Consider the following 144179-nt stretch of genomic DNA (forward strand, 5'->3'; position numbering starts at 1 on the left):
AAATCTGTAGTCCCAACCTCAGCTGGAAGCTCTGTCAGACTATGCTGCTGACATAAGTCTTAATAAGTGGATTGGTAATCTTTGTTATTGGTTTCTTTCCTGTTCAGAGGGTAAGAAACATCCCATTCCTCTAGGTCTGAACCAGGATTAATTAATTGGTCTCATATGAACCTGAAAGCCATTAAGAGCATGAAGGATGAAAAGCAATTCAAACTGCTTTATTACTATTTTCTAGTAAAGTACCAGTTTAGACTCCAGACCTACTGTGAAGCAGCAGGTTTCCAGATACTGACTGTGCTGGCATGCACTTCTGGAAAAGAGGAAACAACTGATTCCTAGAAGCAGAAACATCTGCTCGAGTCATGAACACACTTTCTAGTTGAGACCAAACAGCAGGACTGCTAAAGAAGTCCATGTGCTGCCAGCCACGTTGACCAGAAACACAGCAAAATGGTGGTGAGCTGTGAACCACACTAGCTCCTCCTTCACCGCCACCCTAAAAAAATAATTTTAGGGGGCTCATCATAGTCCATACCATGCTGGCTTTCACAAATAAAGCAACAAGACCCTTTTTCACCCCCAGATATGGGTGGAAGAGCAGGAGACTCATCAGCATCAGTGAGGTCAAAGTGGACGAGTTGCCAGTCTGGGCACAGCATTGGGACAGTTCAGATCTTTGCTTATGGTGGTTATATTACACTACATTTTCATTTCTTGGGCTATTGGATCCACTTGTCTACCCATTTATATCACTATGAGCAAACTCTACCAAAGTCTCAATGACAGGATAGTAATACAAGTTTAGGAGAATTTAGCCCACTGATGTTAAGACCCCGTTTAACATGCTTGTCTGCCCTGAGTTCAGTTTACTTGTCTGAAAGTAAAGAAAGGGAAGTGACCAATCCAGTTCCGGAACAAAGCTTTTCTCACAGCAGCAGAGCTGCAAAATCCAGGTAAAAATATCAAGACACTCGCAGTAGTTTAGCACTGCTGGCAAGCGAATATGATTGAGGAACCTGACTACCACTGGGATATCAGTCTTATGTTCTTAGCAGAGAAACTCTCCCCACCTTTCATCCTCTATTAGTAACATGGGCTTTTTCACTTGCGTCAGAAGGACAACATACTTAAAATCAAAAGAATGACAGCAAAGTCTGAACAAAAGAGAGCAGACGGTAAACTTCAACCTTGCAGCAATGAGCAGTGCATGTAGACTCATATTCTGCAAATAACTCAAACAGAGGATGAGTTTATTTTTGACCTGCTGTTAGTTCTCCCATTGAAGACATCAGAGCCTGACCATAAGCATTTGCTAAAGTCCTTGTAGAAGGAGGGTCATAGAACTGAATACAGCCCAGAGAGAAGAAAAGTGACCAGCCAACCTGTGGGGCATGTTTTCCAGTTCCTACTACACCTTCCTTTACAAACTATTTACCCTTCTTGTCTGCCTCACAGCATTATGTGAGCATTTTCTGCTTCAGAACTAACACTGCAGCCTTTGATCCTGCAGTGAGTCCCATAACTGAGACCTACAGTAAGGAGCTCTTTCTTCCTCTTGCTTCCAGGCCTCATGAAACATATCTCCATCTACACTTCAGCAATGCACCCGAGCACGTGCTTAACATTAAGGTCATGCAGGACTTATGTATGTGATTAAAATTAAGCATGCATTTAAATGCTGTGTGGAACTGGGACCTCAGTGAGGACGGCTGTTGGATCAACCTGCTATGACCTCTGCTGAGCTGATTATAACTCAGCCTTTGTAGCATTCTATTTTTCCAAAAAAATCATCGTTTATTCACTGTATCTTGTAACCAAAATTTAAACGGTCCTGTTTTTTTTCTCTATAATACTGTGCAAATGATACCAATTTTTCTAGCCCTTTAAATACTTGAGATGATAGAAAAGATTCCCCACACACCCCTGCTTCCCCCCTGCCCTGTTCTGTAACAACTTCGGTGTACCAAGAATGTATGTGGAGCACAAAAATACTCTGGGTGCTTTGAAAGTCATAGGAAAAAAAATAAAATCAATTTCTGTAAAAATTTCAAGTTTCTGAGAAACCAAGTTTAAGAGAAAAAAAAAAGTACATTGGGTTTGTGTCCGTAGCAAAACAAAGAAGAATGGTGAATCATCCACATCACAAAGATTCCTGTCTTGTCCACTTCTGACCATTGAAAAATTTGGAGGCATAAATAATGAGACAGATTTTCTTCACTTTCTCTTCTGAAGGAACATTGCTTTCTTGCTGAAATCTCAGAGAGGACTCTGGGTATGTAGAATTGAGAAGCAGAAGAAGATTTTTAATTTTTGTTTTCCAGATTCATATCTGGAATCAATCACATATGGATTGTGTTAGTCTACTAACCAAAAGAGAAAACAAAACAAAAGCAAAAACAAACAAGCCATGGGATCATCTGCATCACTGCTGTAAACAGATTAGCCCCAAGTCATGTGAAAACTCCTTATCACACAGCTGGGATTTAACATATAAGGACACTTTGCTGTGTGGCCCTCGGTGTCCATCCACTCTGATGTTCCAAAGGCAAAATATTTTCACAGTGCTTTTTTTCAATTTACCTATCATACATATTATGAACAGAGACAGTTGATCTTCCTTTTGATTTTTAATGCTTCCCCCTTTCTGTCCAGAAGGACTGCTTAACCTAAAACCTTAATCCTTAAGCTTGGAAAGTCTGTAGTCACTTGCCTTCATAACCATGTAGCTTTATCACTGCATCATCAGAAGTACTATTTTTTTAGCAGAAAAGTCGATGTGCTAAGCCTCTCCTCCAGCATTGCAGCCTTCTGATATTTCAGCCTGAGATAAAGTCAGTGTCTTCGCCCAGACTCATAGGTGGGGCACTTTTTAATTCTAGGTTATTTTATCCTCCCCAGATAGCTGCAAAATCTTGGCTAATCAAGAACCAAAAGGCTAGTAAAAATTCCATGTTTTACCCTGAAAGAAAAGGAAAAGAGCTGTTAACCTTAAGCAGATAATCAAAAAGAGGGCTGAAAGTCCAGCATTTTACAGTCAATGAAAGCTCTGCCATCCACGTCAGCAGGCCAAAATTTTACATGGGATTACAGTTGGTTCCTGCGTGTTTTAGCCTTCTTTGGCTTCCACAGGCTTTACAATAGCTTCTGTCCTTTTTTCCAATTCATATAACTGAGTGTTTGATGTTTCCCTCTTCTTTCCCCGAGAGTGGCCAATAACCTCACCCTTTACTAGAGATGGGAAAAAGCATATAAGAAAGAGAAGCTGGAAACCAAAATTCATTATTTCTGCCACTCATAGAGGACTTTTTCTTCATTAAGTGTGTTATCTTGAGGGCATAAGAGAGCTTTAAATCTTTTTTCTCTGGTTCACACTTCCGTTCTTATATACTTTTACCACTCCATCCAACCATTTCTCCACTTAAAGCCCTTGCATTTCATTTTTTTGGTCTTTCTATTCTGCCTCTCACCAACCCACCTCTTCTCAGGCCTAGACCTTTTAGAGACATACATACAGAATTTCTCTATGATACATGAGATGCCCCTATTTATAAAAAATATGCAAAATATATGCTTCATATTTTTATACCCCACTATCAAATTGGGTAATGTGAGGTTAAATCAAGAATAGACATAGTCTTATTTAGCTCTCTGGTATTCATGATAATGAAAAGCTGAAATGTCTTTTTTTTCTTTTTTTCCCCTGAATTTCAAATTTAGGGGAAAAAATTCCAAAATTTAAACATGTTTATAGTATAACTATATAGTATATAGCTTAACTTAATAATTTTCTTTCTTTCACTCATGAAAAAAGCAATCACAGACAATATATTCCAATTGGTCTCTCAAAGACTGACAAGTTTAGATTTACGTGGTTATTTCATGTGAAAAACTTCACCTTGTAGAATTTTTTTATTAAAGAGTCATGAAGGAAAATGATGGTCTAGTAGTGAGTATGTGATACTATAAATTCATCAAAAATAGAAGAAGGGCCTGTAAAAAGTTTATTACAAGACTTTTTGTGGGAGAAGCAAAGCCTTTAGACCTTCCGTCCTTAATATTCAGAGCTTCATGCCTAATCAACAGCACAGGTGGGCTGTGTTTCCATCACAAGAATGCCTCAGATTCCTCCCCTGAAAGGGTGCCTGGCCTTTTAGCTGCCTGGTAAAATGAAAACCTACGGCTGCTGTTGGTAACCTGCATCTCAGCCTACCTGAGAAGCAAAAGAGGACATGCTCTTCAGTTTTAAAGAATTTAAGAACAATGACTTTAGTCAGAAACATTAGCACTCCTGATTAAATAAACAGCAAGGCATCAGAGAGCCTATGTAACTTCTGCTGAAAAGCTGAGGCCTACTTTGGCTTAGCTTAACATATACAGCAATTTTTGCTTGTCAGCTGTGGAGATGTTGTAGTGCCAAGACTCTTGAATTTAATTTGTTCCCTTCTTCTTTACTAATATGATTTATTTTAACAGCACCAGGCAAACTCAAGACTCCACCTCACTCGACCGTTCATCAGCATTGTCAAGCAAAAGAAAAGAAAAAATGCAATTACTCAAGGTATGCAGAATTTGTTATGGTAGGTCAGATTGATCCCATCTCTGACAATGACCTGCAGCAGATGCTTGAAGAAGGAATACGAGGTCAGAACAGCTACAGAGAGATCTTTCCCTGGTGTGCTCTTCCACATTCTGAAAAAAAAAAAAAAAGAAGATAAGCCTCTACAAATCTGAATATGCTGTGAGAATTTAGTTGTGTACTTGCATGTGCCCCTCTGTATGATTGTCTAGAAAGAGGTTTCAGTGAATTTTGAACAACAGCTGGCTTACAGGGCAGTAAATCCAACAAAAAATATCTGACATGCTGGACCCCAGAACAGAGTTTTAAAACTCAAGGAAGTGTTTGAATGTAGTGTCAGGGAACAGCACCTCACCAAGTCAACCACTTTTACTTGAGCATAGCTCAGATTTTCAGCTCTGGCCAAGCTTGGACACCACCACCTCTGCCAACCCCTCCGCCAAAACAGATTTCATTGGGAATGAAATAAAACACACATCTAAACAATAAGAGCAAAACCCACATGTGATCAGCTTACTCACTGTGCAGTGGAAGATCTAAACACAGAGGAATCTGAGGGCCTCTGGGGGAGTTAACACCGGGAGGATGACAGTCACAGTGTTACTAATACTCAACCCTGTGAACTATTTGGCCAAAATAGAACAGGCAATCCCTTCATTTCTAAAGAACAATCCTCACTATATTGAGCTTGGACTGAGGAGCCTGAAGCTTGCCAAAACTTTGACTTTATCAAATGTTCTACAGTAGCCCAGCCAAAATCATCTTATTTTGACTGGTTGAAGAGCTTTCTGTTCTTTTCTACTTGGGGTTCGTATACGTGCATCACTTGAGTCTCTGAGCATTTCCAAGAGGGCAGTAAGCAAGCAAACCTGAAGTCTGTGGCATGTATGTTTTCTTATCCTTTTTTAACAGGTTGTTTGGGCTTGCAGGTATTCTGCTTACAGTTCTGTTGTGTTTGCATGCATATAGCCTTCACATATACGTATGCCTGTGGCTATATATTTGCATGAGACAGAGCAATTTCAAAGAAACAAGAGTTTCCTTTTTAAACAGTGGTGCAGACTGCAATTGTCCTTATAAGGCTGTTTCTTAGCATGGCCCCAAGCCCTGACAAAGCACTCTGTTCTGCTCAGCAAGCGCTGCCTTTGCAGTGTGAGGATCCACTCTGCTACAAGCATGAAGGGCACTTGTTACCTTGGGAAACACAGGAAAAGCTGATTGAGACCCCATGGGACATTGTTTCCCAGCTTAAAATCCTTCCTGAACTGAGGGATTGATGGATTCTTCTATAAAAGAGCAAAGTGCAAGTACACCTAAAGGGAAACTTTTTTTTTTCTTGATTTGTTTAGATGTGTGGCAGGAAAGAGCTAATATTTTGGAAAGAATCATCTGAAAATGAAAAAAAAAGAAAGCCTAGCAAATGAGTGCAACAGGTAGCCCATAAGGTCTGCTCATCCTGCTGCTTTGTGTGCTGAGGCATTTGGTGGCTTGACTTGCTAGGTGAGACACTGAGCAGGTTATGGAGAAGCAGCAAGGGGAAGCATCTTTCCCCTGCATGTGAAGTCAAGGCCAATCTGAAAACCCAGGGTCCAAGGATGCTCCTCCCTTTCCACTCTATCCTGACAAAGGCTGTGCTTCCAGGCTGAAAGAGAAACAAACCAGTGTCTTAGCTGAGGAAGAGGTGGCAGAGGGGAGAGTGGGACTACAACCAAAGTGAAGCATCACTCAGCGCAGGGAAGAGTAGATGCTTCAGGACCTCAAGGTTTGAGTCAAGCCCTATTGTGGTTGATGGAAAGGTTTCCATTCATTTGAGTGGAATAAATTAATGAGTCACAGCACACATTGTTGAGGTGGTGGTGAGTGTGACAGGAATGAATCAGAAAGGTGCAGGCTCATGATGTATATGAAGTCTTTTTTAGATACAGATCGCACTACAGGAAGCCTTTGATCTTCAAGGAAAACCTTTCTTCAGCAACATGGAGTGCATACACTGAGGCAGATCTGCCCTCTGCAAGCCATAGTTTCTGTTGTTAGATTGACTTCACTTCTGCAACCTGGGGAGAGTGAAAAAAATGACAGGGCTGAAAAACTTGAGTGGAGAGAGCACAGGAGTGCAGATCAGGACAGTTTGCTGTTTATTAAACATGGTTTCCAGACTGATCAGTCTCAACTAAGATTCATTTTCCCACAAATATTGTTTCCTATATTTGGAAATTCAATTTCCAGTCAAGCCTCCTGTGCCCAAGTCCAGCAAATTGCAAGAAGACAGGACTTGTAGGTCCTCGTGTGGGCAGCATTCATCAGGTACCAGAGGTAGACACCGATGCTTTGCCCACTTGTGCAGAAAGCAATGCAACTGCATCAGCAGTATGCAGATCAAGGATGGTTTGTGCCACTTCTTGCTGGTTTGTGCCTCTTTTTGCCACACATGGCAAAGTGAAGTGCTTACAGCTGCTAGAGGTGGAATAATCCGTGATTATTCCTTTCCTTCCTTATTCACTTACTCTGCCAACTCCACCTGTGCCTTAAGTTGAGTACAGACACGTTTTTTCCTGATAGCTGCATGTCTCCTCAGGAAACACTGGCATTGAAAAGTGCAATTTGGTTTTTGTGGTTTGAATTTTGTGTTCACCCTTATTACAGCTCTACTTAACCATGGTCATTCAAGCTTCAGTTTGTTCACACTCCTGTTCTACTCCTCATTACTTTGAATATATTGGTAATATATTGGTATTGTTTTGACAACACTTGCCTGAGAAACTTTAGTTCAATGAGTATTGGTCTTCAGCATCTGCCATACCTATCCAATTTTTTAAGATGCTTACTTCATTTTTATTTTGAAGTATATTTCTCTCTCTCTCTATTTATACTGGAATATAAACACAAATTCTACAAAATTTTCTAAGATCAATGAAATACAAATTTCACTTAAATTGTTCTGCAAATCTCAATTTCTGTGGTTATAATTTTCCCCAAATTTATACACTAGGGGATGAATCTGTTTAATAGCTGGGATGATAGTAAGTTCTAAAGCGTTGTGACAAAAGTTGTGTGAAAATATTAAATTCCTGTTTTAAAAGTCTTAAAATCACCACCACTGCATTGAGAAAAAAATAACTGTAAAATATCAACATATTTCAGTACAACTATTCCTCCATTCAAGCCTTAGTTACAGAAGACTATTGTTTCAAAAGCTATTCAGCTATCAGTAAGTTATCAGGATACAACTTATATACTGCTAATGAATTATTTTAAAACTTAGATCAACTGGAATTAATTTAACAGTGCTAGACACAGGTATGTAAGCAGAAAAGAATTATTAAAATTACTTTAGAGATAATAGTTTTTTACATACAGTTATGTAGTTTTACCAAAATGCTGTTGTTATGATTTTTGTTATTTTTATTATATTTATTATATTTTTATTATTTGTATTTTGGTTATAAACATGAATTATTAAATTCAAATATGTTGAAATACTCATAAGAGTTTTTTACTTTCTCTTCTGAGTAAAACCAAAAAAACAGTTTCAAAATATCCAATCTCTCTTGAAATCAAAACTATGTTTTCCAGACAACTTTATTCAATGTTCATTAAATACAACATACTGATTAATGAAAACAAACCTGAAATAAGAAGTGCCTGAATTGATTGGTGGCCTTTTATGGTGTGTTTTTTAAGACTTTAGAATAGCTTTAATTGTGTTTCATTGCATGGCTCAAGTGACCCAATACACCCCTGTTTCTCAGGAAGATCAATTGAAAACCATTGCATCTTGTTCTCTTATATTTCAGAAAAAAAGGAGGGAATAGGGAATGATTTATGCTCCCAAGACCAAAGAGAATAGAGTCATTCTGCCAGTGGTTGGGAATGGGATTAATTGGATTTTTGTCCTCACCTGCAAGAGTTTCTCTTGATAAACCAAAGAAAATAATCAACAGTATTCACATTAAAAAAATTAAGAGGTTTTTTTAACTTTCATAAACACCTTTTTGAGATAGGGAAAGGTTAGACTGACCCCTACACACACTTTTCCTCATCTTTACACCATGTGATTCCAACACTTAGTTCTAGGTGAATTCTTTGGTTTTCAATGCCATTCTAACTTGTGTGTTAGAGTTAGAACACCATTCTAACTCCTCTTATAATGTATGCCCACAATGCTAAAAACTGCATATAATCTTGCTTTTGCTACTCTGGCTTGGAATCTAACTTAAACAAATAAAATTATGGATACTGTGTGAGACTTATTAAAACTGAAAATTACAATATCCAAAGAGACCTATCCACCCTGTGGTGTGTACTTGCATTTAGGTGTCTTCACAAGACATATCTATCAGCATCACTGCAAATTTGTTAGGTATTTTGCGCTTTTTTTTCCCATATAATTTAATAATTTGTAAAATAAAGCAAAAATAATGGGATGTAGAAAATAAAGATTGCAGAAGAAAGAATGTCTTCATTGCCTGCTATTTTCACAGAGGTAAGTTGATGAAATCAGTGTTTGGTGCTTAAACTATGAAAAGGATTGAATAGGAATGATGGAATTTCTTGATTTCATGAGGTAGCACTGGAGACAGTGAAGAGTGTTGGTGCCTTTATATCACACAAGTCTTAGAGAGCAGACACCTCTGTATCCATCTATGTGAAAGTTAACAACAAGGAAGAGGAATAGACCCATATACCTTCATATGTGCATTCTGGCCTCAAGCTGTCCATTGCTCAGGTTGTTAATGTTTTGAAAAGGTTAGATATCCATGGGCAGAAGAACAGAGAAGGATTTTTGAGCTTGGCACAGTAGAAACATCCTGGTGACAGGATGTGTATAGCTTGGCTGGAGCACCTTGGTTGATAGGGAAAAGATCTGGAAGCAGACAGGTTCCAATGCTCACACGGCAGGAAGCCTTGAACAAAATGAAAAGGTTTGCCAGGCTTCAAAACCTAGGAGTGGAATGTGACTCCAAAGCATGTTCCAAGGCTTCTGCAACTGGGGTCATGGGTCAGGCAAGATGATTAGTCTAAAGGGCTTGTCTACACAGGAAATGAACTCGTTATATTGAAATAATGATACTGCTAAAGCTTGGCTGGTCAGTTTCCCAGTGCAGACAAGTCCTTTCTAAGGCAGAGAAATCCTTGTGAGAGAGGAAAGGCGCAAGGTTGGTTAGGTTTATCCATCAGGCTAAACTGTGGCTATCTCAGAGCTGGTTAGTCCAAAGGCGACTTTCAGTTCTGCTTATTGGTGAAGACCAAGGAAAACAACTTCTGATGGATTAACATGTTAGCTGGGAAACTGGAGTCCTTCTGATTGTGAACACTGAGATGAGCTGAACCTTTCACAGGAATGGTAGCGTCCATCTCCTAAAACTCATACTTCCTCTGCTTGTGTTCTTCAATTCTCATGCCCAAGGGATAAAGAGCAATACTTCAGGACTTAACGGTAAAGGACAGTGGATGTTTAAATAAACTTGTACAACACTAAACTGCTACGAATTGACATTGGATCAGTGCAATGAAGTAGTGTTTGACGGAAAAAAACTAGTTAACACCAGCCCTCCAACCCAGGGAGTGTAAGATCAAGACTGAAAAAGACATTTTGAGCTCTGTGTCTCCTCACCAGCAAACCACACCCGAGCTGGTATGCCAAAGGATTCTTGTTGCCATGAAATTACGTGGCAGCCTGATTTTACACTGAAGATATTGAAATCCGTAAGTAACTAGCTATGAAGCCAATTAATCATTCAGTGTGTTAATCCTAGAGACAATTAAGTAGGTAGGCAAACAAGTTAATTTATTGGAGTCCCTATGTATTTTTCTAGTGTGCCATGGATTCTTGCACTGGAAATTCCCATTTGCAGCTTGAAAGCTGTCAAGATGGAAAACAGATACCACTGCAGCTCTAGACTTCTCACCTGGAGAGCACAAGAAACACTTTGAAATTAGGGAATAAAAACTTCAGAGGGCTTCTGTAAAGTGATCAAAAGGGAAACAGTTAAAAATGTGAGCCAGGCTATAAAGCTGATGTTTAAGTTAGAAGAATGTGAAGAATGACAATTTAAGAACATATTGAGAGGAATGAGAAGGTCCAAACCTCTTGGAGCTATTGCTCCAGGCTCTCTGAAAACTCAAAAGTACCTGCATCAGCTGCGTTTGAGGTACCTTTATCAGAATTTAATTTGCAGTCACAGTGACCAGAAACACATTACACAATATGCACACTTAGACCTTGGAGAACAACCAAGCATCAGGGAGAAGCCTACACAGGCACAGCACCTGCAGCCAAAATTACCACCTGAGAACAGAACAGGCAAGCAGCAACAAGTATGATAATCCTGTCTAGAGACAGGGAGCAATTTTCAGTGCAAATTCAACTCAACTGGAGCTAAACTGGCTGCAGAATAGACCTGATTATATCCCCTACATATGTAATCTACTTACTTTTACTTCTGAAGAGCTGCAAACTTGCTGTTGTCCTCAACTTTTTTATCCAAAACATGAATCTTTGCTGTTTTCCCTGAAGCTGTTAATTTCTTTGTGGTTGTTCTGAAAATATTTGGCTTGGTTACCTTTGCTACAATCACTGTTCTGGTGGAATTCCTGATACCCGCTATGTCTCTTTCAATCTGTTCAAGATACTACTGCCGAATATCAAATCGTGATTCCAGCTACATCTCAGTGTTTTCCTAAATTCCCTTCTCTGGTTACTAGCTACCATCATGTCAAATTTCAACATTTCTTTTCCTTCTCCCCCACCCCTCCTTTTTTTACTTTTGTCCTCCTCTTTCCTTTCCCCTTCCTGTCTCCTTTCCTTACCCTGGATCCTGCTGAACAAGCAGTGTACATATGTCATAACCATCTCTCTATTCAGCTATTTAAAATCTGTGCATTGTCCTTACATTTGCCATATTTCCTTTGTTATCTCTTCCAAGCCCTTCCTTAAGGTGCACTTTCCACAAGAAATTGCCTCACTTATCAAGTGTGTGTGTGCATGAAGTTTTCAAGACCCAGAGCAGAAATCATGCTAATATAATATAAGTAACATATCTGCTAAATCTCTGCTCAATCATATCACTTCTCATTACATTCCATGTCAAGTTTTGATGCTCGGCATGTTTTACTATTAGAATAATAAGTACCAGCTTGATTGCAGCAATATCTTTTGAAAGACTACACAGAAAAGAATACCACCTACTTGCAGTTGTCAGATTTTCATATAAATTAGTTCATTACTGAGGAAATGATGGCTTTTTTTTTTTCTGCCATCTTCTTTAGAAATTGATTCAAATATTAATATATTGATTGGACAGGTGGCATTTACATAGAGACTGATACATATAAATAATTGTTACCTTTCTGAAGACAGAATGGGATGCTGAAATGTTTTTGTAATTATAGGTCAGGATTTTTTCCAAGTGTACTGGTCTATTTACAAGACTTACTTTCTGTGTTCTCCTTTGCATCTTTCCTTCTTCCTACTACTACTTCCTACTAACAGCATCCACCCACTCACTCTAAAGGCCAAAATATAGCCTGGGTTTCCATAAAAGAGATGGAAAATCCTGATACTGAAATGGTGCTGACAAAAAGGAAGCAAAACCCACCAAGCTGTTTCCACATGTTAGTGTAAAAACATCACTACGTGGAGCCTCAAGACAGATAAGAATGGCCATAGATTATGAAGTATATTTTGAAATGTACAATGTAGCACCTGCCTCCTTAAATTCGAGATTACATTTCATGACAGTGTATCTGCCCACCTCTGACTAGATCGGTCTGTAATGTAATCACTGTAAATATGAACTCGCATTACAAATTATGTGTCTTCAATTCTGGAGAACACCACAACCAGCTGTGAGGATAAAAGCTGGAAACAATGTCTTCTACATAATTGACACAACATGAGCATAGGTGAGATGTTACAGAAGAAGGGTTGCTCCTTTGAAATACAGTGCATTAAAATAAATTAATGCAGAGAGAACTCCACAAAACTGTGGTTTAAAATGAAAGGAGGTCAAAGTGGGCATTAGGAGACTGAATAACTCTGGAGAGATCAGAAAGGGTAGCAGAAAAAACCTGTAATTTTCAAAAACAGGCTAACACTTTATGAGCTATCAATAAACTACAGTTAAACAGACAGAAACATGTAACTTCAATACGTAACACCTACAAGTAAAAAACCAAATATCTAAACTACTGAAAGGAAATGGTAGAGATTATTAACCCAATTAGATACAAGAATGAGCCAAGCAGAAGGTTTAGATTAGCAGTTGACTCCACTGGAGTCAATTAAGCCAACCAAATTGCATCAGCTGAGTACTTGGCTGATGATGCGGAGGTGTGGAATGGAAAAAAATTAAAAAGTGCCATAAATATATGGGATTAGAAAAAAATCAATCTTTTAACAGAGATAAATGGAGAGTATACGGATCAGGAAGACCTTCATCTTGTGTTGGTCACAAACTTAAAATCATGGGAAAAATCTTCAGAGGCTTTTGCTGAAACATCTCCAGAGTAGCAGTGACAGTGACAAGCTCAGAAAGAGGAAAGGTGTGCCCAAAACAAAGGACATTATTAGAAGACAACAGCTGCATGCACTCCAGCAGTGTCTGACTTTCTGTAGTATGCATCCCTATGCTCAGAGGAAAAATGAACTGGAATTGACCCACATGTACAACTGGGACTTCAGCAAAAGCCAAAGAAGAAACAACTTCATTAGGAAATAAACTGCAAGTTGAAGTACTTCAAAACTAGGAGATGAAACACATTGTTTCATTTTTATATCTTCAAAGACACGCAAGATGGGAAATCAACTGTGACTGAAATCCTTCCACAGGCAACAAAAATACCTACCGAAGTTGCTTCAAAAAATGAAACTTGGGCTAAATTTGTAATGTATCAATAAAAATGTCATCAAACTGCACATACTAGACAGATTATTCAGCAGTATCAGACACTTCCCTACAAAGCTAAAGATGGCCTTGATCAATGTTATGGTGTGCCTAGAAAAATTAGATATCAGAAATACTGGCTAGGAAGTGGAACTCAAACCTTTTTGGAGGCTGTATATTATACAGGTTGATTGGGACATACAGAATAGAAATGATTTGACTGGCATTTGAGAGTTTAAGTTTTAGAAATACTGGAGTGTTAGAGAAACATATGAAGAGATGCAAGAGTTGTATTTAACTCTTAAAGAAAGAAGGGGAATCCATTTCTTGAGGGTATGCAAGTAAAAATAGATTTGTATTGAATTGCATAAATCTAGTAAAATATACTGGGGGGAGGGAGGGCCACACACTGAAAAATGACCGGTAAATATAACCAGAAACCACTTGTATCTAACCCATACATTCAAAATCGTTTCACAAATCACTCAGTGCCTATCCCTTCTGAAAACGAAATCAAAATGTTTCTCCCTTGAAATCTTCTTAGCAGTGATGCAATATTGGGATACCATGTTGCTAAACTAAACAGCAAACAGTTGTCATCGTCCCAAAGTCAGATGTTACAAAGTAGATGCAGTTTTAATCTCATTGACTCCATCTAAAACCACACCAATGGTAAATGAAATCCAGCTGTGTCTTTTGAAGGACTGAATTTCATACAACTTAATTTGCACCTCTAACAAAGAATATTTTGCTTCTAAAGATTTCAAAAGTGCAAAGTGAATTTGATTAAGCTTCATGGTGACTGCTTTTTAGTAGTAAGAAATGAAGTCAGGATGTGCCTTTAGTTGCTTATATATCCTTGTTATGGTAATTACAGATTTTCCCAAAGTCAGTTTGTTGTTTGTGATGGATAAAACATCCTTTTGACTAGACTGCATTCTATTATTTTATTAAATAAAACTCATCATTGAGAAGAAACAAATAACAAATTACTTACTGAAGATCGAGGGCCATTTGTGATTCATGTTTCAGTTACTATGGATGTGTTCTGTTTGCTTCCAACACAATTTTAACACTGAAAAACTTTTTTTCATTAACTCTACTGTGAGATTCACGGGGCTCTAAACACATGGTTTTTTCTCCTGCCTGCACTTTTAGAGATGTTCTTAGATTGGGGAAATGTGACCTGTGGTACTCACCAAATCCACCCTGAAGTCTACCATAGCCTCATTACTAAATTCAATTAGTGATTTTGTAGAGTGAAATCACTCTATTTGTAGAGTGATTTCTTGGGTCCTGGTCCTATTGAAGAGTATCTGAGGAAACTCAGTGACAGTAATAAAACAAAACTATGAGTTTACCCAAATATCTGACTGCTGAAGATTCAGTTTTCTCCAAGGAGCAAAATCTGTATTTCTAATAATTGCTACTTACACATCTATCAGATAAGGAAGTGACTTCCAACACTGAACATCGTCCTCACCATCATAGTTCTTTTAAGCATTCCCAGCAACACAAAAAATATATCTTTCTATGGGTCTTCAACATGTGTACTACATTCTAAGATGTCCTTGAAGACAAAGTGATCTCACAGTGAAGAGCTTGTTCTTGGAGACTTCAGTCTGAGCTCTGCCAGAAAGAAAACATTTCAGATTTTGTTAGCAGTTTGAAAGTTGTACATATGAATAGAAGAATTTCCTGAAGAGTTCTTAAGAGCCTAGATTTGGACTATTTACATGTAAACTCTTTTGAATCTGCTGTCTTCTATAAAAGTATTTTCTTAAAGAAAACTTTGCTGATGAGATGTCCCTTGCTTTTCAGGGATTCGAGTGGTACTTCAGTGCTTCCAGCCAACCAGTTTCTACTCAAAATCCTTTCACAATAAGGAAAACCTTGGAGGTTAAAAAAATTTGAGTTGCCAGGGCAAAGGTCAGATCAGCACATTACTAACCTTCTTAGACGGGAAAGTGAAATTCTCTCAGTAGCTGCAGAACATAATATTCTACAGACAGACTGATACTCAGTTCTTCAGAGAGCTGATACAATACTTGCCTCTTGCATAAAGATGCAAAACCTTGGCTCTGGTAGGATAAAACAGGAAGTTTCTACGAACTTGTAGGAGAAGAAGAAATTCTTCCAAACGTGGGGAGACAAAAAGAAAGGTATTTCCAGTTTCATGACTGGGCATTAACAGTTGCCTCACTGTTGATTATGTATAAAGATTTTTCTTTCGGTGTCTTATTTTCCACATTGGTTTCCTGGTATCTCCTTCTCACTAAGACTGTTCACTGTCCACGCTGAACATGACAGGTTTTGCCATCCTGAAGAGCTACTTAGAGCCCATGGAGAAACAGGTTTGGCTGGGGGAAATTAAAAAAAAAAAAAAAAAAAAGTCAAAATATAGCATCATCTTGAGTTTTCTACACTGTCTGCTCACTCCTCTGCTGTGGCCTTGCCACAGTGGCCTCAGCTTCCAGTGGCTGCAGGAGCATTCATGCAAACCTGAATCACTGCACACCAGCAAAACCTTGTCTTGGGGATGAAGTGCTTGGGATCAGGCTCAGGCATGCCAGATTTTCTGGGTGAGGAAAGATGTTAGTCCTGAAAGGCTGGAAAAATGGTCTTTTTTTTTTTTTTTCCCCCTCACCACAGGCTTTCCTTTCCCTGTCTACATGGTGGAACATTGACCATCTACCCCAGGATCGATGACGAATGATTCAAGTTTTTATTTAAAAGCAAGAACATCCCCTTCCTGTGGCTTCAGCCGATACGACAGTGGGACACCACCTTTGCTGGGAAGATGGACAGAAGCTGAAATCCCCTTGGCCCCTCACCCCCGACTGCAGAGTGGGACTGCTGAGCACCTTGTGGGCCCGTCCCGGCAGCCCCCGCCCGTCCGCTCTTGGCAGGGGAGACCCCCGGCTATTCTGACTACAGCCTGACGTCCTCCGGCGACCCAAAAGCCAACACCCAGAGCGGAGCAAACTGCCTTCATCAGCCTTAATGGGACAGTTAATCCTCCGGGATAATTAGGACCAGGGGGCTGCCAGTACGGTTAACCTCTTTATTGCTGGGCACGGCGCCGGGGCGAGCCAGGGAGGTTCCCCTCGCCTCCAGTGGCCTCGGCATCTAGAAGAGCTGAAACCAGCGGTCCGAGGGCTCCGGGGAGGCTTCCCCCTCTCTTCTGCCTAGTGGTTGCTTCTTCAAAGCCCAGCGTGTCCACCTCGCTGTTGGCGTTCCCCGGCGGCGCTCAGAGCGCAGTGGGGATGGCAGAAAGCCCGTGGGAGGAAGTTATGGACCACCCGATCCCTGGGGAGAAACCTCCCGCCCCGTGTGCCCCCCAGCACTGCCCTCCAGAGCCCGGATTCCTCTGGACACTCCCACCTCCACCCGGGGACGGCGGGTGAGTGTCCGGATACCCGCTTTCCCCGCCGAAACACGGGGGTCTCCTATGGGACCGGCGCAGGAGGACCGCCCCCCCCGCCCCCCCCCCCCCCAAAAACGACGGGAGGAGGGGCGATAGGGCGGGAAAACACTTCCAGATTATCTCCATGAAGATAACAGTTTCTTTCTGGTCAGAAGTACCGTGTTTTGTGGTTGTGGTTACTCTCTCTTTTTTTTTTTTTTCCCTCCCCCCCCCTTTGTTCTTCTGTGTTTTGTTTTGTTTTTAATTTAAAATGTAATGCTGAGAGACAAAGAGGTAAATTATCTGCCTCAGCGTTGATGGTACGTCAAAGATTGCAAAGCCCAGGCGCTCTATTCCTGCGATGAGGATGATTTATAGAAAATTGTAGGCAGAACACATGCACATTCTGGCAGCCGTAAAGACAGTCCCTCCCTTTTCCTTAATGTTCTTTTATCAGCTTCTTAGGAGGTGTCCGCTTCGTTTGTCTGCATGAAACCAGTAGTCTTAGTAGGAATCCTCAGTTTTGGTGTTTTTTCCCCTTTTCTTTAAGAAGGATTCTCTAAATCCAACAGTGCTCCTTTTGCCCAGATATTATCCTTCCTCCCATTTCCCACAGCACTTGTTTGGGGGGGGGGTGGAGTAGCGGAAAGAGGGGAGAGGAGGAGGGAGAAGATCTTTCTCCTGTTCAGTCATTAACTTGCACGGCTTAAAGAAAGAAAAGATTTAATGGGAGAGATCCTTCCTGTGTGCTTTGTCCTAACAGCATGCTTGAGGAGGGGAAGATCGGAGGGTGCATGGGTTTAATATTTGACTAGTACCTGGGCTCCCGATTTTTGTGGTTTGGGGTTTTTTTTTGTTGTTGGTTTGGTTTGTTTGTTGGTTTTTTTTTTTGGTTTTTGTTTTTTTTTTTTTTCTCTTGCTTGTGTTTCTGAGTTTGGTCTTCAGCTGAGCTGTGAGAGACAACGAAGTTCTAACGTGCCTGACCTCTCCCAGAGCCAGTAAAATCTGAACTCGAATTTTATGGAGATCACCTCAGGTTCACCACTCATATAGAACTTCCTCGGAGCAGGAGAGGATCTCCCCCTTCACCTGAACCGGAGCTTCGTGGTTCTAGTCTCTTCCACCTATGCAAACTGCAGAGCTTGAGGGCGCGAGAAACTCCACTGATGTTCCAATACCAGTCATGTCCTTGTGCTCAAATTGATTTTGCCTCTCTCCCGTGTATTGATTTACTGAATCTGCACGTAACCCCTAATTCCTCCCCCCCATCCCAATACCCCCTTTCGGCGCTAGACATAGCCCTAAAAAGAATCTGACCTAGTGCAGTATAAAGATTGGAGGGGGGGAGGGGGATTGAGGTGGGGGGTGTCGAGTAAAAGAAGTAACTCAGGCCAATGCTTAACAGAAAGGACACTAAATAAAAATGCAGGCTACAGCCGCTTTGTCTTTGTCTGCTTGCCTTCATCACCCAGATACCTTTCTTTGTGAGTCTTGGTCGTTAGTCTCCACGGTTTTAAATACTCAGTCACAAAGAAGCAGACAACTAAGTGTTGGAAGGCATAAAAGTTATTTTAAGTAGATTTAATTATTTTATTTTGCAGCCAAACGTTTCACTAATGTAGGAATTGATTCTGGTGATCGGTAGTACAAACTCTCTTTTCTCTCAAATGCTTGTGAGAAATAAAAAACCTGGAGATAACTGTCTTTATTTCCAGGAGTAGACTTCAAAATACGTGCCAGAAATGGACAATTTGAGTGTCCTTTCTCCACATCAAATGCGAGCTGGAAGGGGGATTAAAAAGCAACCACGTGGTAGATCTAGTTTTATATTTTCCAACCTCCAGCTCCATTTATGTTCTTTACCCTGCTCAGGGAAGATTAGCCTCTAGATGGATGTGTCCGAGGGATCACCTTGGGGGCAGCTCTGCATGTAGAAACCGGTTTTTGCCATGGCTGGAAGAGAGCTATGACCCAGCAGAGCACTCCATCCGAGTGGCTCCCCCAGCATCGCAGGAGCTGCTGAGCACTCCTGCACAGGAAGCTTTGTGAAGGCAACAGCTTGGAAGGGGAAGATCTTCAGATCTTTCCCCCTTCTTCTCCTCCTCCCTGGCCTGTGAGTGATTCAGTGTCCCAAACCTTAACTTTTTGTTACCACCTTCCTTCTCTTAATCTCCTTCATCTTCAACACCTCCTTCTACCATCTTCTCCATCTGTCTGCCTCCTGGATCTTTCTCTCGTTTGTTTGCTTTCCCCCCTCCTCTTCCACGTCCCTCCTCTTTCTTCTTGCCTTTTCCTCCTCTCTTTTCTTCTCTTTTCTTTCTCTTTTTCCTCCTTTTCCCCTACACGTTGTTGTTGTTGTTAGAAAGGATTCTTGCACCCCCTGGTGCTCTTGCGTTTTGTGTAGTAGGAGAGGAGATTGTCTTCTTTCTCTCTCTCCCTCTGGTTGCTCATTATTCAGAGAGAGACACAGAGGGTGAGAGAGAGAGAGAGAGAGACGGATATCTCAGGTCATCTGCAGCTGCAGCAAACCAGTGAAGGAGAGAGAGAGAGAGAGAGAGAGAGAGAGAGAGAGAGGGAGAGGGAGGGGGGGGGGAAGCAGGGAAAGATGGCGATCCTCCATTGCTGAGACCTGGCAAGGAGCACATGAGACTCACAAAACAACTTCCACAACAATAACAAGAAGAGCTAGGCAGGGAGGAAGAGGAGAGGAGAGGAGGCAGCAGCAAGAGCAGCAGTGCCGGGACGCTCCTGTAAGTTCTTGCAATTAAAACCCATCTCTGGTTTGGCATTGGAGAGATCATCTCTCGTTTGTATGTGTGTGTTTTGTTTAGTCTTTTCTCCCTGTCTTTCTACCACCTTCCTCTGAAATCCATTCATTCCGTCAACAGAGGAAGGAGGAAGAAAGAAAGGAAGAAAAAAAAAAAGAGAAGAGAGGGGAGCGAGAGCGGGGTGTTTTGTTTGAGAGAGAAGTCTCTTGCATGGAGGAGGAGAAGAGGAGGAGGTGCTGGTGGTGGTGGTGGTGGTGGTGGTGGTGGGAGGAGGAGGAAGGCGGTTAATTAATTTTTTGTTGTTGCATTACGGAGGGGGGTGGGGGGGCAATATGGGGAGATAAGTGAGATACCAGCCGAGCTTTCGGGGTGGGGGGTACCCGAGTGGATATGTGTGTGTGTGCGAGGTCTGGATGGTGCTGTGCGTGTGGACTTGGATCAGAAACGGGAGACACACGGAGGAGAGAAAAGCTCCGTGCTGGCACGACCCAGGCAATCGGGTGACCTCTTTCTTCCTTCCTTCCTTTCTTTCTCTTTTCTTTTTCTTCTTCTTTCTTTCTTTCTTTCTCTCTTCTTTCTTTCTTTCTTTCTTTCTTTCTTTCTTTCTTTCTTTCTTTCTTTCTTTCTCTCTTTCTTTCTTTCTTTCCTTCTTTCTTTCTTTCTTTCTTTCTTTCTTTCTTTCAGTCACTCTCCCCCTCCTCCTCTTTCTCCTCGTCCCCTCTCGCTGCCCTCTTCGCCACTGGCGAGGTTGGTCCCTCGCCCCGGCGGTGGTACCCCCACCGCGGCTCGCTGGGATGCGGGGGTCCCCGGCAGCGTCGGGGCTGGGGGGCTGGTGGTGCCCGCAGGAGGTTGCTTGGAGGAGGACAGCGTTCAGCTGGAGAGCAGGAGCCATTACACACCCTTGTGCTCTCCTTTGAGAGAAAGAGAGCGAGAAGGGAAGAAAGGAAGGGGAAGGAGCCCACTTCTACTTGCTCAGTTCCCCGATGTCCCTACCTTTAAACCAGGCAAGGGAGAAGGCGCTTTCTCCCCTGTCCCTTTCTCAACCACCCAGAGCAGGTTTCTCCCTATCTCTCCCCCTCTTTCCCTTTCTTTATCTCCCTGTCCTCCATTTGCAAGCTGTCTGCTTTGGTTCCAGTCCAGGCTCCACAACACAAAGCTTCTCCTCGCTCTCGCACACATGCACACGGAGTCCACAGGCTCTTTATGTCTTCTGGAGTAACCTTCTCCTTCCCCCCTCGCCCTGCCCCCCCCGGCCCCTCTCAGCATTTTGGTTTCTATTCTCCACACAGAGAGATCATCCTGGAACTTCATGTAGTTGTGATCTGATAGGATTCCTCCCCCCCTTCACCTCCTTCTTTTGGGGGAGAAAAAGGCAAAGTTTCATTTGTTTTTCTGGTGTTTGGAAGGAGAAAGACCTTCAAGTTTGAGCGCTTTCTGCTGCTGCTTTTGTGTGTGCATCTGTGGGGGTCTGTTTGTCTCATGAAGCTGCTTGCATGTCTAAGAGGAAGTGACTAGTTTGGCAGAGAGCTGTGATCTGAGTCAGGTAAGCCATGTCATGTTCTCTAGCTCCACCAGAAAATGGAGGAGAGAGAGAGTAGACAAAGCTGAGATGGGAAGTGCTCCTAACATTGTGGATATCTCTCCAGGTTTTGAAGCTTTCCTGGCAGTAGCTGGCTTAATCATGATTTTTTCCCCTAAGGTTTCCTTCAGATTTTTCAGTGTACAACATTGTGATGGGTCTTCTCACTGTCTTCATGCTATCAGGAAATGAGGATTGGAGGAAATTGTTCACATTCTCCTTCACACAAGAGAAACACATCCTCAGGCTTTTTTTCTCTGATGCTTTCATGCACAGGTCACCTTTTTAGATATTTTTCTTTGGTTAAAGACCACAGAATTTAAGAGGTTGATCAGTTGGCCAAATAAATAGTGTATGTAAGCATATATATAGATTTTCGAAAGCGTTTGGAGGTAAGTGCATGCACCTTGAGGCTGCTCAGGTTCTTCCAGAGGATATAATAAAATGTCTTTTTTTTTCCTAGGTGATGATGATGGTGCCTAATTTTTGGGATTTTTAACATCTCATTTTCAAGAGTATTCCTTCTTTTGGATGTGTTTTAAATTTAGATGGAATATTTCTCCCCACTCACTAGGTTGCATTAAAATGATACTGGCAAGCTTTTAGGAGGTTCCTCAGAGCATCATAACATTCATAATTTCTCTTGGAAAAAACAAAGCAGTTTTCACAGCTGTCTTTTTGGTGTCATAAAATACTGTTTTTCTGAAAACTCAGAGCAACATTCTTATTATGATTTTAATGTTATTATGGAAACCTGAGATCTTTAAAGTGAGATAGCAGTTGAACAGGAGTTGGTGTGCTTTTTTTTCACACAGCTTTTAATCTGAAATAGTTTTGAGTAGACCCAAAGCAGGCCTTGCTCTTTCCCCACCCACCTAAATTTGCACATCAGTTGCATGGTAGATGCAGTTCCTCAAAAAGTTCAAAGTACATACTGAAATGCATGAGGGGGACTGAAATGCAGTTTCATTCACTGATTCAGTAGTGCTGTTGAGCTTGAAGGCACAGCTTCATGGAAAAGTATCAGTTATGTTCATAGCTGCGTTACTCTGAAGAGTTTAAGAACAAATTTGTGTTACATATGGAAGATGTAAGTGTCAGGGTAAGGGACCAGTGAATCTGAATCACAACACTCCCAGATGTGCAAGAAAATAGAAAGATTTGAGGATTGCAATGACTTGTGATGAAATTGAGATCCAGCTGAAAGGTTAAAATCGGTGTCCTTGTTTTATTTTTGCTATGGAAAAAATGTAATCAGATATACCTTGGAAGGATATTGCTTTATCAACTGTGCATTTCTTAAGTTCTGGTTGCTGATAACATCACCCAAATTACTGAGATACTGTGGTTGTCTCCATATTTTAGAAGAGGGCCATGGAGCATACCATTTCAGGTATGTTTAATCTTACATTTTGACAAAAGGAGAAGTTAACTGTTTTGGTTTTTAGGGTTGGGGGTTTTTGTTGTTGTTGTTTTGTTCTTGTTGTTTGTTTGGTTTGGGTTTTTTGTTGTTGTGATGGTGTTTTGGGTTTTTTATCCCCCTGAGGTCATATTCTTTGATGCATTTTTCAGTCTTTGCACAGGTCTTAATCAGCAACCATTGAAGAAACTGAACAATTGCCCACTGGCCTTTGCTTATTTGGGTCAGATCGTAGATATCCCTCCTCTATATAAGAAGACTATGCTGACTACTCATAGTTCAGAACTGAATCTCCTCTCACTTCTTGAGAGGTCAGCTGGTGTTTGCACCACAATGTGCCCTAGAGATGCATTGCCATTGAACATGGGACGTACACTCCAAGAACCATTTGAGATTTATGCTCAGGATCTTTATGATCTTACCCTACTTTGTGGTGACAGACAACCCTAGAAAACCAAACAACATTGCAATAGTTTGAGTTGGAATGAGAATGGTGTTATTCACTATGACACTGAAATATCTCAATAGAATTTTGTTCTTGTTAATGATGTTTCTTGCCGTAGTTCTGCCCAGAAAGATTGAAGTTCATCTTGCTGTTAAAATACTAGCTAAAGAACTTATTTTATTTTCAAAAAAGCCAACAAAACAAATCAAAGAAAACGCCCAAAAACCCAAACAAACCAAAAACCCTGCCAAAATCATTGGTTTTTAAAGAAGTTCTAGAAATATAATCTGAATTCTTGAGATGGTAGTGACATGAATGTTTCTCCTAATCAAGTGTAAACTTCTTAATTTAGACAATGGCTTTCAATTGATTTTGTTTGTGGGCACACAATTTTTCTTGGTTCAAGCTCTAACAGAAGGAAAAATCATTTGTAGCTTATGCTTCAGTATATAAATTTGCTTTTCTTAATCACTTTTCTCAAGCCCATTAGGCATAAGCTATGAACCACTGTTTTAAAAATGCGTAAACAATACTTGATTTCCTTATACATTTTTACTACCTTCATAGTGGATTGTTGATGAGACGTTTAAAATTACATGTTCAGAATTTCATAATTTCCAAAAAAATTTGCAAGAGGAAAACTAAAAATATGTTGGGTATGTTTAGACTTGAAGAATATGCATACATAATGGGATGCTGCAACTGGAAAGTAGAACAATTGCAAGTGGAAGTGGAAAAAAAAAGATAATTCCAATTCAGTAAAGTTTATAACAAATTCATTAGAGTTGTAAACTTTGACTTAAAAGAGGATTGACTTTTATGAAGACTGATAAAAAAATAATTAAAAATAGAGTTGATAAGTAGATGAGTATTGTTCAACATAGATGTCTGGACATCTGGCAGATGTTACTCTGGGATCCAAGGAACGGACAAGTTTAATTTTAATTAAAAAGGAAATGGGAAGAACTTAAGTCTTATAATAGTACAACTTTACAGTTTGAGGAAGATTACTTCAGAAAAGCCCAGATTTGAACTCCTGTGAACAACTGTATATTAATTTTTCCTACTGAGTTTTCCTATTATTCCAAATGTGTAGAGTTACAATATAAGTTGAGATTGCTGTAGTTTGCTGTAACACTTCCTGTGGTATTGTGGATAATTTCTGTAATTGAGCAGAACAACTTTGCCTTGTAGTAAGGAATTACATAAAAAGGACTTAAAAGTTCTTTTTTAAAAGAAACTGGTGAATAGCTGTGTGCTGTTCATTAACTAACATTGTCCCATTATGAAGCTTCACCAAGCAAACTTAGGAACAAACCCAAAAGTTCTCAGTGAAATTCTGAAAAGCATAATTTGGAGAAACACGCTGATAGAGGAAGGAGATCCTGTTTTCACAAATCAGGAAAGGTCTACAAAGGCCAAGATGTCTGTGTAATTTTATGTTTTGTTTCCTTATATTTCGTTGCACTTCCAATCCATTGTAGAAGAAAAATAATGTAAATGCTCTCCAAACAGATATTTCTCTATTTTGAAATAAAAGAATATGTGTTTTGTGAACTTGTTCTGGATGAAGATGGTCTGCTGCTAGTGCCAGAACTGTATGATTTGCTTAACTTGCACCATACTTGATCAGGGTGTATTCAAGTCTGAACTTCTAATTGCTGGCTTCACCAAAAATGTTGAACTTCATCAGCCTAAACGCTTGCTTGCTTTTCAAACAGTTTTTTTCATTCTAGAGCACTAAATAGTCAAGCAATCTATGGGCCCTTAGGAGGTGAGCAGGGGGTCTGCAAAATGTTGATTGAGAAGAGAATGAGAAATGCCATCTTGCTCTTCAGAGTGAGAATAATTTTGAGAGAAAAAAAAAAGGAGTGTGATGAGATTGAAGGTTGCTTAAACATCTGCTGACTTCTCAGAGAGAGGAACTCAGATTGTTTGATCAAGAGGTGCTGGAGAAGGTGGTGTGATGCAAGTCCTCAGCTGCTGGCAGAGACACAGTTAACATTGTAAACGGTTGAACTTCAGCATGGCACTTCTCCAAATGAGTTGACTGTTGAAAATAAAATGTTCCAGAAGAACAGGGAGAACAGGAAAGAAGTTAAAATAGCATGGTTTGTATGCCAGTGCTGAAAGAAGAAAAGGGGGGAGGAAGGGAGATAGATCAACTTATGATAATTATCTTGTTGGTTGTAGCAAAAAAAAGGCTTTAGTAGAAGTTTCCAAACGAGGGGACTGGATTTAATAGAATGTTGTCTTCATCTGAATCCTGACTTTTGGAAGTGTTCTTCTGTTTTCATCTTGTGTTTGGGAATTTGGACACACAGGTAAATAGAACATCATGTGAGACTGTTTTGGATTTTGTTCCATTTTGTTCTTTCAACTTTAAAAACAATTCCAAAGATGTAAAGTCTGCCCCTCATCTTTTGAGCTTTATGAAGCTGTGCCAGAAGTTGCAGTACAAATACAACTCTGAAGAGGTTTGAAGGAGAGGGTTTGAGTTGAGGAAAGGGGAGTCTTTGTATCTGGAGTCTTAAACACAGTCTTATATACAGTATAAGTTTTCTTCTGTGTTCTTTTCAGCTCTTTGGAAATTGAAGATCTTGATACAGTTGCTTTGTTCAGCCTGAACTGGCATGTGTTACTTCAGTAACTCAAAATATCCTTGCCTAATTACGACTTGAAGGAACTCTTCCTTAAGAAGTGTATGGAAAAGAGCTTTCCCTCATCATTGGTTGTGACTGTTTTGTAGTAATTTTTGAGACACGTTTTATTATCAGAACATTAGTCTCACACCTAGCAGCAGTGCTATACTTTCTATTTACCCTCCATCTAAAAGTCTCTATAGTTTTGGCTTATCTTTGTGGTATAATTCTGGACCTCCACAGCTGCTCTCTAGGGGGAATACAGGGGGTTTTTGGCTTGGGCTAGAAGCAGCTTTTTTGGTTAGAAGACGCTAAGATCCATCAAGAGAAGCACTTAATTTAGTTTAGTTTAGTTGGTAATTTAATGAAGATGCAAGTGAGAGATCTCAGGATGCTCAGGAATTGTTCTTGAGTGGAGTCAAATACAGTCTCTTTAAGAACACTTGTTTAATAATGTCAGCATAAAGAGCTGTAGGCACAGCATCAATGTCATGAGTGATTAGGAAGGACTTAGAGCTTATCAGGGTAGCAATCATTGCGAGGCCAGTGTGTTGACAACAAATAATTCTGAGAAAACGTTTGATTCACTGGGCTACTTCTGTTAGTTTTGAACTAGCTTAATAAAGATTTCAGTTGTTGAAGTGTGTCACTTCTTACTTGGTGGTGGAAAATAAGACCATCTAATTGGGATTATGTGAGAAGAAGCTAAGTGTTTGTATTATGGGACTCTGTTTTTCATTCTCCTTTCAATTCCAGGAATATGCAATTAATAACTTGCTAGTCATTTAGATAATGCGTGCTCTGGGTGGTGTATTTGCAGCACTTGTTACAGATGCAGGCTCTATGCTGACCTGAAGATTAGGAGGTGGGATGTTCAGCAGTGGCATTACTGTTGCTATTAAAAAGGACTGGAAAGGGGCCTGAGAACTGCAGCTGCTGTCATGGTGGAGGAAGTTAGGTCTTCAAAGGATACAAGGATTAGAGTGTCAGGAAAAGTAAATGGTAGCATCAGCACAAGTAGAAAATAGGCAGAGCTATTCAGCAAACAGAAAAGTAGGCTAAGGCATGCCATAATTGTGTGCAGTGGAAACTTGCTGCTAATAAAGCAGTGGCGTGGGGCAGAGAGGCAGGAGAATAATTTTTCAAGACAAAACAAAGCAGACATTGCAGAGAATGAGATGGGAGGACTGAGGGAGGATTCACTGTGCTCGTGATAATGTGAAAGAGAAGACTTTGTTTTGAAAAATGCTAAAAATGGAATCTTCTGATGTACATGTGGTCACTGTTTCCGTGGCCTGGTAGGACAATGGGGGCTTCTTTTCGTTGCCGAATGAGCAAACTCTTCCTTTCTGCCTGCAGCTTCTACGGTTGAAATAACAGTGCTTCAGGGTGGAGAGAAGGCATCACAGGATATTCCTTTTGGGAAGAAGATGGGTCATCCTGGGTTGGCACTGTTGTCATGCAAATGCTTCAAAACACAATAGCTACTTAGCACAGGAGCCAGGCAGAAACATTCCTCCCACTCGCTGTCCCTGGACCTCTCACTGCTGGTAAAGAAAAGGACAGAGTGGGGGAATGTGACACATAGAACCTGTGCTCCAGCAGGACATATTTTTTTGAGTTTTCTCCATATTTATAAAAAATTAACAGCATAGCTAAGGGAAGACCACATGTGCTGGAAGATTTTGGTCCAGCATGATTGTGACATGGAGGGCGGTTCATTTACTTTCTAATTTGACTTGCTGGAGAATTTAATTTAGTGTGCAGCTGGGAAAGGGATCATTAATAAAGGCCTTGCTGTGGCCCAAATGCTAAAATTCAGCTGGCTGATGATGCTGAAAAGTGGGGTTTTTTCCTTTCTGTCTCTCTCTTGTTGATATTAAATTGACAGTTCAAATAGATCCTAAGTCAGAAATTCTAGAGGGATTGGAGAAGGTGGCTTATGTCAGTGGTGATTGTTTAGCAACTTCTTCCTCATTTCCTTTTGGGTTTTTTTTTTTTTGGTTGATTTTTTTTTTGTTTGTTCTTCTTTGTTTTGTTGTTGTTTTCTGAGTTTTTATTAAACAGAGTGAACACTGCAGTCTGGGTTCAACTCGAAATAGCTGCAGGAGTGCCGATCTTGAGGTGGATGCAGTGAGTCAAAGATGAGTGTTCATCTCTAGTTGAGCAAACTGTTTCTGGAGAGCACTTAGAGGGACACACGGGTGTTTATTTAAGATTTTATGTATTTATTTTAAAATTTTTATTTTAAGATTTTATTTTTTAGATTTGGATTCTTCAGTTCTAATCAGACTCAGCTAGATTTGTGGGCATGTGGCTCTTTGTAATGGGGTTTGGGTCTCTCTGACCAAACACAAAGGAGACCAGAGAATTGGGGTCCAACCCTTGAAATCTTGCTCTTAAATTTTTTTAATTCCTTCAGTGATCTATCCCTCTACCCAATAAAATAGGCATAGTTGGGATTTAACAGGGCTACTGGAAATTAAGACCTTGATGCTGGATTCTGTTACTGAGCGTGTTGAAACAAACTACTGTGTACTTAAGAAAAATCTCCTTTTATGAGTGGTTCTAGTGTGTGAGGCTGGAGCAGACCTGCTCTGCTCTTCGAGAGATGGGAACTAGTTACCTGCCACTTTGTGTCTATGTCACTGCTATAATTCTGACTGATCATGCCTTCTCAAGTGTGTTGTTGCTTGTGGTGAGTATGGAAGAAGAGACTAATATATATCCAGTATCTACTTAGTTGGTGATGCAGCAAAGTTTGGAAAGCAGTGGCCAATGGAGTCATCTTCTTGTTTCCTTCTGTGTTGTGAGACTAGTGGCACTTTGAAAAAAAAATAAATGTCAGAACAAACAATTGGAATGGTTTCTCTCCATATTTGATTGGAAGCTCTGGTTTAGCATTTCAGTTTTTCCCTCTCCTGTCTACAGCTGAGTGGCTCTGGGTGCAGGACATGGGACCTCCAGCACTGGTGGGCTCTGAAGCCTTGCTTCTATCATGCTCAGCTAAATAACTTGCCAAGTGTAAAAATGTTAACAAATGGGTGATGGAAAATTGAGAGCAGCCAGACAGCTCTCAGCCTGGTTAATTAGCTCCTTGACTGCTTAATTGTTCCTCCCCTTTCATATGGCTGTAGCTTGCAGTCTTGCAAGAAGGGGTTTGGGTTCCTGGACAGGAGTGCATCCCAGAAGTTGAATTAATGTAACTTGAATTAAGTCAATGGGGGCGGGTTCCTTTTGGTCTAAATGACCATTTATCTTCGTTGGGGGAGGGCAGTGGGGAGAAAGCATATCAGCTTTCAGCTATGTCAGGTCATGTAGAGGCCAAGTTCTGGCTGTGATCAAGCAGGTGGTGTAAAACAGCCCAGTGCGCAACAGCACCAGGACCTGGGGAGAGGAGAACTCTTCTGTGGGAAAGTGTGACTGAAGGCTGTGTTGTGCATCAGCATATATGGTGGATTTCAGCTCAGGACTTGCAGGATGAGTGTATTTAACCCTTCAGTGGTGCTGTCTCCTGGTGTGTTTCCACCCTGGTGGGTTGAGGAGAAGCTGTTGTTGCTCAAGAGCACACAGGTTTCTCCTCCCAGAATATCCATGCATGTGTGAGACCTGGAATCTCTGGCTCCAAGGACAAAACTGTAGTAGTCACTGGGGCTGCTGAAGGAGTGAGTCAATATATTTGGGTCTCCCAGATGCATGAATAAATGACTAAACCTGAGTTATTTTCAAATTATCAGATTGCAGAGGTGATAAGATACTACAATGAATTTTCCATTCCACACCCTCTACAAATGTGTTGCTCTCCTTCCACTGTGGAGCAGGGGGGGAAGACAAGATTTTCAGTGTGTTGTTCTCCCAAGGAACTGCATGAAAACTGCTGAGGCTGTACTCAGAAAAGGTCTTTCAGACAACAAGCCTTGAGTCAGAAGTTGCTTGGCAAGATGACAGGCAGGTTGACCAAAGGTTGCACATGCTGTCCTCTTGCAAAATGAACATGAAATGGTCTTTGCCCTCCATGGCTCTTCAGTGCTTCCACAGCTTCACCCATGTTACTTCAGTGGTGTACAGGAATATTACTTGCTTGCTGGTATTCTGGTCTTATCTCTGAAGATATTTATTTTAAGAATTCATGTCTACATAGGTTTGTTAATACTGTACTGTAATATCAGATGGGCTGCTGAGACCTCAGGGGGGTAAGGAATCTATTTTTAGTGTGTTTGAAGGGTAGATGATGTTTCAGGTTGTGGAATGACTTTCTAGGGGGCCTGTCACCATATACTAAAGTTTTGTATGTCATAGCAGTGGAGGCCAGTCATATGATGATGAGTTAGTAACTTAAATGGGACATAAAAAAAATCCTGCTCTTTGGGGAAATTTTAAAGATAGATGGAGCTAAAATGCCACACAGTCTGTTCTCATCCTTGTTTCCTTGATGTGCTGAAGACATCTAATCCTCTTTACAGGTGAATTAAGCAGTGTGCTTATGAGCTGAATGCAGTACCTGCTGATCTGTTGACATCCAGATTGGAGAGTTATTCATGTCTCAGTAAGACTTTCAGTAATGGATGACCAAAAGAGCATTTTAGTTGCCCAGGTGGTGTAAAGAAGATGGTTTGTGATCTCCTTCCACATTAAAAGTTAATAACATGTAGAAAGTTGGATAAAAGTGGTGCTGTTCTATTTAAGCATATATGACACTCCAACCTGCAGAGATTTGGAGGTTTAGATTGAGAAGACCGCCTCAGACAGATGCATGTGTGCAGCAATCTGAACAGTGATTTGGAAGCACTGCACTGTAGTGGTAGCCATGAAGAACAGATTTAAATGATGTATTATAGTTAGATTTTATAGGGATTGCCTTCCTATTTTCTTTGGAAGACAGTAAAACTGCAACTTTTGCAGAATTCTTCTTACATTCCTGGGATTTTGTTTTGTGTGCAGGCATGTAGCTTTATTTATTTATTTTATAACTCCTCACTGCCACTGTTGGGAACGTTAACAAAGGCTTTTAAATAGGTCAGACCTCACTGCCATTGCTTTTTCTTGTTGCTGTAGTACATTTGGTAGATAATAGACAATGGGGGCTAAAGCCCTTATACAGTAAAAGCTCATTCATGTGAATAGTCACTGCGATTTTGAGTTTCACTGCAGCTACTTGTGTGAGTAAACATCTGAAGACCAAATCCTTGGCTGCATGGACTAATCTTATGGAACTTTCAGGGAGGCGTTTGGAAATTACATCTTGAGTAGAAGATGCCCTTAACTTTCAACAGCTACCACCTACATACATAAGATGCTCATTTGTGGTTGCATGTGAGGGCATGGTTGTAGCAGATTTGCAAGATTCAGCGGAAGAGTGTGCATTGGATAATTCTTTCCCTTTCATTCAAGTGATCCTTTCCTTTCAGTCTTACTGTTTGTATTTTGACAGAAGGAGCATGTATGTTACAAACATTTAGCTTTGACTTCAGTCAGCACTGGCGTGTCCCTGAAATATGATTTCATGACTTTGTTTTGGATGTTCTGGTGAGAACATTCATGTTGCTGTGTTACCTGTACATGATGTTCTGGAGTCCCACCACTAACGGATGGTTTTGGAAGGCTTTTTTTTTTTTTTCTTTTTAATTAAGGGATTGATTTGAATAGACACAAATATGGTAATTGCCTTTTCAAGGCAGAAGTGCTTTAGATCAGGGAAAATGCACCTAGGCCCTTTTACAATGACAAGAGTGTGTACCTTTGAGTATGTGTACATATTACAAGTTGCTATCCATGTGGTTCATACTGCTGTGGTAGTTCATCTGGCAGATCATTTAAACATTTACTCCAAAAGATCTTGTTCTCTGTTGGTGTGAAGCAGCATTTCCAGTTATTTTTAGGTCATTTTCATCTTAGCAACCCTGTTGGAGATAAATCAGATACAAGTGTTCTAAACTGTCCCTGCATTTTGGTAGGAATTAATAAAATAAAGTTTAATGGTTTGGTCCCAAGGGGAGAACAGACCATCTGGTTAACAGAAGGTTGGGCCAAGTAATACAGCACTGAGAGTGCCATAAACCAACCCAGAATATCTGGTAGTGTGTCCAGTTGCTTCGTGTATTAAGCATTGAAACAGTGCTTTCATATCTGCAGAGCCAGCAGTTCTGTTACCACTGCTGTGACGCAGGAGATAATTCTGTTGGGCAAGCATCAGCATGGGGGTGGATCTACAGCACAGGATGTGTAATGTCAACATGAAGCATGGGAGCTGGCAGTAAGAAGGAAAGCAGCCATTTCATGCCAGTGCAGGAAGCCCAAATAGATTTTTCCCCTCTGCATCTTGTCCTTTTATGCAGCTTTCATACTTGGTATTAAACAATTACCTTCTGCTTTGTCATCTGAACACTTCAGCCCAGCAGGGTTTCATTTCTTTCTCTCTTTCTGAACCTGTTTGTGTGGGTGTGGGTGTGGGGGTGTGGGGGTGTTTTTGGGGTTTTTTTTTGGTGTGTGGTTTTTTTTGGTTTTTTTTTTTTTTTTGGTTGGTTGGTTTTTTGGTTTGTTTTGTTTTGTTTTAAAAACAAAACAAAACAAATGAAGAGCACTCCAAAAGCATGTCTGATGGATTATAAAAGGGGCTGTGTGGAGGCTGAAGTAGCAGATCTAGAGAAAGAGTTCAGTTATGTTCAAGTCTTGAGCTTCAGATGAGTTTCATTGAGGATTCTTTTGGCTTTAGTGCAGAGATAGTTTGTTCAAAAGGTGTAACCATTTGAGAACGTTGTTCTGTAGCTGCAAAATGCAGAAGGCATGAAATGCTGCAAGTGGTATTGTGTAGCCTTTGGCACTCCGTAATCACTAAGAAAATGTAGAAAGCTATTGGAACTGTTTCTGCTTTCATTTTAGCAGAAATGCACTATTAGAATGCCTTTGTCTTATTTGGCTAAAGCTACTGTCAAATTACTGTGACACTATTTTTTTAAGAGCTAAATATGTGTCTAATCTGTGGAAATAAAAAGATTTCTAACTTGCTAAGCATTTTGTGGACTTAGAAATGTGGGGATATGTCTTCTATCAGCTCAGTCACACACTGGTGTACTGGTTTGAGTTTTTTCCTCCCATAACATCTGGAGATACCTTCCTGTATCTGCAGCCTGGGAAGCTCTGGAAAGCTGAGGGCTTGTTTCCTGGTGGGCACAGCAGAGCTGAACTCCATAATCAGAGCTCTCACGGTTTCCATTGCCTGTTCAGCAGGATCTTCAAAGAATGTATTACAGATGCTCTTGACTGAATCCTTGTCCTAGATGCTGTTCTGTGGTAGCCCTGCAAAAGTACAACTTTCTTCATATGTTCCTAAGAACTCAGGTGGGAGTGTGGGAGTAGTCAACCCACAAGTATGTTTTCTGAGTTGCAATTTGGTGATGGGAGGGGGGGGGATGCATATAAAACATGGCTTGTGTGTGAAGACTGCTCTTTTCTGCAGTAACGTCATCCTTACACAGTCCTCCTAGCTTCATTGGCCCCATTCAGGTTTTTAGGTTGAAGCCATGGTAGTCTAGCACTTCTGCATAGGACACTTGCAAATAATGGCACTGAGGAATTATATGAAACTCGAACAACATCTCTCCAGACAGGAGTTTTTCTTGGTTCCGTAGATAACTCCATGTTGTGGTAGCTGTTTCAGCATCAGAGTTATTAAGGATGCAGGAAAATCAAGATTTTTTTCATGCAGGATGGTCACTCTGTCCTGTCTATCCATGTAATTTTCATTGCAGATTGTATTTTGCAGTATCTGGCAATCTTGTGCTTTTTCTAGTGGTGTTGAACACTTTTTAGAATATACTGGAGAATGTTCATCAGAAGTGCTTCTTCATATTCAAATGAATAATGCCACTAGATATTGTCTGCACATTTTCTCATAGACCATCACTGCACTGCAAAGGAAATACATTGTCTGGGACTTTTTCATACTGAAAAAGGTGCTACTTGCAGAAGATAGTTTATTATAAATAACTACTAAGATGATAATCTCACCACAGCATGCTTGGCAGTCTTCCACTGAGTTAGCCTGTTTCAGCAAGGAGCTGTCGCTTAAGATACAAAGCAATCTGCAGGGACATATGATCACACACACTGGCTGTTTTCTCTGTCATCATGGATGCCTCATCGTTTGCTGTGCCTGTAATTAGGAACTGGAATTATTATCTGGTAAACCAGGAGGATCTAGCACCAGAAAGACGGACCCAAGTCCCTGTCTCCCAGACATTTGGTTACACAGAAGTTCTCAGTTATGGAGGCACTTGTAGAAGAATGTCTGTTGGACATGGCTGTAGTTTTGGGGTTTTTTTATTTTTATTTTTGTCACAAGGATAGTTGTAAACTACTGGGGAAACTCTTGATGTATATATAATGCTTACAGTACTCCTTCCTGTTAAAAATTATGGAGAAATATAAGCCTGGCAATGGTGTAAAGAAGACTTTTTTATTGTTGTCTTTGTTTGGGTTAATAATGACTTCAAGTTCTCTGAATGTTTTGTTTTGTAGAAATACTGTCCAAAAGGAAGACCATGATAAAGAGATAAGAGTCTGCATCCATTTTTATGAGAGTATCAGAAAACTAATATTAATATGTATTATACACTTAGTGTCAAGATCTGACTGTAGTCACATAACTTGATGGTGACTTTTGAATTTGAAAAGTTTATACTACTTTATGGTGCATGGCTGTTATGTTATTGCAGCAGTTATGTGATGGGTATCAGTGGCTGTTGTATGCAAACTTCCTTTCATTTAGAGTGCTGGCAAGTGTTTGTCTTTTATTTGTTTAAAAACAATTTGATCAGGCCATCTCTAGTGCCTTGTTGACAGTATAATATGAATTAGAACTCTTTCTGGCTTCCATGTTACTTGTGGGTTCTGTTCTTTGGTGCCTGATGCTTTTCAGTCCTAACAACTTGTATTTCAAGCCTGGGCATCTCTGGTTGCTTAGAAGTATGGAATATGATATTTAGTGGAAGCAATTGCTAAGATGGAGGTAGACCTAATAAAGATACCAAAAATTATGATGCAATTTTTTTTTCTCCTGCGTTTGGCAGATCATGTTAAATCCTGTGTGTATCTCAGCAAGATTGAGGAGAAAGCAGGAGATGAAGAATTTAGTCAGACACTGATTTGCAAGCCTTAATATCAACCCTTTTTTTCAAACCTTGCAAGTGTTTGGAGTTGACTCTCGCCTGGACAGAGATGCTAACTCTTTATCTAGTGATAGTATCCTTCCCTACAAACTCTACAAAGGCTCTGTTCTTTTCCTGTGAAACTGTGGGAGCAGATCAATGATGAAATGGGTCCTGCTTGCACATCAGATGAAGAAATTACTGGAATTGCTTCCTGATGTTCAATGTCCCATGCATGATTGTGGAATGTTCTTCATCTCTTAACATCTGACCTAGATGCCTTTACATTTTGGGATGGCTGCTCAGAGTCTTTCATGCCCATAAGTTGCCTAACTTGGGTGACCTTGTGTCTTTAAAGAAAACCCCATGGAACTGTTAGCTTCAACCTTACTGAAGGACACATTCTGAAGAGCTAGCTCATTAAGCAAGCTTTGAAGGGTGTGCTCTGCAGAGCAGCTTCCTGTTATTTGGTTAATGGTTGACCTAGTTCTATTGCCATATGCCTCCTGGAACGCATTCTAATATTAAATGTGTGCTAAAGCAAGACTGGGATAATAGAAGGAACATCAAAGCCTCTATGAAAGAGAAATCATATAATGCTGTTGCATTTTGGAGGGTATCGCCGTTACTTAAAATGGCAGTATCTTCACGGAACTGTATTGATTCTGATTGCAAACTAGGGAGTATTAAACAGAACCATTTATGTATTTTTTTTTCCAGACTGGCCTTGTACAAAAGGTTTGTATCAGTAATTCCCTGTGCTCCATATGTGAGGCTAAAGTTAGGTAGTGAAGCATTCAGAGTGATATTACAGCTGTGAGAAAAGATTACATTAGATTTGGCTAAAGGCAGGAGGATTTTTTCCCCGTGGTAGGTGTTTTTTCCATTGCAGCCATGGATTAGCAAATTTTTTCTCTCTCTGAATGCTGGCTAGAAGCCAGAAATGGGTATTCAAGCTTTTACCTGATAACAGAGACGACACAGCATACTTACGCTTGGGCAAAAATGTAAGAAATTTGGAGGTACTACATAAAGTTCAACCTCCAACCTGAATGAGACTTTCTGACGAGCTGAAGTTCTGGAGAACCTGTGGGTTGTGTTGTCTGGCTAATTTGATATGCTACCATAGGAAAAAGAAAGGATGTATAATAGCAACTGTTTTTCATAAGTAAGTGTGCATTATGGCAGAACAGGGGGAAGGGAAAATTAAAGCCACGCTTTGTAATTTTTTGAAACCTCATGACTATCAGTAGATGTTGGTGATTTATTTTTCTTATGTCAATGTGGGAAACTGAGCTGCTCACCAGCTGTACCACTTCAAATTTTCATATGCCCAGGCAGTGGCTAACCTTTGTCTCTTCAGTTGCAGATGGCTGGCAAGCAGTCCAAGCGTGAATTCTGGGCAAAGGTATGTCACCACAGTGGCAGGGGTTGCTGGGCCACCCGAGTTTATCTGTGTGGGAAGAAATGAGCTGTCAGGACCTGTAAAGGCAGCTGTTGCTGATAGGGATCACTGCCTAACCTTCAGAGAAGTGGTGGGATATCTTGGGAGTCATAGTCATCTTGCAGCTCTCCAGCTTCTTCAGTGTGAGCCCATTCATGTGCTGCTTGTGAGTCTGGGCTCATTTGGTGAGGCTATGGATATTTTGGTGTGTTTGTCTAGGATACATGTAGCAACAGCATTTATGCAGTTCCCCCTTCTTCCTTAGTGTGTAACACTGAATGGCGTTTTTGTAGGAGAGCTGCTGGGTCTGGTGGAAAACAGAACTGCAACATTTTTAGTAGGACACAATGTGTTGTGTGAGCTGCAATCATATTGGTCATGAAAAAAAAAATCTCTGCTCTGTGACTTAAACAAGCACAGCTATTTGTGCAACCTGATCAGAACAAAGGATAATGCTTCTGCTGCAAGATCAGACAGATCTGACGTTTCAGCAGGCTGAGCAAATGAATGGCGGAAGTGGTCCGCCTCCTCTTATCCATTGTCTCAAAGATACAGGCTCATGGAGAAGTAAGGGAGTTTGAATAGGGCCTCTGAAGGAATATGCTGCTTTGTGTTCTGTGGGAAGAGAGCAAAGGAGGAGTTCTAGAAGTTCTCTGGCACGCTGACAAGCTTGTAATAGGAAAATGTGGCAGTGGACTTCTGGTATTGAACGAGCACTTTCTCTTCTGTAGCCTGCTTAGGAAATCTTAACTGTTATTAGGAAGCTGGTGAAATGTTCCAGGCCTGGAATATAGGACCAAGCCTACCTTGAATGAGGGTCAGTGAATGTAGAAATCCAATGAACTCTGACCTCCTAGTAAAGAATGATTTGAGATTTTTTTTTTTTTTTCCTTTTCTTTTCTTGTTTTCTTTCCCTGTCTCCCCTAGATACATTGTTTGTGTGTTCTGGTACACCTCTCAATTGATAGGATTTTTGCATAGGAAGAACTGGACTGATCAAATTACTGGAACAGTTACAATCTTCTGCTTGGGAGACTCCTGCTGTTTCTCTTGCTCCAGCCGTCAACCCCACTGGGATTTTAGTAGCAATCTCCCCTTTTAAAGGCATAATGAATCCAAGGAAATGTGAGAAGGGAGAGGGCAGGACAGGGATTTTTGATAAGCTGGGCAGAATTAAGGGTTACTTCACATTCCAGAATTATAATATATGACTTCCAGCCTCAAGGGGGATTTCAGCTGAGAAATGAATTGTTTAGAGAGAGGGGTATAGAATTTATATCGGTATCATAGCCGGTTAGATCTCTATATATTACCTTTTTGCATGGTCCTTGGGACTAGAACTTGCTAGCAGTTAGGTGTATCATGATCAGAAGGCTTTCATATGCAACCAGTTTTCTTTAAAACCAAGCACTTCTTGGCTCAGAGACCGATAACTTTAATTTTTTTTAGCAAGCATAATATTCTTCTTTCTTTAAGTTAATGTAGATTAGATTGGTGTCTGTGACAACAGAAGTAGTCTAGGCCATCCATGAGATCCCTTCTGTCCTTTGTTTTCCCACATACAGCCTAGAAGATTTTGTCAATTTAAAAGAGAAGTAATTAGTTCCATAGGATGCTGACAGTCCATCGTTAGCATGCAGCAGGGATGAAGTTGCTGCTTTAGAAGCCCAGTTAAAAATGCACATTAGAAAGCCATCAGACTCCTTGAGTGGAAGCCTGTGTTAAAACTTTTAAATGTGTGATGACTAAGCTTCCATGATCAGCATGTTAGTGTCCAAAAGCAGTTATGAAAATTCTCAGAATCACACAGAATCAGAATGGGTAAGGTTGGAAAGGAATTACTGGAGGTCATCTGGTCCAACCTCTCTGCTCAAGCAGAGAGCCCTAGAGGATATTACTCAGGGTTGTGTCCAGATGATCTTTTAATACCACCACAGAGCAGAGCCTGATCCATCCTCTGACTCCTTCCTGCAGACACTGACAGATGTGGATGAGATCCCCTCTCAGTCATCTCGAGGCTGAACAGCCCCAGCTCCCTCAGCCTTTCCTTGTAAGGGAGATGCTTCAGTCCTTAAATCATCTTCAAAGTCCTCTGCTGGACTTGCTCCAGGAACTCCAAGTCTCTCTTGTCCTGAGAACCCAGAACTGGACACAGCACTCCAGATATGCCTCACTAGGGCAGAGCAGAGGGGCAGGATCACGTTCCTCACCTGGCAGTGCCTTTCCTCATGCACTCTGGGATACTATAGGCCTTCTTGGCCCCTGGGACACATAGCTGGTTCAGGGACAGCTGCTTGTCCACCAGGACTCCCACGTCTTACTCCACGGAGCTGCTTTCCAGCAGTCTGGCCACTCCTCCCAGTTTTATATTATCAGTGGACTTGCTAAAGAGGCACTCTTTCCCGAGTCATTAAACAACACTGGACCCAGTATCATCCCCTGGGGTTACCACTAGTTACAGGTCTCCAACTAGACTGTGCCACTGGTCATAGTCCTGTGAGACCTGCCATTCAGCGAGTTCTCAATCAACCTCACTATCTGTTCCCTCTTTATTCATTGGAGGGTTAAAACGCATCCCAGAGGATGTGCCATGCTGGGTTTGACCCAACAGAACCTCCAGAATTGGTTTCCAGCTTCTTTGATCCAGAGGGAGTACTGTTGGGGACAGGAAGTAATATTATTTAGTTGCTTTGTTCCTTTATTCAATCATGTTTACACACTGTGTCTAAACTAAGTCCGTCTTATTTTGACAGGATAATCAAAAGGGGATATATTCAAAAAATGTCTAATGGAAATGAGTTCAGTGAGCTTTCAAACCATGCCTGAGTGTGAGGATGAGGGGAAAAATCTCCCACATGGAATTAAATGTGACAAAAAAAATCAAGGAGTATTCTCTCAAGCGATAAAGATTTGAGTCTGAAAGTGAGTTCTTTCTGAAAGAACAGTATCAGCCTGGTGCTAAGCAGAGATTAAAAGGTCAGTTGTGTATCAGTGAAGGCTGAAAAAATATTTCCTACTATCTTCTGTTTACAGCCTCTTCAGGAAATAGGAGGCACAGCAGATCTTGGCTAGGTTTGGAGATTTTGAGAAAAATATCCTTTGAAGCTGTTACATTCCCAAATTTATATTAGGCAGATCTCAACTTTGTGGGATATTTTTTTATTTTTTTAATAGTAAGACTCATTAAGATACAAGACAGCTGGACCAATCACTGTTTTCTGAAAAGTCAGAGCACTGTGCCAGTCATAAAGCTGATAATCTTTTTGTAGAAAATAAAAGGATACATTGTGGCCTAAATGTAAGAGGAACTATGAAGGATTGGCTTCCATGAAATTTTGAATGAGAGCAATGTGCTTGGGTTCTCAGCCATCTATATCAGGTTAAGCAATGTGGATGTCAGAAGTTCCTGTGTTCAAAAGCTGAACTTTGGAATTTATCCGTTATACTTGAAAGAGAATAGCAGTCTTGTGGGCTGTCATCAAATATTCCAATGGAGTTGAGCTGAATAAGGCAAATGATCAAAACATGTAATTGTACCCTCTTTAGATCTCAGTCTAATATAATATAAATACCTTTTGCACTTCTTTTTATTTTTTTTTTTTATTTCCCCCAAGTAAAAGGAATTGAGAATTGGCTGAGTGCCTCAGGGAAGATCCAGATGGAGGCACCTGCTTTTGCAGCTCTAGAAGAAGGGGGACTGTGGGATAAGAGAACCTCATGCAGAGAGTGCAGGCGAGTCAGATCTCATTGGCCATTGGCTTTCCTAGTCTATCAGAAAAGACTTTTGAAGTTTTCCATGACCAAAGTAGGTAATGACCTTGCTTTGATGGATCAAACAAATAACACCAGTGTTATGCCTTTGAGAGCCCTTGATCCCAAAGAGAAAAGCAAGAGTTTTCCTTTTTATCTTAGACTCATTCCATTCAAAATAAAAGCATCGCACAGGTCAGACAAGTAGGGTATCTGACAAGATTTGAAGAGAATTTCCCTTTTCCCGTCTGTTTTCTACACCAGTAATTTATATTTTATAACAGATCAGACCTAAAAGATTGTCATTCAGTTTATAACAGATAGAAAAAGTAGAACAGAAAATGCTCTGTGACTCATTCAAGAAAAGTGTTAGCTTTGTAGCCTGTGTGGACTTGAAGACTCTCGTCTTCCTTTTAAATGAGAAAAAAAGTGAACCTGCAAAGTGGTAGATACATTTAAAATGCTTAGAATAGCTAAGTGAACTAGGACAGCATTTAGATGTGGAAACACAGGACATAGTGTCATTCCTCTGCTGATGTGTGTGAGTACCACTCTTGGAACAGTAAATCCATTCCTGGAAATGCTGGGGATAGTAATGACTTAAAGTCTGGAAAATTGTGCTTCACTGTGAAAGCTTTCAGGTAGTCCATTCCTCCCCTTCAGAGGTCTTCAGAAGTGACATTTGGAGGACTAAAAGCAGCTAATTTGCCAGGCTGTGTCCAATATTATAGGAATATGGAGTCTATACCAAGCGGTAAAAAGATGCAGTGGCTAGAATATAAGACTAGAAAATGCTTGTTGTATAAACTATTGTTTATTTCTGATTTAATTGTAGAAAAGAAAAAAATAAAAGCCATTGGAATAACTAATGAACTCTGTAAAAAGGCCATAAGCAGTCAAGTCTAAGTGTAGTTTCTCTTCAGACGCTGTGGTGGGAGACAGGCTTGACTGTTACCATTGAGTTGCTTGTGGAGAACTTGTCTGGTTGTAGAAGGTGAACATTCAGAAAAAAGACTCTCAGTGCTGTTATCTCAAATCAGGGATCAGCTGACTTAATGAACAGCTGATGAGAAGGCTGCAGTGTGGAGGTGGAGGGAACCTAGGATGTGGTTGAGTTTTAGCAAAATGTGCTCCTAAAACTCACTTGGCAAAGAAATGGGAAACAACCAAATTAGGTGAACTGATAAGACTGACTGTGGGTTTGTAGTTATGAGTTTGGGCTTGATTATCTGTTAGTGGGTTTTCCTCCATTTCCCTGTCTTGGGCTTAAAACTATGGACAAATGATTTGCATTTTGTTCTCAAAGTGGAATCTATGCAGAAGATTGGTGGAAGCTACCTTCCTCTTAATAGTTAGATGCATTTTTCTGTTGTCTCTACAGCAGAGGAAATGAAGAAATGGAACAGGTTTTTTGTAGTCCTGACAGAGCTGCTGTAGACTTTCACATTGTAGTTTCTAAAGGATGAGTAAATCTCCCAGACAGAAGATCTCTGGTTTCCTCTACAACTCTGCAACCCAGCATGTTGGTCATCCAGAACTCTAGTCCTGATTTTGCAGATGGGAACTAGAGTCTTTGCCCTGTAGCTACCCTGTAGGTGATTGCGGCACAAAAATCCAATCAGATTTTGTCAACATGTCAGTTTCTTAGAATAACTTAACTTTCTATTAGAGATAGCCCACAAAGCTATCTGAAATTATTAGTAGTAGTCCTATTAGTAGTATTGGTATTACGAAAGCATTTCAGTAGATTCAAGGGTCTAGACCATAGACCCTGGTTCATTTTTTGTTAGACACCTCTCAAAATCTCAGGCTTTGGTCTGCTAAGGATGATAAATCTAGGAAACCTAGAGATTAACTCGTCTTGTCTTCTGTCCTTGTAAAAGACTTTAACAGTGAGTATTATCATTAGATCCTCTCTCTTGATAACTGATGCACAAACAGGTCCATTTCTGGGAAAAATGGTATATTAGCTTGGCTTCAGAGGTCATGCAGCAGTAGAGGCCTCACTGTAAATGCTTTTATTTTTGACTGTATAAACCAATTACTACAGCAGGGTGAAGGAGGGTTTTGATTCCCTAACTGACAGCTTGATTTCAGTTCTTAATTTGTAGTTTCAGTTTTGGAAGGCTACTTTCAAGATTCAGAACTCGGTATCGCACTAGTCTAGGTGGAGGAGTTAGAAGACAATAGGAGAAGACAAGAGTTCAGGAATGAAGAAGGAGAAAGATGTCTAAGCTATTCCTCTTGTTTTTGGAATGAGTGACTATTTTAACCTGTAAATAGTGCTGAGATTGGTGGCTATGTCCCATCATGAAATGGAAGTACAGATAAGAAGGTGACTTCCTCTTGACAAACCACTCTTTCTCTGTTTCTCCCCCATATTCTGTGTACAATGTTTTCTCCCAGGCATGGGTGAAAAGGAGTCCTCTTGTCTTTAACTTGAATGTTTCTGTCCTTCTAGTAATGAAGCCTACGGATGCAGACCCTGTGTGCTCAGCTGAAAAGGAAACCACTTTTTTTTTTGGGTGGGGACAGTGAAGCGTCACTGCCAAAATGATCTTATACTGCAGGTGGCTTAGAGGTAAATGATACAAATTCGTTTGCCAGCTTTGCAACACATCTGAAAGGCAGAGTCTTCAGGAACGGTGAACCATACCACCAATCCTAAGATTAGCAAGTGTGGTTCTGCCTTCTTTGGCTTCTGAGGTCTTGAAGACCCATTGCAGGTAGGAAGAAACTCCTACTTCATAACAACAGCCTTTAGTTAGATCTTTGTCCTCAGCTGGGAAAAACTGGCAGAACTCCAGCAAACTTCTAGAAATAAAAAATAGAGAAATCTCTAAAACCACACTAGTTGCTGGGACTTGCTCAATATTCTGCAGCTTGTGAGAATACAGCAGCATGAAACTGGAATGACACTGGTGGCTTAACATTTTTGTGATCTCCTGAGTTTTTAAGAGAACAGAAATCTTCAGGAGAGAACTTTGCTCTTGTTCTCTTGGTGATGTTGGCTTGTATGGATTTGTTTTTCTTTGAAAACTGATAGCAGAAGACTATCCAACCTTCAGGAGTGGAGCCATTATATGTGGGGCTGTGCAACAGGAGCCAAAGTTTAAAAATAAAATACCAGGCTGCCTTCCTGGGGATCCAGACATAGTACACGCACACACACACACACACACTCTTGACTGACCACAGTTTTATCAGTTATTGAGTTCAGAGCAACAGACAATGAGAACCAAAAAGGGAGTCTTGTTCCTCAAAGAGAAAGAGGAAGAAATATAAGACTTCTGTAGCCTCAGATACCAGTTTCTGGTGTGCATGGAGGCCCCGCAGCAGCAGTGTTGAGAGACAGTGAGACCAGGTAGCTGCCAGTCATTCCTGGTGATGTCTGCTGGAGGACCTTCCCAGCCCTTCCTTTTCTCTCCCTCATTTTCTCTGCCCTGCTGAGTAATGGTTCTGAGCAGAGCAATCTTCTTTGAAAATGTGCTCTCTATTCAAGACATAAAAGCTGTGGTTTTTATTCCACACTGAGTGCTGAGTGACCAGGATGCCAAACATCTTCAGGAGAAAGGAAAGGCCACCTCTTTTGGCTTCAGAAGATACACATCACTGGCATTTGAATCTGTTAGACTGGAAGATCTAGAGAATGAGAGAGTACAGAGAAGGTAGTTGATAGACCCAGAGGAATTATTTATGGCAAAAAAGCAGAAGGCAAGGTTTAATGCCAGGAATACAGCTTGGAAAGTGAGGTAAGTTATGCTAGAAAGGAATGATCTTTGGAAAGAAAAGGTGACACTACTCAGACAAAGAGTCTATGAACCTAGGAAGGTACAATTCTTGATTAATTATGAATGTAGACAGCAATGAAGAAGGGGGAAAATTTAACCTTTTTTGCCTGCTTCCCCAACATGCTGACATCATACCAACTTCCAGATTTTGTGTGGGCTGGCAAGGGTGGGAAGTCAGGATTCCTCTAATGGCTTAGTGTGAAGCAGCAGGGAGTGTTCTTCGCTCAGCTGACATGACAGAAACTGTGTGCAGGAAGCAGCTGTGCACAGTCTTACCTGCCTGTATGCCACCTTGGGCTAGTGTGCTAAAAGATTGGAGCCTGTGCTTTTGACTGCATGGTGTCAGTTTCCATTAAAAAAAACCCAAAAACTGATCCCCAGATGTGCCTCATGGTAAATGCAAACGGAGTTTTTAGCTAGGTGTCTTCCAACTGCAGCAAGAATGTTTGTATGTCTCAGGTGACAGCCACAGGCAGAAAAAAACACCCAAAGAAGAGGTGTTACCACTTCTCATCTCTGCCCAGGCAAAGTAACAGTTACAGCTGGCCATGACACACTTGGCTTTTGGCAGAGCTCAGGCTGGTTCTGTTCTGCAGACATGGGATGAAGCATGCTCAGTATGTTTCCTTCAACAGGAGTGCCAGCAGTATCTTGGATTACTACAGAGACTGCTTTGTGTCTACTATAAGCTCATTCTGTAGAGTTTGGGTTCACATTAAACAGGATCAGGAGTCCCTGGAGCACAGAGCCTTCTGGAAAGTTGTGTTTCCTTAGACATCCAGACTGTCAAACACTTCCTTTATTGAAGTTTTTCAGAAAAACCATACTAGCTTTACATAGTGGTCGAACATATACTGAAGGTGATGTTGTAGCCTAAAGGATTTGTAGGACTTGATTCTCTTACAATTTGAACGTTTTTTGAGAAATCCATAAAGTATCTGGATCTTATTTGTGGTGATGTCCTAACAATGAGTGATAGGTGCAACTGTCAGTCTGTGAAAACTAATTGCTTGGTTTGTTCTCATAAATTTTGTTGGCTGGGATGGAGTGGATATGTGCACATGCTTTGTGGCTGCAGCTAGCATGTGTGAAAGAGAGGTCTGATTAAATCAAACTTCCTCTTCTTTGGTCTTGAATATCTCCTACTTACAAAAGACATTGAGGAGGACCCAGAGGATTCCTCTTGCAGATATTTTTATAAAGGTGCTATAAAGAAGATTCTCTTTGATGACTTCTAGTAAGTACTGGTGGTTTTTTCTCCAGACATTTGCTAGAACAGAAGAATTAATACTATGTTGCCCATTATTGAGAAGAGTTTGGGAAAGAGTAGAAAGACTCAGTAGTTTGGGCAAAGTCATATTGAGAGAAAAGCCTCTCAGATCATACAAGAATTTCAGCTTTTCTAGCTGTCAGTCCTGCAAAACAAATATTCTTCCTCACCCCCATATAAAGCTCCCCTTTTGGATGGCCATTGTTTTTTTCATGTCTCTTCTCCCACTGTGATCTCAAATAATGTGAGGATTAGACCATGCTCACCGACACTAAACTCTGTCTCCACTTCTCTGCAGCTCTGCAGACATTTTGCTGAGTTGACCTGAATTCTTCAGCAAAAGGCCTGGATTCTGTGCAGAAGGCTGGAAATGGCAACTCCAGTTAGAAAGTAAATACGAACATAAATAAAGAGCATCAGTTATATCCTTGTGTGTGGTGTTTTGATTTACCCCTCCTCCTAAAATTTTAACTTCTGCTCTGCTGGAGAGCTTTTCATTTCTTCTTCTTGCGGGAAGTTAGAACTGGGATTTCAGGGACACAGAAAGGTAGCATGGCACAACAGGGAAGAACCGGAGTTTGGAAACCCACTTCCTGCTTCTGGCTGTGCCGCAGACCAGCTGTGTGACCTGAAGCCAGGCTGCTTCACTTCCCTGTGGTTCACCATTACCAGGTAAAGGAAGAAGGTTCTCTGTGGTGCAGATTCACTCAACTTGCTTTCCACACAGAGCCCACAACAGCATGGCCTGAAGCTGCATGAGTCAAATAAACAGGTTGTAACCTCATGGAAGAGTGTCAGTATTGCTACTTGAAATACTTACACCTGCCTTTTTGTTTCTTATGTATGTACATAAGAGTACATACATACGTATGTATGTATCAATGTACAATTGTGAGTCTACAGATTTTGTTCAATAATTTGAAGCTGTTCAAAAACCAAGGGAATACTTCAGTCTTTGGTCTCTCTGAGAGCAAGTCACTTCTAACTTTAATGACTTCTTTGTGACAAATGAGTGGAAACTGGAAACATATGATACTGTCTTTTGTCATGCTTTGGTGTTCCGTAAACAGCAGAAGGAAAAGTGAACTTTCTGCAGAACCAATTGTACATTTCTCCCATAGTTACTTTGTCAGTGGTGTCCTAATTAATGTGAAACTTTCACTCTGCATACATTCCTGCAAACAAGAACCCACGCTGGAATGAATGCTTGTTGCAAGGAACAAGTAAAAAGAGTGCAAGTGCCTTTTATTCAAATGAGTTTTAAAGGAGGGAAAAGGGACTACAAAGCACATTACATTACTTCTTTTTCCTCTTCCATAGTTTTAAAGGATGTTGGCCAACACAAATAAAATGTCTCAAAATACTCTTTGTATGAATTCTGGTGTCATAAGATTCATGTGTGCCTCCTTGGGGATGAAAGAAACAAAGAGGAGATTCACCTGATTGGCAAGTGGTGTTGCTGAATGCTTGTGAAGAGCTGCTCACTTAGCTGCAGTCTTAATGAAAAGAGATGTTTTGTTTATATATATGATTGTCTCCTCTCCATTTGTAAATAAAAAGATGCGCCCTGTCCCTTTCAACCAGCATAAATTGAAGACATACAATTTTGTAACAGTTGAGTCTGTCATAGGTCTTTTTGGTTTAGGCTTTGTTTTCTGGGGTTGTTGTTTGGGTTCTTTTTAGGTTTTTATATTTGTTTTGGTTTTGGGGGTTTTGGTTGTTTGTTTCTTGCTTGCTTGTGTCCATCTTTATTCCTTTGGTAAGAAGAAAATAGAATTCTTTATATGGTTCTGCTTTGAAGTTATACTGCTTTATTTTAAAATTTCTTGAGCTGGAGTATTCAGTGACACTTGGTGTACTGAAACTACTTAGATGTGCCTCTTGGTAAAGCTGTTAAGTTGGGAAGTTTTTAAGTGTCTTCCCTTTAAGTCAGACTTTAGCTCCTTTTTTTAAGAGGTTCTATAATAAGCAATAAAGCTAATTTCGATTATGTACCCCTTTGCTTTGGAACTGTGGAACGTCGCATATGTGTCTTTGCCATTACCATAGGGAGATATATTCTTTCTTCTTGAAATCATTGTGAGCCAGACTACTCTTCCCTTGCTTTCAGAACATTACTTCTGAAGTTTACAGATTAATTAAAAGGCAAGCTATATGGCTTTTTTTTTTGTAATTTATCAAGTTGAAAGTTCTGTTGAGTCTATATATGGTTTTTAAACCATCACAGGGCTTGAACCTTCTGTGTTCTTTTGCATATTTTTTTAAAATGTGGGGGATTTCCATCTTTGTTAGCTTAAAATATATCTCACCCGCTTCTATGTACTTTGTGTGCAGAGTAAATGTCAAGGTTTGCTTAGCCATGGAGTTATTTAGACAGAGACACTGTAGTTTCAAACAGCCTCTTTAAGTCCGAAAGCACATCTAACTCTGGGTGCAGCCTCACTTCTGGTTCTGCTCTCCACATACAGACAGGCAGTGACCTACTTGTGTTTCTTGTGTTGTGGTTGTGAAGCTGTTGGCAGTCCAGGTGTTCTGTCTCCTCCATTCTAGAGAGGAAATATCCCTGGAGCAGTTACTCTGTCTGCAGCTCAAGCAATGGCTTGTGTGGCAATGGGGAGAGGGGAACTGCTGCCCACAATGCTTTCCTAAAGTCAAGTGTGGATGCCCTTCTGCTTGCAACCAGAAGCACAATCCCTGTCCTGAAGTGCGCCTGTCCCACTGATTTTTAATACTGTAACTGTGTTTGTAAGAAAATAAGAGTTTTTCTGAGGACAAGGTTTATTAGAAGACCCATTTCTTGGCCATTTATCTAATGCTACTCCTCAGGCTTTTTGCACAGAACCAAAATCCTGATGGAGCTTGAGATACCATTGGGCTGCCTTTTCTGGAATTTGTCTAAGAATCTTGGTGGATTTTTCAGTGCATTTTTTTTCCATTTGGAGAAGGTCCAAATTTTTTGCTAGGGACATACAAAGGTGCTTCCTAAAAAGTCCCTCCACCTTAAATTTACCCAAGAAGTCTCTTTCTTTAGACCAAGAAAACCAAAAATCTCTTACAGTCTCCTCCTACCTCTTGCAGAAATCAAGCATTTGGGTGCAGATTCCAGATTACACAGTTGTTGTTGTGTCTGTGGTTTTTTGGGTTTGTTTGTTTTTTCACCAAGAGATACTTTCTGTGTTGATAAACTAGTCTTGAACTGAACTTTCCCTAAGTAGTTTGGCAATTGTTTACATATTCTAGGGTGAAGTTTTGGCAACAACTTTCTCTTTTATCAGCTTTTATCCTGTATCTTTAAGGTAAAGTGAGTCTTCAAAGCAGCAAGAGTAATCTGTTGACAATGGGGACTCATTATTTTGTTCTAAATTTGAATAGTGTTACCTTCTAGATAAATTAAAATGCTTGAAGACTGTTGTGTTTTAAATCATTAAATGCACAGCATTTACAACAGCAGAAAAAAAATAAGGTGGTGTGTAATGGACTTAAAGAGTTCTGTAATGTCTACATATTTACAGGGATTGTAGCTTTTGAAAGATGCAGTTGCTTATAATCTCACCCCTTCTTAGCCATAGGCCTTATTACAAAGAAAGTCTAAGGTTTTTTTATTCTTTATGATCCATCTCCTGTTTGAGTATTTCTTAGGAGGAAGAAAAAGAAATTGGATATTAGTGGCTGACCCTCAAACAGCTTATTTAAAGCAAAAAGAATTAAACTTGGACAGAAGAACTCCATTAGGAGCCTCAACCTCTTACCATTTTTGACACAACTGAGTTTTAATACTAATTTGAATGTGTCCATAGTAGTCAGGGACAAGGGCTGTTTATTACTGGAAGGACATGAAATAAGGTTAAAAAGAGGTTGGTTGGTTGGTTGGTTGGGATTTTCTTTATTATTATTACTTTATTTTTGTGGGGGAGATAGTTCTTAATTATTACCTGCATAACAAAGTATGTTTCTTTTATAGACAGAGAATAGCAGCTTTTTTTCTGGTTTTAATGTAATTATTTCTAATGCCTCTTTGATCCAAACACTTTCTGACTGTAGAAGTTTAATAAACTTGGTCAATTCATAAATATTGGGATCCATAATCCTAGAATCACTCTGAATTCTTCTTCCCCCCCATCCTGAAGTGCATTGCAGATATTCCACTTAGTTTCTTCTGGAGGCTGCCAGCTATCTGTGTATCACATTAGTGATTATAAGCCAGTATGCTATTGTAATTATTTTGTACTTTATATGATTACACTAATAGTAAAATCATGTTTCCTGGAAGGAGTAAGTGGATGGAAATCGGGGTTGAAAAGAGGAGTAAAAGAAGCAGGGTTCCCATTTGGACCCAGGATATTGCATTCCAATGTGTATATACTGCATCCCAACATGTTACCCAAAGGAGTCTCTCTATATCTGAAGTTATTTGGGACAAAGTATTTTGGACAGTGAAACTGTTAGCTGCAACTTGTTCCTCCTTTGCAGCTGTATCACTTTTCAGGGGTAGGACCAGCATCTTGCTGCCACCATCACAAACAGACAGATGATCTTCACTTTCACAGGTGAAAAAGATCTTTTGGGAGGAGTGGCAGGGAGAAGGGTGGCAGCCTAATGGTAATCACTAGTCTAAGATCTGCCAAGTACTGGGCAAGTATATATTGTTTCACCTGGGGCAGAGATGCTGGCTGCCATGCTGCGCTTGAGTCAATGGGCAAATAAAACTGTGTATTCTGTCTGGCATTATAAATGGGTCAGTGATGGATTTGTATTACCTGAGGAAATGAACTGGCGGACAGAGAGGCTTCTGCTTCCTGCCCAGCAAATGTCAAATATAGCAGGAAGCTTGGGGGAAGGGGAGGTGTATCTGGAGACAAAGGCAGTCTTAAAATAGCTAGGGTGTCAGTGGATCTCCTCAAACAAATGCATGCTTCTGAGGAGTAGGGTGAGAAAGCTGAACAATCTTTAGACTTTGTTAATCAGCATTTTCTCATCCTCCAGTAGGGTTTCAGCTGTGGCTTTTGCTTTATAACTAGAGTCATACATGTGGTGAGTGTGGGTTTGCATGAGGTGAGGTGCTGTTCTACTCAGCTTTGTTTGCTGGTACAAACTATGACTTTTGGTGCTTTGGTTTCATAGGGTTAAAACCACTCCTCTGAATGCTCTTCTTCATCCTCTTCACATGGGTTTCTGCATGAAGTTAACCTCCTAAAGGAATACTTCTGGAGCATGTAAGATCTCAGGATGGACTGAGGGAGAGGGCTCCTTACTCCCCAGGGTCCTTACTAAGCTGAGCTCTTACTGGTGATGAAAGGCAGGCAGTGGGCTATGGCTTGCTTGGATCTGATCCACACAGTGTTTTTTTGGTTTCCAACTGCCCTGTGAGTTTTTCTTACTTAGTGAGTCTTCAGTGACTACCAAACTGGGCACCAAATTACGGAAGTAATTTCTGGCTGAAAGATTACTCCTCTTACCAGCCAAGTTCAGTCTCTCTCACCACTGCTGCATCATAGGTCCAGACCAGTACTTAAAGGAGAAACATGCGTCCAGAAAAGCATCTTTTCGCATCAATCTTTCAAGCTAGTGATATTCTGTCTTTATTTTCCATTACATTTTTTCAGTAGCAGGCCCAAAGCAGAGCTTTGCCCTTTGCATTTGTGGTTTCAGAGTGCTAGTGACTTGATTTTCACCTCTGTGACTATGCTAACAGTGCCTGCTTGTGTTTTAAACCAGCTGTGTTGGCTGGTCTATCTCAGATCTCTAACATTAAAATTCTGTGCCCCCCAAAATAATCCAACAGTTTCTGTGTTCCCATGGTTTAGCTCTGTCACCAGTTTATAAGCTGTCTTTAGCCTCTTTAAAAATACTGTGCTTCTTCCAAGCCGAGATTGGTCCTCTCTAAAGCATGTTTGCAACTCACTAGCCACAGCACTGTGACCATGGAATGGAGCATGTAGTTCAGGGTCAGTGGCAAAATTACTTTTAAAGGCACTAGAGGCTGTTTTAAGGGCAGATGGCTATCAGGAGATAATCTCTACTGTCTTCAGACACAACTTTGCCCTTTCCCACTTCAGTTCATGGTCTAGCAAGGTATGTGGTAGAGTTAGCCTTGTCTGATTTGCTACTGGCAGGACCCACTTTTTAACAGCTCTGACTTGTCCTGGCAAGAAAGGGATCTTTGCTGGGGTTGTGCCAAGCTGAGAAGCCTGCTCCTTCCAGGGTGAGGCTGGTAATGCATCCTTTGTGTAAAAGCTCCTAGAAGATATTTGCAATGCATGAGAAGGAATTAGGTTGTTTCTGGAGTGCCCAGGCAGAATGCTGCTATGTTCTTCAGCACCACCTACTGACATCTTTCTCTCAAGGCCAGTACGCCGGGGTTTGCACTTCTCCTAACTCAGAGGAACTGGATTTTTTTGAGTTAATTAACTCTTGGCTGGAAATTAGAAACCCCAGACCCACTCCTTTTGGTTCCATTGTGCCATATGGGGAGCTCTAAGGAGCAGGGTACAAAAGCCAAGCTGCTTGGCTCTGGCATCTGTTTTCCTAGGCCCCACTTGCCCCTTGAACGCTTGTGTCTGTGCAGAAAAGCATTGAGAGCTTGGGTTGTGTCAGTGAGGTGAGTGACTTGGCTTATTTCCTGGGAGCATTTAGTATGGGAACCAAGTGGTAAACCACATTTCCAATCTAGAATTTTGCCCTATGCTGTTCGATCTTCCTCTTACGCTACTTCTGTTCAGTAAACTGTCACACTTAATAAGAGAGAAAATCCTACTCTGGCCATCTAGTTGTTTAGATTCTCATATATATTTAGTGTCCTTTTGATTTCTGTAAAGATTAATAACTTGCCATGAAAGTAATTCAGAAGATCAGAAAAACCCATCCTAGCCTTACTTGGAACATGAGCATTTAATGTTTGAGAGCCTTTCTCATAAGGGAAGTTCTTTATCCTAAGACACTGTTGCCCATGCTTTGTACCATATAATGCCTCACAGCTAACCTTCAGAAAGGAAAGACAAAAGTCAGAATCGTAATTTGTATGACACTCTCAGTTTGTCTTGTAATAAGACTGTGGCATTTTATTTGCAATCTGCTTTTATTTTAGAAGTTTGAAGTTTTAAAGTGTCTCTCAGGCATCTGGGTGCCCTCTTAATGTATTTTTTTAAAAAGAACATATGTGTGTGTGTGTGTGTGTGTGTGTGTGTGTGTAGAGAGAGAGAGACTCCAGTAAAGAAAGAAAGAGAAGAAGCATTATTTGTGAGAAGTAAAGGTGTAATCAGCATTTAGGTAGCTCGAATCTGTAAAGCCTTAGCCCTGATGTGCTTTGTACTTCAGTTACCTATACCTGAATTGTCTTTGTTGACTTGATTTCCTTGCAACTAACAAAAGGGTGTAAGATGAAGTATTCCATCTTGGACTTTTGTCTTTGTTGCTGGGGAAGTTTGTAGTGAGACAACTATCAGTTTAATGTGTCTGCTTGAGGCTGGAGACTGCAGGATTTTCCTCAAGATGCCCTGCAGAAACTGACTCTGTGCCACTATCTGTGATTCTCCTTTCTTTCATATCTCCTTGTAAAAGCCATGGTGTGCCTTTATTCTGCTGGGGTCTTACAGTGGGATGGCTAATATGCATTAATATTCAGTAAGCATATTTTTCTGGGGTTCTGTTTTTTTGTTTCTTTGTTTTGCCTGGTTTTCCCCTCATTTTTTTAAAACTCATAGTCTTAGTGAACCAGTTGAACTGATAGCAAAGTATCCATCGTTTGGACCCATTTTAGGTCACTTACATGAGAGGTGCTGTGAATCCCTGTTCTTTTCCTGAAATGAAAAAAAATCTGGCAGCTCCTAGTAATGTGTAGCATCTCCTCCATAAGCTGTAAGAATAATGTGGCTCATATTCCCTTTGAAATGTAGAAGACTCTGCAATCTATGAGGTAGCTTTACAGTGATACATAGTATGGTATCAGATATGTTAAAAGAAGGTGTGTATTCAGGAACATAAATAAATATTAGCTGTATAGGGATCAACAAAGCTGGTCACCCTATTTTCCATGACAGGGAGATTTCTGAGAAGTTTGGAAGATACTGTACAAAGAATTATTGTAGGAAGACCTCCTTTTGTGGAATCAGATCTGAAGCCCACTTCAGGTTCAAACACTCTTGCAGATGGCTGGATAAGTACATTTTAAAGTGAAAATGAGTCTGTATCTTTCAGTTTAGATTCTTGTTTTTACTGTTCAGTTGTAATGAATTTCTAAAAAAAGTTCTTTCCTGAAAATATCTTACAATGCAACACGTATTTCCAGGTAGGTCAAGAGAAATATTTTCAGGAAGAATGGGTGAGAGAATCACAGGTATCAGCTAATATATTTCTCTCATGGGTATAACTCTGTTGAGTCTCAAAACAGAATAAACAACCCAAAACTGGACATCAGCGTGGAGATCTTGATAATTAAACTGTAATTCCTTTACATGAAAATATAAACCACAAAATAAGTATAGTGGAGAGTTGAAACCCAACCCATGGAGTTCTATCAAAATCCAGTTCTACCAAATTACAAAAAAAAAAAAGGAGTGAAGAAAGAAATAGTACTTCAGTTTAGTTTATATTGTTACCAGCTTGGACAAGTAACTCTAAAGACAGTGCTCAGTGGACCAAGAATTCCAATAGCTTGACTGGAATTTGGTCATTGAAAAAGACCCACGAGTTAAGTAGGTTTGCCTGACTGTAGTTGAGAGTTGAATTTACTCTTTGAATTCTTAATTAATTATGGGGTTTCCTTTCAAAATGAAAGATGAGGCTGACTTCCTCCAGTTGGAATAGCCTTCAGGTTTCCAGTTTGTCAAATGTGTAAGTTTTTGCATTACTCCTATGATTTTATTTTTTTAGTCATCATTTTCCCTGTTGCGATCTCATAGTATAAACAGTGTCTAAGAAAAAAAAAATAAGAAGGAAAAAAAAAGAAAAAAAGCCCCAAACCCCAAACACAAAGACATGAGAGCAGCAGCTCCATCGTACGTGAGCTGAACCTGGCCAGGAGCCCAGGTGGGCACGGCTGGAAGGTCCTCAGCAAAGCTGTGGGCACTGGTGCCTTAGAAAACCCAGGTTTCTGTAGCAGGGAAAAATGCTTGAGGTGTTACTCTTGGGAATTCTGATAGCTTGTTTTATCTGTAATTACTTGCCAGGGTGAATCCTGTTGCTGTAATGTTTGGTGGTCTATTTCTGGTAGGGTGGGGAAGGTTGGAAAAAACCTCCAAGACTCCAAATGGAGTCCAGCTCTTAACCAGCACACTCTAAACCGTGTCCTTAAGTGCCACATCTGCACATCTTTTAAATACCTCCAGGGATGGTGATTCAACCACTTCCCTGGGCAGCCTCTTCCACGCTTGACAGCACTTGTGGTGAAGGAATTCCTTTCAGCTCCACCTAGTCACTGAGTAAAATGAAATCTGTGTGCACAACCTGCATGTTTGATGTAGGGATGAAGATACCCCTGATATCAACTGACTAAAGAAAGGCCTGGAGAACTGGGGATTCATTTGTTTTACATCCCATGTTACTAATGCTGAGCTTGAAGCTCACATTGTGTAGTCTGACTGACCTTTTCAGTTGTGGTTGTGCGTGTGCATATTCTTAACTTCTAGAAGCTCTGCTGACTCCATCTCAAAATATAACGGATGGGTATTCAAACCACAGAAGCTCAATTTTGAGGTCAGTGCCTTGGGCTTCACAATTAATTTTGTATTTTGAAGCTTCAAAACCAAACTTAAACATAATAATTTGTACTACTTTGGCTGCTGCCAAATTCTGTAATTACTGTTGTTCAACAAGCACAATTATCTCTTGTTTTGGACTTTTAAAAACCTCGAAATCTAATGCAACTGTGTCTCAGATGTTCTCATGCATTTGTGAGTGTAGAAAAGGATGTTGAAGACAATTTGAGACCACCTTGGGTCATTAAAACTGTGGCTTTGAGAATCTCTTGCCCAACGTTTTAAAAGGTTTTTGCTCATCAGAAAAATGAGCATACCTCCATATTAAGCATTAAGGCCATATATATAAGAAGAACTTGGAAATGCAAATTAGTCAGACAATGGCATTTTAATAATGTTTGCTGAGGTTAGCATCACATTAGTAACGGCATTTTTGAAGTCCCATTATCTGTAGGCAATGTGGCCTCAAGAGATTGGTTGTGAATATGTTCAAGGACTTGTGGGATTTATAGATTCACTTCATGGTGGTTTTGTTTCATTGTTTGGGATTGGTTTTTTTCCCACACTTACTGTACTGCTTTTGAGTTAGTAGATTTGGTAACTCCTCTCTCACTCCACCTTCGTTCCCCTCTACATTTTCTAATTGCATTATTTGAAAATTTGAAGGGCTATGGAATGTGTTTCCTTAGTTGGCCATGATGGAAATGTATGAATTTTGCTTTGTCTCCTTTGCTTTGGATGTGTCTTGCCAGTGTATTAACATCTGCACTTGAAAATGCTCTTTGCTGGTTGGTGGGTGTGTCTTGCCCAGTGTCATATCCAATGCAGACAAAAAAAAGATACACACTGTATTACAGTTTCTTTTGATCTATGAGCTCGAACTGGCAGTTTGTGTTTTTAGCCTCCATGCAATGCCTGAGTTTTAAAGAAGAATGCGGAAATGGTAGAGCAGAATTCCTTACAAAGTGCCTCATCCTGCTTTCAGTGTGATGCATGGTGAAAACTTCAAACTGAAGCCCATTCAAGCTGTACCCGATGTTTGTTCCTCACAGCTGCAGGAAGGTTAACTTCTCCTTTGACTTGGTGCTGCCATTGTGCTATAGACCCTGCTGAGATTCAAGCTGGAACCCATTAGAGAGTCTCCATCAGTTTTGTAATCAGCAACTATTAATGATATCTCCCAACACACAGGTTGGTTTCAGCTTGTCTAGACAGCAGCCAGCATCCTTAAGGATACCTTCTCTAAGCAGCAGTGTATGCTGGAGATGGGGATGGTGGTGGTTTTTACTTCTCGAAGCTGCCAGGATTATCTTTTTTCAGATCCTCAGTGTTAGTCTCCCTTCTGGTTTTGTGTTTCGTAAGCTGATCTGAAGTTTCCAAAGGAGAGCTGAGAGCGTTTTGCGGTGATGTCTCTAAAGGGTCTGAAATTTTCGGGGGGCGTTGGGGGGGGGGGCGTGAGGGAGAAGAGTAGAGATTTTTGTGTGTATGTTGTTTTTTCTCTCTCTTTCTACACAATGGAGCTTTCAGAGAACCTCTCTACAGCCTTTGTGTGAAGGGTGTGTCTGCTGGCAGGGTTTGCTGATGCAGACAAGCTGGCTGGTGATTAACAAAGGTCATTAGACTTTGGAATCTGGCAGAGGAGTGGGGTGGTGTGTCTTCTGCGCCAAGCAGGAGAGCTCCCCAGGGACAGGGCAGGCTGGAGGCTCCCCGCCTGTCATCCCCCCTCACTCCCCCCCTATGCCTCCTCCTTCTCTTCCTCCTCTTTCTCAGCTGTGTGTCGCCTCTGCTTGAAGGACATCTTGGACTAGTCTTGGTGCTGTAATGCTGTGCTTCTGGAATGAACTGTCACATTTGTCATCCATGGGACAGGGGAACCCTAGGAGATGGTTTGAGAAACCCTAGCCTCTGCTAAGGGAAAGAAGGTGCAGTTTGAGGAGTGCAGGGGGACAGCAGCAACATGATTTGGAGGGCAAGTCATGCAGGAGAAGGGGAGATGTGTTCTGGGAATGCTTGTTTTTAAAGCATCACCCAAGGAGGAGGAGTTATAAAAAGGGGAGGAAAAAAAAAGAAAAAGGCTGGTGTGCTTGAACTGAAGCTAAGTGAGGCCATGTTGTGCACAGGCAAGAAGCTCTGAGCCTCTGAGTGCAGGAGTTGTCTGAGCTAAAATGGCTGCTCCCAAAGCTCAGAGGACTAGGGCAGCTTAGTGAGTCTTAAAGCTTCAGTGACGCAGGGGCTCATATCTCTTGAAAGTGTGATAAACACATTCAGCAGAGCTGTGGCTTGTTTGGCTGAGATGAAAGGACTAAGCTTGGGGGATGGGTAGTGAAAACTGGATGATCTGCTTTTCTGTGAAGTGCTCTAAATGCAGGAGTCGTCTGCTCCATGGAAAAATTTGTTTTCAGGTCTAATGGACTGTGCTAAAGGAGACGTGGGGTGGGGCTTCACTCACTGCTGTAATTTGATCCAGAGCAGATAGCAACCTCTTCCACACAATTTGGTCTGGTGCTTGCACATAAAGGCTTGAGTATCTCGATTATTGTAACTTTGTTAGCTGAAAAGAAGCGGGTACAGCGTTCATTTTCTTTATTGGTGGTGGGAGGGAGTCGGGGGAGAGAAAGGACATAGTACAGCCTGCAAAGTAATGTAGGTAAATATGTGGAGAGCCTCTGTGCTCAGACTGTCCGGAATTTGACTTGCCAGAAGTTTATTTTAGCAGGCTATCAGAAGAAGCATTCTTTCATCTAAAATCCTGGTGCAGTACCCTCTCTTGTTTCTGTGCCTTAATGTTTTGGAGCTTTCTGTTCACTGTGGAGGTTGCTTCATACTCCACGTAAAATAAACACATGGAATTTAAAGTGCTTTGGGCTGTCCTTGTGTCTTGGACATCTGAAATGCTCTGTTTGTCATCCTTTTCCAGCACAGTTCATGGAAGCTTAGAGAAGTAATTCCTGTGGTAACATAGGAAGGTGGTTCTTGTGCCTCAACACTGCACAGGGTAGGAGGGTCTGAGTCTTTTGTTTGGCTTATGCTTTGTGGCTCCTCTCCTTCATGGCGGTGCAGACACATGAAACTGTTGCAGGATTAATTGTCACAAGCGGAACTACCGTACTTCACTGTATCTTATGTTGTTTTGTACTTCAAGGTATGCAGGGCTTTTGCATAAATCAAGAAAGTCATAATGACTTTGTGTCTTTGTAACTCATATTTCCATTGTGCTTTTTCAGTATTGTTATTCCTGTTACTGTCCTTTTCTTCCTCCAGCTCTTTCCATCTCCCAGACTGCTAAGACACAAAGGTTGTGTCCCAGAATAGACTAAAAGGAAGCTGTAAACATTTTAACAAAGAATGCAGATGTCCTTACAAAGCTTGGTGGAAGTAGGGCAGAGCAAAGTACTCTGCCTTGGGTTCATGTGAGTGCATCTAATCTTGCTGTTAGGTCTAGGTTTTCCACCAATATCAGGAGTGATAGGACACTGAGAAGAAAGGCAAGGATCTCCCTGTGGAAGCTTTTGATGCATGGTAGTGGATGAGGCAGGAATTGGCAACTCCTGGCAAGGTTAGAATGGGTCTCACAGAGGCAGAAGCCACTGTCTTCTGATTATGAATTTCAGTGCATGACTGAGAGTAACATGCTGTTTCTGAGCATATGGATTGTGGTCTTTGGACAAGACAAAATTCTGAATAACAGCCCTGTGTAATGGAAAAGCCAGACAAAGTCACTTGTCAGAAAGTTGGCTGTTTGTGGAGTCAGCAACTTGTGAGCTACCTAGGTGGGACTTCTTGTGAATCTGAATAGATGCCTCTTAATATGGTAAACAAAGGTTGAGTTTCACACTGCTGTATTTGTGGAATCTCTGGAAATGGCTGAGTCATCAAAAGCTTGGTATTACCTAATTTCAGGATTTGTTCCAATAGCATTGCTGTAAACACATCTCTTTCTTCTTCTCTTGTTCTCTTGTTTTTCTTGCAGAACTTTCTAATGTAAAAGATCAGCCTGAACCATGGAGGTCCTGCAGTGTGATGGCTGCGATTTTCGAGCTCCATCTTACGAAGACCTAAAAGCTCACATTCAGGATGTTCACACTGCTTTTCTGCAGCCAACTGATGTCTCTGAGGAAAGTCCTACCCAGCCAAGGTCTGGATCCATAAATGCTAGCAACCAGACTGAGGTTGAATTTTCTTCTGTAAAGGATGAATTCGCAATTCCAGATGAAATAGCAGGTAATTCTCAACTCCAAGATTTATCTCAACTCTAAGATCTCAACTCTAACCCCATATTTAACATGTGATTTATTTCAGTGTGTTTAAGTTTCTGCCTTTAATGTGGTTTAAAAACTTGCATTATCTTTATTTTTATGTCAGCAAAGTAGATATCTGTCATCAGACATACTGGTTCTGGCGATAGCTTTTTTTTCTGCAAATACAAGCATAGAGGATGGTTGTATTTCCCAACTTCTTTTCATGTAGTTCTTCATATGGTTTTTTCCTTTTCAGCTTTTTGTAGTTGTTCTTCACTACCACGAACCACCTCAAAATTTTCAACTTTTATTAGTATACTAGTTTTGTTTTTTCCCCAAGAAGATTATTTTTGGAAATTGCCTATCCCGAACTGTACACCACATATATGTGTAGAAATGATGCATAATGGTCATTTTTCTGACCATTGCCAGGTCTGTAGATCTCACCATAAGTGAGGGAATCCTGGTGTGATTATTTTCTATTCAAGATGTGGTTACATTCTTATGCATACAGGGTGGGTGGAGGAAAAGCCTTTTGATTTTATTTTATTTATTTACATATATACCTTAATTCTCATTTTAGGGCAAAATGCAACAAGTCAAATGGGGACTGGAAGTTACTATAGCCAGAGCCAGACTTTCTATGGCCAGCACATGGCTCCAAATCCTAAACCAACCAGCAAGTTTTTCCAGTGCAAGTTCTGTGTGCGTTACTTCCGTTCCAAAAACCTTCTCATAGAGCACACACGGAAGGTTCATGGAGCACAGGCTGGGGGCAGCTCAGTGGGGCCATCAGCTTCCAGTTCCCTAAATTACAACATCATGATGCATGAAGGGTTTGGTAAAGTTTTCAGTTGCCAGTTCTGCACCTACAAGTCACCCAGGCGCGCGAGAATTATTAAGCACCAGAAAATGTACCACAAAAACAACCTGAAAGAGAGTTCAACTCCTGCTGCTGCTGCTGTATCTGAGTCAACGTCTGCTTCTGTGCCAGTGCAGGAACCCTGCAAGGAGCTGCCTGCAGAAGTAGTGGAAAGGAGCATTTTGGAATCAATGGTCAAGCCCCTGACAAAGTCTAGGGGCAACTTTTGCTGTGAGTGGTGCAGCTACCAGACACCTCGGAGGGAGCGCTGGTGCGATCACATGATGAAGAAGCACCGCAGCATGGTGAAAATACTGTCCAGCCTGAGGCAGCAACAGGATGGAACCAGCGCACCTGAAGTGCAGAGTAAGAGTGCCCAGAATACCTCTCCAAACTCTAATTATATCTCCATGAACACAACAGGACGTGAGATGTCAAATGCCAATGTCTCAAACTTCAGAAGCTCCATGGGCAATTCCCTTATCAGGCCCAACTCGTCTACATCTTCCAAGTTTTCTTCTGTGTCTTACCCTCAAATGAAGCCTAAGTCACCTCACAACTCGGGCATGGTTAATTTGTCTGACAGATCCCGCTATGGAATTGCTGATATGACGAATTCTTCTGCTGACCTGGAAACAAGCAGTATGCTAAATGACTCCAGCTCAGATGAAGAGCTAAATGAAATGGACAGCGAGAATGGCTTAAACTCCATGGATCACCAGGCCTCAGGAATGTCTGGAGAGCAGCTGATGGGATCTGATGGCAACAAGCTATTGGAAACAAAGGGAATTCCCTTTAGAAGATATATGAACAGGTTCCAGTGTCCTTTTTGCCCTTTCCTGACGATGCACCGCCGCAGTATTTCCCGTCACATTGAGAACATCCACCTGTCTGGGAAGACAGCTGTGTACAAGTGTGATGAATGCCCTTTCACCTGCAAGAGTTCCTTAAAGCTTGGTGCCCACAAGCAGTGTCACACAGGAACAACATCAGACTGGGACACTATGAACTCTCAGCCTGAAAGCATTGCCTCATCTTTGAATGACAGCACAGTGTCTTATGACAGTGGAAATATAAATGGCAGGAAGTCAGCTGGGATGATGGAACCAGTGCAGCCACAGCAGCAACAGCAACAACAGCAGTCACCCCAGCCCCACTCGCAGCATCCATACAAGTGCACATTGTGCAACTATTCCACTACCACTTTGAAAGGTCTCAGAGTTCATCAGCAGCACAAGCATTCATTCTGTGACAACCTGCCAAAATATGATGGGCCACCATCGAATGCACCCCAGGAGAGTGAGGCAGATGCTCACCCTTCTGCCAGCACAGTGAAGAAGAGCCAGACTTCCATCCTTGGGCTTTCTTCTAAAAATAACTTTGTTGCAAAAGCCCCTAGGAAGGTCTCAAATGACTTCCCTTTAGATCTTTCTCCCGTGAAAAAGAGAACTAGAATTGATGAAATAGCGAGCAACCTGCAGAGCAAGATCAGTCAAAACAAGCAGCAAGAAGATGCTGTGATTAATGTGGAGGATGATGAGGAAGAGGAGGAGGACAATGAGGTGGAGATAGAGGTAGAGTTGGACAGAGAGGAAGAGCAAACAGAACCAATGATAGAAGTTTCCAGTTCTTATGCACCCCAGCAAATGTGGGGCAGAGAGACTAATGATTCCCAGAAGGAGACAAGCTTCAGAAGCATGCAACATGACTACAATTCCACCAACGGAGCAGAGATTGAGCTCACTTTGTCTGAAGATGAGGAAGACTATTATTCTGCTGTCAGCATGAAGGACCATCAGACCTCTAATGCCTCTGTTCTGGGGAACCAATCCAACATGTACGGTACTGACCAGAACAATGAGAACTCAGAGTTTAGTGACTCTGGCAGGCTTTACTATTGTAAACACTGTGATTTCAGCAACAAATCTGCCAGGAGTGTTAGCACCCACTACCAGCGAATGCATCCCTACATTAAATTCAGCTTTAGGTATATCCTGGATCCCAATGACCACAGTGCAGTATATCGATGTCTTGAGTGCTATATTGACTACACAAATTTTGAAGACTTGCAGCAGCATTATGGGGAGCATCATCCTGAAGCTATGAATGTACTGAACTTTGATCATTCTGATCTGATCTACCGCTGCCGCTTCTGCTCTTACACAAGTCCAAATGTTAGAAGCCTGATGCCACATTACCAAAGAATGCATCCCACAGTGAAAATTAACAATGCAATGATATTTTCTAGCTATGTTGTTGAGCAGCAAGAAGGGCTGAACACAGAGTCTCAGACACTGAGAGAGATCTTGAATTCTGCTCCAAAAACTATGGCAACCTCCACCCCTGTGGCTCGTGGAACTGGTGTGCCAGCTGGTTTTAACAAAAGTGCCACCAAGAGTTTTAGTCCTGAATGTGAAAATCAGAAGGAACCTTCAGTCAACACTGTGGTTGTTTATGACTGTGATGTCTGTTCATTTGCAAGTCCTAACATGCATTCAGTTTTGGTGCATTACCAGAAAAAGCACCCTGAAGAAAAAGCCTCATATTTCAGAATTCAGAAGACCATGCGTGTAGTCTCTGTTGACAGAGGCTCTGCCCTGGCTCAAATGTCTTTTGAGCTGGGGGCACCTGTTTCCCCGAAACTGTCCAACTTGGCTTCTCAACCTCCACCTCCCCCACCACCACCCCCAGACCTCTCCACTGAACTGTACTATTGCAAACACTGTTCCTACAGCAACCGCTCTGTTGTTGGGGTGCTTGTCCACTACCAGAAGAGGCACCCGGAGATCAAGGTCACCGCCAAATACATCAGGCAGGCACCCCCCACCGCAGCCATGATGCGGGCTGGGGAGCTGTCACCTGGCATCCAGAGGCCACCAATGTCGATGCAGCAGTTGGGCCGGGGTGGATCCGAGACCTCTGTGAACCCTCCTGAGAACGAAATGTTCTTCTGCCAACACTGTGATTATGGGAATCGGACCGTGAAGGGTGTGCTCATCCACTACCAGAAGAAGCACCGCGACTTCAAGGCCAATGCGGATGTGATCAGGCAGCACACGGCCACCATCCGCAGCCTCTGTGACCGCAGCCAGAAGAAATCAGCCAGCAGCCTCCCTGCTCACACCTCCAGCTCCGAGCGGGACAAGTCCAAGCTGAGAGCCCTCAAGTGCAGGCAGTGCAGCTACACGTCTCCTTACTTCTATGCATTGAGGAAGCATATCAAGAAGGACCACCCAAACCTAAAGGCCACAGTCACTTCCATACTGAGATGGGCATTTTTGGATGGCTTGATAGAGGCTGGTTATCACTGTGAATGGTGCATTTATTCACACACAGAGCCAAGTGGTTTGCTTGTGCATTACCAAAGGAGGCATCCTGAGCATTATGTTGATTACACATACATGGCAACCAAACTCTGGGCAGGTCCCGATCCCTCCCCTCCTGCCCTAGTGATGCAAACAGAGATGAAGACCTATAAATGCAGAGACTGCATTTTTGAAGCATCTTCTATTTGGGATATTACTAATCACTACCAAGCATTTCACCCTTGGGCCATGAATGGAGATGAATCTGTGTTGTTAGATATCATCAAGGAGAAAGATTCTGCTGAGAAAATCATCCCACAGCCTGATGAAACTGGGGTTAGGATGGATTCTGAAGACCAGATAGCAACATCACAGCTGGACCAGGATGGAGAGTGTGCAGAAGACCCCACCCTTTCCCATGAAAAAACTGTCCAGCTGACTTCTGCAAACCCTGCCATCTCCTCCACACCATATCAGTGTACAGTTTGCCAGTCGGAGTACAATAACTTGCATGGCCTCCTGACCCATTATGGCAAAAAACATCCTGGCATGAAAGTGAAAGCAGCAGATTTTGCTCAGGATATAGACATTAACCCAGGGGCTGTATATAAATGCAGACATTGCCCATACATTAATACACGTATTCATGGCGTTCTCACACACTACCAGAAACGACACCCATCAGTGAAAGTCACTGCTGAAGACTTTGTGCATGATGTGGAGCAGTCAACTGATATTGCTCAGAATGACGTGGAAGAGACAAGTAGGATTTTTAAGCAAGGCTATGGTGCTTATCGGTGTAAACTCTGCCCTTACACCCACGGAACACTTGAGAAGCTGAAAATTCACTATGAGAAATACCACAATCAACCCGAATTTGATGTTTTTGCCCAGTCACCACCAAAGGTGTCTGCCTCAGTGGAACCAGATGTGGTGACTGAAATCAAGGCCTCCCCAGAAATTGCTGCTGAGGATGTTGGGGAAGTCTCTCTGCCAGCACCTCATTTCTCCAGTTCTCACTTAGTGTCTCACACAGTTTTCCGGTGTCAGCTCTGCAAATATTTCTGCTCCACTCGGAAGGGGATAGCGAGGCACTACCGCATCAAACATAACAACGTCCGGGCACAGCCGGAGGGCAAGAACAACCTCTTCAAATGTGCTTTGTGCTCTTATACCAACCCCATCCGCAAAGGGCTTGCAGCACACTACCAGAAAAGACATGACATTGATGCTTACTACACTCACTGCCTGGCAGCCTCCAGGACGGTAAGCGACAAACCCAATAAAGTAATCATTCCATCTCCTCCCAAGGATGACACTCCTCAGCTTAGTGAGGAGCTGAGAAGGGCTGTAGAAAAGAAGAAGTGCTCGCTTTGTTCCTTCCAGTCCTTCAGTAAAAAGGGCATTGTGTCCCACTACATGAAGCGTCACCCTGGTGTTTTCCCTAAGAAGCAGCACGCAAGCAAGCTGGGGGGCTACTTCACTGCTGTGTATGCTGACGAGCATGAAAAGCCAGCTCCAGCTGAGGAGAGGAATGACTTTGAAAAGCCTGAGGTGGACGCTGAGACTCAGGAAATCGAGTGGCTTCCCTTCAGGTGCATAAAGTGTTTCAAGCTGTCCTTCAGCACAGCAGAGCTGCTGTGTATGCATTACACTGACCACCACAGCAAAGATTTAAAGAGGGACTTTTCCATACTGGGAAGTGGCACCCGCTCTCAGAGCCCTGTCTACCAGTGCAAGCACTGTGATACGAAATTGCATAGCACAGTAGAGCTGACTGCACACTTGAATGGTCACAATGAGGAATTCCAGAAGCGTGCCAAACGTCAGGAGAGGAGGAAGCAGCTTTTGAGCAAGCAGAAATATGCAGATGGTGCTTTTGCAGATTTCAAACAAGAGAGGGTAAGGATTTGTGTGTCTGGTCTCTTTCTCTGCCCCCTACTTTGTGCCTGGGAGCCCAGAAATGCCCACTTGCATGTTCTCTTTGACAGCTAAATGACCACAGGCTAATGAATGACTCAGAGTACCAGAGAGCTCCATAAGTCAGTTACACATTTTGCTTTAATTTCCTTATCCATCCTCCACATCTCCCTAGGTTCTGTAGGAAACCCTGTTCTTTCCTAACCATTCCCTCAATACTTCATCTTCTTTCCTTTCTCCCACGCTTCTAGGGGGCCATTTGTATCTGACAGTTACTTGTTCTTTTGCGGCAAGGCTGCCATGTACTTTGTTGCAGATTCTTTACGAAGTCTCCCATCCCCCTCATTCATGTCCCTCTGAACAATCAGCAGTTTGCTTCTCAGCCTTCTCTCTGTCTCAGTACTTTCTTTCATTGAGCACGCAGTATTAACATGATGCGAATCTGTCTGGTGACTGAAGCTTTGGGCAAGTGCCTCATAAGAAGACCAAATCGTGCTGCATTTCTTGCCCACTTACCCCTTCCTTCTGCTTCAGTTTGAAATACGCTTGCTCTAGGGGAAAAGGTCTGCACAGCTCTTGTGGAAGTCATGATGTCATGGAAGAGCACAGTTTCAGGCCAAACTGAATGGTCTCTAGAGGAGCACTCTTATGCATAAACTGAAGGATTCTTCTGCAAAGATGTCCTCCTACTTTGTAGGAATTAATGATCTCAGCAAAAATTGAGCTTGCAGTTCTGCAGAAGGGGACATGTGCACATCAAGCATAATTTCCTTTCAGGTGTTAAATCTGATCTGTGTTCCTAAAAGTGAGATGACAAAACATATTTCAGTGATTTATGCTTGTGTACTCAAAACAGGCTTTTGGACATTTGGAAGATGTTTCAAAACTTAAGGAGAGGAAGGTGGTTGGCTACAAATGCAAGTTTTGTGTGGAAGTCCATCCAACACTTCGAGCCATCTGTAATCACCTCCGCAAGCATGTCCAGTATGGGAACGTTTCTTCTGTGTCAGCTACAGTGAAGGTAAGAATTTTAGAAAGGTGACTGAAAGTGACTGAAACTACTTGCATTGTTTAAAATAAAGGACTTATTGATAACCTGCGGAGGGTTCTTGTGAAGTTGAATGTGTTTTGAAGAGGGTATTCTGTTTCAGCATGATGTTTTAATCTAACACTAAGTTTCTGAAGTGCATTTGTTTTATTTCAAGATGTTTTAACTTTTTTTCCACTCTTGATCCAGGGGCATGAAGACTCTTTAATTCTCATTTCTTCTCAGCCACAACGGAGTTGATGTCGTCAGTGACCAAAAAGTTGGTTTATGAGCAGCAGACTTTCTCTCAGCTATTCTGGGCTACTTTTCTGCTTAGTTAAACTCAAAAAGAGCTCTTTGTTTTCTTTAATTTTTTTGTTTTGTTTTGTTTTTTTAAGAGGAAATGTACACGTGCAAATGTGTGAAGTTGCTTGTGGTACACCTTTCCCCATGAAATTTGCACACTGGCTCCAAACAAAACATACAGTGACCTACTGGGCCAGTGGTTCCATTCAGGTGATCAGATGTAAGTGTGTTGTTCCTTTCTCCCTGAGAAAGAGAGTGCCTTCTAGGACGTGTCCAAGAATAGATGATGTTCCACAGCCCAATTTCCAGGATATTGGCAGAGATAGTGAAAGTGCATCCAGAACTACCTGTGTATTCCTCATGCTGCAGTGAGCTATTGTCAAAGACTCCTGGTGTCTGACAGAGCTTCTTTCGTGACATAATCTTCTTTTTATGAGGAAGCCAAGTCCTTCACAGCCTAACTCATGCTGCCAGAGAGAGCTTTCACTGCCCCTATCACTGACCTTCCTTTACCTTACATGGTACTCATGACAGATTCAGATGCTTCCCTCATGAGTGTTCTTTCTCTCTTCTCCTTGCTTCTCAAGTGATGCTTATGTAGGGTCGATGCTTTCTTTTGAGTAAATAGAGATTTTGCATCAGGGAACAAAGGCTGAAAGCCACCGCCTAAAGAATGTGATGGAAATAACTCTTACAGGTTATTTAAATTGCTGCACAAATGCATGCTCTGGTTAGGAATGGGAGAGGAAAGTTATGAAAGAGAATTAAAAGAAGACTTTTTCTGTTTGCTCTGTATTTTTCAAGAGGATTCTAGGGTCTTAGTGTACTTCTTGTGAGTTTGACACTGATGGACAAAATCTATTGCAGACTAGACAACTGTATTAGTCTGCAGAGTAGCTACAGTCAGAGGTAGTAGAGCTATACAGCAGAGCAAAATAAACTAAAATTAACTGCTCTGTACCTTACTAATTATCTGATCAAGTTTAGAAGACTCACATAAAGACTATTGAAAGATAGTTGATTTGGTTTCTTGTCTTTTTGCATTATTTGACACAAACTCAATCAGGGAGTGAGATTCCTTTTTTACCTATGTATATAATAGATATAATCATGTTTTCCCCTCCCAAGAGTAGGTAATTTTTTCAGAAAGCCATTGGTGTGGAGTTTGTATAGGGATATGTTAAGAAAAATAACACAGTGTGAAGCCTGGACATTATAGTGAACACAGGGTAAAGACTGAGGGGCAGAAGGGAGAGTGAATTGATGGCTTTGGGGGGGTATGTGTTTTTTAGCAGGAAGCTGAAGATCCTTCAAACACAACTTTGATGGAGGGTTGTGAGGGAGCCACAGACCCTGACATTGTGGAATTTACAGAAGCTGAATATGGAACATCCTTGGAAGATGAAACCAGGCCTGGGGGCTACCACTGCAGCCAGTGTGACCGGGTTTTGATGTCTATGCAGGGTCTGCGATCTCACGAGAGGAGTCACTTGGCTCTGGCCATGTTTGCCCGGGAAGACAAGTACAGCTGCCAGTATTGCTCCTTTGTCTCTGCTTTCAGGCACAAGTAAGTTGTGGCTTTTATTTTTGTCTCCTAAATGATCACAGACCAGCGCTGATGTTCTGTAGGTTGGCATTGAAAAAGAGCTCACTCAACTTGATATTGATCTACACTTTTCTCAACATTTATGTGTTTTCAGTGCTGCAAAATCTTATTATAGCCATTATGGTTGGCTTTTTATGAAATATTGCATTTTTATATATTGAATTTATTTAAGACCCTTTTTTGCATGTAGGGGAAAAGTATGCATGCCAAAGAATAAGATTTCTTTCAGTAGGCAAATGGTGAAGCCCACCATTTATGCACCCTTGTAAAATGCATGAGACTTAACAAGCCAAGAAGAGGAAAGTGTTTTCCTAGTTAATCTTTCATATGTAAGGAATTTCTGTTACATATAACTACCTTGTTTGTAATTACTACAACTCTTTGAGGATTGAGGTTTCACTTCTCATATTAAAGAATTGTCATAAGCTGACCTTGAAATCAGACTTTTTTTCTTAATTATGGTGTGCAATTTCAGTGTACAAATATTCAAGTTCACAACAGTATGGTGATACGTAGTCATCATTAATAGTCATGTTTCTTATTATTTGTTTTCCTAAGATTTGACTTTGCTTTATGTTTAGCAATTTTAAAAATTATTGTAATGATAAAATATATATACACCTCCCAAAAATGGGATTTGTGATACATTTTCCACTGGTATCTTGGACTGATTCACAAGTCTGTGTTTTCTCTAATTTCTGAGGAGACAACTGCATATTCACTGCATTCATAGCTCTCTTAAATTTGGTGATTATGTCAGTGTTTTGCAGTCAAATGCCTGTGGGAGGGAAAGCATGATAAAAAGCATTTTTTACATCCTTGTATTAAAAAGCAAGATTTCTGGTGGTGTCACAGCATTGCAAGTTTATGCCACAGTTTGGTCTGCCTTGTTGGAAAGGTTCATGGGATTGAGCAGGAAACAGTAAGAAAGGGACTGGGGGAATGGTGTGAACTACTGAGTGTATCCAACCCTGCTTTGGCAAGGCTGACAGTGAGGGAAGCCCGTGCATCAGATAGTTTGTAGAACTTGCTGTTTCCAAACTGGTTTGCTTCAAAAAGTCAGACTTGTGTTGAGTTTGGTGCCTGATCACACTGTTTCCTACTTAGGAAAGTCATGTCCTAGAAGTTTCAGAATGGGTAAATCAGAAAGTGGTGGATGTCGGGAGAACTCTACAGGCATCACATAGCTTCATAATAGCTGTAGTCTCTGGTTTTGAAGTTGTCTGCCTTTTCTTTTCTTTTCTTTTCTTTTCTTTTCTTTTCTTTTCTTTTCTTTTCTTTTCTTTTCTTTTCTTTTCTTTTCTTTTCTTTTCTTTTCTTTTCTTTTCTTTTCTTTTCTTTTCTTTTCTTTTCTTTTCTTTTCTTTTCTTTTCTTTTCTCTTCTCTTCTCTTCTCTTCTCTTCTCTTCTCTTCTCTTCTCTTCTCTTCTCTTCTCTTCTCTTCTCTTCTCTTCTCTTCTCTTCTCTTCTCTTCTCTTCTCTTCTCTTCTCTTCTCTTCTCTTCTCTTCTCTTCTCTTCTCTTCTCTTCTCTTCTCTTCTCTTCTCTTCTCTTCTCTTCTCTTCTCTTCTCTTCTCTTCTCTTTTCTTTTCTTTTCTTTGCAATTACTCTCTTGGGAGATTAAGTCTGTGAAAGAAAATAAACCAAATGTTTAAACAGTCCACTGTTCTTCCAAATCTGACCAAAACTTTAAAACCTGCTTTCAGAAGAATGTTGCTGGCAAAGTATGTGCTTGTGAATATGGTTTTAATTATTGCCATGTAGAATACCTTAAGGTATATATTTATAATAGCTTGATATGTATTATTTACATCTTTGGCAATCTGCTTTAATTGTCAAGTAATCTCATTCCCTGGAGGCTATTTAAAACAAGTTTTGTTCTATGAAGTATTCACTGCAAGTGATTAAAGTCTTAGTCATTTAGGAGACTTCTCCCCCTTTTCACTGGAAAAGCTGTGCATTTTGTCATACCACAAACATCATTCTGGATTTCTGTTAAGTTGTATTTGCATGGAGTGACCCTGAGAGGAGACATAAATTCAATTTCTATTTTTTTGCTGTTATCAGATCTTTGAATACACAGACTTCAGTGTTAGCTCTCATAAACAGGGATTTTCTGGCTCAAACTCTTGTCAGAGTGGGACTAAAGATCATGTGGAATCTTATATAGTGTGACAAGGCTGGAACAACTGCTACTTGAGCTACATGTTGATACTCAGTGAAAGAGCAGGACAATTTAGGACAAATAAAAGGAACTATGCCTGAAATACATCTAGAATTAAGGTGGGGGGTGGAAGGCAGTTTTGGCAAATTGCAACTTGTCCAGTGTCTCTGCCCTGTTGTTTTTCCATCACCATGCATGAGATGACTCAAACTAAGACTAGATCACAAGGCATGAATATGTCCAAAGAAGCGTCTGTACTGGAAATGTTTGCAGTTTGGGCTGAAACTACCTGCCTGCCACCTGGAGACTGTGAATTCATGGCTGTCAGCCACAGAGCAGGAACTACAGAGCTCTGCAGGATTCACTCAGTTACAATTAATTTGATCATCTGTTAGGAAATGTGGAAAACATCCCTTTTTCTCTTCCAAACTTTACTAAACTGTTATAACACACAGTGGAGAGAGCAGGTTTTGATCACTTCACAGTGTTCAGGCTGTTAGTTGCTTCCGTTTTCCCCGAAGAAAGTAGAGGCTGGTTTTTGCTACCCCTTCTCCTGTTGAGCTTCATGCAGAATCTCCTACGCTGCTGCTTCTGAAACTCTGCTGCCTTTTAATCCTGGAACTCATCAACTGTAGCCTGCTGGCACCCTCCCCAGAGCAGCATCTCTAATCTACTTTTGCTGCTGTAACCAAAAGAAGGCTTCCTCAGTAAAGCTGGTCAACAAAAAATTTATTTTTTTCCCCCTTCAATCAACAGGACAGAAGGGGACATATTTTCACAAAAATCTTTGGCAGGAGAAAAATTGTGTAATGATAATTTTACTGGTTTTGTCAGTTTCAGGTTTCCTCAACCAGTCCTCTAAGTCTGGATCATGTATAACTTAATTTATACTGATCTTGCCCTATAAGTTTATTTAAGTGTCTTGCTTTCTGTATAAACAGAATTGGTGTCAGCTCTGCTCCTGTTCTTCATGTTAGACTTGACTTTATTCTGTAAGCAGACCTATTGAATTTTAAGAGAAAGTGGGAGGAAGGATGGCAGAGCCTGGTCTGCCTCTTGCTTATTTTATTATTGCTCTTAAGTGTTTTACTTTGCATCTGAGGGAAGAGCTGGGATGACTGACTCTCGTTTGTTCCCCTTTTCTGTCTTTTTCAAGTCTGGACCGCCACATGCAGACCCACCATGGACACCACAAGCCATTCCGCTGCAAACTGTGCCCATTCAAGTCCTCCTACAACAGCCGCCTGAAAACCCACATTCTCAAGGCTCATGCTGGTAAGTTTTCTCTCTCTCAATTTTGCAGTGGAGCAGCTGAAATGGCCCATGTGTTCTCGTTGCTGATCACAGATGCTGGTTTGAACTACGTGTTTTGTCACCAGAGTTGGGTAAGATTTTCAAAGGCAAGTCATGACTGGCCAGCCTGTGGACCTGTCGGAGTGAGTGGGGGTTTGGGTAATGGGAAGGATAAGACTTTAAAACAGTGATGAGAATTTAAAAAAGCTATAGGTACTTCAAGAACTTCATTATTTTCTTCTGCTTTCTATTATGTGCGTGACTTTTTTTTTCTTATTTCTGCTTGCTTCCAAGTGAATTTAATCGTTCATACCCTTGGTGTCTTAACAAATTGGTAGTGAACTTTGCTCCACTGTTTGCATTTATGTTTGTGCTTTAGGTGACTCTGGGGAAAAGATTGTGAGTTGCACCTTGGTTTTGGTAGAGTCTTATGCTAGCTTTCATATTAAAACCAAACTTTCATGTTAAAACCAAACATCAAACTTCAAGAGTCAGGTCTGTGTGCAACAGACTGAGAACGTCACAGTTTCATTATCGCATATGGAAGTTGGTCTTGCAAATCTCTGTATTTCAGTACAGAACCCATACAAGCAAGCAAGCAGACATGTTTCTGGTGACCTGAGAAGGTGATGTGTCACACAGAGTAGGTCACCTGAATGTGTTGCACCTTAGGTTATTAAAGAGTGTGAGACCCAGAATTTCTTCATCTTTATTCCTTGGCTGTAGACTCTTGACACCATCATGCATCCTGCATTGAAAGGTTATCGGAAGATTGGAGTCAAAACTCACTGACTCCATTGGTTACAGCTGCATCTTTGTGGTTGAAAAGGACAAAAAAATCAACCCTCAAATTGCAATCCGAACACACACCACACTGATGGAAATAATAGAATTGTGGCCAACCTAAAAAACTGCAAACTAGACCAGTTGTTAAAACTTGTGAATAGAAACTTCTTGAACAGGTAACAAAAAGGGCTAGAAGTATGTTTGTTCTTTTTTTTATTATTTGTTTGTTCTATGTCATATACTCTGGTTGGGTTGGAGGAAAGTGGAAGAATGGGGAGAAAAAGCATAAGGAATTTGTAGCTGTCTGCTGATCTAAAAAGAAATTTAAAGGTTAATTGTTACCATTGATCCAAGGGCATTTTTCACCTACAAAAATATAGGAGGGATTGATGGTCTTGTGTACGTCATTTTCTGTACTTTTTTTTTGGATTTCATGGAGCTTATGCCAGGACCCTTTCCTGTATTTGATGGATATTATAGATTAGTTTAACTTTTACTTCCTTCCTGTTGTATGGGACCATGACATGCCCTTCTAGGAAATCCAACTACATGCAGCAGTTCCAGTTTACAGAATCACACATCTTGTATGCAGGTGACATGGTTCTTTATTTTCACCAACCATAAAATAATGTTTTCCGTATGCTATTACACAGTTGGACTCCTTTGTGCTACCTTGTTTGAACATGCCACATTTTTAAAGCCAAAGTTACCATGCAGCTAATATTTACTTCACACTTCTGTTCAGGTAATTCACTGATTTATTTATTATGAATTCATGCTTTTGAACTTGATTAGTGGACAGTCTTTGAAGGACTATGTTTTGCATTGTACAAGAACACAATTTCATGGTTGCCTGGATAATGCTTGCACAATGACATGGGTAATAGGGTTTCCAAAGGCTTATGATCTGTTTCTGCTTCAGTCCATTTATACTAAATGAATATTCACACCACAGAAAAGTTGCTTGTATGTTTTTCAGCTAGAGCTTTGCTTTGTTGTGTTTGGGGTCAGTCCTTCAGAAATATATGCTCCTGAATAAACATGTTATGGAGACTTCCTCAGACTCCCCAGTTTTTCAGTAACCCAGTGGTTCTCTGAACCTCTCTTACCACTTTTTGTCACTTTTCAGTCTTCCCATTATCGGTTTATTTAGAAGTTGAAACTTCAATCCCCCTGAATTTTTCTAAAGTCTCCTGGAGATCTGTAAAAGTCAGTAAAATCCTGAATTCCCAACTGTTTTACTCAGTCTGCCTCTCTGCCTCATTTTCTGGAGATGGATCAAAATTCAGTGAACCACAAAATCCATTCTTGCCTGACAGCTGGTACCAGTGTTTCTGGCATTTGTTTTTCATCCAGTATGTGCCATCTCCTTTGGCATGGAGCAGAACAGTTGACAGTATCTCTAAACAGGCTCTCTGTTGATTTCATCTGAACTTTTTGACCAGTTCTTTTTTTTTGCTTGTATTTTTGAGGGACCCTTGTTAGCAATTTTTTAGCAATGACACTGGAAATTCAGAAATAGATGATTGTAAGACAAGAGTGTTGGCCCTGCTCAGTTTCTTTGTAATCTGGAACACAGTGCTTTGAGCACATATCAAGAGTTGAGACCCACTACGTAAATGTTTACATGTATTTATTTATGTCTATTAATATGATCATTTTATGAAATGTGAAACCAGCAGTCAAAAAAGGGCAGAAGACATCTGTTGAGCCAAACTGTAGCCTTTCCTCTGCAATCAAACACATCCTTTCAGGTTGATGTCCATTTGAAATGAATTGTGGGCGTATTTACTAGTATGTTTAGACTGCTTCATATGTAATCATTTTCTGTTTGCTTTAATTTCTTGTGGTGCTTTCAAGTTTACAGTTGGTTGGTGCATAGTGTCATCCAGGAATCTCTTATGCTGACAAACCATGAAGGTCTATATCTGCATCTCACTGGTATCTTCTACATTGGACTATCTTTTTTCCTTTTATTATCCTGTTCCATTGAGAAACTTTCACGTACTATTCAATAAAATGTTTTATTTCTATTTGTAAGTAGGAAATATATAACTGATATGATACGCAGATGAGGAATGTCATTTGAAAAAACACATGCAACAATTTCTTGTTTCACCATTTTGGACTCTTGGGTGATCTGTTCTTTTTCAAATGTACCAAAAAAGGGCATTCTAATAGTTTGTATTTTATTCTGATTATTAGCATAGTTTTTCTGGAAGAGAATAGGAGTGGGAGTTATTTTTATGGAGGATGGTTGCTAATCTTTTCAGGTGTGCCTACTCTGACTTGCTGCAATATGTATGTTTTCACATTCTCTTTTGGTTCACTTTATTTTCGGTGTTGGAAGCAATGCTGTGTGAGAACCTTGTTTGCTGAATTTTTTGAGAGATGGAAAACATTTTCTGCCTTGTTCATTACCAGAACTCTCATTCTTCTGTTACTATTCATGAATATTTCACTCCTGTATTGGTTTTGGCACTTTATGTACAACTCACATGTGGCCAGTGTTACTCTTGTACATGGAAATGGCACTTCCAAAACAATTACTTGGCACCTGTATAATATCACAGTGTTTGTGTTGGGACAGTTTCACTTTGTGTTCCAATTGCCTCCATGCCAAACAAATCTTGTGTCAGGATTTGTTTCCCCTTGTTTGCTGTCTCTATGGCTTGGAATGTATTCAGAATTAAATCCACTACTGTTCATTACTGCTGTTCTTTCACTTCTTTTAGTGCTTTTTCATAACACACTTTCACACAGCCTTATAGATATGCACTATACTTGGCATTGCCATGTTCACTTCTTGATGTAAATCAACCTTGATTTGGTTGCCAGTTCTGTGAAGAGTACTGCTGTCTAATGGCAGGTTTTTCATAAGGAAAAATGTGACCTTCCCCAAATGTAATTCCACTTACTCCCCTTTTCTTTTTTTTTCCTTTTTTTTTTTTTTTGGAGGGCCTTTTGTTAGCATTTTGTGGTGTCCTTCTTGCTTCATTAATAATGACACTGGATGTTGCTGCATGCAGAAACAGTTGACTTCACCATCTCTAGTTGCTGTATTCCCAAAGAAATTTGGAAGTGCTATAGTTAAAAGTGACTCCATTTTCATCCCAGAGTCTTTCTTCCCATACCATGCAACACAGGCATGCTGAGAGTCTAGTCTCTGTTTTTTTGACATCAGTCACTGTGCAAGGATCTGCAGTTGTCAGAAAGTGATACTTTGGTCCAAAGCAAGTGTCTACACCTACAGACTCCAGGCTGCTCCAACAAGGAGATACGCATAGCTTGTTCTCTTTGGGATCAGTCTTTCGCTGAAGAGTCCATGGGAATTTTACTGCCAAGTTCAGTAAGAGAACTGTGAGGGCCCCATTTTGTTTCTTTTGTGAGCTGATGACTTGCCTGTATTTCGCTCACCCAGGTGAACATGCCTACAAATGTTCCTCCTGCTCATTTTCCACCATGACTATCAGCCAGCTGAAAGAGCACTCCTTGAAAGTGCATGGGAAAGCACTGACACTACCAAGACCCCGCATTGTCAACCTTGCAGCCTCACACGCCCACCACACCTCCAAGAACCACACTCCTGCTGAAGAAGTGGAGGACTCTAATGGTAAGAGGTGCCTCAAAACAAGAATTTAATTGTCTAAGGTGCCACTTAATATTTTTATTGCAAACAAAATTGCAGCAGGCAGCTTGCACTGAAAGCATCTTCATTTGGTCGTTAAGAAAAAAACAGAAGTTGCATCAAAACTAAAAGTAAACATGGTGTTGTAGGAAGGGACTTGCTTTAGATCCTCACCATTTCATACCACATTAGCTTGTTCTGTCACCACACCAGTTGACTTTGAAATATATCACTGCTGGCTTTACTTCTTAGCAGAGATTTGAACTGTAGAAAATTTTCAAAGTCGTGGCTTTTATTGACAGCCAGTGAGAGAGGGACCATATAATTCCGTTGATGCTCCTGAATAACACCCCCTTATCTTCATGGAATCATAGAATGATTTGGGTTGGAAGGGGACCTTGGAGATCATCTAGTTCCAACCCCCTGCGATAGGCAGGAATGCCTTCCACTAGACTAGGCTGATCCAAGCCCTGTCCAACCTGACCTTAAAACACCTCCAGGGATGGGGCAACCTGTGCCAGGGCCTCACCACTCTCACAGTAAAGAATTTTTTCCTAATACCTAATCTTGTTAGTAGAGCACTTTTGAGAAACCACATGATTAAACTTAAAATGTGAACCTGTAATGGTAGTAAAAGTAATTATTCTTCTTGTCCTTTCTACAGAGGACACCAGAAGTACCTTCAGATATTAAAATGCATGTGCAGAACTTGAGAACAGTTTTCTTTTCAATGTTTCCTTTGAAAGGTGTTAATCCCCTTGTGCTGGAAGGGTATGTTGAAGATACTTAAAAAATAGCAGAGGAAGGGATACTATTTAAACAGAGAAAATGCAGACTCACGCAAGAGGTGTTGTATGGTATCACACCAAGCTTTAAGGCTTTTTAAGAAGTAGCTTATGAACCATCTTTGGGTGTCACCTCCATATAAGAAAAGAGCTCCTCTTTGAAAAAAAAAATTCCTGGATGAGTTCCATTGACATGGGAGGAGAATGTAGATGACTATGAATAAAAGGGTCAGATCTGCAGATGTTCAAGGAACTGGAGTTGATGGAAGGTGTATTAGAAGAGACGAAAATACCTTTTTTTCCATAAGTTTGAGTGGTTCTAAGTACTCAGCAGCAATTTTGTTGGGCTGCTTGGGTTGCTGGTAAAGTAAGGATGGAAGGTAGATATTATCAGTAATCATTTTTAGTCTCCCACCTTACCACCTTTTCTTTCTCACCAGAAAAAAAAAAAAAAGTGAAATGAGAAAGAGTGAAAGATACAGAAGTTCAGAAAATGGCTGAAAGGAATTGAAATAAATAAGTAATCAGCATAAAAATACTTTATTGATAAAAAAAAAGGTGTGAAGAGTATTCTTGTGGTTTAGCAAGTCACTTTTGGGGTCAGAATCAGAATCTTAACAGAAGATTTTGACCAGCTGCTCTCAGACAATCTTTTGTCAGTGGGTTGTCTGGAACAGTGCATTGAAGACTTGCTGAGGTTTTGCTAATACTAGCTTAAACTAATCCAATAAGCCAGGTACATCTTGAGATATGTTCTACTTCTTTTTGATTGCTTTATAAAGAAAATGTTTGATTACTGACTTAAGAAGTGGAAAATAATTTTCAGTGGCTATCCTAGTCTTTCCTGTCTGTTAACAGTAATTTGTTAGCAATGGTGTGTTGAGAGATACAGAAGGGCAATACTTAGTTTTGGTAAGGATGGTTCAGTTACTCTTTTTTTTGTCTTATCCAAGGAGCTCAAACTCATGATTAGTGGAGTTAAAATTCAGCTACAAGTCCTGTAGAAGATAATTCTACAGCCTTTAGGAACTCTTCCTGGAAATACATAAAACGATGACTCTGTTAATGAAAGCACTTCTTTAAGTTGACTCTGTTACCTAGATCTGTGATACAGCCTGAAGCCAAGGCAGAATTTGTCCCAATTAGCCTGACGATCTTTAAATGGGGTTAATGGTTAAGTCACTTTGACAATAATAGAAGCCACCCACTGGGGAGCTGGTCAGGCAAGTACAGGTGTTATAATAATCGTGTTAGCATTTTCAGCATTGCTTGAGGAAGGAATCTCTTGCTTTAAATAATTTTTTTACATTAGAAAGTTGGCTGCAGATCAAGTTAGTGATAGCTGCTCTTATGACATCACATATTTTTTGGGTTTTAGAAGAGAATAATTCAATGTCTCTGTGGCCTAGGCCTGTTGAGTTGCACATGGTGTGCAAGACTAGATAAAATACTGGTCCTAACAACAGGAAATGCAGGTCTGTGTGATGGGCACGGTTATGTCCAGCTGGAGCCAGTATTAAAAAGGGCTCATGTGGTGTAGTGTAGTTGGATTTTGTCTGTTAGTGTGTATAAATAACCTGCATTGTGAACTGTGATCAAGTTAATTCACCAGGGATGCAGAATTGAATTAGGGCTGGGATGAAAGACAGACAAAAGGTTGTGTTACATTGTTAGGAGCTTGTTTTGTAGCTTGGTAGGTGAGCAGCAGGCTGGTATCATTGGAATAGCTGCAGAAAGAATCCGTTCCTGCCTGTGAATGAATATTGTGGTTGGAATAGGAGATAGAGCAGGATGGCTTGGGGAGATCTGAGGAGCTAGCAGAACTCATCTTGTCAATTGTTGAGCCCTGTAAAAATGAAGGAAAGGGAAAAGGGTACTGAATTGTAACAGCAGAGTGGATATCTGAATAGAACTGCTCTGGGACAGCAGCCCAGTGGAACTACTGCCGATACTTTTTCCCTCCTTGCAAAAATTGTTCCCTGAGGGGCCTTACTTAGAACATTTCATTTGTTCCTTTACATTGATATGTTCATTAAAAGATGTGAATGGATTTAAGTTTCTGTGGCTCATCTATTTCAGTTCTGTCTTGGTAAGAGCAAACATATCTGAAGTATTCAACTGTGTATCCCAGCAATGTTTTGGGATGCTCGATATACCTTTCATGGAAGTGAAGCTAAAGTGGAGTAGGTGCTGAATCTTTTGGCAACTATAATTCTAATGAAGGTGTTATTAGAAAGCATAACAACCTCTTCAATCCATATAACAAACATTTGGTGCATTTAATGCTTCTCTCAGGGCAGTAGTGTAAGAAGGTGATTGTGGCAGTCCTGGTGAGTTAACAGAGAAGGATTTCTTGCAGAAACTTCATTTGAAGATCCTGCTTTTTTATCCTACCCCTCTTTGCCTATTGGGCAATATTTCGATAAATAAGGAACATGTTTTCATTATATCTTATTCTAACCAGAGGTAAAGCACTCAGGGGTTTTTTGAGTGGGGGAGGACTGGGGGTGATGATAATTTGGTGTGGAGTTGTTTTTCTTGGAAACACCCCAACAAATGTTGATCATGAGTGCAGTTTTTTTGTTTTGCATAGCATAGGGACACAGAATGGTTTGTGATGTCCAACTCTTATTAAAATGATGAGGTTGCCATTGTGGTAAAAGGCTCTTTTGCTCTCCTCATAGTTTATAGGTATTTTTCATCTTACAAGAAGGAAATGGTGGGGATTGACTGTTTCCATGTATGATTGGCTTGGATTTTATTTGGATTTATTTATTTGCCATTTACAGTAAAATGTTGCTTAACAGTCTTGAGAACTTACGCAGTAAAAATTCATTGTAAATTGAAATACTGCAAACTGCTAGGAGGATTGGATGAATCTCCTCACAGACTCTGTTTCCATGTTCTTTCAAGTCTTTGTGAGAGTCAGAACTTGCATTCATACCAATCTCTCCCCATGATGGGTGGTTTGGATACATGGATGGTGCTGTCATTCTGTGTGTCAGTGTGTGTCACAGGGTTTCCAGTGCCAGCTCTGCTCCTGTTGACTTGAGTACAAGGCAATGGAATCCCACAATCTGCACTGTCAACGCATTAAGATTAGAAGGCTCCCATCTCTTTCAATAAGGAAGAGTTGCAAGCAAGGCAGACACAAGAATTGTGTGACTGCACATGAGAAAACACGAATAACAAAATGTGTTCAGTGCAAAGTGATCATGAGCTGAGGAGAAATCACAGACACTGCTTGTGTTAGCACTGGTGTTATCCATGTGTGCTTATGTTTGAGGTCTGTGGATGAGGTGTGCTGCCTTCCTCCTATTAGCTGGAGAATCCCAGAAGTGCAACCTGTTGTCATAAAGCCTACAAAGCAGAATGACTCAACAAATTGATAAACAGTTTGATGCTATGACTTCACCCACAGCAAAAGATTCTTTGGAGCATGTAGAATACTTGCTTTAAATTGCCCTGGCTTCTTTGAGTAGCCCTTTATTTTGTGAAAATAACCCCTTTGGCCTGCGTTGTTTATTCATACGACTGGTAGATTTGGAGCCTCATAAATTTAATTGTATCATGACTGTGTGCAATAATTCAAAATAATAGTTTGTTTGGGGTTTTTTAATTTTACTGATTAAGAATATTGAATTGTCAAAGTGCAAGGCTAAGCAGACCTGGATGTGGTTTCTAATGTCTTCTCAGTCAGAAGACATGCTGCTGTTGCACAAGACCATTCCTCTTTACTGGTGACCAGTTCTTAACATATAGAAGGCAGCACACTTGAATTAATTACTGTGCCCTTGAAGCTCAGTAATTATGTTTTTCACTGTTGTGCAAACCAAACAGGATCTATCACTAATACCAGCACACATCACAACACACATGCAGGATCAGAACTAGATTTTTTGAGTTTCCCAGTACGTGCTATGTCAGCATCTTCATTAAATTTAATTTCTTGCAGCAGCAAATGCATTAAAAACTACTAAGTGAAACACCCAGTTCCATTTTTCCCCTGAACTTTAGCCTTTGCCAGTGGAAAATAACTTTGCCTTATCTAGAGACAAATACAAATACATCTGTTTGCTCTGCCAGAGCTAGGCTGGGTACAAAGCTGCTTGGTGAAGTCTTATTTCTGGCACTGTTGTTTATGCACTGTAAATCCCTTCCCATTACTGTACAGTTTTTTGAAGTAGATAGTGCATAATCAGAATCGTTTTTCTTCTGTGGTGCTTGACGGATGAACTTCTGGAGGGTGTGGAGGGCCTTTGGTAGGTTCACTAAAGCAATTTAATGTACTACTAGAGTGAGAGAACTGTGGGCAGCAAGGCACCTTTTAACAAAATCCACTAAGCTGGTGCCAATGAGTCATGATTGTTACAGAAATCCACTCAATATGCTCAATTCTAGTCACACATCTCCCTTTTCCTTCCACCTTTTAGAAAAGAGGTGAGCTTTCCATATGGTCAAGACATACTACCCTGATTTGTGGGTTTTGTTGTTGTTTTTTTAATCCGTATCAGGACTTGTGGCTGACTTGCTTGTTTTTATTCATGTGCACTGTTACTCTTGATAAGGGATATTTTTCTAACCTTGCAATCAGAGCAGAAAGTTTGTAAGATGGTCCTCTTCCACTTTGGTGCTGTTTCTCTCCCACTGATTGTTACTAGTGTGTTCTTGCTGTTTTATGGTTGCTGCTGTTTGGGGAAAATCACAATGGTCAATCCTCACAGCCAGGAAACTTTGCATTGGAGCAGAATGTGTTTAGTTCATGGTTTGGGTGTTTTTTGGGGGAGGGGTTTGTTCAAAAACTCTTTTGAAATTTCAGACCCTTTTATTTCATTGAAGTTTGGCTGGAAGGGCAGAGAGCCAGTAGTGACTACAGGGCAAATTCAGACAGAGCTTCAATAGCTAATTGCTTTAATTGCAAGGTGAGTCAGAAGGATCACATCCCTGTTAAGGATGCAAGATGGTGATCTGCATACTGCAGAAGATGCCTCTACTTTTGCAGCCACAGTTAGGCTGCAAAAAGCTGACTGCTTGTTCTACCTGTTTCACTGCTTTTGTGCCCCACAGGAGGAGTGATGCCTCATGCTTACTCTGAAGTATCAGTGTTTTGCAGGCTACTTTTTTATCTCCAGCTGTGTTCCTTCTTTCCCTAACCCAGAGCAAGTTCCTGCTCTCCCCTTAGACTTCGCTTATCTTTTCTTACTGCAGTGGCCACACTGCCTTCCAGTGCTTGTAAAACTCTCTGGTACTTGTTGGTGTGTCTTACTCGTTGTGGTCAGTGTTAACTAAATATCAGATGTTGGATCAGATGGAACTTTTCTCCTGCATCAGATTGGCAGAGGCTGGTGGAACAAGCACAGGACTTGTTCACCTCCAGTTCTACTGAACAAACTCCTCACTGTTTCAAGGTCCTAAGGCACTGGGGATGACCTTGTTCTCTGCAGCTCTCTTCCGCTGTGGAGTTGTTTGGCTTTTGGCCTTTTCCTACAGTTTTGTGGGTAGTGGAACAGGGGGAGATATCATTAGCTGTGCTCAGGGGGGTGTCAGCTTGCTGTTCATTGTGCTTTTTTTTTCTGGTACTGTTTTTTGTGCTTGAACTGAATGGGTAAAGGCAAAACTGAGATTCAACAGGATGCAGACAGGAACTCATGCAGCTGGGAGAAGGTTGCTGTCAGTCTTTTTATGGATTCAGCCAGCCTGCTGTGATGGGATTGCTGTGGTACTGAAAGGCTTGCCTAGGGTAGGGAGGAGACAGACTGTTTGGGTGGATCAAGCAATAAATATAGGAAGAAATATCTTCTGGATTCCTTCTGAGCAGAAAGAAATTACCTGATTACACCCACAGTGAAAAGAAAGAAGCAAATCCTGACTCCTGTTGTGTTTTTGTTCCTGAGGTTTTTGCTGTCTTTTGGCTTTGATTTTTGTGTTCAGGCTAGGGGACAAAGTGGTAGATGCTGGTCTCCTTATGTGTCACATGCTACTGCTGTCCGTGGAATTTGTGATCGCTCTATACAGAATAAAAAGGATGCTGTTGGTGAGAAGGGTTATAGAGTATGACTTGACCAAGAGAGCATTTCTGTAGACTATCATTCCTGCATATTAGTAGCCTTCTTGTGTAAGCCAACTGATATTCCTCCTGTCCCTTGAGACTCCTCTTACTTCCCATTGATCTAAAACATGCTGGAGGGATTTGGTGCTTGGTGGAGAGGTAAAACTCCTTTGCTCATTTTAGCTCTGTTGGAGTGGACATACATCATCATCACAGTTGACAGCTCAATGTTTGACATTTAGGTAGCTGGTTTTATTTCTTCTTTAAGGAATATTATTCCTACATGTACTTGAAAATACTGCCCAAAACAGTGTGAGCTCAGAGCTGGTGATGGAGATGGAGGCTTTCTGTTGGCAATAAAAATAATGTCAAGGTGTGTGCTGGAGGTCTCCAGAACAGATTTACAAGTTCCTGAACTTTATGACTAGAATAAGTCCTCAATACCTATATATTGTCACTGTAGTTTTAGGATCAGTTTTAAAGCAAAATGTAAATATGTAACACTTGATAAAGCTGATTTCTTTCTCTCTTCATTTCAAGCCTTGGAGGCAAGTGAGCATTTAGGTGACAGCAACACGCGTGTTAGTGGAACTGTATTTATATTAATACAAATATGTAAAGGGTAAGTGCAACACAGAAGGAAATGTGGAGCGCTCCTGAAAAACATCTGATGGATTGCCTTTTTAAAAGAAATCAATGGAAATCATGGAGCGTAATAGCATGAGAATCATTTGGTTATTGGTGCAAAAAAAAAAAAGATTGATTGGTAGATTATTGTCTGAGCGAGGGATCGGTTGAAATAGAACTTTGTACATCTGTAAATTCAGAAAGGAACCTATTACCGGTAAGTCCGTTTAGCAGATTGGTTAAATCAGTCTTGCTAAAGCTATTTCCAGATTTGTTTGTGTTCTTCTCTTCTGTAAATGCCCTTCCGTTTATGAGGTTTGAGTCTGAGTTTGGTTCAACAGAATAAGAAATAGCTAGGCAACCTTTTATCCATTTTATGGAAATAGGTAAATTTATGGAGTTCCTAATGTTTGACATGTAGCAGAAGTCTTTGACCAAGTAGAAGTCTCAGTTTTAAGTGCATTTAGACAATGGAATTTCATTCATTGAATAACAAATTACAAGAATGAAGGGCTGAAACATGACCAACGATTTGAACTGTTCAGCCTGTGTAAGCCAGTGGCAGCAGATTCTCAGACGGAAACATTCTTCAAACAAAAGGCAGTAGATAAACAGAGGTAAGATAACATGAGTGCCAGAGGAAACTCGATGCACCTGTGCATAATCATCTTCTTGTTGTCAGTGAAAATGGCAATGGGCAAAGCAATTGGTGGGGCCAGAAAGCTGTAGTGGCTTGCCACTGTTGGAAAGGTTGTGAGAGGTGGAGCAGCTGCTAAAAGTTTACAGTGAGAGGGTTGTGTGCAGCCTAAGTGTGACTAGTAAGTGGCCAAGTCATCTAGAGAACTGCAGGAAAGTTAAATTGGGTTGAAGCCAGAAAAGAAATATTGTTGTGGGGAAAACAGATGAAAACAATGGATAACTAGGAGTTAAATGGCAATATGATGAAGAGTTTCCTGACCACTAAAATGCTCCTTCCAAAACACACTGCAGTGTTGGATACTCTAGAACAGGAGGACATGGGAAACTCTTGGACTAATCCTTTTCTTCTGATGGAAATAATATGGTCTGACTTAGTTCATCAATTACATTACTCCTTCATAAATCTTAAACAGTTCCTACTGCTTTCATTTGCATCATTTATACAGAGTATTATAGCCACTCTTGATCTCAGCTGTGAAACACCCAAATTCTTCTACAGTCAGCAGTGTGAGACTGTCTCTGTGGAATAGATTCAGATGACAAAATTATATATTATTTTCTTCTTATTAGGTGAAATTTATGTCCCTTTGAAATTATTTTGATGTTAGCACAAGAAGCTTCATGACATGTATCTTACCTTGGTTCCATTCAGAGCTAGGTGTGCAGATAACTATAAAAGGAATTCAAAGTTATAAGAAAACATGGATATAGGTTCTCTCATCTCTTTTGAATAAACAAGATTGTACAGTCCATGTGTCTTTCTCATTGCCCACTTCTGAGGCTTAGAAATATCTGTTATATCTTTCTCACGAAAGCTGGTCTGAAGTGATCCAAAAAGTGGCCTTCATGGATAGTGGTGAAATAAATTCCTCCAACAAGGTTTCTGTTTTGGTTTGAGGTTTTTTGTTGTTCTGAGGTGGTTTTTTGTTTTGGTTTGGGTTTGGTGGTAGTGGCTTTTGTGGGTTGGTTTGTTTGGGTTTTTTGGGGTGGGGTGGGGTGGAGTGGGTGGAGCTGGAGGTAAATCCTTTAAATGGCAATTCTATTCCAGGGCTTTATTTCTTTTCCTGTGTAATTATTCTTTTCTTCTGTCTTTTGGAGAGTGCAAACATGGGCACAAGAATTGTTTCTGTTCTATCTCTTTCACAACATCCTAGCAATGTCAGGGTTCTTTAGCAGAAATCAGAATTTAGGTTGAAGAGTAGGCTTGTATTCTGTTTTTAAACATGCAGTGAATAAAAGTTCTGTGTATGGTTCTCTAAGCTTCTTCATGAATGCTTTGTCACATCTCTCTGAGTCTTATCATTCCCTTCCCTCAACTTAATTTATTGCCAGAACATTTCACCTCCCACATACTCTTCCTTCCAGGTCAGTGCTGCATGGCATAAAGTGAACAAATGTGTGTAGTCTTCACAATCTTTGTATGACACCCTGCTTTGCCACCTTCCCACTTTTCAAGCTGTTGCCATTCATTACTATATGCTATCTTACCACTCAGCGAGCTGGTAATTTTGAGTTCCCATTGAATTTTGGAAGGGATTATGTTCCTAAATCTCCTATGTTCCGCTCTTACAGTCATCTTGTGCATTTTAAAGTAATAATTGGCTGTATATTCTGTGTTTGTTGGTACTTTTTGGTACAGCATTGCATCTTTATTTGGTTTTACAAATAGGTTTCTGTCCCGAGGAAACAATTTTTCTGCTGCTTTTCTTAAATCCTTGCAATTTTTCTGTCATTCTTAATAGAAATTTTCCCTCTATGAATGAATTCAGATAAAATTAAATAGCATTCCAAATATTTTCCTCTTAGTCTGTTTAGAAAATTTCCTCACAGATCCAGAATGTCCTAAGTCTGTGTTATTACTACATTGCCCTTTTCCCCCACAAAGGGTTATTAAGCATTTTTTGTTATTTATACATTCTCTTTGGTTTTTTTCTTATTTCAGGAGCCAAACATCTCCATCTTCAGTTTCATTGTTCATACAAATACTGATCTCTTTCGACTGGTTGATCTTTCTGTGTGGATATACCAGGAAGATATAGTGTCTTCATTTTTATCTCCTGCTGACTCTTTCTGGTTGTTGAGCTATTCAGTTATTACTAGTCTGTAAATTCAGTAACGTCTCTTTCCCGTGTATGCAAACAGCTGTTTTTCCTGAACAGTGTTTCTTGCTCCATGCCTACCCATCACTGTGCAGGCATGCAAATGCTTATATTAGATATATCTGGTTCTATTCACCCTAAAAGGACGAAGCATTAGTTTCATTTCTTTCCTTTAATAAGTGCTTTTGCCTCTTGTTTCTGAGCTGTTGCTGAGAACTCTGAGCTGTTGCTCAGTGTCTCTTACTTAGATGCATCAAAGTGTATTTCTGGTCTGTTGTTATTTGGTTTCGGTGACTGAAGTGTTTTGCTGTTGCATATGTGTTCATTGATAGCTCTGCAAACACCTACAAACAACTGAAACATCATTAATTTCTGTGTAAATTTATGTAATCAGTTCAGAATCTGAATTTGAATTTTTCTTCTGAAAGGATCCCAAAGCTGGGATTTTTTTTAGGTATCTGAAACATGTTCTATGCTGCACAGGATCCAGTGAAACTTGGATTTTTATTTTGCTGCTGTGTGGTGGGTTTTGATTGTATATTTTTCCCCAATGTATGATCCCAGGGTATGCAGGTGTGTATCAAGTTGCATTTTCATTATTATATTCCATTGCTCTTTTGGATGAGGTAGTAACTTCCAGATTTGTTGACAGGCTCATTGTGCCAGTCTTTGTGACTGTACTCTGAATAAATTTTTCAGAGTGACAGCATCACTGACCAGACATTTTAGTGTTTTAGGCACTCTGGAAATGCCCATGCAGAGACACAATGAGACTTACTTGTATTTTGTTACCAAAATTTAGATACATCTATGTTGATAATTTACCATGTGGGCAGTAAGTTCTACTGGTTTCCTTTCAACTAGTCTCTTCTGCATTTTGGTTATGAGAATGCTTTTGTATACTAAGGGTAGATAGTACCTTTTACATCCATAGGTGCTGGCAGGTATTACGCTACTTGCTGGTCTCGTTATTCTTCCTGTGCAGGTAGTTTGTAGGTAGATCCTTTATGTGACATATTGCAGCATTGCCACTGTCCTTCCATTTTTAACTACATCAATCACTGTTAATTTTTGCCTTTTGGCATGAATATAGGTGTCTTTATTTTACCTAAGATCATCCTATGCTGTTATCTTGCTTTTGGAGTTGCATGGTGAAGTCCTTCCATTCATTTTGGATAAAACTACCTTTATAAATGAATCTCAGTGTTTTGGGTGTGGGCCTTTATTTATTTGTGTGATTGTTTCAAATGAGTCAGGACTAAGTGTTCAATTTTCTTTCATTGCATATATAAGTGTGCTTTATTATCTTGTGCTGCCTCAAAGCTGTTTAATGAAAAAAAACCCAAACCTTTTTTCCCTTAACATGTAATTGGTACTTTCTGGTGTTTAATTTTTCTTCATTTTCTTTCCCTTTGTGTTTTCTCTTTGCCTTTGCACTTGATACAAATTCTCTGAAACCTTCACATTGGTTATTTTAATGTCTTCTGCTTTTTGACTTTGATGTTGGCTTCTAGAGCCTTATTTCAGGTGTGGATAGCTGGACCCTGCTCCAGGCCAAGGCTGCTAATACTTTCTCAGAGTGCTCCCAACCTTTGGTGCTTGGGGTGCAGGAAAAAGGCTGAGGTGGAACTTGCATTGTGTATAGCCATGACTCAGTTGTTGGTCAGTTCTGAGGGGAAGGCTCTGCTCTCTTCCTGCTTCATTCTCCACTCTTAAATCCAGGCATTCTGTTATTGGAGTGACACCACCAAAATGTGCACAGCAGCTCAAGGCTTGTCGATGTGCTAAGGCTTGATCAACATTTTAGGTTAATCCAGCACTGAAGGACACGCTTCTTGGCTGTGGATTTGTGTCCCTAGTCCTTCTCTTGAAAGATAAAATAAATCTTTGAAAATTAAATAAAAATATCCAAAACCTTGACCCCATCATCTCTTTCTTATTTTCTGGCAGATTCGTTCTGTGTTGTGTGCTAAAACGCATTGTTTGGTAGCAAACTCATATCAGTTTCAGTCATTCCCCTGCCTTCACTGGTTTTGGAGTGGGCATGATAAAGGTGGGGTTCACTGAACCCAGTGGAAAACTTCCCATGCCATTAGTCGGATTTGGGTTGTGCCCAAAGTGTCCCTCATGGAGGTGGGTTGCATCTGGATGCCAAGATGTGGCAAGCTGATGTGGCATCTGGATGTGGCAAGCTGATTCTCAGACAGTAAAAGAAGCCCTATATACATGTTAATCCTGAGTGTTTTCCTTCAGGAAGTGCTAAATCTTGCACTGCAGAAAGATTGCAAAATAATGAAAGCATTTGGCAGGGGAGAAAGTGAAGAATACATTAGGGATATGCATGCTACCATTGTTTAAGGGTAAGACACACTGGATAAGCTCTTCAGATGGTTGTTTTTTCTCCAAATATCATAGCTATTTCAATTGTAATGGAGCAATATACTAAAAATTGTAAGGTAGCCAGCATAAAAGGTAGAATTTACTTTTGGCTATTTCTGATGACAAGGAAAGCTACTTCATGTGCTTTCTTTTCTGTGAAAATTGACATATAGCTGTCTACTTCTGCACTTTTCCCATGGCAGATTCCACAGAGCTCTGTAAATACCCAAATGAAATTTGGAAAGCTGGATGAATAGACACCAGATGATAGGGGAAATAAAAGCATCTGAAGTACAGTAGATCTTCCAAACAACAGCAGAACTTCCTTCTGCTGCAAATAATCATTTTTAGACCTGTAACTTTCTTAGCCATGGATGTTGCTGAGGCTTTGGCTGGAAACCTTGATGATGTTGTGGAAATTTTTGATCCCTTCTACCTGAGAAGGGGAACAGTGAGCCACAAAGTAGACTTCAGTCAGTACCCTATGAGTGATTCGACTGGTATACATAAAAAAGAGCTGTCTCCAATGCTAAGAACTTTTTTTGAGCTGCTATACATACCCCTGTCAGGAAATCTGTCTGTGTTTTGGGCTTTTAGAATCACTGATAAAACCCAGGCACCAGGCTGCAGCAAATCCACTCTGAACCATACACTGTTTTGGTCCTCAACATCCCATTCCAAATGAGGGTGAATACACAGGTGCTACCTTTGAGAGAAAAGAGACTTCTGCAGAGGAAGTGGCTCCTCAGGCCCATCCTGTGCCAGAGTAAAGGAAATGGGGAGCCTGTTACAAGCACAAGGAAAAGAAAGCCTTGACATTTAAACAAGTGGAGCTCACTGTGAGCCCTCTTGGTGAATAAACCTGCTGTTGAAGGAGTGGAAGCAAGAGATGATAAATGCTGCATTGTAATCCAGCCTCAGTTCATGGGGCTTGGTTAAGAAAAACAAAAAATGTTTCATTCATTTTACCAGAATCTTTCATGTCTGCCTTTTGTCTTTGCTGTACACCTGGTGATAAAGCCAGGGGAGCCCAGAGACATTTATCTCCTGTGTCTGTTTTGTCTGTGTGTTTGGATTGGTTTTTTTATTGTTGTTATTTGTTATTCATTTCTTAGGCATGTATATTCTGTGGTAGTGAGAAAAGGAGGCAAGCATTTTGCTCTGTTGAAGACAGGTGGAGAAGTCCCCACACTGAGTGCTGTATAGGCCTGTTTGCCTTTTGTTTCTCCATACTAATTGGTTAGAATGGATGGTGTTAAGTTCCCACAAGTGTATCTCTTAAAGAATTCCTATATATCTAGCCTTAGGAAATTAAGCTTTGGAAAATGAAGTACACACCAAAGCAGCAGGTGGCTAGTACGGTTTGTATCCTGACTTCCCCCCCCTTGCTTTTTTCGCCCTTTCTAGAATGCTTAGGAAAAGAGCCTTTTGTCTTCTATTCAGGAAAATTACACTGAAATTCATCTGTGCTTTATTCATCTGCTTTGATTTGTACCATTCATGGTCAGCTGTGTGTTATATAGAACAAAACAGATGAATTCCTAACCTCCACATTCGAGGAGTGTGTTGCGAAGGGTTCAACACAACCCTGCCTCTTTCCCCTTGTTTTTTTGGGGGTCCAACTAACATATTACAGCTTTAAGTTTCAGTACTGAGACATCTCTGGACTGTGTTCCTCCACATGCCGTGAAAATGATGTGACAGAGTTCTCCTGGCTGGTAGAAGGGATGTGTCTATACATGTAAAGAGAGATCTCTGTAGCAAAACATAATGGTTTAAAGGTTTGTTTTACTGGAATTCATGATTAAACATTTTTTTTTTCCAATGATGACTTAATTTCAGACATCATCAACTAGGAGCATTTGAATTTACCTTTCGTGAAGACTTCTTCAAATGAGACAAAGTAAAATTGTGTCATATTCTAAAGTTAACTTTTGATATGAGTTTCTTAAATAATTCCATGAATGAGTAGGGAAGAGTATCCATTTATTTATCTTCTTTTTTTTCTTTTCCTTTCCCTTTATAGATAGCCTGTTTATGTATATTCTGTGCCAGACCTTCACCTTGAGAGAGTCTGGTTTGATTTATGCACCAAACACATAAAACATTTGTCAGTATGATTCATGAGCTTTACCCTCACAATTAAGTGTCTTAAAGTCAGACTTCTTTTTAGACTACTTTTAATTTGAATCTGTCACTCTTCTCCTCCCCAAATCAGATCTAAAAATCGTAATTTGTACTGATCACCTTTTAAATTGTAGAATACACATTAGATTAGATTAAGAAGTCCTATACGTCTTGCTCCCTTCAGAAAGCAGGATTAGTTTCGTAACTTACATCTTGATCAATCCCCTCTAAAAGCCAAGATGTTGCGGAGCAGGCATGAAACCTTTTCAGATTTGTTGATCCACCTGGAATAACAACTTCACTCTGTTTCTCTACAGACTCTTCATACTCCGAGCCTCCTGATGTTCAGCAGCAGTTGAACCACTACCAGTCTGCAGCTTTGGCCAGGAACAACAATATCAGCCCAATCCCACTTTCTGGGAGTGCTGCAGGAGTGGAAAAAGCAGAAGCCATCCTTAACTGTGAATTTTGTGAATTCTCCTCGGGTTACATACAGAGCATTCGACGCCACTACCGTGACAAACATGGAGGGAAAAAACTCTTCAAGTGCAAAGATTGTTCCTTTTATACAGGCTTTAAGTAAGTACTGTGCAAAACAGATAAATTGAACTCATAAGGGGTTTTTTAGCGCTTGAAAAGACTTCTGAGATCTTTGAGAGCTGGCTGTAGCTAACAGAAACATGGCCACTGTTGACCAGGGAGAGAAACATAGGAAATGCCATGCCAGATCACAGCAGCATCCATGTAATCCATTTTCCTCTCTCCTACAACAGCCGATACCATCTGCTACAGACAACAGCACAGTAAGTCCTTGCAGTAGGTTTTAAAATCATAGAATCATAGAATTGTTTAGGTTGGAAAAGACCTTTTTAGATCATCAAGTCAACATTAACCGAGCGCTGCCAAGTCCTCCATTAAATAATGTTCCTAAATGCCACATCTACACTTTTTCTAAATGCTTCCAGGGATTGTGACTCGGTCACTTCCCTGGCCAGCCTCTTCCAATGCCTGACAACCCTTTCTGGGAAGAAGTTTTTCCTTATATCCATTCTAAATCTCCCTTGCTGTAACGTGAGGCTGTTTCCTCTTGTCTGTCACTTGTTTCCTGAGAGAAGACACTGACCCCCACCTGGCTACAACCTCCTTCCAGTGAATTGTAGAGACTGGGAAGGTCCCTCCCTCAGTGTCCTCCAGGGTAAACAACCCCAGTTTCCTCAGGTTCTCCTCATCAGACTTGTGCTCTAGACCCTTTCCCAGCTCTGTTCCCTTCTCTGGACACATTTCAGCACCTCAATGTCTTTCTTGTCTGAGGGGCCCAAAACTTGAGGTGGGGCCTCACCCATGCCCAGCACAGGGACAGACACTGCCCTAGTCCTGCTGCCACACCAGGTGCCGTTTGCCTTCTTGGCCACCTGGGCACACTTGGGCTCATGTTCAACTCCTGTCACCAGCACCCCTAGGTCCTTTCCTGCCATACAACTTTCCAGCCACTTTTCCCCCATCCTGGAGCACTTCAGGGGGTTGTGACCCAAGCGCAGGATCCAACACTTCCCCTTGTTGTACCTCACAAAACTGGCCCCAGCTCATCAATCAATCCCATCCAGACCCCTCTGCAGAGCCTTCCTGCCCTCCAGCAGATCGACACTCCTGCCCAGCTTGGTCCGCAAACAGACTTGAGGATGCCCTCGATCTCCGCATCCCAACTGTTGATAAATATATGGAACAGAACTGTCCCCTGTACAAAGCCCAGGTGCAAACTCCTGGTGAGGGGCCCCAACTGGATGTCACTCCATTAACCCACCACTTGCTGGGCCATCCAGATAGTTTTGTACCCAGTGAACAGGGCACTCATCCAAGCCATGAGCATCCAGTTTCTCCAGGAGAATGCTGTGGGAAAATGTGTCAAAAGGTTTAGTAAAGACCAGGTAGACACATCCACAGCCTTTCCCTCATCCACTGATCAGTCACCTTGTCATAGAAGACCAGGCTGGTCAGGCAGGACTTGACTGTCCTAAGCCCAGGCTGGCTGGGCCTGACCCCGTGTTGTCCTGTACATGTTACATGATGGCACTCAGGATGATCTGCCCCATGACATTCCCCAGCACTGAAGTCAGGGTTGTAGTTCCCCAGATCCTCCTTCCAGCCCTTCCTGTAGATGTGTGTCACATTTGCCAACTTCCAGCCCTTGGACCTCCCCAGTTTGCCAGGACTGCTGGTCAGTGACAGAAAGTGGCTCAGGAAGCTCTTCCACCCACTCCCTCAGTGCCCTTGGATGAATCCCATCCAGCCCCATGGACCTGTGTGTCTCTTAAGTGGCGTAGCAGGTCACTGACCATTCCTTCAGGGATTATGGGTCATCATTCTGTTCCCATCCCTGTCTTACAGCTCAGGTGGTGGGGTACCCTGAGAGCAGCTGGTTTTACTTTTAAAGACTGATGCAAAGAAGGCATTAAGTCCCTCAGTCTTCCCCCTCTCATTTGCCATTGTTTCCTGCTGCATCCAATAAAGGATGGAGATTCTCCTTGGCCCTCCTTTTGTTGCTTATGTATTTAAAAAAACATTTTTACTCTTTTAAACCAGTAGCCAGATTAAGTTCTAGTTGGGCTTTGACCCTTCTACTTTTCTCCCTGTATAACCTCACAACATCCCTGTTGTGTTCCTGAGTGGCCTGACCCTTCCTCCAAAAGTCTCAAACTCCTTTTTTGCTGCAAGTTCCATTCACAGCTCTCTGTTCAACCAGGCCTGTCTTCCCCACTGGCTGATCTTTAAGCATATGGGGACAGCCTGCTCTTGAGCCTTTGGAATTTCCTTTTTGAACAAGTCCAATGTTTCTGGACTCATTTGCCCTTCAGGATGGCCTCCCAAGGGATTTTCTCAATCAGTCTCTTAAGCGGGTCATACTCTGCCCTCTGGAAGTCCAAGGTGACAGTTTTGCTGAACCCCCTCCTTACTTCTCTAAGAATTGAAAACTATCATTTCATGATTCCTTTAAGTGTGAAAATTTTCTCTGCAGAAATAAGGTCATTTCCTGCATGAAACGTATGGTAAACACGTGTCCTAGAGAGACAGGGGAATTTACATCACCTTTCTGAAGAAACCTTTTTAATGTAATTTCATTTTTCCCACAATCTTTCTAGCTTAAAGGCTAGAAAGGTGCTATCCCCTTGCATATCTGATAGCATATAGAGACATTTCAGAAAATCCAGTTATTTAAATTTAAGGACTCGGTGCCTTGTGTGTTGGTTTGTGTGTGTGTTTTCAGCTGTTCTTTAATGGAAAAAAAAAAGCCTGTGCACCTGTGTGGTTCATTGTTTTCCCGTGATGTGCTGGACTCTCGAGTATAACACCCTGAGATGACAATTAAGGCCTCAAAGTTGTTTTTAGGAGACCAGTGGTAGTAGGACTAGATAAAGGGAAGGAATTCTGTTGAAGAAAATGTTGAGCACAAACCTGAGAGAATCCACATAAGAGCAACCTCTAGTTACATGTCTCTGGCCTCTGTTGCTTCAACCCCTTGCTGCCTCTGTGTTTTAAAATTTATTGCTTGTGCTTTGTTTCCTGATTGTTCTCTGTCTTAAATATTACCAGAAATTTTCAGGTCCAGTCTGTTTGTGTCTTGTGAGTGGCATTTTCTTTTACCTCGATGTTATGAAATAATCTTAAATCAAGTAGGATTTGAACATGTTTTTAGTAAGGGAGTAATGTTCTTCCATGTGGTGTCTCAAATATTCAGGAATTAAGTTGTGCTTCTGTTAGAAACACAGCATATTTTCTGTCTTCAAAAAGGGGGGGGGGGGAGGCAAAAAAACCACCCCATACCGGTCCCCTTTTAAAGCCACCATAGAAATTTAAACGCATAAAAGCACTCACTGAAGATTATAGAAATATACCTGTAGAATTCAGGGATTGCTGGATTGGGTCCAAAGCCACTTATAAGTTGCTTCGTGTTCAAGCTAACAGTCTTGAAGAAAATCTAAGAGACTTTTTAACTCTAGCTCAATGTGTCAAGCCCTTTAGCTTTTGCAAGCTTTGGGAAAAAATTACCAAGTGCCCTAAGTTTATAGAGACCTCTGACTTCAGCAGTTAAGCTTATGGTTAGATAAATGTACAGTTAATTTCTTCTGTATGCATATCTCTTGCAACTCCTAAGTATGCAGCCAGTGTAATACCAGCATGATATTTTTTGTTCGGAAGTACTGTGGAGTATTCATACATTTTTCCACACTAATAAATACAGTATTCTTAGTCTCGGGTTTTCAGATCATTATGGCTGATGCTTTAGAAGTTAACCACTCAGTGCCAAACTCACTGTGAACGGAAATCACTTTTGTACCCTCAGTCTGAACAGTTTATCAGGTTTGGGGTTTGTCCTGCAAAGACAGAGATGGTTAAGAGTGTTATCTGCCTGCAGAAATAAGTTTGTTCTCACCTTTGCAAGTCCAGAACAGTTGATAGATTTTGTTCAACTTGCTAAAAATTTAACCTTTTCTAGAGAAAGTACACTGAGTATTTCAGCTTGAAGACGAATGATAAGCACGAAGGATGGGAATTCTGTTGCTATCTTAACTATAGCAATGTGACCATAGAGCAAAAGAGTATCTTGTCAGAATGAGTGATTGTCACTTTAGGATGCAGGCCTGCAAATACCTCTGCTCATGTGTTACTCATGTGAGCAGCCTCACTGCAGTGCTACGTAACACCGTGAAGACAGGGCTGAGTGGCATCTGCACCGTTTTACATGACACATCTCTTACAGAGCTTGTGACACTTCATCGTTTCTCTGCACACCTCTCCTGACTGCTTTCATCTCTCCCTCCTGTTCCACAGATCTGCTTTTACTATGCACGTGGAAGCTGGGCATTCGGCAGTCCCCGAGGAAGGACCCAAAGACCTTCGCTGCCCTCTTTGTCTCTATCACACCAAATACAAACGCAACATGATTGACCACATAGTTCTGCACAGAGGTAACAAACATCTGTGTGTGTGTCCGTACCTGACAAGGGGAATGCTGAACAGTGCCTTTGTCATTAAATTTTCCCCTCTCTGTATATGAGGACAAGTATGTTGAATTAGTCATTAGCCCTTGAGTATCTTTTTGTTTCATTTCTAAACCATGCGTCTTATTTATTCCTTGCAAAATGTCAAAGTTTGCCGCTGCTGAAACAGGGGAAGATTTGAAATTGTTTTAAGGTTTTCCTCTAGCGTAGTTGGCAGTCATCAAGCACCTGTTTAGCAAGAGTTGTCCTAATTTACAGCTTTGATCTAGGCCAGAGTTTTTTCCTGCTTATGCCCTTGTTATCATAAAGGCCTTGCTATCCTAAATTCACTGTCAAAGTTTATCACCTAACCAGAGGGGCCCCAAAATATCCCTCGGTTACTTTTTATTTTCTCCTCCTCATTCTTAGGATCAAACCAATTATCACATTTTTGGTTTTCTTTAAGGCTTCTTTTCTATCTACACCTCTCCCCCTTTTTTATTTATTTATTTTAATTTTTCTAAGCCTGTTAAAAGTGAGATTAGGGATTTTTTATATTTTATTAGCTGTGGGCTTGCTAGCTGAGAATAGACAGCAGTTTGGGCTCTCTAGGCTGGGATTCCTGCCCACAGCTATCACACTTGATGCTTGTAGATGGTCTGTTGGCTGCCGAAATCCAAACCCATGTGTTGGGATGGCACTCTGCCTGCTTGCAGGTTGGGCAGAGTTTCACAGTAGGGTATTGGTGGTGAGCAAACACAAGTTTTGCATGCCATCTTTTTCCTGGAGGAGATCCTGGCGTGACAAGTGCTATCATAATTCCTTGTAACATACCACTTCTCAGTGTTGGTAGCTTCAAGTCCTTCTTGTACCAATGCAGTGAGCTTGGCAGAACTCATACAAATTTCTCTCTGCTAGCAGAGCTGTTCAGAGGCAACATCTGGGGAAAATGACCTGTCATTGGTTCAGAAAGCACCTTACAAAGTGGCCATGTTTAGTTGTAAGTGTTTGGCAGGTGCTTCAGCTTTTACTTCTCATCTTTGAAGGTGTTGCTGTGTCAGATTTTGCTCATCTTGAGGATATAATCCAGAATTAGTCCACTTTAGAGTAGAAGAGGGTTTAGTTAACCCCTGTGCAAGTGCTGCTGAGATATGCTCTGTTTTGTGGCTGTGCCAAGGCTCCAGTAGACACTGACAGAACTTTAAAATAGACAACCTGAGGTGGAACTGGATGAACTTGGGGTATTTTCCCAATACTGGACACTGGGAGTGCCCAGTTGCAGAAGTGGAAGAGCCCTTCATGAGGTCAGGCACCTGCACTGCTTGTGCAGAGCTGTTTATGACCAGTTGCCAGGGGGTTTTTACCTCCTGTGGTTCCGTTCTTCTGTGGAACTGTTGCTTCAAACCAACCTCAGGAGTTTTTGCTGCTGAAACAAACAAAGGACATAATGGGCTGTGCACTAGAGTATTGGGAGAGATAAAGCAGAGTAAAAGAAGTTTTAATGCAAGTGGGATTATAGCTGACAAAGAGTCTTGGAGGCCATTGAGGGAAAGACAGAGGTTCTCTTTGATATTATGTGTCCAGGTAATAATAAAGGAAGTAAGGTTCTTACTTAAAGTTATTTTTGGTGCATATACCCAGCTAAAAAAGAACCCTCTACCAGTGTTTATTGTGTAGCAGCTGAAGCAGGCAATTTTGACAAGATTTGACATACACTGAAAGAGAGACTGAGGGATAGTGAAGGAAGTGTAAGATAGCCTTCCTTTTTTACAGCCATTGCATTGGTAAAGCAAGGACATAGCCCTGAGCTGTGGTCCAAGAAAATTGGTTTTGAGGTAGATGGAGTGGTGCAGTTTGTAAAATCAAGAGTGTAGGATTTGATCTATTCATAATTAATGTTCCTTTTGTGTAAAAGGCATGTTTACGGATGCATGACTCTTACATTACTTCGAGGTTGCTGCACCCCTAATCCTTGGTGAAATTTCAAATGTACTTGAAATGGAAAATATATTTGCCTCCTAATGAGTGGCTACAGAAGCTGAATTTCACAGGGCTAAAGCAATAGCATCTAGAAGCCTGAATGCCTAGTGAGAAAAAAAAAACAACAAACCACCACAAAAACACAGGCAAGAAATTTGCTTCCCATTAAGAATTAGAGCTTCCAAGAGCTTCTTTCATGTATCACCTATCCCTCATAAGTGTAAAAGCACTTCACCCCTCCCTTCTGCGGGTACAGATGGAGCACAGACTCAATACAGGTGTCCTGTCACAAGGGGCTGACCCAGCCGGAGACTGCTGCAGGTTGGTGAAGAGAAGTTTGGCTCTCTAGTTCTCCCTGGCAGGCTTGGGGAGAGGAGAGAGGCACAAGAGGAGACAATGAATTCTTGCTCCATGACTAGCAGAGGTGTTGGCCTTTAATTTATTCTGAACAATACAATTCTGAACAATAGTTTTTCAAAGAATTACAGATTCAATTAGGTTGGGAAAGACCTCAGAGGTCATCAAGTTCAACCTTTGACATCTTCTTGTGAGGTGTCTGCAGTAGTCTTTGTTTAAACACTGCTGAACTTTGGAGAAGTCTACACATGGGTAAAGAAACTGCCTCTTCAATTTGTATATGGGGTTTTATGGTTTGCTATAATCTTGTCAGTTGTCCAGATATGAAAAGTGCATTCTAAATGAGTAAATAAATAAACAGAGCTTTTTAGAGGCAAGGTGGAGATGAGAACATCACCTTACAAAATGTAAGGTTCCAGATCCAAGCAAACCCTGCAAGTTCCAAAATCATTTCTTGGAGGAAGTTCAATGGCATGAATACATCATGTGAAAATTTTAAATCATTCACTGAAAGTGAAATCCTTCAGGCTAGAGTTGATGTTTATGTTTATTTTGCTTTTCTCCTCTTACTGTGCTGCCTTTGATTTGGGGAGTGCATGTGTGTGTGTGTGTGTGTGTGATTGTGAGATAATGGGCTTTGCTACTGTACGTTAGGGAATGCTGCATTATTCCAGATTGGTAGATACAAAGTTTTATACCATCCCATGTTTTAGCTTTTTTTATCTGTGCCAGGTGCTAGAGGAAAAGTGATTTTAAAAATATTTTAATTAGTATTTCCCTTTTTGAAAACTTCACTTGACCTTTTCACTTTTGAAACCATGTCATTTATTTCTGTGAGTCAAAAGCATACAGCTGCAGTAACCTTGTAAAAAAAATTTTTAATGATCTCAGCACCGCAACTTTAAATTCTGCTGCCTGTTAGATAGACCCTGTTCTTCCATCCTCTGTTTCCACCCTGAATGGCCGCAACTTGGTTTCTTTATAGCTAAAAAAGCTATTGTTGGTGTAGGAAAAAAATCACAAGTCTACAGGTAGGGGGTTTGTTGTGTTTTTTTTTTTTTTTTTTTTGTTGCTAAGGCATCCTTTTGGGGAAAACTTTTTTGTAGTGGCCAGAGAGGAAATTATGAGATGGGACAAGTTTTTTGTTTAGGGAGAAACTGAGCATGACGGAATATTTTGTTGAGCTCTAGGAAAAGTCTTATTGTGAGGGAGGGGAGCGTGTGTTTCTGTAGTTGTCTTTAGGTGTAATATTACCCTCCTCACTAAAGAAAAGGGCCCATTGGCTCAGATCCATGTGTGCATTGTTACATCTCACATTCATATCTACCATGAGAGATTCAGGCCTCTTTTTTTTCATCTATCGTGAAGGATGAACGTGGATGGGGAGGATCAAACCCCTCCTTTAACCTGCACTCCATAAGGATCAATAGTACTAAATTTCACTGTTCTGGTTCAAAATGCCAGTTGAGTATCAAAAGCCTGTAATGAAGATCTGGTGACTCTCTGCTGAAAAGTCACATTCTGAGTTTCCCTTGTGCACACATCTTCGAGAGCACCACAGTGGAGGAATGTTAAGGCACATCGAATTCTGGTGTTTCAAATGACATGAAATTAATTGCAACTCTGTTAAACATCAGTGCTTTGAGAAGTGCAGAGTTTAGAAACTCAGCAAGAGCATTTGCAGTACATCATGCCTGCAGATTTTGAGCCTGAGCCTTCTGAAAGCTCTGGGTGTGTTGGGAAGTTTCTGCCCCTGGGTTAACTGTCCAGCCCTTTCCAGGAAAAGGTGCTACCTTGCTTGCACTCTCAATCCCCAGAGAGCAGTTTAGATGTGATTGCAAGGACACTGGTTCCGATTTATATAGAGCCAGCAGTGGGCTGGCTCTAAAAGATGCATTGGGAAGCACCCTGCAGCTTCCCTCTTTATTAAATTTCTAGAAGCTGTTCCTGGCTGCTGTTGAGTGCTGAACCAAAATGCACTTTTGGTCTGGCTTGATTTATGGCTGGTTTTGTATTCCTTGGCTCTGCTGCTCTGACTCGCAGATGGAGTCTCATTTGCCCCAAAACTTCCATTCCTATCCTCACCACCCAACAAGCGGTTAGGTCTGTGAGGACACCTGCATTTGTAGCTTTTAAAGATTAACCCTGTGATTGCAGGGTTGTTTTCTTGTGTTATTTTAATAGGTCCCATTCTGTCATAGACAGACTGCCTTCCCATACAGCATATCCCATTCTTTGTGCCAGTGGCAGCACCCAAACTGTTGACGTGTTGGCCTGGTATTTCATAAAATTTGTTAAGTGAATGTTGTCCTGTCCCTACAGAAGAGCGGGTCGTTCCCATTGAAGTCTGCCGTTCCAAACTGTCCAAGTACTTGCAGGGAGTTGTTTTCCGCTGTGATAAGTGTACCTTTACTTGCTCCAGTGATGAGAGCTTGCAGCAGCACATAGAGAAGCACAATGAACTGAAACCTTACAAATGCCAACTCTGCTACTATGAGACCAAACACACAGAGGAGCTGGATGCTCACCTTCGAGATGAGCACAAGGTAACATCCAAATAGTTTTAATTTGTGGCAATCTGCCCCTTTGCAAATGCTGTATTAGTTTAGTTGCATGTCTGACTAGCCAACTTGACACTGTTTGGGGTTTTTTTTGTCTCCCTCCCCAAATTTGGAAACTAATCCCATGTTGTGCTTGCCTGCCTCATTTTTCTCATTATTTCTTTTTTTTCTTCAGAAACTGAAAAATAAGCGTTCCTAAAGCTGTTCAGATTGATCAGAATTGGCAGACTGTTGCATGCAGAGTATGATTATCTGGAAAAGGCTCCTGTGTATGCTAGGTTTATTTAAAGGAGTGGGGTGGTGGGAAGGGTTGTGAAAAAATAGTAAGGCAGTGTGATTCAGCCCCTGTAAAAGGCAGGATATTCCAAACATTAGATTGCTCTGGTAACTTCAGCAGCGTGACATGCCATGCATATTTTAATAACAAAGAGGGCTGTACATCTCCATTTACATTTAACAAGGGAAAGATAGACAGCAAGTCTAACTAGGTCCTAAGTTAAGAGTGCTTTGGAGTTTTTGTGGATTACCTGAGTGCGTACCAGGCCCACTCTTTGAGAAGCCATTAAAGGCTTTCCACAGACTGTTAGCTTTGAATATCTGTAACTGCTAGCTGTGTAGCTGAGAAACATTTATGTTTTAGAACTGAGATGTGTTTTGGAGTATTTCTTGGAGTACTTCCTTGTCAGATTTCCAGGGAAGGCAGCTATATGCCCCCACCTGTTGGAACTGAGCTGCCCAGGTCCTCAACTAAAAACTTCATTGACTGAATGACTTTTCCTTACATCCAAATATATTTATATGGAAGGTATTGGTAGCAGAAGTCCCAGAAAAAAAAACTTCTCATGCTTAAAAAGTATTTGGCTGTCCTATAAAAACAAACTTTAACTCATGTTGGCCTGCTGTACTTGTCTGCCCCCTTTATTACTTCTGGAGAGTCTTCTGCACTTCAAACAGTACCTGAGATGTTCCATACCTCCTAGTCATCAGAGCAAGGTGCCTGGTGTATCCAGGAGGAACTATTATTTCCTTACTTAGCTCTCCTTTCCAATCGGGACCTGCAGTGATGGTGCTGGTAGTTTAGGGTATCGTTTCCCCTTTTTTCTTTGTTAACTTTTACCTCTCTAATTTGTGTCCATGTTCTGGGCTCAGATACCCAAGTTATATATTGCACCTTAAAGAGTTCCTTTATATGAACTAAGTGCCTTGACTGTGGTCCTGTGTGTTTAAATCTCAGTGGGTAATGTGTTAAGTTAGAGAACCTGATCACAGCTATCTGAAGAGTAGTGCTAGAAATCTTCCCACCACTGCATTTAGGATGCTTTACTATTTGGATATATACTGCAGTCTAATTCACGTCCTGCTTGGGATCATTGACATTTCCTTTCCTACAGAGGGATAAAGAATAGTCAGTGGTGTTGATATTTTCATTCAGTATCTTGCAGGAGGTGTTGTAGTGCGCTCATTCCTCCGTCTCTGTCCTTCCTGCCTTTGTGGCTCAGTGCTTGTGCTGATAGAGGGCTGTCTCTCTGCATGAAAGATGAATCCAAAACCCTTCCTAGCAGTGATCAATGAGCTCAGAGGGCACTTGTCATCCAGCAAGTATTAGCCTCAGTGTCCTGGTCATGCTCCATGCTCTCCGCCTCCACTGTAAATCTGGACTGCTGCTCTGTTGTTTCTGTTGGATGTGGTGGATCCTATGCCCTGAGCTGCTCCTTTCATACTGCTGCTGTGAGCTGTTAAGTAGCTGGTGCATTTCACCCCAGGGTTAGCTGAATTTGACTGCTGGGTGAATTGTTCCCATTATAGTCTATGCATCAGTTTTCAGAGCACTTTGCAGCCCTTCCTAATGAAAATTAATCCATTGTTAATGAGTGAAAGTGTATGTGGCACACAGCAGCCATGTGCTCAGTAAAAAAAGATCCATCCTTTCATGAATAAAGCTGAATGAACCAGTCACAAAGAGTTTTCCTTCAGCGTGGATATGCAGTGGCAGCATTTGATCACAGTAGTTGAGTAATACCATAAAAAGAGGATATGCTACTTAGTGTTTTACGTTTCTTGGATGAAGAAATGAGGGGGATTGCTGAATCTCATTTATTTTTGAAAAGCAAAAATGAGAAATACAGAACAAACAGCAATAGGATTATTGCTGTCGATGAAAAGAAACGAGTGTTAATTTGATTGGGGGGACTGCATGCTACCTCTAACTCAACAGGCTTTGGGGTGTACTTGATTTTGCTTTGCATATGTGATGATTTTTCAGATTAGTTGGTGACTGTGCTGACTGCTAACAAAAGTGTTTCTTTCAAAGGTGAGTCGTAATTTTGAGCTGGTTGGACGGGTTAACTTGGACCAGTTGGAACAAATGAAAGGAAAAACAGAGAGCTGTAGCAGTGATGAAGAAGAAAAAGATGAAGAGTTAAGCCCCAAAACTGAAGAGAGAGGTCAGTGCAGCTTTTTGATATGTTGGGTTTATTTTATTGGGGATTTTTTGGCACTACAACATACCTCACCAGTCCAACCATGTGAGGTCAGCTGTTGATTCTACAGCACATTGTCTGCAGCAGGCATGGCAGTAGAAGCAGAATGTGGCTTTTATCACAGGCACTGCTGCTATGGGAATCTCATGTTTCTAATCCTCATGGCAAGTTTTCTGTCTGTTAAGAGAATACATACCATGGAAAAGCACAGATAGCATCTGTGACTTACCTGCCCATGCAGAGGACATTTGTAAGGGCTTGGAAAACTATGTAAGTGGAGTATTTTAGTGATCTGTCAGATTTTCTGTTTTGGTAAGCATTTTTCATTCAAGTGAAGGATGAAGGCTGGTTTATGGGCTGTTATTTACTCTGTACCTAGCATTTTTTGTCAGTCAGCCTTGTTGCAGTTCTGCAGTGGGCAACTCTGGAGCCAGGGTGGGTCCGTGCTGCACCTGTCTGTACTGTTGCATATTTAAACATGTGCCTAAGTTTGTGTCTAAGAATAATCCCAGTGACTTCAACAAGGCTGGGCCACGTGCTTACTAATGCTTTTGGTTTGGTTGAAGTTAGATCAGCAGGCAAGAAGTAAGGTTCTCTGTAAATTAAACAAAGGGTTTCTTGCCCTTCCTTTTCAACAACTTCCCCCATGAAAACGAGGTTATTGCAATATCTGATGTGAACTGTGTGTCTTCTAATTCTGGTGCACAATTGATCATTCAAATGCAGTATGTTCACAACTCTAGCCCACTTATGATTTGAATTCTGGGTCACCCATTTTCTTGATGCTGACAGCTGCAGTTAGCAAAGTTCTGTGTGCCTCAGCTAAAGGTACACCACCATGTTTAACTTTTTCCTCCTCAATTTTTAGCTTTCAAAACTCAGTCAGGAATTTTTCAGAAAGGAAAATGTGTCTAGCTACATATTTTCAGACGTTGAAAAATTCCCATTTCTGGATTCAGAGTTAGTTTACAGAACTAAAATGATTCAGGTCATGTTTCTGACATTTTAATATCAAAACCCCTTAGCATCTTGACTTTTTTTGGTGTCCATGCACCATAAATTCAGTCTGCACTTAGCAGTGGCGCTTCAAGTGTGGTTAGTGATAGCTTTTATTTAAATGAGAAAGGAAACCAATTGGATAGGAAACCACTTGTGCTTTAATGAAAAATATCCTGCATGAGATCTCAGGTAGAGCAGTAGAGAAATCAAGAGGAGAACCTAAAGAATGTTAGTTCTATATGCATTTCAAAGTTCAACATTAGGAGTCGTGTAAATATGCTTGAGTGTCTGTTCAGGGACAGCCTCGACCCTCAGATCCTCATGACTGGAACAGAAATTGTGCACTGGTTTGACTAAAGCACCAGTTCACCTTAGTTGGAGATGTAGGAGGCTGATTAATGCTCTGTGTAGACCCACAGCTAGCAGGGGATGAAGAGTCATGCTGTCCTTGTGAGGATTACTTTAGCGTTACATACAAGCACAGGTGCTGGAGCGACCTTGGAAGCCATGATATCCAGATCAAGGAGAAGAAAGTGCTGTCTGCCAGGCCTGACAAATCCCTGTAAATGCACCATGGGGAGGGAGGACAGCCCAAGGTGAAGTTCATTGTTTAAATTTGCTTTAGGTTACACTGTGAAAGTATAAAAAATATCATCTTCTGTGCTGGAGTTTTAAATTTGCAGGGATAGTAGATGTTTTATCCCCATGTTTCTAGTGATCAATACTTCAGCAAGGGGTGGGTAATGTCTTAATGATTTGCAGCAATTCTCTCCTGGTTGGTCTGTAGGCCCACTGTTTCACCACTGTTATTTTTCACTCCTTTTTAATCTGTTACCATTTGTAATATATTATACAAAAATAGGTAGAAAATGCAGAAAACAGTTATGCCTACTACAGCAAAGGTATCTGGAAAAAATTCAGTTTTATTGATTATTTTTCAAGACAAGTCGTGTGAATTGCCACTATAAGGTGCAAAGATGCAAGGAACACTTTTGAAAAATGTCCCAGCGAGACAAGAACTGAAGACATGGTTGGATGCTAAGTTACCTGCTGGCATATCCCTATGGATTTTCAGAAGATATTTCTAACACAGGAGTGGTTTGCCCTGTTAGCAGAGGACCAGACCTGTGCTTTTAGCGTGTGTCAAGGTGGCTAATGCTGTTACAGCTTTCAGACCAGATTAAACTCTGCAATTCTATGTGCTACTGGGTGCATTTGACAATTCTAACCTTCGTGGTGTTAGCAGAAAGTGGGATTTGCTAGGAGTACCTCCATGTGCTCCAGGTATCTGGAAGCAAGTGCTGTCTGAACCCTCTGAGGTCTGTGACCTTAGAGAGAACCAGAATTTCTTCCTGTGAGTCAAACAGCTGCCCAGATTCACCACTTTGACTTTGTGCTGCTCTGTGCAGTGCAAATCTGAAGGTGCAAATATGACTTCTCCTAATGAGCTGTTGGATAGTGGACCAAAGAAGGGCTCTTGTCCACATGAACAGGCAGAGCTGAACAGCAGAGCTCAGCAGAGCTGAACTGAAATCTTGAATGGGAAAGGAAGAGAGTAATTTGCTTCTGTTAAAGGATATAGTATAAAAGGAGATGAGGGAGGAAAAAGAAGGTGTCTGGCAATGCAAAGAACAGCTCTCCCTGGTGGGAACTGTGTCTATGAGAGACTGACTGTCTTTACTGATCTTTGTGTATTGGTCTTAGCAGAAGTTGGAATTGAGAGGCGTTTTTCCATAGTAGACAGAAACAAATATTAAGCCATTAGAGAGTGTCCAAAGGAGGGCAGCAAAGATGGATGATACTCTGGGGCACATGATGTGATTCTTAAGGATGGTCCTTTGGAGGGCCAGGAGTTGGACTCGATGATCCCTGTAGGTCCCTTCCATCTCAGCATCTTCTTTGATTTTGTGAAATGTCCACGAGTGCTTGTGTGTGTGATGAGATGAAGCAAAAACACAGGTCAGGTGTGTGTGCAGTCTGTTACTTCTCCTCTCCAGGCCCCAGAGGAGAGCAGCTTCTGATATTCTTCCAGGGAAGCAACCCAAATTCACATCCTTAGAAGCAAAACTTATTGGGAAGTAAGATGAACAAGGTAGTGTTGTCTGAAAAGGTGTTGTTTTTACTAGAGTAACACTCGCTGATCTTAATGAGAGTTAGAAGTATAAATCTTGGACTGGGTTGGGTTGGAAGGGCCCTTTAAAGATCGTACAGTCCAACACCCCTGCCATGGGCAGGGACACCTTCCACTCGACCAGGTTGCTTCAAACCCCTATTCAGCCTGGCCTTGAACATTTCTAGTGATGGAGCAGCCACAGGTTCTCTGGACAACCTGTGCCAGGACCTTACCACCTTCATCTTAAAAACTCTTCCTTATGTCCAATCTAATGCTACTTTCTTTCAGTTTTAAACCCTTGCCCTTTGCAATGAATCTACAGGCCCTAGTAAAAGCAGTCTCTCCGTCTTACAATCCCCCTTTTAGAACTGGAAGGCCACAACAAGGTCTTGCTGGAGTTTTCTCTGTTGCGGTCTGCACAGCTCCTTCTCCTCCCTTTTTTAGGCAAAACAATCTCTCTGTTTAATACCTCCTCTCTGCAGAGGTCCAGAATAAAGATTCTATTGTGTACTACACGATAGATATATTCTTATGCAGAACAGCAGCAGCTTTTGCCTCTAAAACTATTACCCTCCATAAATATTTTTCCCTGCATCATGTCTAGTCTGTGTGTTGCAATGTGTTTATAAATTTGTACCATGCATAAGGTATTAAAATCCAGATACAAACTGAGCTAATGGCATTTACTTACATTCTGGTACTCCTCATGACACAGCAGCTTTATGATATTTAACCACATAATAAATCACTGCCAATAAGGAATACAAAGTGGATTTTTTTTCTTCCAGGGTGAAGAGGCAAAAAAACATGCCATGAACCATTTCATATAAACTTATGTCAAGGCTAACTACTGAGACGTGTCACAAAAATGCATATACAGGGCTTACATGTGGATAATAGGCAATGTGTGAGCAATTTTGAGTTCAGTCTGATTTTGAACAGAGTAAATATGAGAGTGAAGAAATCAAATGAGCAAAGATCAAAACCAATATCAAGCAAAATCCCTTTCATTTTATTATGTAGTTTGGGAGAAGTCAGAAAGACATTCTGTTGATTTCTTGCTTAAAATAATCCCTGCTAAGAAATTAATGCTCTGAGCAGATGGTGCTGTCTCATTTCCAGCAAAAGAATCAAGTGAGATAGTTCATGCAATTATTTTTAATGGCTTGTGTGGCGATCTTCTTAATTTGTGAGGAAATGTTTCATCTTCTGTGAGAGCGGGCTGTGTTCACATGGAATTGGCTTTCAGGAATGCCTCTCCCTGAACTGCCAGTGACTTCACTCATATTGCTGGGTGCTTGACACTTCTGCAAATGTGGCCCCAAGCACTTTGTATAAAAGATTAGGATGTGATGAAACACCTATGCAGTTAAGATGTGGGACTTAATCCATTATACTTCCCTCGTGAAAGGATGTCAATATATTATGAGGGTCACATGTTAAATACACCAAGTCTGTGTTTCCTAAAATTTGTGCTACCAATTCAAAAATTATAGATGGTCTCGAGTGGATTTTTTGATTTTGCTTTCAAGCCATGTCAGTCCTAAACTTCCCAGTTTTGGTTTGGAATTAAAATTCCACAGTCTCTTCATTTGCTGAAACACAGGAACAGGGAGTAGTAACTCCTTACCCTGATTTGCAGAGATAGTCTAGGATTTGGGATGGGATTTGTCACTTGTAGTGTTACTTTTCTTTGTGGGAGTTACATTTTCACAAGCAGTTTTTGACAGGAATGTCCTTTTGGTCCTCCAGGATGAGAAGATGCAACAGAAGGGATCAGAGTAGGATCACAATGATCCCTTCTTGCTCTGGCACTTCTGAGTTCATGGGCTGCTGTCTTTTTCCAGATCCCATGATGTATCCTGACAGCAGTGCTCCAGAGAAACGCTTCCCATGTGAGTTCTGTGGCCGATCTTTTACAGAAGGCTCTGAGTGGGAACGACATGTGCTCAGACATGGCATGTAAGTTGGTTTGCATTCCTTTGCCAAACAGCCAAAGGAAGGATTAGATCTCTGTATCACCCCTCTCCTCCCCTCCCAAAAAACCCTGTGATGAAAGCAAACACGGTTCTATGAAGAACAAGTCTATCACGGGTATGGAAACAGTCATCAGATGTCTCTGCATAGGAAGTTCTCATTCATCCTTTTTAACTCTGCAGCCCAGGGCAGCTGTAAGACTGTGGGGTTAACTATGATTCCAAAACTTAAGATTGTCCTTGGGTCAATACCACTTGGCCAGGATTAACTTCATCTGAGTGTACTGTTGATTTTTTTTTTAAATGTTTGCCTTTCTGTGACAGTTTGCCCACTGTGGGATGATAGCATCACAGATAAAACGGGCATCTCTGGAACAATCTTTCCTTCTTTTGATGGAGATCTCATTGGTAGCGGAGATCTTGTTGGTAGCAGAGATCTCTTTGCTGAGCAGAGTTGCTTCAAAGAGTAGATTTCATTCAAGGTTGCTGACTTGTGGAAAACATTTGAATACAGTATTGTAGGTTAACTGTGATGGGACAATAAATAATGACTTCTCTTACCCATAATATTACCTGCCTGAATATGAATACTTGAAACCTATAAAAAGTTTTATTGGATCATTAACTCTTTCGGAAAAGTACTGTTTTCCTGTGCATTTGTTTGGTGTCTCATAAGTCTTGTTTACCAGGGGACTGGAAAAAGGGGAGTAGACTTTAAATGTCACAATTTGAGTTCTTCCCTCTCACTCATATTTGTCCCAGCGCAGAACAAACAAAGATTTGGTTTCAAAGCCAGAATATTGTGGGTGCCAGCGGTAACTTCATTCCACTTCCTCTTCTTTTGAGCCAGAGGTGGCAGTGGCCTGTCTGCCTTTTTAGAAAGTGATGTGCTTTTCTCCCTCATGTGATTGACTTTGCTGTACCCTGTATTGACTGTTTCTGTTCTCTGCTGCTTGGCTTTGCAGGGCGCTGAACGAAAGCAACCACAGGACCAGCGAGGACAACCAGCCAAAGGAGGACATGGAGGAAACAGTAAGCACACTGCCAGAAGAAAAAGAAGACATTGAGACAATGGTGGTGGACTACTCCCACAATGGTGAAACAGCAGTCAGCATGGTAGCTGCTGACAAACCTCTCCAAGACAACTCAGAGGCCAAAAATGAATAAGTGTTTGGTGTCAGTCTAATCGACGTACTTGAACAGAGATGAGCGGGATGGCGTGGGTGGGTGGGGTGGGCAGAAGGAAGAAAAAAAGCTGCTTTTAGGACTGAATGATCTATTTTCAAAGCACTGGTACCTGTGTGAGTGTGTGTATATTAAAGTTATTTAAGTGATGGAATAAGTGGCTCCATTACATCACTGCATCTTTTCTTCTGGATCTGACAGCGGGAAGTTACGTTCATCTTGGACTAATGAAGCAACTCCCCGTGTTTCCTACATTACATGTGCTTTGCAGTGGAGAACTTCGATTGTTTTGAATGGAAGCGTTTGAGCATGGAAGAAGTGGTGGGGGGACAACTTTCCAGCACACAAATTTGTGTGCGTTTTTCTAGTTTTAATACATAATGATTTTCCAGACTGAATGCAACTGCTTTAGAAAAGAAAAAAAAAGAGAAAAAACAAACAAAAAAAAAAAAAAAAAAGAAAACAAAAACAAAACAGAAACTGCTTTGCTTAAAACAGTCACCTGTTTCCTAGTACCTCAGAATTAACCAAGGGAGATCTCTGCATTTGTCAGTACTACCTGTTGTTGTTGTGGTTAAATGTAGAGAGACTGCTGGGCAAGGTGGTGAATGGAGGAAGAAAAAGAAAGTTTTAAAGAAAGGAAAACAAATTGTGCTTAAAATCCCAGTGTGGGTTTTATTTCTTAAAATACTGTGATTTTTTTAATTATTTTAGTAAAAAAAAAAAACAAAAAAAAGAGAGAGATACTTTAATTCCTAGATAACTGTTTGTGAATTGTCATCCTTTATTCCAGGTAAGCTGTTTGCTAGTATTTGGTTATAATTTTAGTATTTGGTAGAATTTCATGTGACTGATTGTGCGGTTTTGTTTGCCACACGTTTATTTTCTATCAGCCTGAGGTGTTACAAATACAGCACAATTGAGTTTTTCATGTAAAATGAGTATTTCTTTTCAAGTGGGGGACAGGGAAAGGAGACTAGATCTTGTGAATAGAATTTTTTTTGTTGTTGCTGTTGTTCTTATTGTTCGTTGTTGTCAATTTTAAACATATGGAGATAACAAAGAAGTTTTAACTTTAAAAAAAAAAACCTAAAGAACCAAACTTACAGCACAGCTATGCAGCTCATGGGCCAAACACATGGGTCCTCATAACCATTCTGTTGCTTGTCATATTAACATCGATCAGTCTCACACCAGTAACTTTTCGTTAAGATTGGATGCCTTTTTTTTTTTTTTATTTCGTCTGTGGTGTGCGTGTTTTCTTTTTTGTTTTGGTGTGGTGGGAGGGAGGGGTGTCTGTTAACACATCTTTTTTGCAAGCGGAGGTGAAATAGTTACATATGACATTGAGCCTGGAGAACTACTTTTACTCAATTCAAGATGGAGTTGCTGAGTTTTTCCCCTCCTCCTTAGCTTTTAGCATGAGGGGAGCAGTGTCGAATGAAAATAGGAACCTGCATACCTAAGTGGCTGATCCTGCACTACTTCTTGGGTGGAAAGCCTACCAAACTTAACTGGAGTTTTGCCTGAGCAGTGAATACAGGATCTGGTGCCCATGGGTATGTTCTGATTGTGAACAAAAAAACAAACAAACAAAAAAAAAGACAAAAAAACAAAAGCTAAAAAAAAAAAGTTTCTTTCCAAAAAGTAGAAAGTACTTGACTGAAACCTAGTTTTAGAAATGCATGTGTCTTCGTTTGTTTTTTTTGTTTTTGGGGGGGATCTGTGGGAGGGGGAGGGAGGGGAGAATAGGAAGCTCTCGGGGAAATTTTGTCCTGGATAGCTTCACATAAAAATGATGGCAAAAATGTTGCATTTGTGGAATAAGTGCTACTTGAGAAGCATGGTGTTTTGCTTTTTTGGGGATTCATCAACTGTGTGTTAGGGGGATTCTTTTTGATTTTTTTGTTGGGTTTTTTGTTTGTTTTTTTTTTTTAATAGGGAGGGAACATCATAAAAAAAACATTGGAGGGACAAGTATAAATACACATTTTGTGTCTGTATTTGTTTTTTAATTGGCCTCATTTCAAATGTATTTAAACAGTTCCATACCTGGATTGGGTGTTTGTAATGGTTACCAAAAAGGAAAAAAAAAACAAAAAAAAACAATGATTGTGACATGCTTTTATCACTACTTAATTTTTCAAATAACATGTAAATATTGTAATCCATTGGATTTTGTTTTGCTAACCTGTAATAAAAAATATGGGACCATTATCCTTTTAACAAGCTTAGAATGTCATATTTTTTTCATTTTTCTCTTTTCCCAAAAATGTATACCTGATATATTGTGGACACACATTTTAGGTGCATTATTATGATTCTGTTGACTGTAATGACATAGAATTGAAAATAACATTTTTTTCATTGTTTAATTTATACAGAGGACTTTTTCAGAGTTTGACAGAAGGAAATAATAGCAAAATGCTAACCCATTGGCTTCAGCACTCGGTATTTCCTGATTTTAAAATTACTGCTTACTGATGGGGGATAGGAAGGGGATACTGAACTGTTGCACTGACGGGTTTGTTTTTTAAAAAAAAAAAACAATGAAAATTAATAAAAACTTTTTAAGAGTGCTTCCTTGTCTGTGTGTGGTTTGGTATTGGCCACTCTGATGATAGGTCTGTCCAAGTGGCTGGTCTTCAAATGGCAGCTCTGGAAGAGAGCAAAGCTCCCTTTATCCGCTCCTGCACCCATTCCTCCCCTGCTTCTCAGGGAATTTTTGATTTATAGGTTATGGGGAGTGAGTTGCCGTGGCTCACACAGGTCTGGGGTCTACAACAACCCCAAAGAATGCCCTGAATATGCACCAACCCAACATCCATTAGAGGTCAAAGGCATTTTGCCAAGGTCTGCTGGCTCCCCCTGAACCCAAACACGGAAATGAAGGAATTTTGCAGGCTCTTTAGAAAGATCAAAATAGAAGGAGACAGGCTGGTGTTTGCATTACCAACTCAGTAGTGCTTGTGACATTATCTTGGAATCTTTCTTTGCTAAATACAGATTTTAAAATGCATTTTCAGAAGATTTTTTTTTCTGGGTGTGTTTTAATCGCATCCAATTTTCCAGTTTAAGTGGCTATTTGACTGTACTGGAATTGGATTCCAAAGGAATGTGTATGCTGTGAAATAGCATGAAACCTTTGATCACGTGATAGCTTTATATGCTTCTACTTTTCTCCCTGGGAGTCAAACCCCAGAGAAATATATTTCTCTTAAAATACTTATTTCATTACCCTGTGCTTATGGAAGAGAGGGAAAAAATTATGCATTTTAGGCTGTTACATACTACTTTTTTTCAGTGATCTCTGGAAGCATTTGTTCAGAAAGGAGACCTACAAATAATTTGCACATTATGTACGTTCTAGCCCACAGCTAACCTACACTTCCACCAGTTTAAAAAGGGAAGGGTTGCTCAGTGGTGCATCAGTAAAAAGAATTATATAACTGATATAATGAAAGGCCTTGGGATGAATTCTCTATTATTGCAGTTGCATTATCCCATCCACCTCAGTGGTAGGATTGTGTGAGTTGAAACAAAATCCTCAATCTCCCCAGTTTTAGGTATCAGACTGGATGTGACTGGATCATAGAATCACAGAATGGTTTCGGTTGGAAGAGACCTTAAAGATCATCCGGTTTGAACCCCTTGGCCAGGGGGGTTGGTCAACTAGACCACAGTGTTGAGGGCTCTGTCCAAGCTGCCTTGAACACTTCCAGGGATGGGGCATCCACAACTTCCCTGGACAACCAGTTCCAGTGCCTCACCACCCTCAAAGTATAGAATTTTTTCCTGACATCTGATGTAAACATACTGTCTTTCAATTTGAACCCATTCACCCTTGTCCTGTCACCACATTCTCTTATAGGTAGTCTTGCCCTGTCTTTCCTGTAAGTTCCCTTCGGGTACTGGGGCACCTGTATTGAGATTCCTGTGCTGAACTGAATTACAACACAGGAGTGGGAGGGAAGAGGTAAGAGAAATAGTTGTCACCATTATCCTTCACTCACATTACTACTCTACATCAATGGACAATTTCCTTTCTTTCAGCTGAGAGCCCTGAGCTTCACAGGGAGCACTTGTGCTGTGGAACAACTGGTGTTCTGCACATTCTGTATTCCTGGGCTCATTGTCCTTCTTTTGCTTGTGAAGTCTGAGTAAATGTTTGCTACATTATTGCTCTCTGACTGCTGGCATTTTCTTTCAGGCCAGAGGTGCAGTGCCTGAATGCCCCCCATGCAAAGACCTTGCCTTCGTATTCACACCAGGGCAAAGGCTTTACAGGAGTTGCTATGGGAAGGCAGACCCATATCTCTCTCCCTTGCAAACCTCCCTGGAGAAGATCTGGGCACGTGAGGTTACCCCGTGACTTCAAGACCAACACTGACGATTGGCAGGGTCCCATATAAATCTGGATATGTAGAGTTTCCAGAGGAAAGTCCACTCTTTGAGAAGTGATAGGGACTATGCAAAATGTTGATGCTCGTGGCCCAGTTATCTTGGAAACTGATGCTGCACAGAGGACTTAATGTGAACTTACACAGCAAGAACGTATAGTCAGTCTTCAGGCTTCAGAAAAGTATCTAAATACAGTTGCATATGTTCAATTCAGTGAAAGCTGGCCTGTGTTCCTCCACTTTTCCTCACCCCGAAGTCTCCCTCTCAGTATTTTTCTGATAACATAGGACTTTTCCACTAAGAAGGCCAGCTGTCTGGCTCCAAAGTATCAAGATTACAAATCCATGACTGACCTGGTCTGGTGTCAGCAGTAATCCTGCTTTTGGCAAAAGTCTGAACCAGAGACCTCCAGATCTCCCTCACAGGCCTATTTCCCCATTCCTACTTCTTAGGTGTTCTCTAAACCTTTGCTTTCTCCAGCTTGGCTCTGACTTTTTGAAAGCCCATGTTTTTGATGAAGTGTGAACTACTTTGAGGGGATTCACACTGACTCACAACTCTTCTCTGACCAGCATTTTTGTCTGTCTTATATCTAATCATTTTTGACCAAAAGGCAAATCTAAATGTATGAGCAAATAAAGGATCATCTAAATGTATGCTCAGTGACATATAATGTACCTGAGGCAGTGATCTCTTAGCAGAATCAGAGTGAATTTTATCAGACTTTCTCTGTGGGTTTGTAGGCATTATTAGCAGAGGTCAGCACAGAACAACCCTTAGATGTAGAAAACGACTATCACATAGGAGAAGATATCAAACTGTATTTCATCTTGGCCTAAACTATTTAATTCATTCTGACTTAGATCCTACAATTCCTTTTCTCCAGCACTCACACAATATGCTACTAAGGAAGTGAAACACCCAACAAAATAGTGTCAGTGTGGTGGGTTTTTGGTTTTGCTTTGCTTTTGTGATTGAGCCAGTATTTTCAGTTCTTACAAGTGGAGGAGTACAATCCAAAGTTTTGTCAATTTGGAAAAAAAAAAAAAAGAGAAAAAATAAGGTTCAAAAAATAAACAAAATAAAATAACTTCTCATGCAATGCAGTCTATTGTGTAGCAACAGATGAAATGTGTGCATCTAAGTATCAGGTACCACTATTGATTTTCCTTTTGCTGCCTTTGAGGTCTATTTTGTTCTAGCAGAATGTGGGAATTGACCAGGTCAGATCTGTTCCCTCTCTAGTTCAGTGTCTTGACTCCTGAAGGAAAAAAACAGGAAATCCCATGCTGAGCAGGAAGGGGGTAATCTGTCCCTAATGAAAGTCTCGTCTTAATCCATTTTGACAAAAGCTTCAGAAGCATGTCTTACCTCTTTCACATTTGTTTTGTGTTATAGTAATATAAGTTACAGTACTTTTATTACCAATTCAATATAAAATTCTACTGAACTCCTGGTTTCTCTGATGAGAAATTTTTTAACACAAATATTTTTGTGTTAAAATTTTTTTGCTATTTTAGTATCCTACAAAGAAATGCTTCCTAAAAGTTGGTTGCGTGAACACTTATTCTTACATTGTTCATAAAATGCATTTATCCTACAATAATCTATCAGGAACTCCAATTGATTCATTTCAGCTAGGATGCTAAGGAAAAAATTATGTCAGCTGCTGGAATGAGAAGAGACATGCTTTTCCTTTCAAATAATTTGCCTCTTAGAATATTTGGTGTAACAGCAAATATGCCTCAGCTTGATTCTTGATTTCTCTGTAGAGTTTACACTTCTATTAATAAAGAGCTTAGCTCAGTCTAGCCAACTGTACATGCATGACTTCCAAATCTGAGATATGTCTCTCTGCAGCTGTTCTGTTGTGCTCTCAGTAGTGTTTAAATAGAGAGAGAGATATTTACCAGCAATGCCTCAAATTAATTTCACTTGTGCTGAAAATGTTGGACTGAAATTTTAACTTTTCTCTGCAACTGGAAGAAACCATATTAAGCTACTGAGCCAAATGTTGCTTCAAGTCTTTGTGGAATCATTTAGACTGAAGTCAGTGAAGACTTCCAGCAGAGAAGCTGCAGTAAAAGAAATGGTAGTTTTGGTCTGTAAGAACCAATAGATAATTAGCAGGCAAGCTCTGTAAAGCAATGTCTTTGATGTGTCATTTCCAGAAAAAAATGTTTTCCTCTGCTTGGATTCCTCTGGGCCTTAGGCATGTGATTGTTGAAATCACGTGATTTGAGTAAAGAAATAGAAAGGATTTGGTTTCTCATAGATAAATAAATACCCAGCACTAAAAGCATGTTGCCTGCAGAAAGATGTAAGATCTTTGAGCCATTTTCCTGCAGCTGCAAAGTATTTTCTGCTGATGCTATAGGAGTCTCCTCTTGGAAAATAAGTTAGAGAATGATGTTTGCTTCTCCTGTTCCTCAGCTGCTCCTGTAAGCTCCTCTTCCACCTTCCTTAAAAGGATTGCTCCCAGAAAGCAGATGGCAAACACTGGGTATACTGGAGTTGTTAGGAAGTGGACTACTGTATGTAGGAGGCATTATCATGGTTGTCGGTGAGGAAGCCCGGGCCCATGTACAGCAAGGCTGGGACACAGTCCCTGCCCAGAAGGTAGAAGCAAGGGATTTGTCTGCTAGGCTCCAGTTGGGACCAAACATGATCCATCAGGGCGTCAAATTAATATCCTTGTGCTTAGCTTCATCAATCTATATGATCTGTTCTGGAGGGATGGAGGTTACAAACAGGACTTGTAACCTGCTTTTCAGCACAGTAACAGAAAAAACTTTCTGGGGGTCAGCAAAGTCAAATGTGCCCAATCCTTCTCTGAGGAACTGGCTGAACCTCTGTCCTGTTAGCCAAAAGCAGGAAGGACATGTGATCATATGTAGATATCATATCCCATTGCAACTAACAGCAACAACAAAAGTATAATTATATTCTTACCATCAGATTAAATGTATGTTGTTATTTAATCCATTTAAAGTGCATGTTTAGCAATTAGGACCTCATTCTGCAGGGATTCATGCTGTAACTTAGATTTCTTTCCATGTAATTTAATTGGAAAGCTGACAAGGAGATGCTATTTTTTTCCCCAATAATTTATATCAAATGGATGCTGTCGCTGAGTCAGTAGACTGTTCCCAGGGACGCTGTGCAGTCTGGGAGAGCCTTAGAGTGAGACAGAAGAGAGGAATAAAGAACAAGGCTTTCTGAATGAATATGCTGGGTATACACAAGGTGGCAAAAGTAAGCAAATGCACTGATTCCTTGGCAGCCTCCTTGCCTTTCAACTTTCCTGATGGCAGTGTGAGATTTTTAAAGTCTCAGGGGTCCTGTTGGCATCCTTTGGCATCTGAGTGGTTTTGAAAACATCTGAAAATCATGCTTTCCACTGCAGGAGGTGTGAGTTCAGAGCTTAATACTGGTGTTGGTATTACAGGTGTGCTTGTAACCAACAGGATCTGCTAGCACTTCTTTCTGATTGCAGACATGAAGGAGTCTCTTTTCATGGCTCTCCCTTCACCTGGAACAGAGGACTTCAGTCATCTGCTGCAGATTTTTTTGCCTTTGCCTGTGGAAAAAAGTAGACCCTCTCCTCAGTGTCATCCTGGAGAGCAAACTGTGATTAAATACTCTGCATTCTAGTAGAAGAATGTTCATGTACCCCCACCAGTCAGCAATAGAAAAGTGCTGTGCTTGCAGGTGGTTATTCCGCTCAGGGAAGAGGTGACCATTTTGCTTTTCATGCAGAAGGGGAACCTTGAGAAAGTTGAGCTTCCAAGTTTTCTCAATTAAAACATTCACGTTTAGTTTCAAAGATCTCCATCCTGAAATGAGCAGTAGCAAATGCTGTAATTGAAAGAGCAAGGGTGTAATACAGGCAAGTAGCTCTTCAGCACTCAGGTGAGTTTCTGCTTTATGAGAGTTTACTAATTCTGTGTTTCAGTCATAATTTCTGCAAATAACAAGAACTCCATTTTATGGCTGGTTCTTATGCATACGAAGGTGGTTTGCCTTTTTACCAAGCTAAAGTATTTCAAACATGGACATTATACTTATTTTTTTTAGATGTCTAATTTAATCCAAAAGCTAATGATGGAAAAGGGGAAACACAAAAAGAGAGTCATGGCTTACTTCCTAATTTTTTTCTGTCTTTGGGGTTATCTGTAGCTACTACCCTTGCTGACACTCCTTTTCCACACAGAACTCAAAGCAGAGGATGAAGTGAGGTACTTGCTTTATTCAGCCTGATCCTGTGGAGCTGGAGCTGGGTGTGAGCCAACCTCTCAGATCCAAACTGAGCAAGAGGCTTGGAGACAACAGGATCTGAACACTGCCCAGTCCCAGGGTAGGCCAGACTGAAAACTTATTTGCAGCATGTCTTAATGCTGATCCAAACTTTGTGGCTCAGATCCATATCTAATTTGAACATCTAATTTGATGGTTCCTAAATAACCTGTCTGTACAGCTGTTTCATTGCTGGACTGTTTTGCTCTGCACAAAGTTTTCCAGACTGTGTTCAGCTGTCTCTGAGCAGAGAGGAATCCTGTTTGCTTCTTCAACAGCAGTTTTCCAGCACAGCTTTTGTTAGCCCAAGCTGTGTCCAATTGCAGACTAGGATTTCTTTCTTTTAAAGGTACGGATAGTCACCTCTTGACTAACTTTACTTTGTCATGGATAACATTCACTATCTATAATATTTAGACTTTGAGTCTCTCAAAGCAGGAAGAGTTGTACAAACTTGCATTCAAAATTCCTAAACCCTAATTCCTGTTTATATTCCAGTGGTAGACAAGGGCTTAAAACTATGTATAAATGTCTCCTATCACCATTTCAAGCTCTCTTTCATGGAGGGTAAGTTGCACAAGGGGATTTCTCTTGTTAAGGAAGTATTTCAATTATTTTAAAGCTAATGTTTCTTTTCACCAACAGTAGTTATAATTTGAGCAAAAGTCCATTATTAATCCTCTGTCAATTATGCTCTTTCAAGGAGACTAATTAGAGGATGGAATAAAGAATTGGAGCAAAACACTGATCTTTTTTTTACATGACAATAGCATGAAGAAGTAATGTCACACAAGTATTTTTGTAGTGTTTGCTGTAGTATAAACAGAGCACATACCCTTCACAAAAAATCTTACAATCTAAGAGACAAACAAGTTGTGATTTCCTGTTGGAGCAGAAAAAGGTTTTAATATCCTCATTTGTTAGAATGAGAGCTGATCTAGGAAGCAGAGGAAATGATGTGGTTTTGGAAAATTCTGTCATAACATGAAAATAAATTGTGGTAACTTAGGTTCTTGTCCATGGCCTTAGACTAAAGACTTCCCCTTCCTTTTTACCAGAAAAGAATGTAAAACTAAAAGGGACTGTCTATATCATGGAGCTGGATCCTGACAAGCTAAACAAACCATAAACCTGGTTCAGCCCCCTAAAATGCACTGAACATCTCCCTTTTGAAGGAAAGGACACTTAACTCACCTCAGAACTAGGCAACAAATACCAGGCCAAGAATAACATGCCCTAAACAAGGAATATTGATCTGACATGGTGTGTTGTGGAGCAAAAAGATCCATTTTTCTCTAATGATTTTCAAGACATATTTGGGCCCAGGGGAGAGCAGAAATCTGTTCCTTCTGCAAACTATTTGTTTCTTTCCAGCAGCTTCATATTGTGCAAACTTCTGATAATAACACAAATTAGTTACTTTATGGGTTAGATATCAGGGTTGCTGGTAGTCTTGCTGATGGTTATTGAAGATGTGAATCAATTTCTGGGCATTAGGAGAGTATTAGGTTTTATGTGGCTGGTTTTTCGTAAAGGTTGGGGCATCTACAGTGGTGGCTTCTGTAATAAAACACCAGGGACTGCCCTGATTGGGAGTCAAGTGGAACCTGAGAAGAAAGTAGGGCTGGGAAGAGGTTGGTTTTAGTTTTGTTCTTGTTTTCTATTATCCTACTCTGTTTGATTGACAATAATTTAAATTAATTTTTCCAAGATGAGTGTGTTTTGCCCATGATGGTAGTTGATAAGTCATCTCCCTGTCCTTATCTTGACCCCCAAGCTTTTTGCCTTATTTTCTTCCCCTGTCCTGTTGAAGCAATGGACCAGCTTGGTGGACACCTGGTAGGTAGTCAAGCTCAGCCTACCACAAGAGCCATCCCCCTCTTGGTCCTTAAATTGCTCAGATTTTAATCTCTCCTCTTGATAAGTGTCCATAAATAATTATAGCAAGAGGGAAAATGCTTAGGGTTAAATATTTGCTCTTTTCATCCACCTTTGTGGATGAAAATCACACCTTTTTTTTTTTTTTTGGTATGACATACCTTTGAATCTGGTGGGGTACCATAAATTCAAATTTACCACCTAGGTGAGTAAAGCCTTCAAGCATGATGCTCCAAAGGACCATGGCAGACCTCACTGATCAGGATAGTATCTACATTCAATACTGTACTGATGGAAGCCTATTCTATCTAAGGCGACTGAAGGCCCACACCAAGACCTTAAACCATCTTGTCCGGGAACTGCTCTGTGCTGATGACGCCGCCCTTGTTGCCCACACAGAAGCAGCTCTGCAGCGTTTAACATCCTGCTTTGCTGAGGCTGCTGAGCTCTTTGGGCTGGAAGTCAGTTTAAAGAAGACAGAAGTTCTCCATCAACCAGCACCTCAGGAAGTCTTCCATCATCCCCACATCACCACTGGCAAATCAGAGCTCAAATCAGTCCAGCAGTTTAATTACCTAGGTAGCCTCATCTCCTCGGATGGTAAGATTGATGGAGAGATAGACAACAGGTTAGCAAAGGCATACTGTGTCTTTGGAAAGTTTCATAAAAGAGTTTGGCGAAATAAACACCTGAAGAAAAGTACCAAGATCAGTGTTCACAGAGCCATTGTGCTGTCTACTCTCTTATACAGATCTGAATCATGGGTCATCTACCGCCACCACCTGCGTCTCCCAGAACACTTCCATCAACGCTGTCTCTGCACAATCCTAAACATCCACTGGTCAGATTATGTGACCAATGCATCTGTTCTAGAACAGGCAGCAGTCACAAGTATTGAGGCCATGTTGATGAGAACACAGCTGGGTTGGGCAGGACACATCTCCAGGATGAAGGACCACCGCCTCCCTAAGATCCTGCTCTATAGTGAACTTGCCACTGGCTACCAAAAGAGAGGAGTCCCGAAGAAAAGATACAAGGACTCCCTGAAACAACATCTCAACCTTGGCCATATTGATCACCATAACTGGTCTACTCTGGCCTCCAATCGGGAGACCTGGAGACACACCATCTTTAACGCTGCTGATGCTTTTGAGAAAGCACACAGGATCACCTTTGAGGAGAAAAGACAACGCAGAAAGAATCATGTCTTGCAGAATATACCACCTAAGGAGTCTTTCTGCTGTGCCTTTTGCAATCGGACATGCCTATCTTGTATTGGCCTTTTTAGCCACCAACGCGCTTGCAACAAACCTGGGTAGAGACCTTCCCAAATCTTCGTTCCCGAAGCCTAGCCATGATGATGACCATCTAGGTGAATAAAATGCAATCAAATATTGTAAAATATTTGTTAAAATATTTGTAAAAACTAGTGAGAAGACACCCTTTTTCTGAGGGTAACAAATCTACAAACTCCTTTGGGGTTTGTTAAAAGATGCTTTTGAGGAAAGGGAAGATTTTCTACCCACTCAGGTGAGAGGCAACCATGTACAGTTGCATCTAGGGCTAAGAGAAGGCCCTCTCTTGTTGGACCTTCACCTTGACCAGACACTTTTTAGATTTTTTGGATGTCCCAGCTCCATCAACTCCTCCTGCAAGCCAAGAAGCAAAACAGGTCTCCCTCCTACAGCCCATCCAGCTTGCTGGTGGATCTTCTTTCCTCTGTGCTGACCACTAGCAGTCCCTCTTTTCTCGGAAGCTGTGGGGCAAGTCCACAGCCCTTCACAAGCTCACAAGAGTGATGGGATGTGTTGGCTACATGAAAACCCCTCCTGTACCTGACCTTCCTGTGTGAGCCTGAAGGTAACAGCCTCTGTGAAGAAACCAGGCCCTTGATTGTACTTGGCAGGCTTGTTGCTGAGATGAGGATGTTATCTTGCTTGGAAAAATGGAATTTATGCTTTCAAAGCTCATTGTGATGTGGAGGATGCTAACATTACCTTGGGCAGCAGATGGCTTTTTCAGGAAGACATTCTGGGAACATGTTCAGGGAACATGTTCAGGTTTCGCCTTTCATGTGGTGTATGTGCATACTGGCAGCTGACTTAGACTAAACAGAGGGTAATTCTACGTTGTGGTTTCCTTCTGTCAACAGACTGTGTGATTGGATGGAGCTCCCCATGGCACATATCAGCTATTATTTTCCTTCCTCTGGGATCCCCAGTAAGAATTCATCTTGCCTGCAAGTCAAGTCTAAGGTGCAACCCTACTCCCTGCTCTGCCATCTCTCACCCTCTTTTTCTACTTTTTCAAACTCCCATTGTAACACCTAGTCTCTCACTTCCCAGCTGGTGATGCTGGAGGCCTCCAGCTCTCCAGTTTTGGCTCCCCTCTGGCCTCTGCCACAAACCCGCCTGCTGATGTCATTTGCCACTGATCTCCTCTTCCACTGCATGGACCTTCTCTGCAGATTTACCTCCTTCTCTGTCCTGATGTGCTCATAGCCTCTGATGAAGTTCAGCACATTGTGAATTGTTATTAACACCCCTTTTTCTGGCCAGATTTTTAAACACAGATGAGCGCTGAAGACCTTGCTCAGGAGCATCTCTTCCTGCTGTCTCTTCTTTGTCTTCTGACTTTCTCAGGAAAATCCTGTGTTGTAAGAAAGATGATTCTGCAGTCCGTGAAAATGGGCAATAATTGTTCCCAACAGTGCAGGGAACTCAGCTGATCTAAACTCGCTGAATAGTAGCTGAAAGCACCTAATTGCTAGAACAATCCGAGCACTGCATGTTGGGAGGGTTGTTTCACGTGGTTAATAAAGAGCTCAACAACCTTTTAGTGATCATTTGACACTTAACTTTTAGCCTGTTATGTAAGTGGTAATTAAATGTTTTAACATGCTGTACATTTTTTTATGTATTAATAAGCAATAAGTGTACAAGTTACACTTTTTATGTGATTTAGAACTAATTGCAGAGTGTTGAGATATTCTTCTTTATATACCTATTAAGCCCATAGAACTGCTGTTTTTACAGTTGATGGGTGTTCAGTTAACATATAGTAATTGGTCTCTAAAACTTTCAGTAAGTGCACATTTGAGACAATTTACAGTGTTAGCAATTTCCTGGTACTATTCCTCAGAGGGGAGCTAATCAGGTTCAACTCTGGATTTCAATGGGAGTCTACCACAAGTTCCTCACTGTGGAAGCCATGAGAGATTCCCCTTTCAAGGATGATAAACACACACAAAACCTCACTTCATCAGCTATCATACAATTGTTTAGGTTCAAAAAAGCCCTTTAGAATCATCAAGTCCGACTGTTAACCCAAGTCCACCACTAAGCCATGTCCCCAAATACCACATCTACACATCTCATAAATCCCTCCAGGGATAGTGACTCCATTACTTCACTGGGTAGCCCCTTCCAATGCTCGACAACCCTTTTGGAGAAGAATTTTTTCCCAATATCCTGAACCTTCTCTGGTGCAACTTGAGGCCGTTTCCTCTTGTCCCATCACTTGTTCCCTGGGAACAGAGCCCAATCCCCACCCTCCTGTTAGGGAGTTGGAGAGAGCGAGAAGGTCCCCCCTGAGCCTCTTTTTCTCCACGCTGAGCCCCCCCAGCTCCCTCAGCCACTCCTGGGCTCCAAACTCTTCAATGCACAACATGCTGCAATGAGTCGAGCAGCTGGGAGGTAGGGACTCGTTAGGAAAACAAATCAAGAGAGGCATCACTTGGTGTTTTCTAGTTTATCCTGCAAAGCCACAGAGAAAAACAAACATCTGTCCTCTTTTCTCCTGGTAGATCACACAGTCCCTCTCTCTTTGCCTCCAGTTTAAAGACAGGGAAGCTGTGAGCCTGAGTCCCTGCTCCTACAGCAAGTCTCAGTGTAACCTTAGGCAGATCACTTAGTGCCTCTGTGCCCTGTGGGCCCTCCTGTGGGCCCTTCTGTGGGTGTAACACTCTGCCTCTCTTCACTCTGAGGCAGTATTGTTTGTTCCAGACTGCAGGCTCCAGCACCAAAGTGTTCAAATGCATATATAAGAGAGATTTAAAACCAGACAAACAGCACCATCGTTCTGCCCCATTGATTTAGAATTTTTGAGGGTAACAGGAAACTGACAGCTGCTTCCTAAGGACTGAGGCAGCAAGGTGCACAAAGTGCTTGCCATTTACTTGACACAGTTATCTGGAATCCAATCAACCAGACAAAGCAAAGGAAGAATATAATTTGAAATCTGTACACCAGTGAGAGAGAGTGAGCGAAAAATAAAGCAACTTTTTGTTCCACTTCATTCCTTTTGCATAATGTTGTATTCTTTCAACAAGGCAGCATAATAAAGTTTAACTCCCTCTTTGCTGTCCATCCTCCAAATGCTGACTTAAAAGAGAAGAGCAAAGCCCTATCTTTAGTGTCAAATGAATAATGGGCTCTCTTCCAGCCAGAAGAAATGAGCTGATTTTGAAAGAGGTCTGGAGGAAAGTGCAAAATGTTCTAACTTCTCATGATATAAATATTTGAATGATAGTCACTTGGCTAATCCTATATTATGTCAGTGCAGGCTTTGCACTCCAGGTTTATGTGAAATATTGGTTCAGGTAGAGAGAAGGGTCAGAAAGCTCTTATTGCAGAAAAGAAAAGACAGAGATACAATAACATCTAATACACTTCAGAAACAGTAACTAATTAATATTTCCAACACAAGATGGTATATTTAATTCTATCTCACTGATGACACTTGGCCAAAACTTTCAAGCCAACCTGGAGAATATTGAGACATTGATTTTAACAAGCCTGAGGAAGCTCAGTCCTTGAGGCAGCACTGTGTATTTCAGCAGGAGCTCGAGGTTATGCAGCTCCAGCTCTTAGGAAGCTGCAGGAAGTCACTCAGCACAAAGTGCAGAGAAAGTGCTTTCTCCTACAGGGTGATGAAGACTCAATGGAACAGCACTGGCTGAGATCAGCCAGGAAACTGATAAAGTTCAAGGCTTGAGCTGGAAATTTTCTTGAAGCCAAAAGGGGCTCAGACCAGGCACAAGGAGTTGTCCCAACAGGGAGAGCCTTGGTGCTCCACTGCTCTTCCAGATTCTGCCTCTTTTTTTTTTGCTTTTCCTTTTTCTTAAGCTGGTTGTCATGAAAAAGACACTTTGTTTACAGTGTTTAGGCTCCTGTTATCGCTGTTGAAAGCTTTTAGAAAAGTTAGGAAAAGCTAATTTAAAATACGTTCTGGCAGGCTAAGGGGTTGTGTAATTCCCTCTGTTATCATGGTAGATGTAGCATTTTTGAAGGAATGCCTTCATTTAACCCCATTCAGGGTGTTTGGGAGTGATTCCTCCAGTTTTCTTCCCCTTCCAGAAACAGTCACAGGTGAAATGGAGCTCTCAATACTTTCTCCACAAAGTGGTAATAACAAAAAAATTCCTTGTATGTTTATGCTAGTTTTCATGCCCACAGGAAAATGCACATTAAAATGATAATTTACCTGGTGGTGCATAATGTCAAACCACCATGTTGCCCCCAGCAGCTACCATAGTTTTGGCAATTCTGCATTGTCTCAGCTACCAGTTATTTTCCTCTCCCAGTGTGTTACAGGTTTCCCACTGATGATGATATATTGAGACTTGTCATACGCAACTGAAAGAGGAAAAATAGTCTTCAAGGTCAGGCTTGGGGTAAGGTTCTGATGAATACTGTTCAGCTTTCTACACCATACCATGAATCCTGTTTAAGTCAGTTGTGACAATGCCTACTCCTACAGAGCAGGAATATGGTGAAAGTGAATCCCTCAGGAGGTTTAAGGTGGGCAAAGGGATCCATCGAACAGTCTGTGTAAACCCGGTTCTCAATACGAACTGGTGTTTCAGATGGTTCTTTACTTACTTCTCCCTACCTACTTTCTGGTATAACAGTGACTGTGGAATGATATCTGAAAGACCACAGAGCAGTAAAATATGTGCTTAAAGCACCTTGCTTTTATGAAACTTGGATATTCCTGACATTCTGGCTTTTTTGAAACAAACTTACAATTGAAACTTGTTTGTTGAAGCAGAGTTATAGTTAAATGTTACCATATATCCTGCTTGCTTTTAGTGCCTCTGAAATTGTTGCCTGTGAGTAACTCTCATCACCTAGAAGCTCCTGTGGTGGTGGGAGTGATAATGTCAGTTTGGCAGAGAGCAACAATGTAAACACTTATAACAATGCCCAGTGCCCTGAGAAGAACTGGAAATGGAAAAAATTTTGCATTAAGAGTATGGTAAAAAAACTTGTTCTGGAAACCCCCTAGGCTTCTATCTCCATCTGAGGTATGATTCAGTGTTGATGTGGCATCATGATCTGCCCTGAGCACTGTTTCCAAAGCAGTGATGGTTGCAAACTTTCCAAAAGCAAGGTTTTCTGCTGGGAGGTGCTGATTCAATGAATGCAGAACCTGCCATGCAAGAGCATTTCTCTGGCTGGAATCTCCTTGCAAATCAAAACAGTGGGTTTCCCTTGTTCTGAGTCCTGACAGGAATGGCCTCTGTTTAGAGGGCAATACACTGCTAAAAGTTCAATTCGAGAGTGATTTTAGTTTTAATTGAAACACAGCTCCCTTTCTCCTTTTTAGAAAAGACCCGTCACCTTTACCTTGGCTTCAGTTGTTCCTCAGTGTGTGTGAGGACCTGGAGCTCCATTGCAATGCGGGACAGGAACAAGTGAATCCTGGTCCCAAGGATTTACTCTGTGGATGCATCACAGGCTGGTACACATTTTGTCTTGTGCCTGAAACAAATGTGACCTGAAATTCTGTGTCTCCCCTCAGTGAAGCCCTTGTGCAAGTGCCACAGCCCTCCTCAGTGGGGAGCAGGCTGTCTGGTCTGGGCAGGTCCCTCACAGTTCCTGCTCTGTGGGGACACTTTTGCCTGTCCCAAACAACCCTGTTTGTTTTCACACATTCCTGTTTCACCGGGTCCAACAAATCCTCCTGTGTCAGTGCAGAGGATACTTGATACCCTTTAACATCTGGACACTTAATTAAACAGCCACTCCAAAGCAGGAATCCATGTTCTCCAGTTTCTTATTAAAGCCAGTGCAGAGGCCAGGGGTGTCTAATGGGAGCATAGTGAGTAGGAGGGATTAACCGAATCATAGGTCATCTACTGCCACCACCTGCGTCTCCCAGAACGCTTCCATTAACGCTGTCTCTGCACAATCCTAAACATCCACTGGTCAGATTATGTGACCAATACATCTGTTCTTGAACAAGCAGCAGTCACAAGTATTGAGGCCATGCTGATGAGAACACAGCTGTGTTGGGCAGGACACATCTCCAGGATGAAGGACCACCGCCTCCCTAAGATCCTTCTTTATGGTGAACTTGCCACTGGTTGCCACATGAGAGGAGCCCCGAAGAAAAGATACAAGGACTCCCTGAAACAACATCTCAGCCTTGGCCATATTGATCAACATAATTGGTCTACTCTGGCCTCCAACTGGGAGGCCTGGAGACACAGCATCTGTAATGCTGCTGTTTCCTTTGAGAACACACGCAGGATCACTCTCGAGGAGAAAAGACAACGCAGAAAGAATCATGTCTTGCAGAATATACCATCTAAGGAGTCTTTCTGCTGTGCCTTTTGCAATCGGATATGTCTATCTCCTATTGGCCTCATTAGCCACCAGCGTGCTTGTAACAAACGTGGATAGAGCCTTCCCAAATCTTCATTTGCGAAGCCTAGCTGTGATGATGATGATGGACCTGGAGCAGAGGTGCAGGAAGGAGAGAGCTTTAAAGGTTGATGGTGCCTCAGTCACAGCAGCAGAGGAGACAGGGAGTCAGTGCCTTCACACTGACACCTTCTCTGAAGCTTGGTGAAGGGGCAGGCAACTGAGATAAGAAACTTCAGTTACCATCTTCGGATCCAGGCTGGACACAGGAGAAAAGGATGAGGTCAGGATTACAGAAACAGCACAGGCTGAGGAAAGGCAGAGCATGTCAGGCGGCATTTCCCTGGTGTTTTTCCATGACCTCACCAGGCTTGGTTTTTCACCTTCTGAAGCTCAGAAGGCATACCAGGGAGTTACACTACCTAAATCCTAAAGAAGAGCATGCACTTCATACTGTTCTGATGAAAAATACCCATGTGTCAAAGGGACAATCCCTTTGGACTTGCAAGGATCTCAGAGCAGTTGTCTTCTTTCCCTATAATGTCCTCACCAGCTCCTACCTGAAAATCAGAGGCTCTTCTTCTGTCTGTGCCTTGATAACCAAGGCAATAAGTAGAGTTTTCAGCTGTCAGTGGACTTACACTTGTTCAATACTCTTTTCTGTTACATGGAGTCTTGTTACAGGTTCTCCTAAATTTTAGCTTAGGAAAGGTTGAGGCTCACATGATCCCTTCAAATGCTCTCTTTCTTACAATAACAGCTATTTTGCTTAACTGCACATCTGAGAGCTGTTCCTTTGTGTGAAGGAGACTGCAAAAACCCTGAAAATTTTGTCAGGATCTCCTTCCTCATCCACACTGATCAACTCCTGCCTCCTCTAGCACTTCATGCTAATGCAGAAAAAGGAGAGTATGACTTCCATCAAATTATTTCCAGGAAAATTGGATAAATACAATAAAAACCCCTAAATATTATTAAAAAGTTTTTTGCAAAAAGAGAAAACGTAATGCAATGGAAGGACACATCCTGAGTATTTCTCAGCCTATGGCAGTGACAGTGAATCTGCTGCTCTCTGATGAGGGCAGCTGTGGTACTAAATTTTTTTTCGTATCCTGTTCTGAGGCATTGCCAGGACAAGTGCTGCATGACAGATATGTGGCATGTAGATGGTGCTGGACACAATGTTAAGAATATGCATTGGGCATGGAAAAGTGGGAAAGGTGAGGACTCTGCAAGGACGGGCTTAGTGGGGGCCATAAACATGGAAAGATGGGGACACCAGAGCATGGAACTAGAAGATGGGAGAGATCTAGTGTTTGGATAGCTGTCCTAAGGAGCCTGGATAAAGCCATCCCATACAGATGCAGAAAAAAAAAATTAAAAAATGATTTTGCTAGCTTCACACATGCACACACATGCATCTTGCAGTGTCTCTGCAAGAGAAATTTCCTGGTGGACTGGAATGTATGACTAAAACATTTGTGAAGTTTCCTTCAAGGCATTAGCTCTTCCACTGGCATAAATCAGCACATCTCCACTGACTGATGGATTTACTTCCCTTTGTGTCCCCCAAGAATCTGGCCAGAGGTACACACTACTCTTTGCTGCCCTGTGGGGTGTGCAGAGGTGTAGATTTGCTTGGTTAGGTTCTTTGAAATTCCATCCTTTGATTCCAGTGACAAAGTGAGCCAACCTGGAGCACTTTCAGTGATCTGGGAGGTGCTCAGGTCTCACTCTACAAACAGCTAGCTACATCTAGCTCTTTAGTGTTTCTAACCCTGGCTGCAGTGATGTGAGTTGTGTCTCACAAACCTGCAAAGATCTGAGAGTCATTGCTGCAAATATCTGGAGAGAAAAAACTGAGGATCTTCCAGGAGTTCATTGCATGCATCATTTGAAAAGCACAGATTACCTGCTGAGGTTTCTGCTAAGCTGAGTGGCCTCACATAGCAGTGCTGAGTGTCTGTGTGTGGAGAGGGATGAGTAGTGTGGGCTCACCTGTGTCTGAGTGCTGCCTTCTAAGGTTGAGTGCTTCTTGGCATGAAGGATTCAGCACACGGTAGGACAGTGGTAGCACTTGCATTGTGTTCTCCTCCCTAGATGGTGACAACCAGGAATGTACACTCCTTAATAAAGAGATGTCCCTGACCAAGGCTCAGAAGTGTGGCTCTGTTCTCAGGAGTGCCTGGAGAAGTGTGACGTGCATGCTCAGTTTGCCGGTGACCTCCTGATCCACTGAGCCTCAAACACACAGCGGTATGCCCCTCATCCCTCACCTGCCAGGCTTGTGTGCTCTGCCTCAAGTGCTGAGACCACGTGGGATGTGCTCATCCTCCTTTGAAAGCAGCAGAAGTGAAAGGTCTGAGAGGAAAACTCTGCTTTCCATTCTACTCACATGAATCTTTACAGGGTGGCAACAGGAGTTCAGGAAAAAATTTAGTGATGATCCACAGCCATAGACCAAACCCGCATCCCACTGTCTCAGGGATGTCATCTCCATGGTGTCTAGGGAGGAAAAAAAGCTATGAAGTACTTCTGCAATTACTCGGGTCACCAAGGTAGCTCCATGTACACAGAGGATCCCTGCTCTGCAGCAGCTGTCTGACAGATGGAGAATAAATGTAACCATTAGAACTGGCGAAATAATAACAACAACAATAATAATTACAATAACAACAGTAGTAATAGAGGGGGAGGGAAGCTCTTCCTGAGCATTTTTGATTTAGAATTCTCACCAGACTTGTCTATTCAGGCCATGCTCTGACTTTGTCTATTCAATGTGCTAACACCTCAAAAATCAGATTTTTTTCTACCAATCCATGCACATAAAATTCCTGCATGTTCATTACTGCTGTTGTGCTAAAATCGTTGGCTGACCTGTGTTGACCAATGGCTCTGTTGTCTCTATGTACTTTCCCATCTGTATGTGCCTTTCTTCTGTTGAACACCTGCACTGATATTGATCCTTGGTGCAGGAGAGCTTACTTGGCACAGAATCCAGGATGATTGGACCCTGAAACAGCAAAACATAGTAAAATATCCAGTGTTTACAACTTTTCTGAAGTTGTCAGGATCATTGACACTGCTCTCTAGAAATGAAAGCTGTGTTACAGGCAGAGGGAGTGAAAAGTCCAAAGCCGACTTTGTGCCTGAAGATTTTGGTTTCTGCAGTCCAAAGCCTATATCACCGTGTCCCAGCAGCACTCACAATCTTGTGAGAATTAGGAGTGGGATTAGAAAGATTTTTTTAAAAATACATATTTTTGCATTTCCTTTAATTAAAATAGTGTAAAATATCTCTACTTTAAATGGAGTCTTGAATGGCTCCTGTGGCCAGTGCTGTCACTGGAACTGTTACATCCCACCCAGATCTTCGTGTCGATGGGAAGCGATGGTGACCTTTGAGAGTTTAATTCTCATTTTCTCAGCAAGAAAAATATTCCTATAGTCAAAAAAAAGGAGGAACACCATACCTTCCACTTCCCAACCATGTGAGTTTGAAATCATGGTTCTCTGAATTGCATTGGTTTTAACCTGGATGCTATTTGATCCCATCAACCGACTGATCCCATCATCACATCTTTATGTTAGGATGTATGGGATGGCTCTCAAGAGATTACTAGGTAGGTTGGGAGGGATCTTTTGGTTTGAATACATTACTTTTGAAAATAAGAAAAGCCCAAGAACTGTCCTGATTTCACAGAGGTCTTGAATGATTGCAGATGCTTTTGATTTTGGGGAACTGGGTGCTTTCAGAGAAATCAGGTCAGCCTGGGGTTTCTGTGAACTAGATTTTCTTTCCTTTTTTTTTAAAGGGAAAAATTTCCTTCCTTAGCAAGATGAATCTGTGTGCAGACCTTGTGACCCTCAGCACCTTGCTACCTTGTTAACTTGCTGGCTGCAGAACTTTTTGCTGCCTGTTTTATGTTGGTAAGCACTGAAAGTTCTGGAGTGCTTCTGGAGCTGGTTTCATAATCCTGGAACTGAATGGGAGAGCAAAACACCAAGTACACTTCCTAGAAACCATCCAGTTACATAAATGGGCCCTGACTTCCAAGTGTTTAGTGTTGCAGAGCATTAGACTTCCATTAAGATACATCAGCTCACTTTGCCTGGCCATTGAAATGATAAGGCATCAATGAGGTGCTGAAGATTGTTTCACACTGTATTGATTGCATTGAATGAAGAGCTGCAACATCCTTCTGTTCTATTTTGTCTCAACAAATGCATTTATGGAGTAGGAACAAGTCCAAATGATGGATACCAGTCATTGTAGCTGACATTTCTGTTAATAGAGGCTTGTGGGTGGACTGTGGCACAGGTTACTCAGAGCTTGATGGCAAACTGGTGAGAGATTTACCTGACCTTGACTTCCTCAACAGAGAGTCAAAACACAGACGTTTTTCTTTTTTTTTTTTTAATCAGAAATATTTTCCACTGCTGCCATCAATCAGTGGTGTTAAACTAAGGGTTGTAAATGGGTTGACAGCTTTATGTTACCACTATGCACAATCTCGTTTCCAAACACCACACAACTCCTCTACTCCACCTCTGAAGGGTAGGAGTAGCTGTTCTTTGAGGCTTAAATAACTTCTTTGCCTTCATGTTTGCTGGTACTGATAATTGCATTACAGAGAACGAGCTGCCTGTTCTGCAGGAATGTGATATTTAGATAAGACACGATTTTAAAACTGAGCAGGCAGGAGAGCATCAAAACTAAGGACAATGATGAAAACAATAGGCTTGGAAAAATGTCTTCAGAATTTGGAAGGAAGTGGAAGAAGTCAGAAGAATTTTCTTCCCTGAGAATGGTACTGAAGGAATGGAAAAGGGATCATTATGATAGAGTTTACTTAAAGTAGGTACTTCCTTGTAATATGAGAAAAAAAGTAAGAAGGAGGGAAATGAAGGTTTCTGATGATCATGTTTGTAAGGAAAATACTAAAAAAAAGTGTCCACTTGTTTGAATTTAAGATCCAAAGATTGTGTGCGTCTCTCTTTACCTACTCTGCACAAGGAGCAATCTCAGCTGAGTGTTTCTGCTTGGACTTTTCTGTTGGCACACGTGGATTCCAACTGCATGCATGTATAGGTGAGAATTGGATCTCCCAGTACTGTTAAAAAATACAGTGGCATGTGATGACTGCAGGGTCCTGGCAAGATGCTCCCTCTCCAAAGCACATTCCTGAAGGTGCAGTCAGTGCTGCTAGGGCAGCCTTGTGTGTGTGTGTGTGTGTGTGTGTGTGTGGAGTAACTAGTTGGTATTAAGTATGCAAACCTTTGGTGAGCTACTTTGGGGAAGTGCAAACAATGTCATCTGGAGATGTCTGTTCTTCTCCTTTCAATCCAGAACAATCGGGGTAATAGATGAGGTTTCCTGGACAGATGAGTGTGACTCACTGAGCTTGATGGACAGAAGGGAGGGGAAATGAAGTAAGGGGCCAAAAATAGTCTTGGAGACATTGGCTTAGAAGGAAGGACAAAACAGAGCACAGACTAGAAAATAAAAGACCTACAGTGATGTGACATTAGGACCATCTGGACAATGTTTGGCTGCGGTTGAAAAGCAAACAAAGCCCTGAGAAGGGCTTCTGAAAGTGAGGGGAATATAAATGACACACACTGATGGGGAAGTGTGCAGAAAGAACTGAGCTCTTCTGATCTCTCTGCATTGGTGCCTCCAATTCTGAAAAGGGGCAGCCCAGAGACAAGGGGAAAAAAACTGTCTCGGAGAATGTGACAGTTTGAAGAGAGAGATTCAACCAAGTCTTGGCTTGCTGATACTTAGAGAAGCTCTCTGAGAGATCTGGCTGAGACAGGGTCATCTGACAGGCAGGCAGCAGAATAACACTCACCAGCTATGCAAATAAGTCCCAACAATGAAGGAAGAGCTCAGAGGTTGACATGCAGAATAGCGTAAATGGACCTATATGTTTGCATAACATCTGCCAAAATGATTGAGGTTGCTAGGTGCTATTGCCAGAGAAATGAGCAAATAGTGATCATATCACATATGGTGTAAGAGGAACTTCAAAGCTTTGGAACTATTAAGGAAAAATAACACTTTTGGGATGGTTCTTGGTAGTTCCTTTAAATGTGACAACAATTCGCCAAGAGAAATGCTGTATTTGAAGTGAAAAAGGACTTGTGTGCTTTTCTGAACTGAAAAATGTGGTTTCCTGCTGTCCTAGTTAGGACAGCTGAGATCAGCTCATCATGGTGGGTGTAACCCAAAACTGTATTCTATAGCCTTCCATGTCATTTCCCAGAAACTAGACTATTGTTGTCAATAGACTATTCGCACCCTCTGCCCATAGAGCATGGTGGGTGTAACCCAAAACTGTATTCTATAGCATTCCATGTCATTTCCCAGAAACTAGACTATTGTTGTCAATAGACTATTCGCACCCTCTACCCATAGAGCCTGACTCCTCAGGCTATAAACTAGGTGTTAAGAGGCCTGTGAGATAGAAGGATGTTTCTGTCCTCACACCCTTTGTGAACTCCCCGCCCTGAGGGGAGTACCAAGCATTCCTGCCTGAACTGGAGGATATATAATCTTGGAGTTTTGGAACATTTTTTCGAACCCACTCGTGGGATCCAGAGGACGGCTGCATCTCATCGCTCTCAACCAGACTTAGACCACCACTGGACTGCGATCACCAGTTCTGGCCAGACTGCAGCAGCTCTCCCACCAGCAGGTTCTTCCCCTCTCCCTTTACTTTGGACTCAAACAGGGCCCAAGGAACACCACTTTGTTCAGGCCCCAGGGTACTGGGTTATACATTTGGGTTTTTGTGGGTTGAGACCAATTGTTTGTTTGTATTATTGTACTTACTGTATTATTTTAATAAATTGTTATTCTGACTTATAATCTCTCCTTTGAGTTGGGTTCATTCCCCCTGCTGGTTAACTTTTAAACCAGCACATTTTGGCGCCCAAACGTCGGGCAGAGAGAGAGAAGTCAGAATCACAATTTCATTTGAAGCATTTGTCTATTTGAATATAGAAACTCCCTGATCACCATGTTGTTTGATGCACTCACATGGATGTTGTATTTGAGCCTGTTCATATTTCCACAGATGGCGTATTATTTGCCTGTTTTGATGCTCTCTTTAAGACCAGGGAGAGGGATCCAAATTGCTTTATTAGTATATTATGTTTATGTCATTCTAACATCAGAAGCAATGAGTTTCATTGTAAATGTGTATTCAGTCCTGTTTGCCTGTCCTGGTTTGGGTTGCTACCTTTGGGGCCTCATTAAAAATCGTACCCAGCTTTTTGGGGGAACAGGGGTGGATGGTTTCCAGCCTCCCACCTCCTTCTTCCCCTTCAGACCTGCTAAAACAGTTTTTGAAAATATTGAGTTCCCTTTTGATGTTAAGGACAGCATAATGTTATTGTTAGTGTTGCTCTGTCTGCTCTGTACTGTGTACACCATGTTTAGGGTCAGAAAAGTGCCTTTTAGGGAGGTTGGTTGGACACCTGCCCTGGGAGCAGATAATGCTGAGTGGCACGGGAAGTGGGAGGACATCAGCCAGTATTTGGAAAAGTTTTCTCCTCCAATGATCTGGAAATTCACCCCTGAACAACTGCAGGATCCTGTTAGCATGATAAGACTGGTGAAGGAAAAATGCTCTGGCAGCTCCAGAGATGGCCAGCTCACAGCAACCTGCTGGGCCCTGGCCACTGCCTACCGGGCACTGCTTGACATGATACAGCACTGTCAGGGCGAGGAGAGAAGGACCAAATCCGCAGACACCACGTCCACCCAAACCACAGCTGAGTCAGAGGGAGAAAGAAATGAACCAACCAGCACCGTGTCCACACAAACCATCGAGGAGCCAGAAGAACAAGCAAAACCAATAGCAGTCGCCCCTGTCCAGAAAAGGAAATCAAAGACTAAATCAGTTCGCATAGCAAATGATGACGAAGAGGCGGGACCTTCACATCCACCGGAGGAGACAGAGCCAGAAATAATCACTCGGTCCCTATCCCTGGGTGAGCTACGTGAGCTCCGGAGAGAGTTCACACGACAGGCGAACGAGTCCATTCTGACCTGGCTGCTCCGAATCTGGGATGCCGCAGCTAACGATACGATCCTAGATGGGAGTGAAGCCAGACAGCTGGGATCCCTGTCTCGAGATGTAGTCATTGATCAGGGGATTGGAAGGAGGCAGGAAGCTCTCAGCCTCTGGCGGCGACTGTTGTCCAGTGTGAGGGAGAGATACCTTTGCAAGGAGGACCTCCACGTACAGCAAGGACAGTGGAACACGATGGAACAAGGTATCCGGTGCTTAAGGGAGTTAGCTGTACTGGAGATAATCTTTTCAGAGGATGAAAGATTCCCTAAGAGTCCAGATGGCGTACAGTGCACCTCCCAAATGTGGTTAAAGTTTGCACGACTTGGGCCAGAAATGTATTCCCGCTACTTAGCAATGCTGCAATGGAGGGAGGGAGAGGACAAGGTGGGAGCATTGGTTAGCAAACTCAGGATTTATGAAGACACTGTCACCGCCCCATTACGAGCCCACGTCTCATCTGTGGAAACCAAACTGGCTGAACACGTCCGAAGCCTAGAAGAGAAAATTGAAGAGGGACACCAGAAGCTAAGAGAAGAAATTAAGGAAGGGATTTTCCATATCTCGCCAGGACGAACAAGAGTCTCTGCTATCAGGAGCCAGCGTCCCCCAGCTAAGGAGAGAAGGTACACTCCACGTAGCGATCTATGGTTTTACCTCCGTGAGCATGGAGAAGATATGAGGAAGTGGGATGGGAAACCCACCTCTTCCTTAGCAGCCCGGGTACGTGAACTGAAAAGAGGAACAAATACCATAAAGAACTCTTCAAGGGTGAACGTTGCTCCAGTCTCTCGTGGGCAAGACTCCAGACGGTACAGGAATGATGATACGTCTGATCCTCTTGAAGGGACCTCCAGGTCATACCCACAAGAAGAGCACAATGAGTACCATGACCAGGACTAGGGGTGCCCTGCCTCTAGCCAGGTAGAGGAGAGGGACAATCGAGTCTATTGGACTGTGTGGATTCGGTGGCCTGGCACATCAGAGCCACAAAGATATAAGGCTTTAGTGGACACTGGCGCACAATGTACATTAATGCCATCAAGATACGTAGGGGCAGAATCCATCTCCATTTCTGGGGTGACAGGGGGATCCCAACAGCTGACTGTACTGGAAGCTGAAGTGAGCCTGACTGGGAAGGAATGGCACAGACACCCCATCGTGACTGGTCCAGAGGCCCCGTGTATCCTTGGCATAGATTACCTGAGGAGTGGGTATTTCAAAGACCCAAAAGGACTTCGTTGGGCTTTTGGCATAGCTGCTGTGGAGACGGAGGAAATTAGACAGTTGAACACCTTGCCTGGTCTCTCAGAGGACCCCTCTGCTGTGGGACTGCTGAAGGTTGAAGAACAATTGGTACCGATAGCCACAGCAACAGTGCACCGTCGGCAATACCGCACCGACCGAGACTCTGTGACCCCTATACATAAGATGATCCGCGAACTGGAGACCCAGGGGGTGGTCAGCAAGACTCGCTCACCCTTTAATAGCCCTATATGGCCAGTGCGTAAGTCCAGCGGAGAGTGGAGGCTGACGGTGGATTACCGTGGACTCAATGAAGTCACACCACCCCTGAGTGCTGCTGTGCCGGACATGCTGGAGCTCCAGTATGAGCTGGAGTCCAAGGAAGCCAAGTGGTATGCCACCATTGACATAGCCAATGCCTTTTTCTCCATTCCTTTGGCAGCGGAGTGCAGACCACAATTTGCTTTCACTTGGAGAGGTGTGCAGTACACCTGGAATCGACTGCCTCAGGGGTGGAAACACAGTCCCAGCATTTGCCATGGACTGATCCAGACTGCACTGGAAAAGGGTGAGGCTCCAGAGCACCTACAGTACATTGATGACATCATTGTATGGGGGAACACAGCGGGCGAAGTCTTCGAGAAAGGAGAGAAGATAATCCAGATTCTCCTAAGAGCCGGTTTTGCCATTAAACGGAGTAAGGTCAAGGGACCTGCTCAGGAAATTCAGTTCCTAGGAGTGAAGTGGCAAGATGGACGCCGCCTAATTCCAATGGAGGTGATTAACAAAATAGCAGCCATGTCCCCACCAACCAGCAAGAAGGAAACACAGGCTTTCCTAGGCGCTGTGGGCTTTTGGAGGATGCATATCCCCGAGTATAGTCAGATTGTAAGCCCTCTCTACCTTGTGACACGGAAGAAAAATGATTTCCAGTGGGGCCCCGAACAACAACAAGCCTTTGAACAAATTAAACAGGAGATTGCCCATGCGGTAGCCCTTGGGCCAGTAAGGACAGGACAGGACGTGAAGAACGTGCTCTACACCGCAGCCGGGGAGAATGGCCCTTCTTGGAGCCTCTGGCAGAAAGTGCCTGGGGAGACCCGAGGACGACCGCTGGGATTCTGGAGTCGGGGATACAAAGGATCTGAAGCCAGCTATACACCAACTGAGAAAGAGATCCTGGCTGCCTATGAAGGAGTTCGAGCTGCCTCAGAAGTAATCGGCACCGAAGCGCAGCTCCTCCTGGCACCCCGACTACCAGTGCTGGGCTGGATGTTCAAGGGAAGAGTTCCTTCCACACATCATGCCACCGATGCCACGTGGAGTAAGTGGATCGCTCTGATCACGCAGCGAACCCGGATAGGGAATCCTAATCGCCCTGGGATTCTGGAAATTATCACCAATTGGCCCGAAGGTGAGAGTTTCGGACTATCCTCTGAAGAAGAGGAGGAGAAGGTGACACGGGCTGAGGAGGCCCCACCATATGACAAGCTACCAGCAGATGAAAGGCGATATGTGCTCTTCACGGATGGCTCCTGCCGCATTGTAGGGACAAACCGAAAATGGAAGGCAGCTGTATGGAGTCCCACACGGCGAGTTGCAGAAGCGACCGAAGGACAAGGTGGGTCAAGTCAGTTTGCAGAGCTTAAAGCCGTTCAGTTGGCTTTGGATATAGCTGAACGAGAGAAGTGGCCAAGACTCTATCTCTACACTGACTCATGGATGGTGGCCAATGCTCTGTGGGGATGGCTGGAGCGATGGAAAAAGGCCAACTGGCAGCGCCAAGGGAAACCCATCTGGGCGGCGGAGATGTGGCGGGACATCGCTGGCCGGGTAGAGAAGCTGAGTGTGAAGGTCCGTCACGTAGACGCTCATGTAGGCAAGAAACGGGCTAATGAGGAGCATCATAACAACGAGCAGGCGGACCGAGCTGCCAGGATTAAAGTCTCTCAGGTAGATCTGGATTGGCAGCACAAAGGAGAATTATTTCTGGCTCGATGGGCCCATGACGCCTCCGGTCACCAGGGGAGAGATGCAACATACAGATGGGCTCGTGACCGAGGGGTGGACTTAACCAAGGACATTGTCTCACAGGTCATCCATGACTGTGAGACATGTGCTGCCATCAAGCAGGCCAAGCGGGTGAAGCCTCTATGGTATGGTGGACGGTGGTCAAAGTACAGGTATGGGGAAGCCTGGCAAGTTGACTACATCACACTCCCCAAAACCCGCCAAGGCAAGCACTACGTACTGACCATGGTAGAAGGAAGCACTGGATGGTTGGAGACATACCCCGTGCCTCATGCCACTGCCCGGAATACCATCCTGGGCCTTGAAAAACAAGTCCTGTGGCGACACGGCACCCCGGAGAGAATTGAGTCTGATAATGGGACCCATTTCAAGAATGGCCTTGTAGACACCTGGGCCAAAGAGCACGGCATTGAGTGGGTGTATCATATCCCCTACCATGCACCAGCTGCTGGAAAAGTTGAGCGGTGCAACGGACTGCTGAAAACCACTCTGAAGGCACTGTGTGGGGAGACTCTCAAACACTGGGAGCTGCATTTAGCAAAGGCCACCTGGTTGGTCAACACCCGAGGTTCCATCAATCGAGCTGGCCCTGCCCAATCAGAACTTTTGCATACTGTAGATGGAGATAAAGTCCCCGTGGTACATATGAGAGGAATGTTAGGGAAGACTGTTTGGATTAGTCCCACCTCAAGCAAAGGCAAACCCATCCGAGGGATTGTTTTTGCTCAGGGACCTGGTTCCACGTGGTGGGTAATGCAAAAAGATGGGGAGACACGTTGTGTACCACAAGGGGACCTAATTTTGAGTGAGAATGGTCTGTAATGTTTCATTGTATATATATAGATAGATAGATAGATAGATAGATGTATATAGTTTTAAAGGGATATAGTTTTTAAAGAGGGTTAATTTGGGCATGACATGGATGGCATAGAATAAGGGGTGGATAATGTCCTAGTTAGGACAGCTGAGATCAGTTCATCATGGTGGGTGTAACCCAAAACTGTATTCTATAGCCTTCCATGTCATTTCCCAGAAACTAGACTATTGTTGTCAATAGACTATTCGCACCCTCTGCCCATAGAGCATGGTGGGTGTAACCCAAAACTGTATTCTATAGCATTCCATGTCATTTCCCAGAAACTAGACTATTGTTGTCAATAGACTATTCGCACCCTCTACCCATAGAGCCTGACTCCTCAGGCTATAAACTAGGTGTTAAGAGGCCTGTGAGATAGAAGGATGTTTCTGTCCTCACACCCTTTGTGAACTCCCCGCCCTGAGGGGAGTACCAAGCATTCCTGCCTGAACTGGAGGATATATAATCTTGGAGTTTTGGAACATTTTTTCGAACCCACTCGTGGGATCCAGAGGACGGCTGCATCTCATCGCTCTCAACCAGACTTAGACCACCACTGGACTGCGATCACCAGTTCTGGCCAGACTGCAGCAGCTCTCCCACCAGCAGGTTCTTCCCCTCTCCCTTTACTTTGGACTCAAACAGGGCCCAAGGAACACCACTTTGTTCAGGCCCCAGGGTACTGGGTTATACATTTGGGTTTTTGTGGGTTGAGACCAATTGTTTGTTTGTATTATTGTACTTACTGTATTATTTTAATAAATTGTTATTCTGACTTATAATCTCTCCTTTGAGTTGGGTTCATTCCCCCTGCTGGTTAACTTTTAAACCAGCACACCTGCAAACTTTTTTTTAAAGAAAGCTCAAAGCAAAAGGTTTGCTGTGCTTTCTGGGCTAGTGGCTTAGAGTTTTTTCCACTACCTATATTTTTCTTAAAGAAACCAAACTAAACCAAGATAAACCATATTCTAACTACAGCTTTACAGACCACAAGACAAAGAGAGATGGAGAAATAAGAAATGCTAGCAAAAAAACCCCTGTTTAATTCCTCATTCCTCTTTCCCTGATAACATTCATTTTGGTCCAAGTGCCACAGCAACACTGTTGGGAATGTTTCTCTTATCTCTAGTCCAAAATTAGAGTGAAGGAACTTTCCTGGCAGGCAGCTAAGCTTTGTTTTGGGGAAGTGTATCTGTATAGACAATCACGGGTTTGGATAGCAGCTAAGGATGTAGACCTTTATCCACCCAGACTGATGGATGGAACAGAAGTTTTCCTATCCAACCATTGCCACAAATCTGATAAAGTCCTTAAAGCAACACAACTATTGATGTGGATAGGTGTCATTCCATTAGCTTTGGATAGGGTGGTGGTTTGCCATCCTTCCGCACAATGTGTGCATGCCTCCCTTCTGTTGCTTAAGGAGTAGTAAAAGTGATTATCAGCTTGGAGGCAAGTCATAGGTTTTGTGGGTTTCTGGCCACTGTTTTGTTTTGTTTTCATGTGTGTAAAATAGGAAATTTCCCCCTACCTCCCCTTCTTCTGACTTTGCTGTTGTCCCCTCAGCACTGGTTTCTAGATCCTTTTATCACAGGCCTTGCTGCAGAGTTCCTTCTTATCTAAATTGAGTTTTGTGATCTTGCATCTGAACACTCAGCACAGAGGTAATGATTCATTGCAGAGACACAATCCATGGGGCTTCAAACAATTGATTTCACACTGACTTCCCCACAATTGGCAAGCAAGCTTATAATTTCCTGGTTGGGCACTCCCAGTTACTAAATTCACAAGAACTGGGAAAAGAAGTTGAATTATGTGAGGATAATCAGGGAGAGGAATAAAGGCTCATTAGTTAGGAATTAATGTCTACTAAGTGGAATTTAAAGTTCTGCTTCCAGGTAAGCTGAAGGGTTGAGAGGAGCATGATCTTTTCAAATCTGTTTTCCCTGAGGTTTTCAAAGTCTTCATGAGTAAATATAGTTGGAGAGGTAAAATCAGGATAGTTGTGGCTCAAGCATGTGACCAGCCATGGCTTGAGGAGACATCTGGTACCAGCTAAGATGGTACCAGCTGATTCAGGACTTGACTTGTTGCAGCAGAGACTAGCCAGCTCACAATCCTCACAGCAGATCTCTTCCTTCACTTTCAGTTCTGCTGTGGAGTAAGATGACACTGAGAAACTTGTTAAACAGAAGTAATGTCACCATGCGCTGGATCTCGGAGACTTCAGGATACCTCCACCTTACATATGGTGAGCACCTCTCATGCTCCAAGGATACCACACTCAGCTGTGCCGGTCTGCAAACAAGGGACATGCTCACAGTGATTGGATGGCTAGAAAACCCTGCTCCCAGGATGCTGGCAGTGTCAGATCCCCAAATGAGCCTGATTAAAATCAAAGGAGTTAATTTGAGCACCAGTAACGCACTCACACAGCGCAGTATAAGATAATCCTCTGATGAAGGTTCTTTATTTAAAGAGACAACATGTAAGCAGGTAATCAGAAAATACAGACCTGCAAGAGATATCTACTCCATTGCCATGCCCCAAGGCTGGTTCAGCCACGCCCACGTTATCCAAGATGGATGTTTGTCTGATCTCCTCTTGGATCTCTCCAGTGGCAGAGGTGTCATATACCATACCCCAGGACTCAGCTACTCCTGCTTTGCCTGAATGTTTGTTGCCCCTAAGTCAGAGCTAATGACCCTTTCCTGCAATTGACAACATAATCTTGTGTCCTGTCTGGAATGGAGATGGAAAGCAATTTATTCTGTTCTTCCTGAAATCATCCTGGTACATGGTTGGGGACAGCCCTCAGACCTCCCTTTGCTGTCCTCTAAGCTGGACAACCACCAGTGATTTCAGCCTATCTTTGCAGGTCTGGATTTCACACTGTCGCTCTCCTCTGCATTTACTGCAATAGACTCACATTTTTCTTGAAATTTGATGCCCAAAAATGATCAAATATGTCAATACAGGTAAAGTCTTACCACTGTGAAGAAGCAGGTGTTAGACATAACAGCTGTATTCCTGCATCCAGACATACATTGTCTATGTCACTCTTGGCTTACATTTAATTTGTGACCAGCTATAACCCCCAGGTATTTTTATACTGTATTTGTACAATTGATTATTCCTGCTGGATTGTCTTTAATTTTTTTGAAGACAATTAAATTGCTTTCCTAATCCTTTTCTCAGGTTATTTCCCATTTTGTCAAGATCAGATTGAATTCTCAGCTTGTTTGTCAAAGCACACAGGCCCTCTCACTTACCATCTACAAACTAATGAACATACTTTCAAGTCCCTCAAATCAATAAAGACATTGAATAAAAAAATATTGAACACACTCTTTATCTGAATATTGTTGCAAATTGACTTTTTATTATGCCAAGGTAATCTCTGTTTCACAGAAAAATGTCTCCCTTAAAGGAAGCACACACAAAGAAGTCTGAGTTTTGCCTCATGCAGGAAAATGCAATTTCAGATGTGCTTCACATCAGAGAAATGTGTAAGGAAAGGAAGCAGAGTTTAGACTCAGACCTGCTTTACGGCTGAGGTTTCACTCTGTCTTTGGGTCTCACCAAACTCGCTAAAGACATCAGGAATCTCTTCTTCACCAAGTAATATAACTAGGAATGTGACTTTCACAGACTGCCAGAGAACAGTGACACACTTGGCACCGAAAAGGGACAAAACTTTAATAGTGTTATTCCTTCACTTTCTTTTACTACTTGACAGTGATCCAGAACTTCCTATAACATTCACCAGTGACTACACAGACTGCCCAGGACTATCAGTTACCACGAGTATTTCATATGCATGATACAGGGCTCTTTGTTCCTCACCACTCCTATGAATTCCTTTGATTCTTGAATCCATTCTTATTGCAACAGCCAGAGGTGGAAGGGCTCATATAAAAAGAGAAAAGGTGATAATGGATGTGTCTGCATGTTCTATCAGCCAAAGATATGGGCTTAGACACATATTTATTACTGATTCTTTTAGTGGCTGCTCTGTTATATAAGAAACCTCCAACTTTTTCAGGACTTGAGATAGTTTACTCAAGTTCAGAACTTCTTCAGTTGTGGTACCTGTGTTTTGTCTCACCTTTTTAACAGAAGGCACCAAGTTGTAAATATACTTTACCTTGCCAATGTGAAATTGTGCAGCTGATTCAGCTCCAAAGTATATATTTCATAATGGAAATTTTTTTCCTCATGCATTAGCAGTTAAGCCCTGATTTCCAATGGGAAACTGACTCAATTAAATATATTCAGCACACATTCAGGTGTGTTTCAAGAGCCCCATTTTTGATGTATGCCAGAATTTGTCTCCTCTGGGATTGTAAATAGCCTCCCTTGGAATGCACGTAGTCAAGATTTCTGTCCTTTAAAGCAACCCA

The 144179-nt window shown here is 41.6% G+C and overlaps 1 protein-coding gene across 5 annotated transcripts; it reads left to right on the forward strand.

Moving 5' to 3' along the window:
* The first annotated feature begins 19279 nt into the window (after window positions 1-19279).
* ZNF462 (zinc finger protein 462) lies at window positions 19280-109750 on the forward strand. Of its 5 annotated transcripts, none has more exons than XM_051782753.1 (13): window positions 19280-19617; window positions 58785-59035; window positions 59636-65121; window positions 65996-66160; window positions 67765-68039; window positions 71397-71515; window positions 75741-75932; window positions 91030-91291; window positions 95540-95676; window positions 100348-100571; window positions 102898-103030; window positions 108026-108140; window positions 109120-109750. In XM_051782753.1, the coding sequence occupies exons 2-13, from the start codon at window positions 58816-58818 to the stop codon at window positions 109319-109321; spliced, it is 7530 nt and encodes a 2509-aa protein (XP_051638713.1). In that variant the 5' UTR covers window positions 19280-19617; window positions 58785-58815; the 3' UTR covers window positions 109322-109750. The 5 variants fall into 5 exon arrangements, with proteins under 5 accessions (XP_051638713.1, XP_051638715.1, XP_051638717.1 ...); XM_051782755.1 differs by having other exon boundaries at window positions 67936-68039; XM_051782757.1 differs by lacking the exon at window positions 75741-75932.
* Window positions 109751-144179: the final 34429 nt, after the last annotated feature.

This window comes from Manacus candei, unplaced genomic scaffold (genome assembly GCF_025592945.1).
Source record: "Manacus candei isolate 608988 ecotype Guabito, Panama unplaced genomic scaffold, ASM2559294v1 h1tg000016l, whole genome shotgun sequence".
NCBI classification, from domain to species: Eukaryota; Metazoa; Chordata; class Aves; order Passeriformes; family Pipridae; genus Manacus; species Manacus candei.

Coding starts and splice junctions, on each gene's coding strand:
- ZNF462 (XM_051782753.1), top strand. CDS start 58,816: ATGGAGGTCCTGCAGTGTGATGGCTGCGATTTTCGAGCTCCATCTTAC. Junction 59,036..59,635: donor AATTCCAGATGAAATAGCAG/GTAATTCTCAAC, acceptor TTCTCATTTTAG/GGCAAAATGCAACAAGTCAA. Junction 100,572..102,897: donor ACCTTCGAGATGAGCACAAG/GTAACATCCAAA, acceptor TTTCTTTCAAAG/GTGAGTCGTAATTTTGAGCT.